The following is a 140,837-nucleotide window of genomic DNA, read 5'->3' as shown; positions in this document are numbered from 1 at the left end:
AGGCTGTCTTCGTCTCTGGTACCTCCGTTATCGCCTTTTTTCTCCTCAACTCCTCTCTCCCTCCTCGCCCTCTCCCCGTCGCCCCTCCCCGCTCTCCCCGCGCCCCCTCCCCGGTCCCCCGCCCGGGCAGCGCTCGCTCGCTCGCACGCTCTCTCTCTTTCGCTGTCTCTCACCGGCAGATTTATGGTCAGCCCAGGGCTTCTCATTGGCCAAGCGCTGACAGGACTTGATTTAACGCCTCCTCTCATTGGCTGAGCTTGACAGGCCGATTTACGAGTCACTCCACCATTGGCCAAACAGCCTTGGCCCTGATTTATGGCTCGGTGGCTTCGGGGAAGAGGGGGGCGCAGCTGGGGAGTCAGGATGCCCCTCCCCTCGCCAAAGCTTCGGTCTCCCTCTCCTCTGCTTGCTCCCCTTGCTCTCCTCCCCTCGAGGAACCGCACTCACTGTACCTGTTCCTCGAGCTCCCCCCCCCCCGCTCTTTCATCCGCCGGGGAGGAGAATTGGGGTGTGGTGATGGTGGTGGGGGGATCCCCAGCAGAGGATGGGGTCTGGAGGGGTAAATATAGGCGGAGGGGGGGGGAGGGCGAATCTGAGGGGTAGGGGTGGGGTGAGCGTAGAGTAGGGAGAGAAGATTGAGAAGGGAGAGAGAATGAACTGAGGAGTGAAGCGGGAAACTGAGAGGATGAAAGGGGTGACGGGAATAAAAGGAAGGCTGGGGAGAAAGGGGAGACTGAGGGACAGAAAGAAGGGGCTCTGAGGAGAAAAAAGGAAGGGCTGAAAAGAGGGCGCATTTGAAGGGGCAACGGGGCTGAAGCGGGTGGGGGGGCGCGGGGGGCGGCGGAGCGGTGGGAGGGAGGGGAGATCCGGGAACTGAGAGACTTATTTTCAAACCTCACTATCCAGACTGTTGCATAAGAGACTGAAATTTCCCTTCAGACAATAGCTCTGAAGAGGCAGAGACTTAGAGGAGCAAAGGTGCAATAAGAGAGGGGAGAGAGAGGGGCAGGGAAAGAGAACTGAAAAGTAACGGGGAAGAAACGGGAGAGAAGGATGGAGAACTAATAGAGAAGACAGAGCTAAGGTTGGTTTTTATGGGGTGGGGGGTGGGGTGTAGTGAGAGAAGCCGAATCCCCAGAGGAACGACTGAGAGAAGCCTACTCCTCCTCTCTAGAAAGACCCATAGGCGCCTGCAAGGGGGAGGGGGATGGGGGGTGGAGGGCAAGTCCCACGCCTCCCCCAGGAGACGTTCCACCTCAAGGCTGCGGTGGGCTCTCCTTTCCCTACACCTCACTCCTCCCCCTTGCCCACCTCCCCAGTTAAATTTATGAGTTCAGGGCTGGCCTTCAGGAATTAGGAATATTTATGCTTCTTTGAGAGTGAGGTTTGCAAGGTGATAAATAAGGGGCCATGGGGGGGTGCAGCTGGGGGCTCCTATTTTTAGCGTGGCCACTTTCCCAAGGCCCCCACCCACCAATTCCCTCTCATCCTGAGCCAGAGAAGGGAGCGCCGAGGGAGGTGGGGAATGGGTTTCAGATATCAGGAAGGGGGTCTGGACTGCCCTGGAGAGCCCCTCAGAGGACTGCAGATCTTTGCAGCAGAAAGGATTGAAGGCAGATGGGGGAGGAACTTTCCAAGTGTCCTGGCATTCTTATAGCCCCTGGAGTGCAGTTACAGCATTTCTGCAGAAGATGGAGAGAAGTGGGGAGAAGCCAGTTTCCCCTCTGCCCCCCTAAGCTCAGTTGCTGAGAAATGGAGGAGAGGAGCCAGGAAATTCACAGGCAGGTTTCTCTGGCGATTCACGTCCCTCACAGGGAGAGGAAGATTTGAAATCCCCCCCTCTCCCCAACCCCAGACCACAGCCTGGGTCCCTGGGAAAGGAGGCTAGGAATGTGGGGCTCAGGGCATCTCCTAGGAGTCTCAGCCCCCAACCTGTCCACCCCCACTGCTGGCTGAGAATTAAAAACAGCCAGTAGTCCTTGATACTCCCTGCCCTGGGCCTCCAGGAAATGAGGGAGGAAGAGGATCTGTCCTGTGACCCACATACCTTCTCCAGCCCCTTAGCTCCAAGGACCATGTGTTTGTGACCCCCAGCCCAGTCAGAAGGCTTACTCTGGGCTTGGATAAGTAGTGAACAAAGATAGAGGTCAGTAATATGGGGGGTGGGGGAGTATCTAAAGAGAACAGAGAGAGCTGGAGAAGAGGTGCCCCCCTCCCCCGCCACACACACACAACACTGTGCCCTCCATCCACTGTGGCTTTAGTAAGGATGGCCACCGTGCGTGCACAAAAGCGCACACACTAGACTCTGCTGCGTGGAGTGGGAAAAGGGAGGGAGAGAAGGGTCTAGACTGGCCCTTTAAGAGCCACTTAGGGTCAGAAAGCCTGGGCTACAGAAAGGGGAAGGAGCTGATGTCAGAAGACGGATGGGCAGCAAGATGGGGATTGATGCTAATGGGGGAGTTAAAGCTAAGTACCCAGACACTCAGAGGGCAGAACTGCAGATCTGTCTTCCTTATGCTCACCACCCCCCCCCCCCAAACCAAGGCTGTAAATCTGCCTTCTCAATTGGGGGAAGGGGGAGTGAGGAAAAACGAGATGCTCTCTTTTCCCTTTTCCTGTTTTTTTTCCCCTCAACCTGCACCATCCGCCATCCCCCACCCCACTTCTTTTGTCCTCTCCCAATCCATGACCCTTTGCCACTAAAATTTCCAAATGTGTGGCTTTCCACAGGAATTGAGACAGTGATTTCAGCTTGTAGAAGGAAACTGCGAGAAGGTCTCCTTCACCAAATCCCGGGTGGGAATGGGTTGGCGGGATTGTGGTGAGAGGCCAGGAGGCTGGAAACGCCCAGTTGCCTCAGTTTCTCTTCCTCCCAGCCTCTTCTCACTTGGGGATAACTCTGGCGGCCTTCTCCCAGGACAGGAGGGTAAAGACGCAGGAAGCAGGATATCGGGTGCCAGGAGCTGGAATGGGTGCGAGAGCTTCAGAGTTGGGTTTGTGGAGCCCTCCGACGCACTGAGGTGCTAGACGGGCTCGTGGGCCTCCAAGGGCAGCTAGGGGAGCTGCAGGAGCTGTCCACGGAAAGATACATGGGCTGGTTTCTCGGAAACTCCTGGATCATACCGTTCCCTCTCCTTGCCCACATACCCTGCCTGCTGAGGAGAGACGGATTTCTGGCCAATAGTCTCTTTATTGTAAAGGCGGGGTCCAGCTGCTCCTCACAACCTCTCAGGAGGCAGTTGGGGATCTCAGGGAGGAAGGTCTGCTCAGAGGGGTTGGAGCTAATAACCCTTGGGGGGGATCCATGTCTTCCCTCGCTTTCAGGTAAGCCTGGATCTCCCATCTTCCAGGACCTGGAAGGACCTTTCTTTCTCTCTACTGGCAATCAGGGCCTGTTCTGGAGAAGTCCTTCTGTATTAGAGGCCTGCATCTCATCGGTTGCAGTTGTACACCTGAACTCCTTTCTAGTCCTGGAAACAACTGCTGCCTGATTGCTTCTGGTTCCCGAATCTTCCTCTGTACGCATAAGAGAATGACCCTGAGATGTCAGTCTCCTCCCTTCCCTCTTCCCGGGTTTTCCCTCAGAGGCCTAAAATCACCCCCGAGGCCATCCTCTCTCTGTTTCCTAACTCTTCAGGGACAAGGGAGAGAGCAAGGCTGGAGTGAGAAAAGTTGGGGGTTGTGAGCTGAAGCCATCGGAACCCAGGCTTCCAGCCTCCCAGCATCTGGCCAAGCACTCCCTCCCATCCCAGGGAGGTCAGCCACTGCCCTCAGCCCTGCGCTCTGGCTGCCTCTCTGTCCTGATGATAAATCCTGTCTTTGTCTCCCCTCCAACCAGGAGCCCCAGGCGGCTGGGGGGTCAGAGGCTGGGGGAGGGGTCGGGGTGGAGGGGGGAGAGACACAAGAGTGGGAGGAGAAGATGGACAGGAGCAGCTGGTGAGCAGGCACTGGGGGTGGGCGGCGAGGGGTTGGGGCCTCTTGATGCTACGGATCCCGACTGCACATTCCAGCAGGCCAGCATTCTGAGCAAGAAAGCCAGGATTCTTAAGATGCGGAAGGACCTTGGGAATGGCCCCCGGGGATATCAGAAACACCGGGACACGGGGTTGCTGTGGGGTTCTTCAAGGAAGGAGGCTGCTGAAAGAAATGGGTGAATGAGAACCTGTCCCCACCACCGACCCCTACACAAATGTGCTGTGCACTCAACACACTGAGACAGACAGACAGACACTCATGCGCACACACACCCAAGATTTATGACCCATCAGCATGAGGGAGCCGGAGCCCAGGAGAGCCAGCCTGCCCCTTGGCTGGCCCCTCCCCAGCTGTCTTCTCTTGCTGTGACTTTCCTATCTCCATCTCTCCATTCTGTTTCTCGGCTCCCAGGCTGGTTGTTCTTTCCTGGTTTCTCCCACTCTCCCAGTTCCTTATGCTGGCTTTCTGCTAACTCTCAGACTCTGCCTCTTTGTCAGTCATTTTTCTCTTTCGTTGTGCTTCTCGATCTTATTCCCCCCTCTCCGATTTCCTTGGACTCTCCATCCGTCCTGCCTCTGCTTCTCTTCAGCCCCACTACCTCACTGCCACCCCAGAGCCTCAGAGTAGAGGCTCTGAATGAATGCCTGCTTTGGTGGGAGGTCTGGGACCATACTGTGTTAGGATATGGGGTGGAAGGGGGGACAGGGAAGCCAGATGACCAAGGAGACAAGCTCAACTAAGGGAGGAAAAGTAAAGATGAGAAGGAAGAGAGAAAAGCTGCAGAAGGGCAAACACTAAAGAGAGGAGGGTAAGGACTAAAGGTTCCCTGTAAGTGTATTTTGGGTCAGTGTGAATGGGAGGAGCTGAGGGGCATCTACTGAGTCATAGTGCGACACAGATCCAGCAACTAGATCTGGAGACTCAGCCAGAGAAACAAAGATGTGAGGTCCAGCAGGCAGCCACAGTTCGGGGTTCTCTCACCTACCTGAGAAGGTCTCACAGACCTCTTTTCCCCTGCAGACAGTCTTGGAGTGCCGGTTCCCTCCCCACTCACCTCCTCCTCCCCTAACACCTCCCCTCCCCACCAGTGACATCAGCTGTGGCTGCCGCTGTCCTCAGCCCTGCTGATGTACTCTCCCATGGGTGAGAGAGAGGCCAGTCACCTCTGCCCCACCCATTCATTCCCAGTCCAGGAGCTGGGGCTTAAACATGCCAGCACCCTAGGGTGAGAGGAGGAGGAGGAGGAAGAGGAGGAGGAGTCTGTACCAGGAAGCCATCTGCAGGACATGGGGGATAAAAGAGGGGGGCATGGGCACCAGGGGAAGGGAGAGAAGCTGGAGGGGGGCACTTGAGGAAGAGGGACTGTAGCACTAAATCACCCTGTGGGGGGGCTCCCTCTGCCTGAGCTCAGTGGGGTGGGTAAAGGATAGACATTTGGGGAGGGGGGGGAAGAAGAATGGGGAATCGCCACATCTGGCAGGCAGGTGTCTGGCACTGTTCAGGCTGCAGTCACTTTCCCAGCCAAAGGGGAGGAAGGGGGAGAGGGGAGGAGGGGCTTCCCAGGGTTCCCTGGGGAAGAAGGGAAAGCTTACAAAACAAGAGACCGAGCATCAGAGACCAATGGAGGGAAATGATCAGACCCCTGTCCCCGGCTTCTCTGCTTTAGCCAGTGCTGGAGAAGGGTTTGCTCATAGTCCTGGAAGAAAGCTGCTGGCCAAGGGACTGGGTAGGCCAGGGCAGGCCGGGGCACCAGAGTTCCATTCCTCATGGGAAACAGAGGCAGGAAAAGTTCAAACGAGGCCAGGCTGGGGAAACAAACTCAGAGCATTTCAAGTTTGAGATACAGCTCCATTCTCCACACCATCACTGATCAGCAACCCCTCAAGGCTCGCACTGACCTGCCTTCCCCCCCACCCCCCAACCAGGGTCAACGCTGGGTGGTGGTAAGTAGAAAGGTTAGGATGGTAAGGCCGGTGACTGCTTCCTCCCCATCTCAGACAGGCAACACCAAAGATCCCTAGCCCTCATCCAGCCCCCTTCCGCCCGCCACCCCATACCCCAACTTTCAATCCAGGACTACAGAGGTGATAACCCAAGCGTTTTCTTTTTTTTCTACCTGCTGAGGGGGGATTCTGGGCACAGGTGCCCCACAGCTGACGAGCTTAACTGCCAGGTTCTCATACAGCAGGCAAGACTGGACAACTCGGTTTCATGTCTTGATGCTGGAGAGGCTCTTCCCACTCCCATCACCTTCCTTCCCTCCTCCTTTCCCGAGGTCCTAATGTGGTCTCTCTGGCTTACTCCTGGGATTGAAGGCCCATCTTACGAGCTGTAGAGGTGACTGAGGAGACCCTTCAAAACTGCAGTGCGGAGGAGGGCTCCCCACGCTCCCCCCTCCTTAAAATCCTGCGGAGGAAGGGGGAAAGAAAACCAAAGCATTCTCCTGTCGCCGCGGCAACCATAAAACCCCCAGCTAAATCCATCTTGTGAGCTCACCGCCCCATTAAGATGCAGGGCCAGGCTCTGAGCCAGCCCAGCCACATTCATTTGTGCGAATAAAGGTGGAGGAGGGGGAGGGGAGCAGGCTCTGGAGGGACGGGGAAATGGCGAGAAGAGGTTATTTACACCACCGTCCTGACCTTCTGGAGCAGCGCTGGCTCCGATAAATAACCCGCTCAGCGCCATTTCAGAGCAGGAGTGGGAGGTGCAGGAAGGGAGCAGGGGCTGAGGAGAGCCCCCACGCAGGTGCGCGTCTCCGGGTTACTAATGGCTGAGGCGGGAGCCGGCAGCTGGCTTTGGGGGTGGGGGGGGAGCGCTCGGTTCCCCAGGACTCCCACTGAGAAAATACCACCCCCACCCCACCCCTGGCGCCAATTTCCAGGCGAGGGGACGGAGGGATGCCAAGGAGGCAAACAGCCCCGTAAATTAGGGGTGGGGGTGGGGGGAGGTGGAATGCTGGGGAGTCTCTGAGGTAGGAGGGAAGAAATATTATAAGATGGGGAGTGATGGGGGGGGGGGCTAGAGGAATAGAAGCAGCTGCCAAAAAGAGAGGAAGAGGAACAGAAACATCACACAAAGGCAGTTTGGAAAAAAATCTGTTTTATTCCTCTTTGCGCACAGCAGTAGATGAGGGTGGCTATCTCCTGACTCCATACGTCTCTGACCCCAAAAAACGTCCCCTCAGATATGCCCGGTTATTCACCCCACTTCAGTCTTGGAGAACTGACAGTTAGTGGGTGGGGCAGAGGGAAGCCTCAGGAAGGTGTTTTTTGAGACATTTTTGTGGGAAGTTTTGGGTCAGGGGGAAGATTAGACCCAAGAGGGGGTGCTCCGTCCCCCATCTTCCTGGGGGAATCCAAATCCCAAAGGTTTTCGGAAGAAAGGCACCTCTCTCAGCGACCCAGGGAGGGAGAGAGCGCAGACCTACTGCCTGGATGTAAGGCTGAGGCAGAGAGAAGAGGGGGTTAAGCAACAGAGACTGCAGACCCAGGGCAGAGGAGTGAAATGCATGTGGGGGGAGCGAAGGGGACAGAGCCCAGAGGCCCAAGTCACAAATCCCACCCCCTCCCCAGTTCTGAGCAAAACCTCTTCTTCCCAGGATGAAAATGGGAGTTTTAGTTCAGGGACCGGCTTTGCTCCAGGGCACAGCGAGGACAGGCCAGGCAAAGATCCCAGGGGTGGCGAAGGTGGACAGAGTCCAGGTAGTGGGACCAGGAGATGGACAGTCCTACAGTGAACACTCACAGACCCACAGCGGTTCTGAAGCTAGAAGCCAGGATCAGGGTTAAGAATGCAGCTGTGACTGAAATACAGACTTTTATCAGCCCTATCCCATAACATTTAAATCCCTACTTCTTCCACTCTGCCCCTGCCCACGAGCTGTTCCCCATCTTTTCTCCCAAGGCTGGAGGACAGGGCAGTAAGAAGGAATGGGAGGAAACGCTGAGGCCAGTGAGTGAGTGGGGCTGTGGCTGAGACTGGAATATGCCACCCCCACTCATTCTATAGAAAAAACATTCTCTCCCTCCCTCCCTCCCCTTGCTAACATATGGGCTGTTGGGATGAAGGCCTGGTAAAGGCAAAGGGAGGAAAACACTCAGCACATTCTTTCTCCCGCTTTGATCTCAAGTGTAGCTGCAGCAAAGGGCACCGAAGTTGAGAAGAAAATATGGGGGGGGGGGTGTAGGAGAGCATGAGAGCACAGTTCGGTGTAGAAAGGAAGAGGGTGCTTTCCCTACTACCCTGCGTTTGAATCTGATGGGAGCTTTACTCCCAGGCTGTTAAAAAAAAAAAAAAAAAAAGTGTGAAAGAATAGGAAGCATAAGTGGGGGGTTGGGGGAGCAACCACAGAGAGGATGGAGACTTAAGGATCCCTTGTGATCCCCGAGATGACCCTGAGAGCATCAGTTGGGGGACTGGATGAGAAGTCACAGCAGATATGTGGATTTTCTGAGGGGGTGAGGAGCCAGGAACAGTGAGGTCTTCACCGAAGGAGTGACCACTTGATCTGCTCTTTGGCTGACTGCAGCACCTGCAGGGACAAGAGCGGCAGTGAGGGGCTTGCCTGGGGGAGGGGGGCGGGGGCGGGGCAAGGACAGAGATTGGGGCTCTCCTTCCCCGCACTTGCCTTCCCCGTCCTTAGAAGAATGGCAAATAGAAAATCCCCAAGGGTAGAGGGATGGGAAGAAGCTCTCTAAGGCCCTAGAGGGTTGTCAGTTTGGGAAATTCCAAAAAAATTCAAATCCACTGGGGGGATGAAGAGAGAAGAGGTATACCTGGGAGGAAAGAAAAAAACTGGGGGTTACTGGACATATGTTAGAAAGGAGGGGTTACCACATCCAGATGGGCTTCTTAGTGAGAATTCCAAGTAGGTAGAAAACAGAATCCCTCCCTTGCCTCCCGCATCAGGTAGACAGTCTATCTGCAAAGTAGCAGGATGGATCTGCAAAACCTGCTTATTCTAGAATATGCATTTCCAGCTTAGCCCTCATTTGAATAATAAGAGAAGAGAAAGAGAGAGAGAGAGTGTGTGTGTGCGCGTGTGCGCGCGTGCACACGCACGCACACAGACCATCTGCTTAAGGCAAGCCTCTGCTGGGGAATAAATCACTGAATGAGGCATCAGGCAGGGAGGGTTTGAAGGGTACAGAGCAAGGCTGACAGCCACTGATCACAGGGAAGTGGGACAGGAGTTGGGTGGGGTAGGGAGTGTTTGGCTGTAGGAGTCCCAGTTCTCTGGAATAAGAGGGAGCCAAGAAAGATGGGTCTTCAGTCTCTAGACTCATTCCAACTTGGGCTGGGGTGGAGTGTTATTCTAGTCTCTTTAGTGACCCAGTCCGTCTGGAGAGGAAGAAAAGGAGAAAGTCCTACCTGAGACACGGTCTGCTCCGTAAGCGGAACATCTTCACCCTATGGCACAGAGAAACAAGCATTTAGCAAGGGAGAAAGCTGGAGTGAGACCTGACTGAAGTTTGGTAGTGGAGAAGGAAAAGGCAGATGCCCGACTTCTCAGTCCCTTCTAGGTGGTACAGCCATAATTTTACTTGGCCAGAGGGACTGTGAGCAGAAAAGGGTCATTTCATCCATCCTCTGTTTTAAGGCAGGAGGACTTCTTAAAAGATTTATTCCATTCCAAGTAATCAGCAGGTTATCTGATCCTCAACTTGGGGGTGGGGGACCTGATTCCCTAGTCAGAGAAGACCTTCCCTGAATATCAATATCGCCAGGGAAAGGATGAGGGGGAGCCAGGGGTAATTTAATGGATCCCGCAAGGCCTGATGGGTAACGACAGCATGTTAATTTGAAGAAATAAACTGCTGCAACAGCAGCCTGAGAAGGGGAAGGCGGGAGTGGGTGGTGGGGGGGACCCTCTCTCTTGCCACATAGAGACATATGTTAGAGGAGAAGATTAAACTATGCAAATGGAGCCCACGGCAGTTAAGGGAGAAGATTTCCCATTACCCGGCACTGTCAGCCTTCACTCCGTGGAGGTCAGAGCTGGGACATTCTATGAATGGGGAGATTTGCTTTGCTCAAACATCGAGGCACCCCACAGTTTGCTGGTGGGCTCTCTCTACACCCACCATTGTCTCCCCAGCAGACCTGGAGGCTTCTACGGTTAACCCAAAGGCCCCTTTCTGGCATCCCTAGCACCAAAGAGGACTGAGGTTCTGCAAATAAATGCTTCCTGATAGACAGGTGCTGTCCTTAGTTATGTAAAGACTTTATGACAAGAAAGACACTCCTCTGCCTCACTTGATTGGGATCCATCCCCAAAGGAAGTATAAGCCAACCTCAACTTCCTTTATAGTTTCAGAATCATTAATATTAAAGTTTGTTTTACTCATCTTTGATTCAATTAAGTATGTACTAAATGTCCCCTCTGGGCAAAGACTGTATGAGACGCTAGGTAGCAGGTTAGGGACAAAAGTATGCCCCTTCTGCTTCCCCTCTTTGAGACAATGAGAATTTGAAAGGGGAGGAGAAGGTTGTATGTATTCTACGAGCCCTGACCTTTAGATAAATTTAGCAGGTCTGGCCCTAGAGGGTGAGTAGACGGGGGATGTAGGGGAGCACACTCTTGCTTACCCTTAGTGCTACCCGGTGTACCACTTGCTGGGGATCACTCTCTAGGATCACCCTAAGAAGACAAAGAAGAGACCATCGTTCACTCTGGCCTGAAGGACAGACTCATTGTGGGGATACTCTGGTCACTAAGGCCACTTGCCTTAGGACAGAGGCAACGATCCCACCCTCTCACCCCAGCTCCAAGGAGGTTCCAGGCAGGTCAGAAAACTCACCCTCCATCTACGATTTCATCCACAGCCAAGAAGAGACCCTCCATGTTCTCCAGCAGAGCTCGTTTTTCTACATTTTTCCTGAGTCCCCAAGAGAAGAGAAAAATCAGCCTAAGACACATAGGAACCTAGCACACCGTCTGAGTTGGGGATCCTAAACTAGACCAACAAAACGCCTCCACCAACCGCACAGACCAAAAAGTAAGTTAAGTAAGTAAATAAGAACTTTTTGGCTAATCCACTCTAAGCTTATTCCTATTCTTAGCTGCTAAGTAAGGATCAGGAATGTCAGGAAAGAGGGTCAAAAAAATAGTCAATTTCTGACTATCCAAGAGTTGATTATCCAGAGCTACTGTTTCTTCCCTACCTACCGTGATGCTGCTCATGACATTGCTCATAAACACTACCATCAGTGGGTGGAAAAAAGCAAATAAACAGCTAAATCCAATCTGGGGGTGGCGGGAGGTGGAGAGGAGTTGAGTGCAAACTCTATTTGCACTCAAGCTCTGACAGACTTTCTAAGCCTCTCCCCATTCCCCTGCTCCCCCTGCATCCCCCTCCCTCACCAGCTCTTCTCAGGCCTTGAAAAGAAGCCCAACCAGGGGGCTGGGAACAGTCAGGGCCCTCATCCACCAGCTTCAGATCCGGTGGTTGTACATGTGGCCAGTCACATCCGTCAGCTTGACTCTTTCACTAGATCACTGAAATGAAGTCTATTCATTCACCTGGCTAAGAAATAAATCATCCCCTTCCTGAGGAAATCTGAGCCATTCGCCCTGCTGATTTTGTGGGGCTGAGAGCGCCTGCTGTTCTGCTCCGGATGGCGGATGGCTGTCTGTACTGGGTTCACTTGGGAGCTGCCGGGGGAATGAAGTTCAGAGTCCTGGATGTTTTCAAGGAAAGTATCTTATATCTCTTCTGTTGCCCATCTACATGGGGAACAGAGGGCTGGCTGCTGGGGAGGTGGAGGGGAGGCAAGGGTAAATGGCATATTCTTCCTGTCCTATAGAAACGAAAAACTAAGGACTAAAGTTAAAAACTGGGAGTGTTGCCTCCATTCCCAGGGTACTGATGTTACATCTGGGACACTTCCCCACACTTGCCCTTCCCTTCTAATGAAGTCTAGAAAAGCACCTTAAAGGTACTCAGAACTCTGACAGAGCCACTGGGTAATATGAGAGTAGACAGACATTGCTCCCTCCCAATCCCCTTTCTTAGGAGAATTATCCCCCAGGTGGGACACACTTCCCATCCAGTCTTCCCCATCAGTGCAAATTACTCTGAAATAATAAGCCTAACTTCTCAAGGTAAATCAATTCCCTGGAGCCTCTGCTAATTCCCCCACAAATTCCTGGGCCTGATGAATAGTGACTTTCTCTCCCAAACAGATGTCAAGAATGGCCTGCTCACCTCAGCATCTGGCTCAATGAGTCAAAGAGGCAATTCAGAACAGCCATGAGCATCAGCTGTTGGGAGACAGGAGAAGCAGAAGGATAAGGTTCAAGGCCCTGAAAGCTGCTACCTGAAAACAAAACCTGCCAATTCATTAAGCATCAAAAGACATGGGCTTTCACAAAGGACCAAAAGCATAAGGTGGAAGTCAGAGCAAAAACAGGAAGAGGAACTGTGGTTTCTCGCAGAAATAAATTCTGCTACACGATCCCACAATTTGAGACCTCTCTCTGACCAGACTGTTCAAACTTTCCTATTGCAGTCCTCTACAGGTCTTTACCAACTGCGTATATGTTACCGGAGATCTTAGGTAAAGAAATCATTAACCAAACAGTAACTAAGGTCAGAGAGTTAGTGGAAAGAGTATGGACTTTGGAGTCAGACAGAGTTGGGCTTAAATCCCAGCTGAGCCATTTCTATATGTGTGACCCTGGGAAAGTTATTAGGTTGAACCATATGAAACTGCCATTTCTATAGTTCAACGGTGGTCATATGCAAGCAATTTCATATTGTTCCTCATGTTTTGGTTTCCTCATCTATAAAACAAGAACACTAATACCCACAACTCACATAAGTGCTTTAAGGATTAGGTAACAATGTACCTTACAAAGCACTTAAAGTAGTAAAAGCTCAGAAAGAATTGGTTCTCTCAAACTTTTACTTTTGCTTCAAATTAGGTGGGGGCTTATTTTTACTTATCTACTCTCCTAGACGTCGCTACCTGAGGTAAGTAGCTTTTCCTGTGCATAGGAAGCAGGTTAGGACTATATTCACAGTTTTCTCAAGTGACCCATTCAGAATGTACGGCTTCAACATGACCCTGAATGTTGGCTAACTGACCCAAGCTCAGTCAGATGTGGAGCCTTCATAGTAGGAGCAAGCATCTCCTTGACCTTGACCACACCTCAGAAATCTACCTCTGAAAACACTATGCAGGGAAGACCCTTGATACCGTATATCAGTATGTATGAAAACATATCTGGTGTCTCCAACGTGAAGATAAAAGAGCAATGGTGGGGGGGGGGGTGCCTGGCTGGCTCAGTTGGAGGAGCAAGCGACTGTTTATCTTGGGGTCATGAGTTCAAGCCCCACGTTGGGTGTAGCGATTACTTAAATAAATAAAACTTAAAAAAAAAAAGAGCAAGTGGGGAAAAACCTGCATTCTAGGTTGATTTAAAAAAATATATTTTTTTAATGTTTATTTTTGAGAGAGAGAGAGAGAGAGAGAGAGAGAGAGAGAGAGACAAAGTGCGAGTAGGGGAGAGGCAGAGAGAAAGAGGGAGACGCAGAATCCCAAGCAGGCTCCAGGCTCTGAGCTGTCAGCACAGAGCCCGACGTGGCGCTCGAACTCATAAACCACAGATCATGACCTGAGCCGAAGGTGAACACTCAACTGACTGAGCCACCCAGGGGCCCCTAAGTTGATTTGTTTGCTAGGCCACATTTGTGAGGGCAGCAGGACTCTGATAACTTCATTAGCCCCGTCAGAAGCCAGAGGGACGTGGCCCTCCTAGGGTCCAGAACCAGTAACTATCCTATGGTTTAGGAAGTGGAGTCAGCAACAGCAAAGAGTGATGGGGATTCTCACCTCATTTTCATAGGAGCTGCCAATCACATAGAAATAGAGATCGATACTGCTTTTGTATACCACTGTCAGGCCTTCCAAGAGGGCGATTTCACCTGGGGGTGGGGGGAAGGTGGAAACAGTGGGTGGCCTGAGATAAGGAAGTAGGTAGAAGGAGTTCCCATGAATTCCTGGCATCCAGCTATTTGGGCTCAAGGAAGGTAGGTTGTAATAAAGTCCAAAGACCAAAGTTGACCTGCTTTCTCTTTCCAGGTGGTAAAAGGGAAGTATAAACTTGGGGAAATTGAAACGTATCTTCTCCTCTAACCATCTCCCCCGCCAACTACCCTTATTTCCCTCCTTGTATATGAGACAGGATACTAGTCGATCCTTCGGAGGTGAAAAAGCAGAGCGGTCACCTTTACAGACTTCCATTTACCTGCCCTAATGGATGCAGTACAATAAGCAGAGCTGCAGTTAAATTTGTCAAGTGAGGCTCATAAATCCAGGGACTAGACAGGTAGCTAACAGCCAACCTTCCAGCACGGTATTCCCGCGTGAGGTACACTCACCTCCCCATTACATTTCTGAAGAGTTTATTATATGAGGGGAGGAGGAAAAAAGAGAAAAAAGGAGGCAGTCGTTTTATCCTTTCTCTGCAGTCCTGCTGCCCCCCCCCTGCCCCCCACGGTTCCCCCAACACCAGGAGCAGTGAAAGGAAAATGACCTACTGTCAGTCCGATGGGTCTTGTTGAAAATGTTCTTCTCAAAGGCCTTTTGCTCCTTGACACTGGGGTAGGTGTCGTCATAGTACTGGTCAGAGGGAAAGGAGATGGGTTGGGTCATTAGAGCTGGGAGCCCAGAATGATTAGTGATTGTACTTTGCCCTGGATCTTGGATTTCTTTCCTTCAAGGCATGGGGTGAGGGAAAAACACTGACACGAAGAAGGAAGAACTATGGAGGCAGGGAATGGGCAGTGAGTAATTGAATACAAAAAAAAAAAAAAAAAAAAAATTTTAGGGACCCTGCCGTAGGCAAGCCCACCTCACACTTCTAAGACTGTAAGGGCAGAGGCCTACAAGCCCTACGATGAAGCTCTACCCGTCTGCACTCTAGGAGAGCAATCCCGAGACTGATCTCATGGAGTGCTTCCTAGGAGCTTCCCTACATCGGGGGAGCAGTGCTAAAGAATGCAAAAGACACTAGAAGCACAGAACACTTCTTCCAGACCCTCATGCACAGTATGAAACTGACGAATGGGGGAAAGGCTGCAAAAAACCTTCCTCTAAAGAAAGGCAAAGCCTATCCAACCTCTCTCGTATCTTAGCTCTCTTTTCTGAAAACTGAAAACAGCAGACCATCTAGCACATTGCTGAGCCCACTCCCAAGCTCTCCCTGGCACGGGGGCGGAGATACTAGGCTGCTAAATCGCTCTGCTCTTTAGGGGCTAATCCGTCGCAGTCAGCTGAAGACCTATGACAGGTCTGGCATTTAGTAACTGGATAACTGTTTCAAAAGGTGTCCTGCATAGTTACATCCAATTACAGGGAGGAACAGCTGGTGAATTCTAAACTAATCTCTACCTGCTGATTGATTTATGCTGTGCTCGCCCGGAGTTAATACACCAGGGACAGAAAAAATTTCCACAGGAGGGGGGAGACTATGGAGGGAGAGGAGAGGGGTGTCCTTTCTCCTCTCTTTCAATAGATCCAAAGTTAGAAACATCACACTGGGGAAATCAAGAGGTAACAAGCTTGGTGGTGACTGCAGACCTAGGGCTGGAACCCTGGAACTGCGAGAGAATTTCCTGGGAAAACGCAGGCAGGGTGACAATGCAAAAGGAAGGGGGACAAGAGTGATGGGCATGGGCAGCCTGCTTCTCATATCCAGACACTGTACTGTTCAGAAACCAAGGTTCCCAAGGTTTTCCCTGCTCTAATGCTGACAACAAAGGAGGTCAAAATCTGTGGAAGGCAAGTGTGGAAGCAGGGCAACTAAGAGACAGAAGCAGTCTGGGTTTTCATCTGGAGTGGTCACAGGAAAATGGAAGAATTCTCAAAATTATAGTATCAAGGAATAGGCGTTAGTGGAGGCAGTCCCAGGTCCAAATCTCAGAATCAGCCTTTGTCTTGCTCCTCAGTGAATTTCAAAGGGAATCTCACCTTGGCAAAAAGTCGATCTCCATCATTGTCCAGAATCAGGATGGCTTTGACAGTATACAGGGAGGGTTCCTGAAGAGATAGGAACATACCTTCAGTCCTGAAGGCTCCTGCTACCAGTGGCAAACCAGCTACCTTCCCCTAGTCCCACTGGGGCTGCAAGGGGATACAGAGGTGCCTCTGCATGTCCCCTATCCCAGCCTGGTTAGATGTAGACAATTCCCTCCGAGAACGATCAAGTGGTGAATGAACTGAATTGAGGGAGGGGGCATTTCGACAAAGAACTCCAAAATAGCATCAGAGGAACAGTGTCTCTGAGCCGGACTCACAGAGGATTTAATCAAGGTAGGTCATGGAATGTTATTTCCACACATTATGCTACAGTTATTTTCCAAACTACCCTCCCTCCCTGCTCTCCCACATACAGGTAGGTATGGAATGTGACCAGATTAATTAATAGGCACTGCACGAGGCTATCTGAAAATAGGATTGAATGCCCTAGTGTACTTGGAAGTTTCTGCAGTCCCAATGCAGTAGCAATGCAGAGGCATAAAGCAAGCCTTCCCTGAACCACCCACACACTGAGCAGAGGGAAACGAACACGCATGCGTGTGCACACTCGTGCACACAGACACACCAGTCCTGAACGCAGCCCAGCGAGACATCCATCTTCCAAGACTTCCCCTATGATCCCAGTTCCTCTACGATACTCCCAACACTACCACTTAACTTGCCAAGACAAAAACCATTCTGAATTTTGGGGGAGTTACGAAGCAGTAAGAAGAGGGTCTAAGAAGCCGGGAGCCTGGAGTTAATGAGCAGGAGGGGAGTGTTCTTTCACTATCAACAATCAAATCTTGAGGATAATGGCTCTCGTAAAGGAACCACAGCCTCAGCCTTAATGGTTACATCCAACTGCAAAGCATATCACATTGCAAAAGCTCCTCTACTCCTGCAACTTCTAACGAACCAGCTAACCAGGAGAGGAAAAGGAAGGAAAGGGAGGCAGTGTTACGTGTGTAGAAGGTGTCTGCAGGCTCATATTCCTTGAATTTCCTTTTTTTTTTTTTAATATATTTTTTAAGTAGGCTCCACGCCCAATGTGGGGCTCGAATTCACGACCCCAAGATCAAGAGTCGTGTGCTCCACCAACTGAGCCAGCCAGGCGCACCTCACATTCCTTGAATTTTTTTTTAATGTTTATTTATTTTTGAGAGAGAAGAGAGCGAGTGAGCGAGTGAGCAGGGGAGGGGCAGAGAGAGAGGGAGACCAGAGACAGAGAATCCCAAGCAGACTCCGCGTGTCAGCACAGAGCCCAGTGTAGGGCTCAAACTCATGGACCGCCAGATCATGACCTGAGCCGAAACAAGAGTTGGACGCTTAACCGACTGAGCCACCCAGGAGCCCCACATTCCTTGAATTTCTAATCAACATTACTTACCCTTGCTCTCCCTCCCCTGTGCTGTGAGACAGGGCTGTTGCCTCCCTTTCCTGGCCTTGCTTAGGAAACCCGCGGTTCTCAGAGGGGCCAAATGTAACCTCCAAGCATGTGGCATGTGTTTAATAAAGACCCAAGAGTGAGCATGAAAGAATTACTGCCAAGGATCCAGAAACTGCAACCTCCACAAAGGTAAACTGTCCCATGAGGCGCCAGGAGGTTTCTGGTTCCACGCAAAGAGCCAACCCTGCCTCGGGGAATTAAGAATGAGAGTAAAGGGAACCCAGTGTTTGGACAACAGGGTGATGAAGAATGTAAGCTTTCCTCACCTGAATTCTTGACAATAGCAATTTTTGTCTTTTGTTCACTGATTTATTCCAAGTGTCTAGAACATGTCACACACTAAACTCTCAGTATTTACTGGATAATTGTGACAAGAAATGAAGTTTGAGAATAAGGCAAAAATCTCTTGAAGTAGTAAGTGTCCAGGGGAACTCTTTTTTTTTTTTTTTTTTAACGTTTATTCATTTTTGAGAGACAGAGCATGAGCGGGGAGGGGCAGAGAGAGAGGGAGACACAGAATCCGAAGCAGGCTCCAGGCTCCGAGCTGTCAGCACAGAGCCCGACGCGGGGCTCGAACCCACGAACCATGAGATCATGACCTGAGCTGAAGTCAGGTGCTCAACTGACTGAGCCACCCAGGCACCCCTCTAGGGGAACTCCTATAATTAGACTTCCATGTATCGGTATACGTTCTGGTGTGGCCATTTGGGGTGATACTACTACCAACATATCTCTGCACTGATCAACACTCCATAGAGATGCCCACTCTATACACATTACTCCCTGGAATAAATAGTCTGTCTCAAACTAAGGAACTCTGTGTCTAGCAGAGGCAAGTCTTCTAGAGTCTCATCTAAAAGGTCACAAATAGAGAAGCTTTCCTCACTCCTAACCCCCACAGAAAGATCTCCCCATAAAGCAGGCTTAATTCCATAGCAACTTGAGGGTCCAACCTCAAATGACCAAAAGGGAGACACCAGTGGGAATGAGTTTCCTTCACAGAGGAAAAGAAGCCCACAGGGAAGGAAATTTGGAAGAGAGCATTTTTCCTACTTTCCCCTGGAAATCTTTGGCTCTGTTCTTCTCTCCACATTCACAGAAACCTTGGAGAGCTTCCTAATGGTTTAAACTGGGCATTAGTCTGGCATAGATAACTGGTTCCTGCAGCCATAGAGTCTGGCATCCCTAGAAAGAATGGGATGGATCCCAAAGAAAAGAAAAACCCTTATAGCCACCAGCCAACTAGGAGAGAGACAATGCCCTTTGTGGCCACTGGGGTATGAGTGCCTGAAACTGCTGGCAAAGACAGAAAGAGATTCCTGGGCCTTTCTCGCTGGCTTCCTAGAAGATGTTATCAAGGAAACCCCCCAGATAGGAACTGGATGTTACTGGGAAGGATAAAAGGCAGGCAAAGGAAGGCAGGGAGAAGACCAGATCTGACTCTGAGAGAGGTAAGAAGGCACTGGAGGAAAGGCTGGTCATTTCAAACGAGGGAATAACCATACTCAATAAAGCCAAGAATTGAGGCATGAGCGGATGCTGCTTCAACTCTGCTACAGCTGGAGCCAGCAGCGTCTCCTTTACGTCTGTCTCCTGCCACCTCCTGACTACAGCCGGTGCCACTTCAGCCTGGGGCCTTTACCTCTCGGGAGCGGGGGAGGCCAAGAGTTCCTCTCATACCATAAAACTAGCCAGTTTAAAGGCCCCAGAAACCATGACTGGTAATGTAATTTCATTTTGAGTTTTTGCAAAGGGCAAGTTTATAAATAACTCCCAGCTATTGAGAAATGGGCCTCCTGGACAATGGACTAGGTTTGACCTTGTAACACATTAAATGCTGATTACTGAAAAAGACCCTACAAGCTTAGGCCAGGTTCAAAGGATTTAAAAGGTCTATTCTTCCCTCCCACTCCCAAATGTGTAGCTGCTAGAAAGCTTTCGAGACAAAGTTCTGTGATGCACTGACTTTCAGAGAGCCACAGCCTGAGTGTATAACAGAACTTCACCTCAAATGCTAATAGTGCCTGGAAATGACATGTAGGCAGATTGTTTGTGGGAGGTTGGGTGGCTCAGATAGATTTTCGTGTACGTTTTTATTGTCAAGGAAATTAGACGGGACTCCTCAGGAGCGCTGAAACAACACCAAACAAGCAACCAGCCTGCTGCAAAGGAGTCTCCGATCTCAATCAGAGGATTTCTGTGGTCTGGTGAAAAACACCTCCCAGTACCCCGGCGACTAGCACACGGGGGACTACAGGGGAAGTCATTCCTAGTGCTGCCCCCTGTGGGCCTTCAAATGACCTGCAGCTTCCTCAGCAGTGTAATCAGCAAAAATATTAAAAAGGCAGCTCTGGATAGAAGTTCTCTGTGTGTCTTGTAAGTCAAACTAGGAGAGACAGGCTCTGAAAAAGCACTGAATTAAGTCAGTTCACAGCATACAGAGTAAGAAGGCACTCTGGGGTAAGATCATGAAATGTCACCAGAAGAGGAAATGGGGGGGCGGGTGGAGAGAGGGGAATCTTTGCAGCAGGCACACAGGATATCTGGGGGCTAAGACCAATTATTTTTATTTAATTCACAGGGACGGGGCGGGGGGCGGGGGGGACGTGACCAAGAAGGCTTTGTGGAGCTAGAGGATGCTATCCACACAGCTGAAGGGGCGCAAGTAAGAACCTGGTTGAAATTCCTAGAAAGTTCTTCATTTCCCACTTAGAAAGAAATCTTTATGGCCATGCCAAAAAGTAGTACCCTGGCTTGGCAACAGGTCTTGATCAACAAGAAACAAGACGCTCTTCCCTTGACCCTTTTTTTTTTTTTTTTTTTTTTTAACGTAGGCTCCATGCCCACCGTAGAGCCCAACGCAGGGCTTGAACTCACGACCCTGAGATCAGGACCTGAGCTGAGATCAAGAGTCAGATGCTCAACCAACTGAGCCACCCTGGTGCCCCAACTCTATTTATAGAGCAAAACCAAGACAGTAAAAACTAGAAGGAAAAACCCCTAGATACCACTCCCAGCTGCTCTACGTAGCTAAGCAGGTATTTTGCTCCCTGACTCTGTGCCAACTCTTTTAACATGAAAAGCTCCTCTGGGGTTGAGGGCTCCAATTTGCCAGCCACAAGCCTAGGGACTTCAAACAAAAAGAAGAATTAGCTCAAGGCTTTGACAGGGAAGCATAGTTTTCACACACTACCCAAGAGTTTGCTTAGATTCAAGCACAACTCAGGAAAGACCAGGAGCCACAGGTACCACAGAACATTACCCAGTTGCCATGAGACCAAATACTGGTTATAAAGAGGAAAGTGAACACAACCCTTAGGAAGGAAGAAGTGACGTCAGGAAAAGACACCTAGAAAGAATCTTCCTGACGGAGACAGAAAATGTGAAAGCACGGTCACTAAGAACTCAACCACTATAGGAGAAAATGTCTCCGAACTCCTAAAATCCTTTATTGTAATCTGGGTCGGCCATTAACTCAAGTTCTACCTTTCCGGGGGACTCTGCTTCTTCATCAGAGAAATGACAGGCCTGACCTAGATCAGTTAAGGTTAATACCTTAAGTTACAGCAGATCTTTTTGATAAGCTGATGAAATTTATGGACCCCGTTACCAGAAAACTACACATTCACAAATTCTTATGATTTCAAGGAGCTCAGTTAGAATTAAATATCATACTTTGTGAGGATAATAAGATGGTGTGGAGAGGGGAGGGGGAAAGGGGGAAATGAATGATACTTTTGAAAATCACCCCCTCTCCTCTGCCTCGAACCAAATAATGACTTCAATAAATATGTGTGTGGCCTTCATAAATTAATAAATATGACTGAGAAAACTAACACAGCCAGCAGGGGGAGCAAAGGTCGGCACCATACCCCTCCAGCTTTCAGTGACTGAACTTGGTGGCTGTGAGACAGGCAAGGACAAAGATAACTGAGCCTAAGCTCTTCAGAAATGCAAAATCTCAGGTCCTCTCTTAAAACTGAGAAAGCCAGGGCACCTGGCTGGCTCAGTCGGTAGAGTATGCAACCCTCGGGCTCAGGGTTGTGAGTCTGAGCCTAGAACTTATTATTATTTTTTAATTTCAGAAAACCTCATCTAGAGAAGTTTTCCCCAGAGGGTGCACAGTCCATTCTCCAACTATTATGAAAAATTACAGAAACACAGGACAAAGCAAAGCAGCACTGGAAAGAGAGACAAGTCGAACAAGCAGAAATCAGAGCACTTGGCACCTGAGGCCTGAGAGTGACATTAGAACTTCCCACCTTCCCAGTTGGGTAATCCAAGAGCTCTCATTTAAATATCATCAGTAAAGGGAAAAATCCGATGGAACTAGATCTATTTCTGCAGAGTTCTTGTTTATAACATTTCGGGCTATCTACCCTGCCCCTAATCTGCTAGCCTAAAAGAATGGGTCGACAGCCTCTGTGTTTGTCTTTCAGTCTACCAATCCAAAATTCAAAATCATGTCCTAAGGCCTAATTGCTATCCTCTGCCCCAGTTTCAGTCTCCCTCTAAAAAGTATACAAATAATAGAAAAGGAGTTGAAGAAAATTGGTAGGGCTATCCAAACCATCTGGCTGTAGGTGGAGATACCTGCCTTGACAGTGGGAAAACTAAATGCCCAGATAAGGAGACACGCATTTCACCTGCAACATGTGACTTAGGTTACACAGCAGGAAAGTCTTCTGAAGAGATGGGTGTGGTCAAACGCCAGAAGAGGAAAGCTAGGAAATCGAAGGATAAAGAGAACTCCTCTAATAATCTGATCTGGGAGAAAACCTATTCTGCACAGCATCAGGGAAGACGGAACGTGAGAGGGCCCTTGCCAGTACAGGCATCTTAAACGCGCATGGACTCAACCCCCCAATCCATCTTCATCAGCTGCTTGAGGGCACTCTGCCTTCCATCTTTCTAATTACTCTAGTGTAAGTGGATAGGTGGACACGGATTCTGTATTCCTGTTTGATCCTTTATTTGCTTCTTGATTTCCCCTTTCCATGACCAGTGGTCAATATCCTAACTCTAACCAAGTCGTGTCAGCGGAGTAAAGAACAGTAGCAGATATCTAGATAAAAAAAAAAGACCCTAAATCTGCCACTAGGCTCCCTCAAATATCTGGATAATTGCATTCATCCTCTGCTTCACAGGGAAGACCTGGCTTCTCAAAGGTCTTTCTTCACATGGAGACCCCCTCCTCCTCTTTTGACCATGTGACAGCTCCCCTAGACCTTTGATATAATTTATACCTTGCCAGGGACCAACTCTTTCCCACCACTGTGAAGGAGAGGGAAAAAATATATATAAATACGTCGGAAATCTATAACGAGGTCTTCTTGGAGGGCAAGACACGGAGAGAGTTAGAAGCAGCGTCAATTGCTCTTTGGGGGTTTTAGTTCAAGCCGAGGTCTGCTTCCAGCAATCAACCATTAAAACAAGCCGGCCAGAGTAACAGCACAGTTTATTCTGATCATTTAATTTGAAGTGTCAATAAATTAAACTTCAATCAATTAAACTAGGTGTGCAATAACCCAGATGGACACCCCGACACCAACATAATCACAATAAAAATTTTTATGGCTGCCAGGGACCTCACCGGGGGCAGTGCTGGCACAGCTCGCGCCCTAGCTGAGAAATATATCTCCACGGCACAGGATCGAGGAGATTGCTTCTCCTAACGAAATGGAGGGGCCAGGCACCGGCAAGGACGCAGCTGGGAGAGGGGCACAAGGGACTGCCAGGAACGAGATGGGAGTGCTTTGGGGGCTTAATGTAATTGATACCTTTGCCCAGAGCAGGGGGAGGGGGCATTCAGGCCAAGTACCTCTACTGTTAGTGCCAAAGGAATTTAACAAAAGCCCCATTAAGATGATTCAGGAAGCGAAGGCCACAGAGCAGTATCAACCTTTAAGTCATTGATGTATTCTGCATAGTTTCCTCCTCCACAAAGATGCACACTCTTGTGCACTCTGGATGCCCTGATGTTTGAAGGAGTCTTAGAATTTGGGATGTGGTCATTGTTTTAGGATAAAAAATGGTATAAAGGGAGAGAAAGAATGGAATTAAGTCTAGTCTGAAAAGCACTGGAAAAACACTCAGAAAGTGAATCCAGAGAGGTTTAGGAAAAATGAAACCTATGAGGAAAGATTTAAGGATCTAGACTGCTAGAGCAATTCAGCTTTGAGAGGAAAAAGAAAAGAAAAAAAAAATAAGGTAAAGGGGGAAGGGAGGAAGGGAGTAAGTCATTATCTTTAAGATTTCATAGGTTATTAATGGAGAATGGTGACCTGTAGAGATCCCTCTCCATTCACAGCTAAGAAAGGGAGCATCAGCAGAAAACAGCAGGAGAGAGGAAGTTAAGTACAAAGATGCAGGCTGGGAGCACTATTAAGCACTGGGAAGGAAGTTGATGAAAGGGTCTCTTTCCTTAGGAGACGACAACAGGACCTGAGAAAGATTAGACAAATCTACTTGAAACCTAGAACTAGATTACTTAATTCAAAAAATAAATGTGATCCACTGTAAAGTACCTAAATGAAGGGAACCTACTGGTATTTAGAAGTTCCCATAATCAGATTAAGTTTCGGCAGATGTTTCTTCTTGACCCCCTCTAGATTACTCTTCCCTTCTTCTCAATACCCTATGGCTGTGTGCCTTGTGGAGGTGAGGACAGAGGAATGTACATTCATCAGTTTTCCCTAGAGGTCCAGTCAAAACAAAAATGTGAACAAAGGAAGCCTACAAGAACTTTAGAAGGTGTCTGCCTCTTTAAGGGGTGGTCTGTTAAATATTATCTGGGTACAGTAAACTCTAGTTCAGGAGACAGCTAAGGTAAGATCCAGGGATTCCTCATACTTTTCACGACGATGGTGATTTAAGTACTCAGGAGGTGCTGCTGAGTAAACAGAGGAAGGCATGAGGTTAAAAAGGACCAGTGCAGAAGGGTGATTCTGAATCCGATGGAGCTAAATTCCATGATCCAGTTTGTGAGGGTAGAGAGAAATAAACATTTAGGAAGTATCACCTGATTCTCAACTAGGGTTCCTCATCTGAAGCACTGAATACTGAAAACTATTTAAATGACTACTTTTTTTTTTTTAACTTCTCCCAAGGATGGTACAAACTAGTGCCATTGTGGATACAGAGAAGTTGATTCATTACATTAATGAATGCCTTAGGCTTACTTCTCTCCTAGAACTCTGGCTGAGAAAGGCTGGAATGATGAGAAAGATACATAAATTCTTAACTGGGGGCCCAAAATATAATGAAATTGTAAAGAGCTGACACAGAGGAAGGAAAATATTAGTTTAATATCATAAGAACTTTGGAGACCAGCACACGAATTGATACCTGTTAGTACTTTGTCCCCAATAAATGCTTTATATAATTGATGTTTAAAAGTACAGTTCTGCATATTGGAGAGGTATCCTCCAGTATGTGCTTCCCTGAGCAAGCCCTCTTCTCTATAATTTGGTTTCCCCTGAACCCATCACATAGATTTCTCATGACAAAGAATCAATATGGTTTTATATTTATTATTTTTTATTTACTTTTGAGAGAGAGAGAGAGAGAGAGAGAGAGAGAGTGCATGAGCAGGGCAGGGGCAGAGAGAGAGGGAGACACAGAATCCGAAGCAGTCTCCAGGCTGGCTCCAAGCGGTCAGCACAGAGCCCGACGCAGGGCTCAAACTCACAAACCGTGAGATCATGACCTGAGCCAAAGTCGGACGCTTAACCAACGCGCCACCCAGGCACCCCAGAATCAATATGGTTTTAAAAGCAAAGTTCAGGGGTACCTCACCAAGGTAGCAGGAATCTGGCATCTTGGGTACAGATCAAAATGGATACAAGGAAGAAGCAGACTGAAACAGACTTCAACAAGGAAGCAGACTGAAAACTGAGGTAAGAGAAAATGTGTGAGATTTTCACATATACCTCCCGCAACTCACCACTACACACATATCCCTTATTAAGACGGCTCCCCAAGCATCATGTCCCTCACTCCTATACCTCTAAGCAGGCTCCCTTGTAAACAGATGTAGGGAGCATTTAAAAAATTCCTAAAAATTTCCAAAGAAACCAATTCCCTGGAATTTATCCTAGTCTGTTAACTGGTTAAGAATACTGGCTAACTGCCTGGTACAGAAAATAACTTATTAAAAACTACTCAGGAGGTGCGTGGCTGGCTCGGGTAGTGGAGCCTGCGGCTCTTGATCTCCAGGTCATGAGTTAGAGCCCAACACTGGGCGCAGAGATTAATTAAAAAATAAAAAAAAATTTTTTTTATTTTATTTATTTTCGACACAGAGAGAGACAGAGCATGAGCAGGGGAGGGGCAGAGAGAGAGGGAGACACAAAATCTGAAGAAGGCTCCAGGCTCTGAGCTGTCAGCACAGCCCGACGCGGGGCTTGAACTCACAGAGTGCCAGATCATGACCTGAGCCAAAGTCAGATGCTCAACCAACTGAGCCACCCAGGCGCCCCAAAGAATAAAAAATTTTTAAAAACCTCAGATTTTAAGCTCGCTACCTAGACTTGATCAATTCACATGATGAGAAGGAATTATCCCTATCTTTGCCATTTTGAAAGAAATCAAACCTGTCACTGTCTTCTACCTGATGAAAATCTGGATATGTACATGTATTAGAGCAGAAAAAGATGCAAGAAAACGTCTTTGGAAAGAGCCTGGAGTTAATCAAGGAAGGAGGTTGGCCGCTGAGTTCCTATACACACATACATATTAACATCCCCAGACTGTAAAACAGAGCACTTTAGAGAGAAATCCTCCAGTCTGGTTCTAAAGAAAGGGTAACGGTATTTTGTTTTAACGGGCAAAAGGGATTATATGGGTAAAGAAGCTAAAACACTCTTTTAGCCACCAAAATTCTCATATAACCAGAGGGAGAGTTAGCATCTCAGATCTTACAATAAGAATTCCTAACGCCTTAGAAGGAGAGAAAAAAGAAGAGAATAAGGAGTCTGGAAAAAATATTCTTTAATCCATGCTAACTTATCAGGTACTCCAGAACTTTGATGGAATACATTTACCATGACAAAACTACATAACAGGGATTAACAGGAGACCTAAGTAAAAAGAAAACCGTTTTCTGAAGATATGTAACAGAACTGTCAACGGAGAGTCAAACTATGACAACCACCAGGAGGACCCTGTGATAACAAACAACTGCAGTCTAGTCCTACAATTTGGGGCCCGTTTGGAGGTCTGGAGAAAGTCAAATCAGAGTATCATCCATAATGCTCAGAATCAGGAGAAACCTAAAGGACCCCAATTCAGTATGCTGATGATCCTATGCGTTCTAAGGACTCCATGTGCTCCCTTCAACTTTCCACGGATTCTGCCCTCTCCCCGGAAGAGCTTTCTACTCTAAACCGAGGCTTTACCTCCTACAGTTCCTACACCAGGCCACACGCTTATTCCAGGGACTGGCAGGACCTTCGGTCCCCGAGGATTACCCGGGATTCCCCTTTCTACCCCCTCCCAGTCAGGATGAACCCCAACTCCCAGCCCCTCTGGACACCGCAGCACCTCGGCTGCCCCTCCGGCTCCTACCAAAATCAGCGCCTCCATCTTGCCCCGCAGCTGGTGCCGACGTGGAGCCGCAAAAGCAACACCGCCGCTGATTGGCCCTACATCCTCATTAGACCCCGCCCAGGATAAGGATTATTGGACTATATCGTAACAGCTATTGCTTTATTGGCCAATCAGTGTACTAGCTTGCTTAGCGGAAGCAAGGTGTCCAGCCAGAAGGCGCAGGCATTTGATTGTCAGATTAAACACTCAATACAACGCCAAAACCTCAAGGTTGAATGGGGCGGGAGGGTCAGGGGGCGGGGTTGTTTCCACGGGGAACAGAGGAAGCGATTATTAATTTTCAATTGGTGGAGAAGAGACCACGTGATATTCGTGGGCCTGATTTAGCAGCTTTAATCCGCACTCCCTTCAGGGGGCGCTGTGTCTCCTTAGCCCTTAACACTGGACAGCTCGTGACGGAATCGCACCGGAATCCCCAGTCCAAGAGCCACATATTAGGTAGGCCCTTGATATCCAAGGTTGCTTTAGCAAACACTGCTAGCTCTTCCCTCAGACTCGCTGAGTGCAGCATCCTCACCGGAAATCTGCACAACCACAGAGTAAAAGCCAAGAGATGCCCAGTGTATTAAATAAAACGAGGCCGCTGGGAGTTAACTGCTACAGTAACAATTTCCCCAAGATGGAGTCCCAGGCTTTGCTGGGCCCAAGGAAGGACAAGAAGCCAATGAGTTTCTAAAAGTAGATTTTCTTTGACCGGACGTGAAACGGGATGTTAGAGCTTTGGACCCTAGAGAGGAGAGAGTAGGAGGGACAAAGGGGTAGAGGGTCCAGGATAAGGAAGGGTGTAGGGACAGGGTCTGCGGTTTTCCAGTAGGGACAAGCTGTTGCAAAATGAGAAAAGAGAAGTTTACTGAACGCAGGGATTTCACAATATGGAAAGGTTTTGATGAAGTCTAGCTTTCCCCTACCGCTAGGTTCCTTGGTCCTGACACCCCTTAGGTCAGGGACACCTGTTGCCTTATCTCTACAGGGATTTTTTTTTCCCCCCATTTCTGACAATTATGTCTTCAGGAGCTCTCCAAGAAGAGCACCCAAAACTATCAGGAGTTTTTCTAATAATTTGAGCGTAGACTCAGAGGGCCTAAGAGAAATGTATAGAACGATACAAACTATAGAGCTAACATACATGCTCTGAAGGAAGGTATATGATTTTCTGGTAAAATCCCAGGGGACAAGCCTCACATCTGGAGAAAATAAGGGCTTAGGCTTTATCTGTTCCAAATGTCCAAATGGGGAGTTATTCAGATATTTAGTTAGCATTGTGCCTGGCATCACAAGGTTGTCCTTAGCTTGGCAGCTTAATGATAAAACTAACATTTGGGGTGCCCAAGTGGCTCAATGGGTTAAGCATCTGACTCTTGATTTTGGCTCAGGTCATGATCTCACGGTTGGTGAGTTTGAGTCCCTCGTGGGGCTCTGCAGTGTCAGTGCTTAGGATTCTCTCTCTCTCTCCTCTCTCTCTGCCCCTCCCATGTTCACACGCATACACTCTCTCTCTCTCACAATAAGTTAATTAATTTTTTAAAAAATGAACATTTAATGACCATCTACTATGTGCTAGTCACCTGCTAAATCTTTGAATACATTATTTAATATTTTTAGAAAAGCTTTATGAAGTAGATGAAATTTATTCCCATTTTATAGATGAGAAAAGTAGAGTTTGGAGCAATTCAATAATCGACTTAAGGCCATACAGTGATTAATTGACCACCATACATTCCAACATAGGACGTCTGGTTCTAAAACCATGTACAATCCACTCTTCTGATTTGTGGTACGAGTCTCTTGTATTCCAGTCCTACCTGAGGTACCTTACACCAGTGCTAGATGTTCTATAAGGCCATGAGGAGGACAAGTGGGGGAGGGGGCTCCTTTCTCTTTAACAGAGTAACTGACAAATTTTAACAGTCAGATATTGTTCCAAAAGATGGCTCATTCTTTTCTTTCCAGGTTATTACGTGACTGTGCTGTAGAGGGAAGACAACTGGCTGGATAGGAGACGTTAATTCTTTTTTTTTTTTTTTTTTTTTTTTTTTTTATTTATTTTTGGGACAGAGAGAGACAGAGCATGAACGGGGGAGGGGCAGAGAGAGAGGGAGACACAGAATCGGAAACAGGCTCCAGGCTCTGAGCCATCAGCCCAGAGCCTGACGCGGGGCTCGAACTCACGGACCGCGAGATCGTGACCTGGCTGAAGTCGGACGCCCAACCGACTGCGCCACCCAGGCGCCCCATAGGAGACGTTAATTCTTGTAGTGACTTAATAAGTAGGAGATTTCTGGGGCACCTGGATGGCTCCGTCAATAGAGTGTGCGGCTCTTGGTCTCAGGGTTGTGAGTTTGAGCTCCACGTTAGGGACAGAGATTACTTAAAAATAAAATTTCTGGGAGCACCGGGTAGCTCAGTAGGTTAAGCGATCAACTCTTGATTTCAGCTCGGGTCATGATCTCATGGTTCATGAGTTCAAGCTCCACACTGGGCTCTGCACTGACAATGTGGAGCCTACTTGGGGTTCCTGTCTCCCTCTCTCTTTGCCCCTCCTGTGCATGCACTCTCTCTCTCTCTCAAAAATAAATGAATAAAATTTTTAAAAAATAAAAAATAAAATAAATAAAATAAAATCTTTGGGGCACCTGGGTGGTTCAGTTGGTTAAGCATACAATTCTTGATCTCACCTTAAGTCTTGATCTCACGGTCATGAGTTCAAACCACGTTGAGCTCCACGCTGGGCATGAAGCTTACTTAAATAAAAAGTTTTTTTTAATCTTAAAAAAAATAATTGAGAGACTTCCATGTAAGTCATTGTACCCTCTCTGGACTATAGATGCCACTTCTGGAAAAATGGGGAGGCTCAGACCAGAGATTTTTTTTTTTTTTTTTTTGAGGATGCCTGGCTAGATCAGTTGGTAGGGTGTGTGAATCTTGATCTCAGGATCATGAGTTTGAGCCCCATGTTGGGAGTCTTAAAAAAACTAATTCTTTTATTTTTATTTCTTTTTAAAGATTTTTTTTTTTTATTTGTAAGTCATCTCTACTCCCAACATGGGGCTCAAAGTCAGGACCTCAGATCAAGAGTTGCACACTGTACTGATTGAGCCATCCAGGTACAGCCCACCAGAGATTTCTAGGGCCCTATCTACAGTTAAAGTTCTATGATCATTCCTGGTCCTTTTGCTTCCACCTCCCCTTCACCTATAAAACCTCTAGAATCAATCAAATAGGAAATGCATACATCCCTCACCGCCCCCCCCATAAATATACACACACATAATATAAAATCATGTATATACGATTATAAACAATTTATTAAAAATGTATGGGAGGGGTGACCGGCTCATGGTTGTGAGTTCAAGACCCACATTGGGTGTAGAGATTATTTACAAATAAAATCTTTTAAAAAAATTTAAAAAAATAAAAATAAATAAAAATAAAATCTTTAAAAGAAAGGGGGGGATAGAGAAAAAGACTGGAAGAAAATATATCAAAATGTAACTGGTGGTGTTTTTGAACTGCTAGGACTTTTTTCAATGTTTCTATATTTTCCGCGTGTTCTAAAATGTGTGAGTGCTGGGGCGCCTGGGTGGCTCAGTAAGTTGAGCCCCGGACTCTTGATTTCAGCTCAGATCATAATCCCAGGGTCTTGGAGCTGAGCGCTGTGCTGAGCTCTGAGCTGAGTGTGGAGCCTGCTTAAGATTCTATCTCTCCCTCTGTCCCTCTCCCCTGCTTGAATGAATTCTCTCTCTCTCTCTTTCTCTCTCTCTTTCTCTCTCTCCCTCCCTCCCTCCCTAGAATAGTAAATGAAGGGGCTCCTTGGTGGCTCAGTCATCATCTCATGGTTTGTGGGTTCGAGCCCCACATCTGGTTCTGTGCTACAACTCAGAGCCTGGAGCCTGCTTCAGATTCTCTGTCTCCCTCTCTCTCTGCCTCTCACCCACTTGTGGTCTGCCTTTCTCTCTCTCAAAAATAGACATTAAAATTTTTTTAATATTTTAAACGAATAAATAGGTAAAATTGTAAAGTATATGAGTGCTATTTTAAAAGGAGAAAAATAAGTTATTAAAAAAGCTTTTAATAAGCTATTTTTTAAAGGACAAAATCAGCTTCTTCCCATGAAGCCTTCTCTGAAGTCCCCAAGTGGAGTTAGATGCCTCCTCTTTGTTGACATTGTCGACTCTAGTCATAGCCATGCTATAACACATGGATCTAACCATGTTATAATACATCGATCTAACTCACTAGACTTACCATCTGTGTCCCATTCGTTTTATTTCTTTAGCACCCTAACCTTCAAATGGTAACACTCAAACAGTGTTTCCTAAATGGGATGAACATTTGTGAAAATGCAAGATACAAAGACGAATGAACAGTGTCAAAGGGAAGTTTAGGATTAAAAGACAAGGACCACAGATATTAAGAAGGGAGTAATCCCTCAGGATTGGTTGGGGAAGGTGGTCAAGGTCTGAGAGAAGAGGAGGTGTTGAGTTAGGCCCGCCATGACTGAAATGCCAGGTAGAGTTTGCTATGAATAAAGGTATAGAGGTTGGGACGTACAAGAAATCTGTTTTTTTTTTTCTTTTTCTTTTCCAATTGTAAAACAAAGTAAGCTGTTTTTATTTATTTGACACATAGCATAAATTTTACCATTTTAACCATTTTTAGGTGCACAGTCTGTGACATTAAGTACATTCACATTGTTGTGCAACCATCACCACCATCCAGCTCCAGAACTTTTTCATCATCCGAAACTCAAACTGTACCCATTAAACAACTCCCCATTCACCCCTCCCCACCACCAGCCTTTGGTAACCACTATTCTACTGTTCTGTCTCTATGAATTTGACTATTCCAGTACCTTCTATAAGTAGAATCATATAATATTTGTCCTTTTGTGTCTGGCCTCTTTCACTCAGCATAATGTCTTCATGGTTGTGTAAGAAATGTTTGAGGGATTGACTTGATGGCACAAGGGATTCAAATGAAGGAATACAGAAGAGGACGGAGAGAAAACTGGAAAGGTACCTTGTGGCCAGATTGTGAAATGCCTTGAATGCAAACCTAGGTAGCTGCTATAGTGCGACCAGATGATTGTGGGAGTTGGAACCGTGACACTCTCTTGGAAACTATTATGGTGATATTCTGTAAAGTAAACACAAGTACATCCTCACCTAGAGAAATAAAAACATACCCCAATATGCAGTGATACATGTACAAGAATGCTGATTGCATCATTGTTTACAATGGCGAGAAATAATATTATTGTGTATAAATAAGGGAATAGTTGAATAAGTTACTGTACATCCAGACTGTGGAATAATATGCAACTAATAAAAAAGTATGTTCTAGCTGTATGCGTTAACCTGGAGAAGTAGTAGTGACATGCTGAATGAAAAATGTAAGTTGCAGAGGGATTTATGAGGTATGATTGCATTTTTTAATTAAAGAAAATAAGACTCTAATCATGAATAACTATGTTTGTAAATGATTCTATTCTATTCTATTCTATTCTATTCTATTCTATTCTATTCTATTCATTCAACAAATATTTATTGAATGCCAGCTGAGGGCCAGCCACTCACTCTAGGCACTGGGGATATAGCAGTGAACAAAACAAGTATCCCTACCCTCATGGAACTTGCATTCTAGTTGGGGAACAGGAGCAGACAACAACCAAAGAAACAAGAAAACTGTCTAGGAATTTAGGTGGTAATAGGTGTTAGGGAGAAATTGAAACTAAAGAGGAGGCTAGGGGGCCATTCTGCTCTGTGGCACAATTTGGAGCCCTACCGTTCACAATGGGGAGAAATGAGGACAGGAAGTTCAGTCAAGGAAGACCTCACTAAGAAGATATTTGATAAAAGATCTGAAAGGAGTAAGGGAATGAATGATGTTCATATCTGGGGGAAGAGCACTCTAATCAGAGAGAACATAGAGGTGGGGAAGCCTTGGCTGGTTCAGTTGGTGGAGTATACAACTCTTAATCTTTGGGGTTGTGAGTTCAAGCCCCACGTTAGGCATAGAGATTACTCAAAAATAAAATCTTAAAAAAAAAGAGAGAGAGAGTATAACATAAGGGGAAATGTGGAAGAAAAGCATTAACATAGGTCACCCTAGGGGCACCTGGCTGGCTAAGTCGGTAAAGTACGTAACTCTTGATCTCAGGGTTCATGAGTTCCAACCCCAACTCAGGTACAGAGATTACATAGATACATACATACGTACATAAATAGCACATATTTTTAAAAAAGAAAAGAAAACTAAATCTAAATCTATATATATTACCCTAGAGGGTGAGATGGAAAGTGTGGATTATTAAATAGTTTTTCTTCGTATATGTTGGTATTGTTTGACTTTGTTACAACAAGCGTGTGTTTATAATTAAAAACGAATGAAAAAAAAAACGAATGAAGAAAAAAGTGTATATCAAAGTGGGGATAAAGTTGGAAGGATTAAATGAGATAATATGTGTAAAAAATATATGTAAACTGTTACATGCTCTGCCATTGTTATTTATTATCTTAAAAATAGTTAAAACCCACTGAACACTTCTGAGCAGAGGCATGAGATTACAGAAGCAATTTTTTAAATTGAAGCAAAATCATAAACACAACATTAACCACTCTAAAGTGTACAATTCAGTGGTATTAGGTACATTCACAATGTGCAACCACCACCTCTATCTAGGTCCAAAACATTTTCATTGCCCCCCCCCAAAATACCTGGTACCCATAAAGAAGGCACTCCCAATTTTCCCTTCCCTCCAGACCCTGGCAACCACCAATTTGCTTTCTATCTCTGTAGATACTTCAGACAAATGGAGTCATACCATATTTTACCTTTTGTATTTGGCTTCTTTCACTTAGCATAACATTTCCAAGATGCCTACATTTCTTAGCAAGTATCAGTATTCCATTTCTTGTCAGGGCCTTGTAATGTTCCATTGTTCAACATACACTGTTCTGTTTATCAACTGATGGACATTTGGGTTCTTTCCACCTTCTGCCTATTATAGATGGAATAGTAGTGCTATGGACATTCATGTAACAAACATTCCAGTACCTATTTTCAGTTCTTTTGCTTAAATGCCTCAGAATGGAATTGCTAGATCATATATTAATTCTCTGCGTGACTTTTCAAAAATTTTTTTAATGTTTATTTCTTTTTGAGAGAGAGAGAGCAAGTAGGGGAGGCACAGAGAGAGAGGGAGACACAGAATCCGAAGCAGGCTCCAGGCTCTGAGCTGTCAGTACAGAGTCCGACACGGGGCTCAAACCCACAAACCGTGAGATCATGACCTGAGCTTAAGTCGACGCCTAACTGACTGAGCCACCGGGGCACCCCTCTGTGTGACTTTTTGAGGACCCACCGAGCAATTTTCCACAGCAGCTGTACCATCTTCCTTTCCAAGGTATAATGTCTCCACATTATAACTAACGTTTGCCGTTTTCCATTTTTGTTGTTGTTTTTAATGACCATCCTAGTTGCTATGGAGTGGTATTTCATTGTGGTTTTGATTTCCTTAAAGACAAATGATCTGAGCATCTTTTCATGTACCTGCTGGCCATTTGTAAATCTTTTTTGGAGAAATGTTTATTCAAATAATTTACCCATTATTTATTTATTTATTTACTTTTTTAATGTTTATTTTTTGAGAGAGAGAGACAGAGTGGGAGCAGGGGAGGGGCAGAGAGAGAGGGAGACACAGAATCTGAAACAAGCTGTCAGCACAGAGCCGGTCGCAGGGCTCGAACTCACGGACTGAGAGATCGTGACTTGAGCTGAAGTCAGAAGCCCAACCGACTGAGCCACCCAGGCGCCCCTTTTTACCCATTTTTTAAATTGGGCTGTTTGTCTTTCTGTTTTTGAGCTCTAAGAGTTCTTTATATACTCTGGATACTAGGCCATTATCAGACATATGAATTGCAAGTATTTTTTCCTATTTTGTAGGCTGCATGGAAGAAATTTTAAGATACTTAATTTGATGGGCACCTGGGCAGCTCAGTCTGTTAAGTGTCTGACTCTTGATTTCAGCTCAGGCGGTGATGTCACGGCTCTCAAGACTTGAGTGGGGCTCTGTGCTTGCACCAAGGGGCCTGCTTGGGATTCTCTCTGTCCCCCACTCTCTGCCCCTCCCCCTCTCGTGCTCACGCGTGCGCACGCGCGCTCTCTCTCTCTCTCTCTCTCTCTCTCTCTCTCTCTCCCTCCCTTTCTCTCTCTGTCTCTCAAAATAAATAAACATTAAAAAACAAAGATAATTAGGGGTGCCTGGGTGGCTCAGTCGGTTGAGCGTCCGACTTCCGCTCAGGTCATGATCTCGCGGTTTGTGAGTTCGAGCCCCGCTGCGGACTCTGTGCTGACAGCTGGGAGCCTGGAGCCTGCTTCGGATTCTGTGTCTCTTTCTCTCTCTGCCCATCCCCCGCTCATGCTGTCTCTCAAAAATAAATAAATAAATAAATAAATAAATAAATAAATAAATAAATGTAAAAAAATTTAAAGAAAAAAACAGAAACAAAGATAATTCATTTGACAACTGCATGTGCAGGAAGGGGTCGAGGAGAGATGAAGGGCAAAAAGAGCAACTAGGAAACCACTGTAGTTCTTCAGTTTGCAGTGAGCACAGAACAGTAACAGTGGGAAAATACCCCCTAAAGATTGTGTACCACAAGTGAATTTAGGAAAAGCCAAAGTGTAATGGATGAGATCAGCCATATGTAGAAGTAGCAAATGAACTGGTGTCGTTTTCAGGAAAGCATAATTCTATCAATATATCTAAAGCTCTACAGCCTAATCACTTAAAGTAGAATGGCTGCAGCCCTAACACAATCAAACCCTAACCTAATCAATTATAATAAAATGGCTGAAGTGAACATAAACAGAATCAATTATATTAGCTTGGCTGGAGCTAAAACCCAATCAATTGAATTGTACCTTGTCTTCACAAAAGGGGGAGATAATCCTCATAGGATTCCCCCTCCCCAACCAAAAAAAAAAAAAAATGTCAATATTTCTCCAGTAACAGGGAAGAAGATTTCCTGTTCTGCCTCCATAAGTGAATATCTTATATATTTATAAAGGAGATGGATGTAGTTGTATTAGCCATTAAAATTATCCAAAAATTCACTTGTTCACTAAGAAGCCGTCTAGTTATAATGTTTGATTTCCAAACTTGTCAAGTATTTTGATTGGTCAAGAGGATTGTCTAGGCCACCGTAAGTCATATGCGGGACACTAAATCAACCATATGGCTTATACTTCATGCTCTTTTAAGTTTGGTCAGCATAAATGAGTTCTAAGATGAATTGATGGGCCAAAATCAACTTCTGGGCATTCAAGCTGAGGCCCAGATCCTCTTAAAGAAGAAAAGTCAACAATGTTTCTATCTCTTGTCACTCTAACATCAACCCCAGTGTGGAAGGAGCCTTACTTTGTGTACTTGGAGAGGTAGTGAGAGGAGTTTCTCTTGTTTGGTTTTTCCATTTTAGAGTGGAACAGAGATTTGGAAAACATTTCGGGGTCGCCTTGGGCTGTACAGAGTTCACCCAGACTAGGTGCTAAACACTTCATCCAACTCCCAGCCCAGGGCTTGCTCTGCCTCTTGCTAAAGCAATCACCAATTGTTTCTACAGAATGGAAAACAGCACAAACACTGGTAATCACAGACAGAAGAGTGTCAGCAGCCATTGCTGGTGACTTGCAGGTGTGAGCACATTCCCTCCACAAGATGACTAGTGAAGACACCTCAAGCCTTGGGTGCTCAGTGGAGGCACCTCCTGACAGTGAAGCAGGTCTTGGGGAGACAAGAGAAGGCAGTAGTCTCTTTCTGACCTAACAGCAGTCTGGCTTTTTCTCTGAAGTGTGGGAGATGTCTTACCAACACACAACTATGATGAAACTTAAGACCACAAAGAGGAAGCTTCCCGGGGTGATATAGCTGCTGTTTTCTTCCAAGAGAAAGGGTTGGGAATTCTACCTGGATGAATTCTTTTTTTTTTTTTAAGCTTTATTATTTTTTTTAATGTTTTTTTAATGTTTATTTTTGAGAGAGAGAGAGAGACAGAGTGCGAGCAGGGGAGAGGCAGAGAGAGGGAGTCACAGAATCTGAAGCAGATTCCAGGCTCCCAGCCGTCAGCACAGAGCCCAAAGCAGGGCTCGAACTCACGAACGCCGAGATCATGACCTAAGCTGAAGTCAGACGCTTAACTGACTGAGCCACCCAGGCTCCCCTAAAGTTTTATTATTTATTTATTTTGAAAGAGTGCGAGCAGGGGAGGGGTAGAGAGAGAGAATCCCAAGCAGGCTCCACACCAGCAGCGGGACTCAAACCCATGAACTGTGAGATTGTGCCCTGAACCAAAACCAAGAGTCAGACGCTTAACCGACAGAGTCACCCAGGCGCCTGCCCCTACCTGGATGAACTCTTAGGACTGCCGCCTTGCAATTCAGCACCCCCACCCCCCGAATTATTGTATGCCTCTTCCTCTGGACTGAAACCACATAGTCAGCTGTACAGAGAGCAACCTTGCTGTGTATGGTGCAGAATTTAATGTTAGCTATACATCAGAGGAATCGAATTTTCTCATCTTTTCACAGAGCTGAGAGGAGGTGGCTTTAGTTGGGAACAGGGATACTTCTTTCATCTTAATAAGGTAGAAGGCTCTCAGCATGTGGGAACGCGTGCAAGTAAGCTGGTGGATTTGGTATTAGAAAAATCAGACAATCCATCTAACTGCGTCTATTTTATCAATGAAATACGAGGCCAGGTCATCTGCTAAGAGGGAAGTGGAGGGGGTGTTGGAGATTTTAGAAGACAGAAGGTGTGAAATAGTTATTGAGCAGAGTAGAAATGAGAATTTACCAGGGAAATGTAGTATTGGGCAATGTTGAGTTTTGGGTGCATAAATTGAAAGTGATACAAGTCAGGGGTGCCTGGGTGACTCAAGCAGTTAAGCATCGGATTTGGGCTCAGGTCATGATCTTGCCGTCCGTGGTTTCCAGCCCTGCATCGGCTCTGTGCTGACAGCTCAGAGCCTAGAGCCTGCTTCGGATTTTGTGTCTCCCTCTCTCACTGCCCTCTCCCTGCTTGTGCTCTGTCTCTCTCATTCTTTTTTTTTTTTTTCTTTTTTAACGTTTATTTATTTTTGAGACAGAGAGAGACAGAGCATGAACGGGGGAGGGTCAGAGAGAGAGGGAGACACAGAATCTGAAACAGGCTCCAGGCTCTGAGCGGTCAGCACAGAGCCGGACATGGGGCTCGAACTCAGGACCGCGAGATCATGACCTAAGCCGAAGTCGGACACTTAACCGACTGAGCCACCCAGGTGCCCCTGTCTCTCGCATTCTAAAAAATAAACATAAAAAAAAATTTTTTTTTAAATACAAAGAAAAATAAAGTGATACAATTCAGCAAGAATCTGAGATTTTCTCTATCAATATTTAGCTGCCTAGGTATAGATGTGGAGAGGCTAAATTGTTGGATTTAACCAGAATTAATTTTTTTTATTTCTTTTTTAAAAATTTTTTTTAACATTTATTTATTTTTGAGAGAGACAAAGACAGAATGAGAGCGGGTTAGGGGCAGAGAGAGAGAGAGGAAGAGACAGAATCCGAAGCAGCACAGAATCTGTGCTGACAGCTCAGAGCCCGATGCGGGACTTGAACCCACTAGCTGTGAGATCATGACCTGAGCTGAAGTCAGACACTCAACCGACTGAGCCATCCAGGCACCCCAATTTTTTTTATTTCTTAAGTAATCTCTACACCCAGTATGGGACCCAAACTAACAACTCTGAGATCAAGAGTAGCATGCTCTACTGACTGAGCCAGTCAGGCTCCCCAGAATGGATTTTTTTTCTTCCCCAGGAAAGTTGAATGGAGGGGGAAAAGGGCAAAGAAGTTAACAGTGTCTGCAAGTTTATAGTTCTGGATATGAAGGGCAGTTGATGGATTATTTAAAGAATAAAATAAAGACATAGTACCAATGGTTTAGAGGTCCTTGAGGAAAAAGGGGTAATTGGGTGGGAGGAGTGGTGTTAGGGTATGAAAAAAAAAAAGCAGAAAATGGTGCACAGAAGGTAAGTTACTTGGACATTTCAGATTTTATCTGAATTAAATTGTTCCAGCTTTCTTTTCTTCTCCAACCCTTGGTCTTTCCTTATTTCTTCTTTCCACCTCTCCTCCCACCAGAGAGTAAGAAACAATGAAGTCTGCTTTTCATTTCTTGCCCGGGTAACTGAGCTTCTGGCTCTCCACCAATCCTCAGTCTGGATCTCTGTCTCTTTTCTTCTGTCCCTTCATTCTGGAAAAGGAAAGCTGATAGTTTGGGGAAGACAAGGCCAGGAGCCCAACCTTCCTCCTTGTGGGTGTCTCATTCTCTGGCAAGTGATCTCTTTGGGGAAAATATGACCAGGATATACAGGTTACGAGCATGGTTTCAGCTGCAAACAGGGAGAACACACTTAAGAATTGCCAACAGGGAAAATGTGAGTCCCTAGTGTGAAGAACGGCTTTTTGGAAGAAGCTTTAAATACAAGAAAATTTTGGAAGGGGCCCAGAGGCACGGGGCAAATTAGGCAACTTTCACCCAGTGTCTCCCTGTGCTACATAAAGGTGAGCCCAGGCTCACCAAGGTGAAGAGAACCCCAGAATGTCCCCTCCTTGTCAGTTTTGGCCAAGATGGTCACTCCTAGAGACTGGAAGAACCTCAGTGAAGCCCTCTAAGTTTTCCCAGGGTAGGTCAACCCAAATTGGCCCAGGGTACTTGGAGGGAGGGGGCTATCTGAGAACTTTGATAGGCAACTAGCCTCCAGGCAGGGTGTGGGCCCTGAATCTCCACTAAGATCCATTCGGCTGTCCCAGAAAATGTCAGGAAACTTCCTCTCCACCCAAACCTCTTTTTACAACATTGGGGTTTCCATACAATGTAACTGGTCAAATCTAACGGGCTTTTCCCCCCACAACTGTGCATTTGCATATATTGTTTCTTCTGCCCAGTATGTTGTCACTCATTTTTCTCTCTAGGAAATTCAGATTTTTCCATCTTTCAAGACTAGTTGAAAGGTTACCTCTTCTCCAAGGCCTTCCCTAAAATAGTTGCCCCTTTTCCTTCATTCCCCCCAAAATTAACTTACCTATCCTCACATCACTGGCCATATCCACTAATCTGTTTATACATGTGTCTGCACCATTAAACTGTGAGTGCCCAAAGGCAAAAATCACAACTTAGTTTTCTTGGTATCCTCCAAATTTAGCAACTTGGTAAGTACTCTAGAAATATTTGTTGATTGAGTGAGAGTATTTATGCTCAGAATTAGACACCTTGTTTATATAAAAAAGACAAAACATGAAATGCAATCCTTCTCGATGTTTATCTACTAGTTAACAACAATTTAATGTAATAATTTAATTATTTAATAATAATATCAGATGTGCCACATACATATGTACCATTTAATAGTGCTCACTATATCCCAGGCACTGAATCACTGAATTAAACATATATACCTGGTTTTTAACTAATTTATTTTTCAAAATAACATATAAGTATTGTTATTATCCCCCAAATTACTAGGTGGGTAAAATCAGGCTCAGAGAGATTAAATAATTTGCTTGAGATCTCAAAGTGATTGTCAGAGTGCAGGCGCTTCCAATTTCAAAATTCATGCTCTTAAAAAAAAGGTGGGTGGCGGGGGGCACCGGGGTGGCTCAGTCAGTTAAGTGTCTGACTTCGGCTCAGGTCACCATCTCACAGTTCATGAGTTTGAGCGCAGAGCTGGCTTCAGATCCTCTGTCCCCCTCTCTCTCTGCCCCTCCCCCACTTGCCCGCATGTGTGCATGCGCTCTCTCTCTCTCTCTGTCTGAGAAATAAATAAACATTAAATTTTTTTTATGTTTATTTATTTCTCAGACAGAGAGAGACAGAGCATGAGTGGGGGAGGGGCAGAGAGAGAGGGAGACAGAATCAGAAGCAGGCTCCAGGCTCTGAGCTGTCAGCACAGAGCCCGATGCGGGGCTCGAACTCACAAACCGTGAGATCATGACCTGAGCCGAAGTCAGTTGCTCAACCGACTGAGGCACCCCTTATAAATAAACATTTTTTAAAAATTTGGAGGGGGGGCGGCGCCTGGATGACTCAGTCAGTTAAGCGTCCAACTGTTGATTTTGGCTCAGGTAGTGATCTCACGATTCCTGAGATCAATCCCAGAATCAGGCTCTGCGCTGACAGTAAAGGAGGGACTTGCTTGGGATTCTCTCTCTCCCTCTCCCTCCGCCCCTCCCCTGTTCACACACTGTCTCTCTCAAAATAAATAAATAAACTTTTAAGAAAAAATTGGGGGGTGCCTGGTTGGCTTGGTCAGAAGAGCATATGACTCTTGATCTTGGGGTTGTGAGTTCGGGCCCCACACTGGGTATAGAGATTACTTAAACAAATAAAAACTTTAGAAAACAAAATTTTAAAGGTTTTTTAAAAGTTTTTATTTGTTTAAGTAATCTCTACACCCAATATGGGGCTCAAATTCACGACCTCAAGTTCAAGAGTTGCATTCCTTTACGCCTAAGCCAGCCAGGCGGGTGCCCCTTAAGATTGTAATTTAAGTAATCTCTACACCTAATGTGGGGATCAAACCCACAATCCCAAGATCAAGAGTCATGTGCTTCACTGACTGAGCCAGTCAGGTGCCCCTAAAATTCATGTTCTTAGTCTTAATGCTATAGTGCCTGAGTCAAGTTTTGTACAATACAGTTTATACCATCTCGATTACAGGGGAATATAATAAAGCACAAACTCATATACACAATAAAATATTAGAAAATAAAATATTTAGGGGCACCTGGGTGGCTCAGTCAATTGGGCATCTGACTCTTGGTTTTGGCTCAGGTCATGATCTCACGGTTTGTGAGTTGGAGCCCCGACTCTGGCTCCGTGTGGACCCTGCTTGGGATTCTCTCTCTCTCCCTCTCTCTCTGCTCCTCTCCCACTCACACACACACACACACACACTCTCTCTCTCAAAATAAATAAATAAACTTCAAAAATAAAATAAAATATTTAGGGGCACATGGATAGCTCAGTGGGTTAAACATCTCAGTTAAACATTCCAGGTCAGGTCATGATTTCAGGGTCATGAGATCAAGCCCCAAATCAGGCTCTGGGCTGGGCATGGGGCCTGCTTCAGATTCTCTCTCTCCCCTCCCTTCCATCCCCCAATTCATGCACTCTCAAAAGAAAGAAAAGAAAGGAAGGAAGGAAGGAAGGAAGGAAGGAAGGAAGGAAGGGGAAGGAAAGAAAAGAAAAGAAAAGGAAAAGAAAAGAAAAGAAAAGAAAAGAAAAGAAAAGAAAAGAAAAGAAAAAAGATTTAGGGGCACCTGGGTGGCTCAGTCAGTTAAGCATCTGACTTTGGCTCAGGTCATGATCTCGCAGTTTGTGGGTTTGAGCCCCGCTTAGGGCTCTGTGCTGTCAGTTCAGAGCCTGGAGCCTGCTTCAGATTCTGTGTCTCCCTCTCTCTCTCTCTGCCCCTCCCCTACTCACGCTCTGTCTCTCTCTCTCTCAAAAATAAACATTAAAATTAAAAAAAAAAATAGGCATCAAGTCTTTCATCCTGTAAGGAGCAGAGGGTGGCACTTCCTAGGCAGCCCCGCCCCTGCAGAGGATTGCGACAGGGTGAGGTGGGGGTAGGGGTTTTGGGTTCCTGGAAGGTGGCTGAAGCCCATAAGGCTGGCCCTGTGCCCATCGTGTGGCTAAAACTGTCCCCGCCCAATAGTGCCGGTGGGAGAGCCATGGCCTGAGGGCTAGTTCCTGGAAGTCTAGCCACCACTCTCCCCAACCAACTGCTGCATCCTAGGCCTAGATGTCTCCCAGAGTCAGGCTGCCCACTGGCTGCCATTCTGTTCCAAGCGTCTCTCCACGGGAGTGTGGCCTCCAGATGGGTCGGTCTTATCCCTCAAGCCCCTGAGGCCCTGCGGCCTCAGGCTTTGAAGCTTCCCTTTCCCGACCATAACAGACTCCAATTTCCTATTGATTCCTTTTCATCTTCCCAAGAACACCACCAAATAGGTATTATCATCATTATCTCCATTTTTCAGGTGGGGAGACAAAGCTCGGAAAGGGTGGGCTGCCCCAAGGCACATCGCCCGGAAATGCTGACTTAAGCCCAGGCCTCAGGATTCAGGATCTGGTCCTCCTGCATTCCGCTAAGTGTCATGCTCACATCTCTTTGGAGGTTTAGAAGTGAGCCCTGGGGGTTATTCCTTCAGGGCTACTCTGGATTTATCTATTAGCCTTCATCCATTTGGGGTTCACGGCTAGGTTCTGCTATCAGGGCATAGCTCTTAGATGCCGGAGTCTGGGAACCTCAGTCTTACCCAACACCTTGGACCCATAAGCTCCAAGGTTTCTTGGTCTGAGAGTGGGACTCAGTCTCCCCTCAACTCCTGCCTGAGTCAATCCTCTAAGAATTCTTAACCACTGCAAAGCAGCCTCCTCAAAGACAGTTTTATATGATCCTCACCCAAACTAGAACACAAGGAAGAAACCAATGGATGGTTTAGGAGATCTGGTTCTACTGCCTGGGCCTCAGTTTACTTTAGTAAGAGGGGCCTCAACTATTCCGGGGTCCCAGACCCCCCATCCCTACCTCCCCCAGCCATCCGGGGTAACCGCCAGGCTCTGGTGCCTAGGATAACGCCCAGCCCTCCCCTCGCCTCCTGTGGCTGCCTCCCCTTTCCGTCTGTTGAGAGAGGAAGCCGGGGGGTGGCGGGTGCAGCCCTGCAGGGCACTGATAAAGGTCCAGGCCTGCCCCCGCCCCCTGGGGCCACTGCGGTCAGACCAGCAGGCAAGCAGGCAAGGCAGCCATCTCCCTCTGGGACCCATGGCCCTCCCCTGGTTCCACCTCTACTTACCCCGCCCTACTCGGGAAGCTGGTTGCATAACCCAGTGGGGTGTTTGGCAACATTGCTTGTGGCTTGACCTGATGCTGGTGGTGGTGTGCACATGCGTTGGAGTGAGGGTGGGGGGTGGATTCATCAGGGGTGACAAGTCAGCCTTCTGGGGATAGGTGAGCAGCATGGATGGAGAATGGTATAACAGTAAAGATCTGTTGCTGTGTTTTTCTCCATGTTCTGTCTGCTACCTTTGCTGAAGGGGGAGAATCTTGAGATAGGAAACTCTCAGGTATCTTGCCTTGCCAAGCCACAGGCACGATCCAACCCCTTCAGGCTCCTAATTCCCTGTTAATCGTAAATTAAGGCAAAGACTTAAGATAGAAGGTTGTTGACTTTGGGGACGCCCAAGCGGCTCAGTTGGTTAAGCATCCGATTCTTGATTTCAGCTCAGGTCACATGATCTCACGGTTTGTGAGTTCAAGCTCGGCGTCAGGCTCTGTGCTGACGGTGTGGAGCCTGCTTGGGATTCTTTCTCTCTCCCCCTCTCTCTCTGCCTCTCTCCGGCTCCCTGCTCGTGGTCTCTGTCTCTCAAAATAAATAAATAAACATTAAAAGAAGAAGGCTGTTGACTCTGGACATCAGGAATCTGAGAGGCGGAAGCTGAAGGAATCATTCCCACCCCTAAGGGCTGTAAAGGATGCGCTCTGGAGGCAGGACACAGCCTGGGAACAGCTGTAATGGCCTCTTCCTACAGGAGGAGAGTGGGGGAGAGGTGGGAGAGACACTTCTGTCTGGCCAGTCGCCTCAGTGAAGACTATCTGTTCACTCGGTTTGCTGTACATGATCGTGTCTGTTCCCCTGAAATAAGTAGGAAACTGCTTCCCTAGCTTGACTTTCAAGACTTTACAATCTAGCTCCGAACTTCCCAGGCTTCTCTTCCACTGCTCCTACCCCACACCCCACCCTAGTAGACCCAAAGTACTATTTCACATTTTATGCCTCTGTTCCTTCATACCTTTGCTTGGAACACCCTTCTCCCCCTCTCTGTCTGGTGAACCCCTAGTCATTCTCCACAGCCCAGCTCAATTGTCACCTCCTCTGTGAAGCCTTTCCTGAATTTCACAAAGCAGAAATTCGACTCCACGGCACTTTATTTTTTTTTTTCATTTTTTTTTTAACGTTTATTCATTTTTGAGAGACAGAGACAGAGTGTGAGCAGGGGAGAAAGCTGAGAGAGAGAGGGAGACACAGAATCCGAAGCGGACTCCAGGCTCCAAGCTGTCAGGACAGAGCCTGACGCAGGGCTCGAACTCACAAATGGCGAGATCATGACCTGAGGCAAAGTTGGACGCTTAACCAACTGAGCCACCTAGGCGCCCCCAAAGCACTTTATATAGACCTTTATTAGTGTCATTCCCCAACTAGACTGTGAGTGAGGACATAGACTATGTCTTATTCATCTTCGTGTTCCTGGAGTATAACACATAGCAGACACTCAATAAATATTTGTTGAATGAATTAACGAGCGATGAGGCTTGTGTTATCCACAGTTGTATCTGCAATGCCACAAGCGTGGCCTGAACCGGTAGTTTTCATTCAATAACTGTCTGTTGACTAGCTGTAACCTGATATCATTATTTAATCAGCCACCAGTGTGACTATCGCCACCCTTCATCCCCTCTGAGGGGCCAGAATAAGTATGCCACTGAGAGAGCTGTGTCTGAATGCCCAGATTCCAGGTATGTGACCCAGATTCACGGCCAGGTCATCAAGAGATTCCGGACCCACATGTGTCGTGCAATGAAGCCGTGGGTCCCCTCCTGTCCCACATAGATCACGCATGTAGAATCATCATCTCCTGGGCTAGAGATGGAATCCAAAGCATGTAACCATGGGTTTGGGGTGGGTGTTGATCAGTCCCACACACACAGGCTGCAAGAAGGATGCAAAGAAGCCATATCAAACTGCCGCTTGAGTTGCTTGCTTGTGCTGCTGTTTGTGGAAGGTCCTAAGGGAGAAGTGGGGTTGATGTAGAGCTGTAGGGGTGGGGAACACTTGGAGGAGGACTCCCAGCAGCTATGCGTTACCAAAGGAAACAGAACATTCCCATTATTTTAACAGTGAACAGGAGCCTATCAGAGGATGTTGGCTGGGTGCCAGCTCTGCCTTGGGGTGACACCTGTCTGTCTCCCACTCTTTGTTTCCAGTATAACTTGAACATTATAAGAAGAAAAAAACAGAGAAAAAGCCTCAGCTGCAGCTGTAAGGACTGAAGCTAGACATAGGAGGGACTTTCCTGACAGCTAAGAGTCAGTAAAAGTAAGCTAGGAGGAAGGAAGCCTCTTCTAGTCTCCAGAGAGAGATCTGTTTGGCCTGGGTCTTGGGGGTTGTGTGTTGGAGGCCAAGGGATGATGGAGTGACTTCTGGGAGTACTTACTGGCCTCAGAAAGAGCTGCTGTGGGTGCTGGGGATGAACCTGATACCCTATACAGGTGTCCTGGCCTGTCCAGAGTATGCGGCTGCCATGTGTTCGGGTGCCCAGCCTGGCACCCAGGGCCCCCTTTAAGAGAGGTGAATAGTGTCCCTTCTGGGCGCCCCCACACACATCCAACTCCCCTCACACACTGACAACAAATCTGGCCAAGAAAGAGGCCTTTGTCCTAGGACATCTGAGGCTGCTGGGGGAGGGGAGAGGGCTACAGGTGAAAGGACACATCAAAGCAGCAACTGCCCCTCCTCCCCAAAAGAGCTCCCCTGCCTCTTTCCCAGAACCCAGGCTTTCCCTAAATAAAAGCAGCGCCCTCCATGCCCACCTGCCTAAGCAGCTGGGACACTAGACATTAGGTCCTTATCTTTCGCTGCCATCCACCTCGCTGTGACTCAGTTTCCCTGTCTCAGAGAGAGTCAAGAGGGCAGAAGGAAGGAGGTTGCGACCTGTATAAAGTTTAGAGGTCACTTTGGAGCGGGCTACCGGGTTGGAATTCATCCTGTGCATAGGAGAAACGCAGGCCTGGCGGGACTCCTGGGCTCAAAAGGAGGGCTGGGAGCCGCTGGGAACCGTGTGTGCCCCCGCTGGCCGGGGAACAAGGTGGGGGCGGGGTGTGGGCAGAAACCACACCGGGCTCAAGTTTCCTCTCTTGGCCAGAAGGGGCAGGAGGAGAGGAGGGCCACGGGGAAAGGGGAGGGTTGGAGGAAGGACGGAGAACTCAGGCCGAGGGCTTCACAGTGGAGGCTGGTGCGCCGCCCGGCGCTCTCCCTCCATACTCAGTGCTCAGTAATGGCCCGGGGGCGGGGCGCAGCCCTCCCCCGTTTTCAGAGGTAGCAGAGATCCTCACCCAGGAGGTGTCAGCCCAGGCCCAGCCTCCCCAGAGACAGCACCCCGGAGCCACATCTCTCTCCTCACTCTGCTTGGACCCTGCACAGGTGCCTGACGGGCGGGGTGGGAGGGGGATTTCAGTGGGTTCCCCCGAGGGGCGAGCTGGGGAGGTGGAAGTGGCAGAGGGAGAAAAGAACCAACTTTCCTCACGTCCCTAGGAGATCTCAGGGCTTCCCAGGCTGCCCTGGGTTTAGGAATTTGACATCTTTGGGAATTCATCTGGGAGAAGACCTTGATGGCTTCTGGAGCACTCTGAGAGGCTTGGGGTGAGAGGCTGTAGATGGGGACCAGGCAGGGGTCCTCCGAGGCACCTCTGAGGGGCTGAGGCAGAACCCTTTGGCAGGGGGCTGCCCCTGGAGAGCCGATAGACTCTCAGGTATATGGCACCGTCCTTCCCTACTCCCGTCCATCACTGCCCTGTGTGGCCAGCTGGGAAGATTTGGGGGAAGGTGAGGAATCGGAGACACCGGATGCCTGGATCGCTGCCAACCACGGCAGCAGGATGGAGTGGTGGGCGCAGGGCTGTTGAGGTCTTACCTCCTTTGCCCCCCTCACTTCTCCCAGGCCCCCGGGGCAGTTAGAGATCAGCTGGAACCAGCAGGGAGAGGAAGGCATCTGGCCCCCAGTGCGGTTCCTTCAGACTGGAAATCTTAGCAGCTTGGGAAGTAGGAGGCAGGGTAGCCGTGGAACAGAAGAGGGGAGGTATCAGATCTGCTGGGGCTGGGATTCTCTCTAGTCATTGGCCCCCAAATGACCGGGGTTTGGTTTCTAGGGACTGAGTGAGGATAACAGAGACGTGTGCCTTTCTCCCCTGTTCCCATACGCCTGTTTGAGTCATGTATGCCCTCAGGAGACTAATCCTCACTCTGAGCAAATCTCTCTCCCCTTTTCTTCCATTCTGTTTCTCTATTTTACCTCTATGTGCCTCTCCCTCTTTTGGGATTCTTCTTAACCTCTCTAAATAGCTTGCTCGCTTGCCTCTCCAACACCCCAGGTGTCGCTGATCCGTGCCCATTCTTTCACTGCTTCTGTTGACACCTGGAGAGGCGGGGTGGTCTAACAAGCCTCAGAACAGGATCCCAGAAGCAAGCACCCTCTCTATCTCTGTCTCCCCATCAAGGCATCCCTTCCCAAATGGTCCTCATCTCGAATCCTTAAGCAGAAAGCTCCATATCATTCTGTGATCACTTTCCTGTGATAAGATCTTTCTGGGTAGGACCATCAGGATCACAGGAAGGAGGATGGATTAGAGTCCCTGAGGTGGCTTCAGTCCTACCTGATACATGTTGGTGGGGAGGAAGATGGCTGTGTGACCTCAAAGTGCAGGTGAAACTGGAAACTGGGAACTGTTTACTGTAAAGCAAAAGGGACACGGGGAGGCTCACTCTCCTTTCCCAGGATCTGTCCAGCTTCTGCGTCCTCCGTGATGTTCTGTTTGATCCAATTCTGACTCCACCCTCCCTCCTCCCTGATCTGTATCACTAGCTGCCAGCCCGTCTTCCAGTCCCATCCTTAGAAAGGTAGGCTCCTAAGACCCAGAGGGGACTATGCCTGGTGTATAGACCACTACCAATCCCTGAGTATTTAGGGGAAAACATACTACTCCCCTTTGGCCTGGTACAAACTTGACGCGGCACCAGGGAGATGGTTGGAGCTGGTCCAGAGATTCTCATCAACTCCCTCTTCCCTAACCTCTTGCCTCCCCGAGGGACCCTTCTGGATTCTCATTTCCTTGTCTCAAAGGTGCAAGGCAGATAGAGCTCCTGGTCTTCATGAGAAGGGACTGATATCTAGTCTCAGAGACCAGGGCAGCCTAGAATCCAGCCTTGCCTGGGTCATGGGTTTGAAGCTAAGAGAAGTCTGGAGATCATTTGCCAGGTTCTTTTCTGGCTTTGTGTTCTTTCCTGTAAATACATATGGCTGGACTAGTTGAGCGTTTCTCAAGGTGGGGTGGGCTTCTGGCATCAGAAACACTAGGGCACTTGTTAAAATGCTGATTGCTGGGTACCTGCACCTATGAATTCAATTCAGTAGTCTGGGATGGCTTGCAGGAAGGAGCCTGTGTTTTTACAAGTATGATGGATGAATGCAGTGCATCGTCCAGTTTGTGACTGCCTGAACTAGATGCCAGATACTGCCTCTCATAGCAAAGAGCTTCTAGGGTCCTGTTTCCATTTAATGGAAGAAACTGAATGGGGAAGTGATTTGGCCAAAGTCACATATTTGGAAGGCCATAGAACCTGGTCTCCTGCCTCCTAGGGCAGGATCTTTGAACTGCACCTAAGAGTCAGATCCAGGAAGATACAAGGAGGGAGAAGGTGGGGCGGGGGGGGGCAGAGGGGGGTGTGAAGGACTATGAGGCAAGAAGCATTGTCCCTGCCCCCTAAACCCCTAAACCCCTTCTCCATTCACTTTGCCTTTGGGCAATTTCCTCCAGAACCTGGGTGGGGGAGGGTGGGGTTCCGGTGTTGAAATGGCATCCTGGACAGACATAAACACCCCACCCACTTTGCCCACTGGCCAAGGGCCTGTGCCTACACCAGCTTCCAGCTCTGGGGATAGCACTGTAACAAAGAGGTGGGGGCAAGGGCTAGGGTAGATCCAGCTTTAAAAGGATAATTTGTAATTCTTGTTAATTTGGGGTAAGTCAAAGAGTGAATTCCATATTAGATAGCTATGATAGGCCATCTTTGTGATGATCTAAGGTCATGTAATTTGAAGTCATCCAGTCCTATCCTCTGTCCTTTTAGAAGTTTCTCCCACCCCCTAGCCTGCCTGCCTTTGCTTATATGGCAGGGGTAGGGTGCTGGGTCTGGCTCTAAGACATTGGGAGGCCCCTGCAAAATCTACTTGGAATCTCTTGCCAAAGGCAGAGAGAACAGATGCAGGGAGATGGGTGTTGGGAATAGGGAGGTAGGATGAGGAGAGGGGCAGATAAGGAGGAAGATGAAGGTAGGGGTGAGGGTTTGTTGAGAATGTTAAGCTGCCCACGCAGAAAGGGACCTCTGAGTTCAATTTATCCAACTCCCTGGTTTTATAAATGAGGAAACAGAAGCTCAGAGAAGTGCGATGGCCTTGCCCAACCTCACACTGCTGCTTTGTGGCCGACCAGCAGCTAGAGCCCACATCAAAGAAAGCGGGGGGTGGGGGGGTGTGTGAAGGGGAGTGTGTATGTAAGGTTCTAAAGGATATTCCCCAGAAGAGGAGAAAAGAGATTCCACAGAACTGACTGGCCAATATAGGATGTAGACCACCAATAGAGGACCAGAGTATGGACACACAAGAGTGGGATGGGAAGGGGTCTGAGAGGCCAGTACAGGCTAGCAGAGTTAGCTAGTATGTTCCAGACCTGAGCCTGTTATTTCCCAGGTTGGGTGTCACTCTCTGAATGGACATTATAGGATCTTGGTGAAAATCAATCTCATAAACTAGTAACGATGGTGAAAACATCAGCGCAGTTCTTGGTAGTTCTTAATAGGTCTTTGCTATGATTGTCCCTTTAGGAACCCTGGAAGCCTGGCTGTGTGGGTTGGGGTATGGCTGAGATGACCCTGCAGGGACATAGGACAGAGAGGTCCAGTGTCCCCAGAGACCATTCCTCCTCTGCTGCCTCCAGCTGATAAACCTCTTATCTGGCACGAGCAGGGGAGCCCAGAGCCAGGATAGGAGGAGAAGGCAGGGCTGCTATCAGCCACCAGGCCTGGGCCATATCTCGGAGAAGGGGAGGGGCTGTCTGCTTGGCTCTTCCCACAACACACTCCTTGGGGATCCCCAAGCACTTACTCTCATCTTGAGAACATGAGACAGAGGAGGAGGAAAACTGAGGACAGAGGAGGAAAGCCAGAGTGATCCCTGATGTTGCCCCAGAACAAGGGAAAAAAACCAAACCAAAACAAACCAGAAGATGTGACTTCTGCCCTGCCCAGCGATACGGTTTTGGGGGAGTAAGAAGTAGGAGGAAGAGAAGGAGGCGTCTTGTCTGAAAAAGAAGGTGAAGCCCTACTGTGCTCCCAAAGGAACCGACTACAGCCACAGCAGGTGAGGCAGAGATCACACCGCAGACAAGCCTTTGCTTAAGGAGTTGGTTGACGAGGACAACATAATGGGGGGGATGAGGCCTGTCCTTCTCTCAGGCGAGGCTGCAGGGAATTCTCCATGGAGGCAGGATAAAATTGCTGGGCACTCGAGGGGCCTTTTCTTTTCTTTTTTTTTTTTTTCTTTTTTCAAAGCCTGTTTCTCCTTTGCCACAGGTTGCAGGGGCCTTTTGGGCTTTGGGGACCCTGGACCAGGCCCTGGCCCAGTAGGATGCCCCCGTGTCCTCCCCAGCAGAGCAGGAACAGGGTGACACAGTTGCCCACTCTGGAGCTGGGCGAGATGGAACTGACCTGGCAAGAGATCATGTCCATCACTGAGCTGCAGGTGAGCGGGGCTGGGGGAACCTGGGGGAGGGAAGAGCAGAGAAGCAGGGAGGCTGGCTGGGACGAAGGCAGGGGACTGGAGCAAACAGGGAAGCTTCCAGGGACTGGAAAAGGAAGGGTCGGAGTAGGAGGGGGATCCGGATGAAAGACCAGAACATTAAGGGGAAAGGGGTGTAGAGGAGCAGGGGATAGGAGTGGTGGAAGAATCTGATTGGGGGGTGTAAGCGCTCCCAGCAGCCACTCTGCTCACATCATTCTACCCCACCTCCTGCCCCGCCTACCCTTTCTCACCTTCTTCCCTTCTGAACCCCCTCTCCTCCAATCCTGCCCATCTTCTTCCTTCATTTCCTCCCCTTGCCCTCAGATGCCGGGGCCCCTTTCCCTCAGGTAGTAGAGCAATAGTTCAGGGGCCTCGGGAAGGGGGGTGGTCAGACTATGACGGGGTCCTCGCCTCCTGCTAGTTGGACAAAGGGGTGTCTGTTGGCCTCACAATGATGCCTTTGTCCCCAGCTGGGCTGGAGCACGGTGGCTCCTCCATGTGGGTTGGGGGCTCTGTTTCCAGCATGTTCTCTCCTCCTCTCTGCACCTGGGCAGGGACAGAGGGACTGAAGAGGAGAGGGTAGAGCTAGTGCCAGCTCCCCAAGGTGCCTCTTGGCCCCCAGACCTGGCTCTGCCTGCCCCCCCCACCCCCCCTTCTCTCCCCTGCCACTGTGCCTGGGTCCTCAGGATCTGCCCTAAGCCCTCCTCCCATGCAGCAGCTCCCTCTGCTGGGCACCCAGGGCATGACCAGGGTCTGAACTTGACCCTTTGACCCCAGATAACCATAGCAGGAAAGGCGTCTGAGGGGGTCATTATAGATAACCACTTCTTGTGTTCCTGAAGGAAATAAAGGAAGAGCAGCCATTTCAACCCAGTCAGAACTTCTGAAGAGGAGATTCCATGTTGTTGCAACATTAGATAGTCTTTTCTGAAGTCGGACTTCAGTGACTTTCATTCAAGTTTAAGCTGCTTTCTGCTTAAAATAGCTGCACTGCAACCTTACAAGAAGCTTTGGGTGATTTTTTTAGCACCTTTCTGTTCCCTTGTTATTATCTCACTGTGTCTTTCAGAAGGACCCAGCTTGATCCTGAGGGAGAGCTGGTTTCTCTTCCTCAGCCTGTCTCCAAAACTTCTTTATGGCTTTTCTTGCAGGGACTAAATGCTCCAAGTGAGACGTCGTTTGAGCCCCCTGCCCAGGCCCCATACCCTGGACCCCCACCGCCCCCAACTTACTGCCCCTGCTCAATCCACCCAGATGCTGGCTTCTCCCTTCCCCCACCACCCTATGAGCTCCCAGCACCCACATCTCATGTCCCAGACCCCTCATACTCCTATGGCAACATGGCCATACCAGTCTCCAAGCCACTGACTCTCTCCGGTCTGCTCAGTGAGCCCCTCTCAGATCCTTTGGCTCTCCTGGACATTGGGCTGCCAGGGGGGCCCCCCAAGCCTCAAGAAGACCCAGAATCTGACTCAGGATTATCCCTCAACTATAGCGATGCTGAATCTCTTGAGCTGGAGGGGACAGAGGCTGGCCGACGGCGCGGCGAGTATGTAGAGATGTACCCGGTGGAGTACCCCTACTCACTTATGCCCAATTCCTTAGCCCACCCCAACTATGCCTTGCCACCTGCAGAGACCCCCTTAGCCTTAGAACCCTCCTCAGGCCCTGTGCGGGCCAAGTCCACTGCACGGGGGGAGGCGGGGAGTCGGGATGAGCGACGGGCCCTGGCCATGAAGATTCCCTTCCCGACGGACAAGATTGTCAACTTGCCGGTAGATGACTTTAATGAGCTGTTGGCGCGGTACCCACTGACGGAGAGCCAGCTGGCATTGGTCCGGGACATCCGACGGCGGGGTAAGAACAAGGTGGCCGCCCAGAACTGTCGCAAGAGAAAGTTGGAGACCATCGTGCAGTTGGAGCGGGAACTGGAGAGGCTGGGCAGCGAGCGGGAGCGGCTCCTCCGGGCCAGAGGGGAGGCCGACCGGACCCTGGAGGTCATGCGCCAACAGCTGACAGAGCTGTACTGTGACATTTTCCAGCACCTGCGGGATGAAGCCGGCAACAGCTACTCCCCTGAAGAGTATGCTTTGCAACAGGCCGCTGATGGGGCCATCTTCCTGGTGCCCCGGGGGACCAAGATGGAGGCCACAGACTGAGCTGGCCGAAGGGGTGGGACTGTGATGGAGATTTCCTTTAGTCCCTTCCGATCAAGGTACTCCCCAACCCTGAGGCCCAGAAGGAACTGGGTTCTCTAGACCAGAAGGGGACAGTGGGAAACCTGGCGTTTGGAGGGTCCACAGCGTGTTCAGGAAGGCTTGCCTTGAGACAAGCACGTGAGGGGAGGGTTGGAATCTCTTTGCCGTGATTCAGCTTCCCGGGGCTCCAACCTCCTCCTCTTGTTTGAGCTTTGATATATAAAGCGCTCTACACTAATAGCCTTCCACTGTGTCTTCCTTCTCGAGAGAGGGTGACAGCTGAGCACTTCAAGTTCACCGCTTGGTGGTGATGGGGAGGGAACCCTGCCAGGCTCGTTTCTTTCCCCTACAGCTCTGTATGAGAGAGGTACGCAAGAAATTTGGGCTTGAGCAGTGTGGAGATCTACCTGCTTAATCTCCTTTTGTAGAGCCAGGCGCCATGGATGATCTGAGGAAGCCCACCCTCCCTGGTGGCCCAGGATTCAGAGAGCTGAGATTGAGGCCCAAACTGACTGCACCCTCGGTGCAAGGTCTCTGAAGTTTAGGCCTCTCCTTTCCCAATCTTTGGAGCAACAGAAAAGCCTAGAATGCCCACAGGCCTTTTTCTTGTTCTCTCCCTGCTGTCTACTTCCGCAGGACTTCCTCATCATGATTGTGCCAGAGCTCTATTCAGAAGACTGAGATGGTCTTGATTGGAATGAGATAGTTTGATTGGCCATCAGAGTTTCAAGGGATTTCATACCCAAGTCTGGGCAAAACCTGCTCCAGCATGGAGCAGGATATGAATTTTTGTAATATTTTCTATCTCCTTGGTTACGTTAGACACACTACCCTGCTCTTGTTTGGGGCCCTCCCTTTTCTAGATCCTTGAAGATCTAGGGCCTCTTATTTTTCTCTTGAAGTAGAACATGATTGAATGTCAGAATCTGGGGTACCTGGGTGGCTCAGTTGGTTAAGCATCTGACTCTGGATTTGGGCTCAGGTCATGGTCTCCCAGTTTGTGAGTTCAAGTCCTGCCTTAGGCTCTGCGCAGAGCCTACTTGGGATTCTCTGGTCTCTCTCTCTCTCTCTCTCTGGCCCTCAGTCTCTCAAAAAGAAACATATAGAAACAAGTTTCAGAATCCATCACATCAAAATCCAAACTTTTGACATGACACCTTCCTCTCCCAAGTTAGAGTCAGGTGGTTCCCCATCTTTCTAGTCATTGAATTACACCAATTACCTCTTTAGGGTATTTTACTTCTATTTACCTTTCTATTCAGTTTGACTAGCTCCATTCCAACAAGGAAAACTTACTTTCAAGTTCTCATAGTTGTGAGACATAAAAGGCAGTGATCAAAAGAGGTGTGGAATCCTTATGCCTATAGATTCCCAGGAACATGGTCTCTAGCCTAGGTTTAGGGAATGAAAGCAACTTAAAGCTGATTCCTAGTTGATCTTTTAAAAACAGTTCAGACAACTTGTCGACTGTTTTCTAAAAAAAAAAAATTGAAAACGTGGGATCTAGTTGTGAAGGGCAGAGCCTGGGATTAGCTGTTCAGAAACTGGACTAGTTTGGGGCACCTGGGTGGCTCAGTCCGTTAAGCGTCTGACTTCAGCCCAGGTCATGATCCCACACTTCGTGGATTCGAGCCTCGTATCAGGCTCTGCTGACATCTCGGAGGCTGGAGCCTGCTTCAGATTCTGTGTCTCCCTCTCTCTCTGCCTGCCCCTCCCTGCTTGCACTCTGTCTCCCAAAAATAAATATTAAAAAAACAAAAACAAAAACTGGATTAGTTCACCTGAGGGAACACCGGACAGTGACTTTTTTTTTTTTTTTACTTCTAACCAAATTCACAAAAGTGGTTAACCCGGAGGCAAAATCAGACCTTCATTTATTCAACACTTACTGAGCACCTAAGTTCTAGAGATACACCGGGGATGCAAACAGCTAACAGGAGAAATGCCAAGCGCTCAAGATATACCGTAGTGCGGAAGACCACGTATGCACACAACTTGGTACGTGGCTACCCAAAGCAACGGGTGGAACACCGGTGGACTGTGACCTGGGTTGTTTCAGAGATTGTAGAACTTCAACAAGGTAATTTTCCTCATCTAAAGAGTATGGGATTTTTTAACAATCTTGTATTTGTAAAACATGTAGCAAAATACACAGAACGGAAGAGCCATTAACCTTTCAATAGGAGCGCTTTTTGCAGTCTGGTGGCCTGAGTTGCTAGTAACTTCATGTCACAAATTAGATTTTTTAAAGATCCTGAAATGGGGAGAGGGGCAAGAGGGAGAAATCTTAAGCAGGCTCCAACACTCAGACTGACATTGACACAGGGCTTGATGCCACCATCCTCAAAGCATGACCTGAACAAAAACGGGGATGTTTGACTGAGCCACCCACGCCCCCTCAAAATTCGATTCTTAAAGCTGTGGTAAGTGAAGGCTGCCTATACATTCACAGCTCAATACCCCTCTTTTGCTAGGTTTAAAACCGAGGCTGGATAACCTTTTCTTTAGCATAGGAGACCTTTGTTAAACATTTGCTAGGGGGTTATATTATTGCACCCAAGCTTTGATTACCTTGGAAAACACGGAGACTTCCTTCCTTCCCTTCCATACTCATCTAATCCTGGTTCCAGATATTTTAGGAGCCGGAGATAGCTGGCAATAAATACTTGCGGAGGCCACTGTAAACACCCTACTTCTAACTAGGCTAAGATTTACTCCTGCGCTCAGAGCCAGTTTTTGCTTTCACTAAACCAGGATCCTGATGGTGTAACACTTCTGTAGTAACGCCTGGTATTATAACTACTTCCAGGGGTGCCTGGGTGGCTCAGCTGGTTAAGCATCCAACTTTGGCTCAGGTCATGATCTTGCGGTTCAAGCCCCATCTGCTCTGGACTGACCTGAGCCAGGAGCCTGCTTCAGATTCTGTCTCCCTCTCTCTCAAACCAATTGTTCCTCCCTAATCTCAACTCAACCTGTGGTTTTGTTTTAAAATGTTTATGTTGTTCTACCTTTCTTTACCTACCTACATAAGGTCTTGCTTGTTCCTTTATTTTTTTATTTTTCGGAGAGAGACAGAGCATAAGCAAGGGAGGGGCAGACAGGGAGACACAGAATCTGAAGCAGGCTCCAAGGCTGTCAGTACAGAGCCCAGCTTGAACTCACGAACTGTGAGATCATGGCCTGAGCTGAAGTCAACACCCAGGCACCCCATTACTTTAAATTTAGAAGGATCCAAGTAAGAATTAGCAAGGAACAAAGGGGAAAGACTTCAACTCTGCTAAAAATTCTGATTTATCATATCACGAAAGTGAACGAAACAAGACAGAACCAAGTCGAAATCAAAAGAAATTTTATTTAAAAAGTCCATTCATAAAACTGAATGATTAATTCAAGCTGCAGAACAGCTAACAACTACATGGTAGTGAAAATGAAGTGCAGTGGCTCAGATAAAGGTTGTCCTCATAAGGATGTTCCTGCCAAAAAAAAAAAAAAAAAAAGTTATGAGGCATTTGCATAAGCACTTGGAAGATTCTACAATTATACTGTTCTGTTGACTGGGAACCCAGCTGCTTTAATCACTTTTTGCTGGCTATGGCCTTTTACTAGACCAGACTATGAAAGTTTTTGTTCTCAGGTACAGCTCGTCACGGTCTATTCTGGCAATACCAAGCACTCTTGGCGCCTGTTAAGTTTGTAAACAGCTTACCTTTTAGCCATAAATTTGGACAGATGAGTTTGTTTTGTTTTATATTTTTAAAGAGAGTTGATTAGCCTGGAGTAGCAGACTCCTCCCTAGAAAAGTAAACAACCTTTAGAACTAGCTTTTTGGGAGACCAAGTCCCAGCTCAGGGTAAACCCCCCACCTCCCCCTCCCCAAAAGGGTCCACCCTTCCTCCCCCCAGACTTTTGGGAAGATTCTAACACATTACTTTGAGCCATCATTTTAAGGAAATGGGTCAAAGGAAGGTAGGAAATAAAATTAAAGGGCAAAAATATATTGTCACAGAATTAAAGTGTTTACTTCCTTCATTTGGGAGCCACCAAATCTAGGGTGTCAATTTAAGAAAATTCATCTCCAGAAAAACCAAGTTCAGCTTAACTGGACTAGTTTTGGCTCAATATATGAAGGATTAATGTTAACAGAAAACTGGATTTTAGAGAACACTATATGGATGGAAGTAAAATCTGTTCTTACCTACCAGCATAGCAATAAAACCTTTTCTCCTGGTTCTGACTGCTAGTCCTAAGAGTCAGGTGTGCCTTACTCTTGTCTGCCTCCTTTCTCGCGATGGTCACTGAAACTTCACTCCCTCCTAGCTTTCATGGAGCGTGCCGTGGCCTGCCCCTGGCTTATCTGTACTCCACATACCACAAGTGTCTACTCTCAGCTGTAGAGTGTCTGAGCTCGGAGCCATTCGCGCTATGCTTGCTAGCAGTTCCTAGTAGCTGAACATCTCTCCTGGATCTTTAAAGGCATTGTCACGAATCCTGAGGTATCTGCAAACTCCCTCAATAGTTAAGGTTCCACCTGCCATTGCAAACTCAGCCAATATCAAACTCACGGAACTATCACCCATGCTTTCCCACCCACCTCCCACCCGCTCCCCCCTCCGCCCTCCTCCCCAAACTTCCAAGTAACACACCCACGAAATTGGGAGGGAATACACAGTCCTAGTGATAAACAATTCTCTATGCTACCAGGTACAATGGCACTGAAATTGAGGGTACCAAAGGGAGGGCTCAAAAGAACCTATGTAACAAATAACAATGATTGGATATTAAGTGACTGTAAAAAGGCTTCAGAAATCATTTTCTATACAATTAACATTTTAGGATGGTTGTGTGATGTACCATATTTAAAGGAAAACTGCAGTTAGCGTGAACATAGTAAGTTGCCTCCCCATCTCCGCAATTTTAATGTCCAAATCGGTAATTAGTACAGTTAATCTATAGACCTCTATTAAGGACCCACCCAACCACAAAACTGCTGTTTTCCTTTAATGTAAGCCTGTTTTTGTATTAAAAAGAAGATATTCTTACTGGTGCTGGTCAGTTTAAAAAGGTCTCCCAAACACTTCTAATCTGTGGACTTATGGGGTGGCATTAGCCAGCAGCTGGTTTCTATTCTCTGGCAGAGTTTTGAACTTGAATCGTGATAGAAGCATTCAACATTATGAGGGGTAGTGGGTAGGGAAAGTCCAAAGCTCTGCCAGTCCCAAATCCATACAGTTGTCATTCCATTCAAGAGAATATTAAATCGTTTATTGATTACACATGATAATGGACGATACACAAGCTTTAATCCCATCTATAATTTTATCTGATACCATAATTCAATTTAGATATATTGCATAGGATGTGCCAACAATCATATTAATAACCAAATAAACTCCAGGACTTTGCTTGGGTGACCCTTTTAACGGTGAACTCCAGGTCACAACACATTAACTGTCAGTTCAACCACACCAATGTTTGTGGAGACAACGGCTTCTGTGCCCAAGCAGGTTGCAAATAAATTTCAAATGGAACCTGGCATCACCCTGATGGAATTCTAACTTCACACTGTTGGGGTAGTTTACCAAGATGGCTTCAGAGTAGACTAACTTTACACAGCACATTTAAAAAAAGACACATTTATTCAGCGTCATGATCAGACTATTACATTTAGCAATCAACAGCATGGGTGCAAAAAAAAAAATCTACATTAAAACCCTTTGTTGGAATGCTTTACACTTTCCACAGAACAGAAACTAAAATAACCTGTTATACAATTAGTCACAAATACAGTCCTCGAGTTTTTTGCCCATACACATGAGTATTGTCTAAAACATGTCTTCTTTGTAGCAGCTAGGCCCTGCCACCACTGTGCTTGGCTGAGTTCACAAATCTGTTGTAACCTGTAGCTTCCCTGTCACTTCTCTGGCTCTCCTCTCCTGCTAAGCTTTGTTTCCTGTTGAACAATATGGAATAAAGTTGTTAATCTAAACATATTAAGACTCAAGGCTACAATCCAATAGCAAGTTTTGTTTCCCACAAATTTTGCTGATCTGAATATTAACTTAATATCCACAATTTTACTGCAATTATAATGTTAACTATGTTGCACTGCTCAGCTATATTAGGGTTACTGGATTCATCATCATTTATAAAAGTTAACTTCAAACATAAAAAGATGTTTACTTACCTGGCAGTAATTAAAACCTTCTGCCACTGCCATAGCTACTGCTGCTGCTGGAACCGCCATAGCCACCTAAGAATAGAATTTGTCCCTTTAAGCTTTGGAAGCACAAATAGAAACACTTTTTGTATCAGGGGCAATAAAGCCTCAGATCTGAGTTCGGGCGCACATGATTTTCCCAATCTGATTAAGTTCTTGAAAAGCTTTTAGATTGTAGCTTTTCACGGTCTACACGCACCTCACCCCAAAATTACTGGACCTGGTTATGGGTACCTCACCCTCTAATAAACATACATACAATACCTTGGTTTCGTGGTTTGGCAAAGTATTGGCCTCCACCACCATAGGGGCCAGAGCTTCTGCCTCCAAAATTTCCTCCTTTCATGGGTCCAAAATTTGAAGATTGATTGTTGTAATTGCCAAAATCATTATAGCTTCCACCACCTCCAAAGTTGCTTCCTAGAAATGGAAAGAGGACCTTTATTTGTTATTTGGAGAAGATGGTTAAGTTCTGAATTCTATTTAGTGCTCAGAGCAAAAAATGTTGCATGATCTGCTTGCCTTCCTCCCAAACTCTGGTGACTCCAATCATCCTTTTCTGGGCAAGGCATTCAGTTGAATAACTCAATACTTTTAATAAAATTTACCCAACTTACCATGGCATAATAGCAATATATTCTCTAGGCTTGAAGGTCTGTGCCCATCCGGGGCACTGCAAACACATGCTGGATGTATCAACTAAGTGCCTAGGATCCCAAGGGAGTTAAGACAACTAAATCCTGCTGGAAGCTAATCTAATTCTGATTAAAGACAGGACTATCCACTTATCCATCTATCTTATTTGGGAGTGAGGCGGCCCCAGCTTAAAGCTAGGAGGTAGCATTAGCAAGCCCGTTAAAAAAGAACACCATGCATTGCACCACATAATGCTTTTTAAGAGCATCAAATCCCCTTATGATCATAAACTCTAAAGAGCTAATCTAACTATTGCACCAAGTACTTGGATCACTGGATACCTACCACTACCACCGCCAAAGCCGCCTCCGCCTCCTCCGTTGTTATAGCTGTCATAGCTGCCACTCCCGCCATAGCCACTGCCCTGGTTTCCATAACCCTGTCCACCACTTCCATAGCCTCTGCTTCCTCCAGAGTAACCAGGGCCGCCTCCTCCATAACCACCTACAAGAATACAATTCTTCTCAATAAGACAAAAGTATTCAACAATCAAAACCTGTGCAAGTGTAACACCTAAAAGCCTGCTCACAGCATGCGGTTACGGTCAGAGCTGAGCTGGTCATGCACTACTTTAGCTCTACTACCCTACTCTAGAGATTCCAAAACAAACTTTTCACCTACGTACCCAAGATAAACTTACCATCGTTACCAAATCCGTTATAGCCATCCCCACTGCCACCATATCCACCACCACCTCGACTGCCGCCAAAGCCACCTGGAAAAAAGTAGAGTTTTAACCACTTTCTGAGGTGTATTGGCTGCATACAAATTATACCCTTCCTAAATTCAAGTTTTCTGAAACCCCCCCCCCCCGGGTCACAAAAATGATTTCTATACTGAAGACTTAACCCTCCAGTAAGAAGCCACAACACCTGGATAAAAATTAACTTTGGAAAGAAAGCTGGCCCATAGGTACATCCACCACAGGTTGCAAGTGGACAAGTTATCTGGGGATTGTCAAACGACAAGCTTACTATTAATTTTCAGCAAACTATATATAACCACACGTACCTCGCCCACTGAAGTTTCCTCCACGGCCAAAGTTGTCATTCCCACCAAAACCACCTCCACGACCACCACCGAAGTTCCCAGAACCACTTCGACCTTGAAAGAGAAGTTTGAAGTGTTAAACCTACAGATTCGAATGACTTCGTTGCCTGTAAGATCTAATTAAACAAACTCACCTCTTTGGCTGGAAGAAGCACTAGCCATCTCTTGCTTAGATAAAGCTTTCCTTACTTCACAGTTGTGGCCGTTCACAGTATGGTATTTTTGAACTAAAAAAAATTTCAAAGAGAACACAATCTCAAAAGACTAGAATACAGCACGGGTTTCAGAAACCTTAGCGAGTTGCATGCCCCGGAGACTTACTGACAATCTTGTCTACAGAGTCATGGTCATCAAAGGTCACAAAAGCAAAGCCTCTCTTTTTGCCACTGCCTCGGTCAGTCATGATTTCAATCACTTCAATTTTCCCATACTGTTCAAAATAATCTCTTAGATGATGTTCTTCAGTGTCTTCTTTAATGCCACCGACAAAAATCTTTTTCACAGTTAAGTGGGCACCAGGTCTTTGAGAATCCTAATGAGAAAGCCCAATTAATTTACTTCCCAATAAAACTATCCTTAATCAAGATCATTAAAAAGTTTAACATCCCCAAACGCAAAGTCCGCTTAGTGGCACACTTTTAAATAACCGAGAAAAGAACTAGATCACTCACTTCTCTCGAGACAGCCCTCTTTGGTTCCACAACTCTTCCATCCACCTTGTGTGGCCTTGCATTCATGGCTGCATCCACCTCTTCCACAGTGGCATAGGTGACAAACCCAAAGCCTCTGGAGCGCTTGGTGTTTGGATCTCTCATTACCTGAAACGTTAATAAAATTTACTACATAATAAAACCCCAGAGACTACTGTCATTTCTACCATGAGTAAATACAAGGCCCTTCAGTTTCCCACTAAATTAACAAGGGAGCCTCTAATCAGCTAAAGCCACACCTTCCCTTGCCAGGTTATTTTCAACTATAATCCCGTTAACAATCTTCACAAGTAATCACAACAAGATAATCCAAAGAAATCAACTAGTCCTACTGGCCTTTTGTCTCTTCTAAGTCTTACCACACAGTCCGTAAGCGTTCCCCATTGCTCAAAATGGCTCCTCAGACTCTCATCGGTTGTTTCAAAGCTCAAACCTCCAATGAAAAGCTTCCGCAGCTGTTCAGGCTCTTTGGGAGACTAGGAGTCGGGGAAAAAATCATTACGTGGGGGGGTTACAACACAAAAAAGCTTCCAGTTAGGAGAAGCAAAGCTACACGACAATGATACATAGCACTTATTGTTCCTTTGGGTCGCCGCAAGCCACGTGCTTCTCCCCATTAGGGGAGACGATATGTTGGGGGCTGGGAAGCCCCGAGCGCATGCGTCCCAACTCTCCCTCCGACGCACGCGCAACAAAAGGACGGAGCTGGAAGAATACAGAGCCAATAGAGAACTACATCTGCTCCTTAAGAAAATCGTCCCCTGATACAAGGTGAAAAAATAAAAGGAAACAAAACAATCGAATATGCATAAGGGTTTGCCAGGAGGAACAAGCCCGGAGTGAAAACCAAGTGTTGCAAGACGGCGGCCTCATGGCGACGACGAGGACAAAATGGCGACCCGAACTTTGGGAGGGGTAGGCCCTTGGCAGCAACGGAAGAAATGCCGAGCCAGAGCTGGCGCAAGCAGCCAAACCAAACCACATCCTACCGAATTCAGTAACGGCGAGAAAGAAAATTAGGCCGAAGAGAGCGGGTTACTCACCTCTGACTTAGACATGACGGCGGTGGGAGGGGAGACTTTCACGATGCTTACTCGGCGGCGTCCACGGGCAGAAAGGAGTAATCTAACGAACGTATCTGCCAGCCTACCTTCGGCCTCGCTTTTTTATCCCGCCTCCTCGCTTTAGGCATTGGTAGACTCCGCCCCTGAGTGTCTCTGATTGGATATTTGCAGTAGCTGCCCCCCTGCTATTGGTCTGTAGTGCCGCATTACTGTGTAACGTCATCCGTTTGGGCGTTCTACGCAGTCTCCACCCCTTAGTGTTCATTGGTTCCTGAACAATATTACTCTTAGCCAGTGTGATTGGCTCGCCAACCAATCATTCATATTTGAATGTATCCAAGGTATTTAAATAATTTTTCAGTCCTTCGCGCCCCGAAATTACGCTCAACTCACTTGGCAAAACATGATTAATACTATGTATTAGGAAAGAAGTTATGAGGTGACTGTTTTCTTTCTTTTTTTGCAACGACCGCCCCCTAAGCGCATGTGTAGTAAAATGGCGAGTTTACGCAAGCGCATTAAGAAGTTCCGCTGGGCGCTTGGAACACGTGAAATGGCGGGCGGGAGACGGCGGCGAATCTACAGCGCTTGCGTAGTGGCGGGAGTTGTGCCTCGTTTTGCGCAGGCGTAATGGGCGGAGAAAGGGTACGGTCCCAGGATTGGTCGCGCAGGCGCAGGGAAGGATCCGTTTTGGCGGGCGGTTGGCGTTGCGCAGAAGGCGGCGGCGGCACTGTCTTGTGGTCCTGCCTTACCACAGAGGAACAGGGAAGACGTTTGCGTGAGTGATCGGTGTCGATTCCGGGTAAGTGACGGATAGTCTTGCCTACCCATACGAGGTCTTGAACTGACTCCAATTGGGCCCGTTATTGTGTGAAATGAATGGACCGCGGGGTGGGGGCTCGTGAAGGGGGAGCGGTGGGTCCGGCCAACCAATGGAAGAACAGGGGCGGGATGTTTTATTCCTGTAAGTTCTGTGGCGCTGTGCAGCCGGAGGGCTTGACTGGCTTGTGTTTAGGCCAATTGGGTCCGCCCTTAGCTGCCGACTGATCGGTCCTTGGGCCATCGGAATGTGGGAGGCGGGTTTCCCGCTCCTGAGCAGCGGCTCCCTGAGCCAATGAGCACGGAGCGCGCGGTAGGTTGGGCTCATCCAAGAGGCAGCGGATTGACTCCAATGGGGAATGCGGGAGTCGGGCGGTTAAATGGATGGACCAAATTTGGAGCCAGTAGACGGATAGCCTACGGGAAGCGCTCGGGCAGGTCGTCCAATCAGCGGTCCAGAAGAGGGAGGTCTTAACGTTAGAGGTTGTGAAGAAGGGGATTCAATGCCTGTGATGGCGCGGCAGCGCATATTTTATCCACTGTGACTTCTCTAACGAATCCTTTAGGCCTCCGTCCCATACACCTTTCTTGTAGGGAAACTATAAGTTCTGTCCCCACACTTTTGGTTTTGAGGGGAGCAAGGTAGGTCTTTGGGACCTCGCTTCTTTAGGAAGACTGACTTGAAATGTTAGAACCAGTAGGATAAATCTATACTGTCGTGGAAAGGCACCCGAGAAAAATCTGCATCGTGAAGCACCTTTCCACGGACAAATGGGTATTTGTAAATCCATAGAAAAAGTTTTGGAAGGCTACATACCGAGGTGTGTTACCTCTATAGACAGAGTGGGATCTAGGCAGGTTGGTGTCTGCTGTTTAAGCCTTTTCAGGGATCGTAATTTGTGATTAAAGATTAGATTAAAAAGTCAACTTTTGTGTTTCCAGTCATAATCACGGGCTTCTCACAGCCTCTTTTATCCTTACACCTCGATAGAGTTGTTTTTCCCCTAAGAACTAAGGTGATCCTCAGTATAAAAATACAAATATTAGAAAGGTAACTTTTATTTGACTACTTAGTACCTACTAGAGAGGCTAAACTAAGCGCCTTACAAGCATTATTCATGTCTCAGTGCCTTTATCTTTGTCTCTGACGCCTTCCCCCCCATGTAGATCTTTCTTTACACCACTAAAGAGTTTCTAAGCTCTCTTTCTTTTCTTTTGAGGATGTCTGGATTTTGATAAGGAAGTTGCTTAACAAGGGGGATATTTAAGGTGTTAGAGACAGGACTCATCCATCACCTGGATTATTCCATTGCCTTTTGATTATATTTCCTTCAAAATATTTATTTTACAGGAGCTGTAATCACCTGTTGGTAATGCCCAGTCAGCTGATTTGAAGATGTTTCAGTAAAATAGTGACATTTTCATTACATAATGGCCGTATAAGAATCTAAATTGCTCTGTTGTTGTTCACTGATGTATTTAAGGTTAATAGAAGTACTGTTAATAAGTTCAACTACATATGAAGTACACTTCTGATTAGAGACCTTTGTGACATTGTACAAAAGAAAGTTTAGCTGCCCAGAGGAGAGAGTCTCTGACACTTGGCAAGAAGACAAATTTATTTCATATTTGGTTGTAAACTGTAGGTATGCTAATTATGCACTTTTTCTGCTTAGTTTATAAAGAAAGATACAGATTAAGGTTACCTATCTCTATTTTATTTAGGTTTAAAAGGAATACCATCTTGATCTATTACAGGGTTTCTTGACCTCAGCATGTTGACATTTTGAGCCAACAAATGCATCTCACCTCATCCATTTGTGACTATCAACATGTCTCCACACATTGCCAGATGTCCTGGGGTTGTTGTTGGTGGTGATGCAAAATCTTCCTCAGTTGAAAACCTTTGATTTAGGGGTGCCTGGCTGATTTGGTTGGAGGAGCATATGCTCCTGATCTTAGGGTCATGACTTTGAGCCCCAAATTGGGTGTAGAGATTACTAAAAAATAAAGAAACTTTAAAAAAAAAACAAACCATGTTGATTTAAAATGATATGCTGGGAGCTGGGACTGGCTCAGTGGAGGAACATGTGACTATTGATCTCAGGATCATAGGTTCCAGCCCCAACTTGGGTGTAGAGATTACTTTAAAAAATAAAAATAAATAAAATGATAGATGCTGAAATTATCTTGTCAAAATCTTTCATTTTAATAATTGGAAATTAGATGAACAAGACCGGTAAAGTGTTTAGAAAGTAGTCTTTGGTGAATGGATCACTAAATCCTAATGGATATCTCTTCATATGTAGAGTGATCTTTGTTCCATTGGATAAAAGGACAATTTCATTAAATTTTTACCATTTCTTGAAGTTTAAACACGATTGCATCCAGTGTTTGGCTTCCTAAAATATTAGCAAATATTTTTTGGAAGAAGGTGGACCTTGCGTTAGATGCTTCTTAGATTTTTGCCTGCTTTAAGCCTCTTTCCTTTACTGAATTCTTTTGGATCAGAGAGTTTTACCCTGACCCTGTACACATATTGAAATAGGCTTTACTATATAAATACACGTGCAAAGCACTTTGGTATTTTCTCATCTGCAGTACACGATTTCATTTTCTTAGAAATACAGGTCAGTTTCTGCTGATTTCATGGCCCTAAACTCACAGTTTGGGGAAAAAAAGCTGATCTGAAGAAAGAGAACCAAATCATGCTTCTTACATTACTCTGAATGGATTCCTTCTATCTCCACCCTGAGCTGCTTGGATTTATAAACAAATTAACCTGTGGTCCGTTATTTGACGATTTTAGTGATATATTTTAATTTGAAAGATTTCAGGATTTGAATACACGCTTCTTGGTTTACTGTGGTATGCAAGTACAAATTGCTTTTTTGTGAATTCTCTTACAATGTCAGTTAATAGGTCTGATGAACATTTTTCTCTCTGGTGGGTAATTTTTCATTGAAATTCGGAGACTATCAGATTGAAAATCTTAAGTTTAGGCTTATTTCTTGCCATCAGAGAACCTGGTCTGGTTGTTCATTTGTACCGGTGTGTTAATAAAACAAGATGTTTAGCTTATGTTACAAAAATTAAGTTTCAAGTGGTTATGCTTAGAACTTAAGGGTATACTATTGCCACCAAACCTGAAAGGGAAAATAACACATCTTCACTGGTCTGTCTGAAAACCAATACAAAGAAAGCAATCTGGATAGTAGGTGAGCGGGGTGATGGTTGGGGCAAAAAAGAAAGAAAGAACATGCCTCTGCAGTGACTGGATTTTAATATGTCTAGGAAAGTTTTGGTGGTTTTCAGACCCCTTGATAGTGGCTCTGGAAAAGAGAAAAGGCATATAGGATACAAAGATTTCTGAGGAAGATTAGATTAGCACTTTTTATTTAAGTTATATAATTTAACCACAAAGCATGAGATTTATATATCTTACTGGAATAGCCCATTTAATAATTCTCGGTAAAGCATCTCTTTCCTTTCCTTGTTCTTTTGCTCAGTCTATTTTTATTTCCATTTACCTTACATGAAATTGGGCTTAAAGCTGTGTGCTGTGGATATTGATTTTAAGAGTAGTGAATTACAATGTGAGCTATCACTTGTAACTGACTTAGTATGGCTGCTATTTACACATTGTTATTCATGAACTTGGACTCTGGGCAATTATCTTTTTTCCCTGACATAACTTTGATTTTCCTTTCCTCCTTATAAAGGATGCCTTTAACTGATCATTGTACTAATGGGAAAGAGTCCAGGTCATCCTGAGAAGAGTTGGCTTGTGCAGAGTCCAAGATACAGCTTTGTTGGATTTCTGTAAGCTACTCGAAGCCACATATTCATTTCTGATGACAACTTTACACTTGTGTTGGCAGAACACCCACAGTGACAACTGGTGCCTATGTTTAGTCTGTCCAGGAGCTCTACCAGCTAACATGTTTGGGGAAAAACCTACACTGTTCTTGTTAGCAGCTATGTAAATACTAGACCTCGCTGAGTTTGTCTTCCTGGATCTGCCAGTATTTTGGGAGGAAAATTACATTCCCTGATTGCTTCAATTTACCCTTTGAAATGAGGGATTAAAGGTTTTAGGCATTCTTTGGGTTACTTGGAGCACAATTCTTTTTGGATCAGGAATTGGTTTTATATGTATCCAGTTTATGATTTTTAAAAATTTTATTTCCCCTGTGTATTAGTTTCCTGTGGCTCCTGGAACAAATTACCACAAACTTAGTGGTTTTCAAACAATAGGAATTTATTCTTACAACTCTGTAGGCCAAAAGTCTGCAGTCAAGGTGTTGAGCCCCCTCTGGAGGCCCAAGGGTGGAGTCCCTTCCTTGCCTCTTCCAGCTTCTGGTGGTTGTCAGTCTCATCTTGTGGCCTCAGCTCTTCCTGCTCTGTCTTCACATGGTCTTCTCTGTCTCAGAACTCCTGCCTCTCATCAGGATAAATGTGATTGCATTTAAGACCCAATCAGATATTCCAGGATAAATTTCTCCTTTCACGTCTTTTTTTTTTTTTTAATTTTTTTTTAACGTTTTATTTATTTTTGAGACTGAGAGAGACAGAGCACGAACGGGGTAGGGGCAGAGAGAGAGGGAGACACAGAATCGGAAAGAGGCTCCAGGCTCTGAGCCATCAGCCCAGAGCCCGACGCGGGGCTTGAACTCATGGACCGCGAGATCATGACCTGAGCTGAAGTCGGATGCTCAACTGACTGAGCCACCCAGGCGTCCCTCACATCTTTTAGTCACATCTTTGCCCTATGAAATAATATTCATGGGTTCAAGGGATTAGGACTTGGGTATCTTTTGGGGAGCCATCACTCAGACCACTACACCTTAGTTCTCTAACCCCTATCCAAATAAATTTTGCATAATTCAGAAAAGAAAACTTTTTTTTTTGTTTTTACTTTAGAGAAAGAGGGGCAGAGAGAGAGAGAAAATTTTTTTTTTTTTTTTTTTTTTTTTTTGAGAGAGAGACAGAATGAGAATGAGACTCTAAGTAAGCTCCATGCTAATTGTGGAGCCCGACCTGGGGCTTGATCCCCTGACTCAGATCATGACTTGAGGCTGAAATTAGGATGCTCATCCGATTGAGCCACCCAGGCACCCTAAGAAAAAGTTATTTTAAAAACGAGAGGCAAATGGGGACCAAAAAAGGCTCAGGAAACTTAGATTCTATTCCCATATCTGTCATTAAGTAGTGATAGAACCTTGGGTGAGCCATTTGCTCTCTTTGGTTCTTAGTTTCTCCATCTTACATGAAAGGAATTGGATAGGTGATTGCTGATAGCCTTCTAGACCAAAGTCTTTCATTAAATGACTCCTGAATTGTCTTGGAGTTTGTTTTTGAAGCCACTAGTTTTAAATGTACATGAAGAACTCTTTCTAATATTTTGGGCCGATGTAGTCCATTGGTGGTCTTGCCTAGGACTTGAAGGATAGAAGGCTAAGTTGTTGGCTGGTTGTCTGGTTGTCATATCCTTGGGGTATTGACACAGGATAACACATTTGTTAATTGTGTGTGATTTTCTAAAAAGGGCATAATGGACTACTTGGGCCATTTTTCACTCTCATCCTAATGAGGCTATGGACTGTGTAGTCTGCATTTCCTTTCTGGTAAGTGTAGTTTGTCAAAATTAAACAGTGACAGATTTTTTTACCTGCAAGTAGGTCGTGGGGCTATAGTTTCAAAATTCTTCACATGCAGTCTTATTCTTCAGACTTAACTGAGTGCCTGTTCCATCATGCTTCATTGCTAGAAAGGACACTAGAAAGTATGGGCTTGAGATGGTGTTGTTGAAAGGACTATTCAAAGATCAAGCTTTATAATACACTCTCATTTCTTACATGGAGAAGAGGAGAAGGAACCAAATTGAATTCAAGTATTCTTCTGATTGTAATCTCCATTTCTTAGAATAAAGCAAATTCATATCTGAGTCAGCAGGCATAATTATGTCGGAATAAAATGCCCTGTTAAAGAGGTCAACCAACAGGCTGGGATATCTATCTTAAGTTTGGTTTCTGAGGCAGATCCTCCATGTGCCTTCTTTCTTATCCCTAAATCAGTAAGACTTACTTACCTCACAGGGAGTTGTGGAGGGTAATAATACTGCTAATTTGTTCTGTATTTCCCAACAATAAATTATATCTAAGGATCTGATAAAACATAGGCAAACCTCATTTATATGAGTAGTTGGAGACAGGCATAGATATAACTTACAGATAGTTCAGAAAATTCATTAAAGTTATTTTAACTTCCTCTATCATCAGACATCTTACCTTCTGTTTGCTGTATACTTTCCAAACTGTTCTTTTGTTCTTTTTCCATAACAGACATGAGGTAGGTAGGGCAAATAGCTAACACCAGATTAGATGATAAAGGGATCAATTCATCAAGAGGACACAACAACCCTGAGTTTTACACAACTAATAATAAAGCCTCAAAGTACCTGAAAGAAAAAACAATGGAACTGAAATATATACATGTGTATTAATACACTTCTAAGCAACCCATGGATCAAAGAAGACCTCACAAAGAATATTAGAGAATATCTTGAACTGAATAAAAATGATAACATGACCTTAAAATTTGTGGGATGTAACTAAGATAGTTCGCTTAGAGAGAAATTTATAGTATTAAATGCTTCGGTTAAGAAAGCAGAAAGGTCGGGGCGCCTGGGTGGCGCAGTCGGTTGGGCGTCCAACTTCAGCCAGGTCACGATCTCGCGGTCCGTGAGTTCGAGCCCCGCATCGGGCTCTGGGCTGATGGCTCAGAGCCTGGAGCCTGTTTCCAATTCTGTGTCTCCCTCTCTCTCTGCCCCTCCCCCGTTCATGCTCTGTCTCTCTCTGTCCCAAAAATAAATAAACGTTGAAAAAAAAAAATTAAAAAAAAAAAAAAAAGAAAGCAGAAAGGTCTAGAGTCAGTGACCTACATTTCTGTCTTAAGAACCTAGGAAAAGAAGAGCAAATTAAACCCAAAGTAGGCAGAAAAAAGGAAATAGTAAAGATAAAAGCATGAAGTATAAAATAAAAATAGTAGAGAAAATCAATGAAGGTGAAAGTTGATATTTTGAGAAGATCAGTAAAATTAATAAACCAAGCAGGTCTGATCCGGGAAACAAACAAATGACTAAGAGAAGGGATGTCACTGCTGATTGTAGAGACACTTTTTTTTTTAATTTTTTTTTTCAACGTTTATTTATTTTTGGGACAGAGAGAGACAGAGCATGAACGGGGGAGGGGCAGAGAGAGAGGGAGACACAGAATCAGAAACAGGCTCCGAGCCATCAGCCCAGAGCCTGACGCGGGGCTCGAACTCACGGACTGCGAGATCGTGACCTGGCTGAAGTCGGACGCTTAACCGACTGCACCACCCAGGCGCCCCTGTAGAGACACTTTAAAAACAATAAGGGAATGTTATGAACTACGTCCATACGTTCAGTGTCTTAGATGAATTGAATCACCTCCTTGAAAGACAAACTACCAAAGTTCACTTCAGAAGAAATACAGAACCTCACTAGCCCTGTAGTTAAAGAAATGAAATTTGGGGGGTGCCTGGGGGCTCAATCTTCTGACTCTTGATTTTGGCTCAGGTCATGATCTCACAGTTTGTGGGTTTAAGCCCTGAGTTGGGCTCTGCACTGATAGTGCAGAGCTTGCTTGGGATTCTCTCTCTGCCCCTTCCCCATTCACCTTTTTCATCTCTCTCTCTCTCTCTCTCTCTCTCTCTCAAAGTAAACATTAAAAGGAAAAAAAAAAAGAAATGAAATTTGTAGTTGAAAACCTTCCCCCAGTGAAAACTCCAGGGCCAGATGGCCTCACTGGTAAGTTTTACCAAACCTTTAAGGAAGAGATAATACTAATTCTATACCAATACTTTCAGAAAATAAGAGAGGAGGGAGCACTTAGCTAGCATTCATTATTTTTAATTTCATTTATCAGGCACTTCTGTTTCATATATATAATGTTTATTTTTGAGCGAGAGAGAGAGTGAGCGTGAGCCAGTGCACAAGCAGGATGGGGCAGAGAGAGGGGGACAGAGGATCCAGGGCAGGCTGTGAGAGGACAGCAGCAAGCCTGATGTGGGGCTCAAACTCTGGAACTGCAGGATTATGACCTGAACCTATGTCAGACACTCAACTGACTGAGCCACCCAGGTGCCCCATATTTCCTTTATATTTTTAAAAGTGTTTTCTAGCTCATTTGTCTTACCTTCACAGCAGATCTGTGAGATAAGTATGGCAAATAACTTAACACCCTAAGGTTAACTGAACTGTCTAGCTTGATCTTTCTTTTTTTTTTTTTTTTATTTTTTTTTTAAATTTTTTTTTTTTCAACGTTTTATTTATTTTGGGGACAGAGAGAGACAGAGCATGAACGCGGGAGGGGCAGAGAGAGAGGGAGACACAGAATCTGAAACAGGCTCCAGGCTCTGAGCCATCAGCCCAGAGCCCGACGCGGGGCTCGAACTCACGGACCGCGAGATCGTGACCTGGCTGAAGTCGGACGCTTAACCGACTGCGCCACCCAGGCGCCCCTAGCTTGATCTTTCAATGATCTGGCTGGAAGAGGACCACATCTTCTAATTCCTAGTCCTGATTTTGCCACTGTTAACAAGTTGCCCTTTTAGTAGCTTTTTTGTTAACAGCCTTTGGGGACAGGACTAACCAGTGCTGACTTAATCAAGGAGAAACTGTTAAAATCCTTAGCTCTTAAATTGAAGACTGGGTTAGAGACAGTGCCCATGCAATGCTTGACACTTACTAGGCCCTCAATAAATATCCCAGAGCAAGGATCAGAATTGCTATATTAATCATCCCTTTGGCATAGGATTTAAATTAGGATTGTAGTTGGAAACTGGACAAAAAGAGAGTCAGAAACATCTTACTTGGTTTAAGTAACACATCAGAGCATTCAGTGGAAGAGCTGGGTAGTCTGAGATTGGCTATCCCTTTTAGCCGTTAATCTGGTGGTGGCCTTTCTTTGCATTTAACTATCAATATATCTGAAGTGTAGAGCACACTTTTATGATATTGTGGCATAGTAACTCACACTTAAATGTCAATAGAGACACTTGCAAAGACCTACAAGGTTCAATAATTTCTGGTGTGGGTTTGTTTCTCCTGTCATCACCCATTATGTATTTTTTTACAGCTTTTAAATTGCCACAGAGAGAAATTGGTCAGGAACATAATGGATGGCCAAGGAGCTGCCAAGGATACTGTTGTATGGGATGGGAAAAAGTTCAATACTGCCTTGATTTTATTTATCTAAATTGTAGGCTATGACTTCAATATAATTCATGTTGCTAATACACCAAGGTAATAGTAAAGTACAAAATTATGCCATAAGTTGAAGGAGTGCTCTCTTTTACTCCATGAAGTTTAACAGTCTAACTCCAATTCTATAAAACTCTTTTTTTGTCAGCATTGTATTAATCAAATTTTAGCGTATTGACTTAAATTATAATAGCATTTCAATAGTTAAATTAGAGATTTTAGTTTATGGTTATGCAAATTAATTTTTATGTCACTTGAATGTCTTCTCTAAACTAAGGCTGTGAGATAGTGTAAATTGGCATAGAAGAGGCTTTTCCTTAAAATAGAGGATTTGTGGGAGAAACCGGAAGGGGTCTTTGTAGACCCTTAAGCTGCTAATATCTAAAATCTGTACAAGCTGGGGGCACCTGGGTGGCTCAGTTGGTTAAGCATTTGGACTCTTGATTTTGGCTCAGGTCATGATCTCACGGTTCGTGGGATCTAGCCCCACATTGGGCTCTGTGCTGACAATGTGGAGCCTGCTTGGGATTCTCTCTCTCCCTCTCTCCTCCTCCCCCCACTCTCTCTCTCTCTCAAAATAAATTAATAAACTTAAGAAAAAAATAAAATCTGTACAAGCTGGACGATGTTGGATTAGCACTGCATCTTAATTTTATGGCTGTTTGAAAAATATGACCTAAATTTTACTTGCGGGTAGATCTTTTAGTTCTGTTTTAACCCTTTCATGTTTTGTGAACATGCTCTGCCAAAGTGGTATGTAAAAATCTAAGATTCATAGTATCTACTCAAACATTGCTGGAATCCATTTTTCTTAAGATTTACTTATGATGAAATTGCCAGGTTCTTCATGAAAGGTGACTGAATCTACTAGTTCATGCTTCATCACATTTAATTAAGGGAGGAGTGGGTGTGAGATTAACTGTGGGACCCAAGGAATTTAACAAAAATCCCCTACCCCTGGACAAGCAGAGCAAGACTAACTCCATCTTGTGCTACACCCACTATCTCATGTATAACCCCCACATGACCTACTTATTGCTTAAGACACTCCCCCACCCTAGTCAAGCCGCTGAGTACACCCTTACTGGAAACCAGCTCACTTAGGAATGCGGAACCCCTAACCGCCAGAGAATGTAAACCCCACCTTTTGCTCGCCAAACTTGCACACCAATTCTGACCAGAGTGATAGGCTAGTTCAAACAGTTACTATAGGGTAAATCGTAATTCAATTGGCCACCTGCGTGTGGACTGACATAAATGTGCAACTTTCTGTGTATGTTACAATCTCATTGGCCACTGGCCCCCTTAAAACTGCCACTCCTCTTAACCTAGGGGTCCAAGTCCCTGCTCTGCTGTGCCGGGTATACTTGGGCCCAAGCTCGAGCTTGCAAATAAACCCTCGTGCGTTTGCAGCGGTACGGCTCCTTGGTGGTCTCTCGGATTCGAAATCGGGGGCATTACATTTGGGGGCTCATTCGGGATTCGAGAGACCCCCAGGACCCCACCCGGAGGGTCCCAAGTCTGGTGAGTGCACTCAACTTCTACCTTTCGCGCACATATTTTCTGAGAGCTCTATAGTGTATCTCTACCTGTAGGAATTCCAAACTGTCTTTGGGTCGGCATTGGCTTAAGCGGACGCGCTGGCGAGCCGTCGACTGGGGGTCTTGGGAGACGTCCCTTGCCCCCCAGGAGGACAAAGTCCTCATCTGTGAGGAGGGCCGGCTGCCATTACGGACAGCCAGCCTTTCGTTTTACTTTCTGTTTTGTCTCCGCGGCCGCACTGGAACGTTTGTCTGTGTTATTGTGTCCTTGTTAATCGTCATAACTGTTTGTGTCTTGGTGTGGGTTGAAATGGGGCGGACCCAAACCACCCCGTCTCTTATGCTCTCCCACTTCTCGGACGTTAAGGAAAGGGCTCATAATTTGAGCACAAACATAAGAAAAGGGAAATTTCAGACTTACTGCATGTCAGAATGGCCAACCTTTGACGTGGGATGGCCCCAAGAAGGAACTTTCCACCTACCTATTATTTTGCAGGTCAAGGCTGTAATCTTCAAGGACAAACCAGATGGCCACCCTGACCAGGTGCTCTACATCCTGGTCTGGCAGGACATGATTGAAAACCCCTCTTCTTGGCTAAAACCATTCTTACCCCCCAAAGCAGGACCTACCAAGATTCTAGCCCTGTGGAAAGCCGAGAAGGAGACTGACACAAAGGCCACAACACCCCTTTATCTGGTCTTGCAGGATTCCTCTCTGGAGGACCTGATTCATCCACTGCCCTACCAGGCTCTCCCTCTCCCTTCTGCCCCTCCATTGGAAGCACCAGGGGCTGCAGGAGGGGCACCACCCCTCCCTGATGAAGGAATTCCTGTGCGTGGGCCAGCAGCAGGGACACATGGATGGACCCACCGGGCAGCCCCACCCTCAAATATGGGGCTGGCCGACTCCACCGCCCTTCCCCTCCGCGCCATGGGGCCTCCTGACGAGTCTGGAAAACAACCAATGTTATATTGGCCGTTCTCCACCAGTGATTTATATAATTGGAGAACTCAAAATGCAAAGTTCTCCGATAACCCTAAAGATTTAATTGGGCTTTTAGATACTGTTCTCTCTACCCACCAGCCTACTTGGGATGACTGTCAGCAGCTCTTGCAGGTTCTCTTCACCACCGAAGAGAGAACGAATACAGGTGGAAGCTCGGAAGTCTGTCCTGGGAGAGGACAAACAGCCGACTCAAAACCCAGACCTCATAATCGCTGCCTTCCCCTTATCCCGCCCTACCTGGGACTACAATTTGGCTGAAGGTAAGGAGAGACTCCGGGTCTACCGCCAGACTCTAATGGCAGATCTCAAGGCTGCCGCGTGCAAGCCTACTAATCTGACTAAGGTATATGATGTAAGACAAGGTAAGGATGAGAGTCCAGCAGCCTTCTTAGAAAGAATCACAGAGGCTTTTAGGCAGTACACCCCTATGAACCCAGAAGCCCCAGAAACAAAAGCCGCAATTATCATGGCTTTTGTTAATCAGGCCACTCCAGACATCAAAAGAAAATTACAAAGAGTGGAGAGGCTAGGAGAAAAGAGACTGCAGGACTTAATAATAGTAGCAGAGAGAGTTTACAATAATAGAGAAAGCCCGGAGGAGCAACAGACTAAACTATGCGACCGGCAGACCCGAAATCTGGCTAAGATTCTGCTGGCTACAACCATGGATGACCCACAGGAAAAACGGAGGCACCTCAAGAAGCTGACTTCAGGGACAGGTAAGGAAGATGGTCCTGGTCCCTGACAGGAGCACCCTAAACTAAACAAAAAACCAATGTGCTTATTGCATGGAAGAGGGCCACTGGGTGAAAGACTGCCCTAACAAAAGATCTAAGGCCCCTGCCAAGATATTAGAGATGGAGGACCTGGACGACTAGGGAAGTCGGGGTTCGGTACCCCTCCCCGAGCCCAGGGTAACTCTCAGAGTGGAGGGGCAACCAGTTGAATTTCCAGCGGACACTGGGGCACAACATTCGGTCTTATTACAACCCCAGGGAAAATTGGCGAGCAAGACCTCATGGGTGCAAGGGGCCACGGGGACCAAACAGTACTCATGGACTACCCGAAGAACTGTGGACCTCGGCATGGGTCGGGTATCCCACTCCTTCATGGTCATCCTTGAATGTCCCTACCCGTTATTAGGTTGGGACTTGCTCACCAAGATGGGGGCACAAATTTGGTTCCACCACAAAGGGGCAAAAATCCTAGACAAAGAAGGGAAACTGATTCAGGTGCTTGTCCTGAGTTTGGAAGATGAATATCGTCTCCACCAGACCCCCCCAGCCCCAATGACTGACATTGACCGTTGGCTACAGGAATTTCCTCAGGCATGGGCAGAAACAGGTAATCCGGCTGGCCTGACACTGACCGGCTATATAGATAGAACTAAAACTGGGGGGCAGACCCTGTCAGGGTCCATCAATACCCCATGCCTCTCGCAGTGCGAACAGGAATCACGCCCCACATACGGCGGCTACTAGACTCAGGCATATTAAGGCTCTGCCAATCGGCATGGAACACTCCCTTGCTGCCGGTGCGAAAACCACACTCTAACGATTACAGGCCACCCAGGACTTAAGGGAAGTCAACCGGCGAGTAATGGATGTGCACCCCACGGTCCCAAACCCATACACCCTCCTCTCCACCTTGCCTCCAGACAAAAATTGGTATACAGTATTAGATTTCAAAGATGCCCTTTTTAGCCTGCCTTTAGCACCCAAGAGCCAAGACCTTTTTGCCTTTGAATGGACGGACCCCAAGAAAGGCATCAATGGCCAACTCACCTGGACTCGCCTACCACAAGGATTCAAAAACTCACCAACCATCTTCGATGAGGCCTTACACGAAGACTTGGGTGAGTTCCGTTCTGAGCACCCTCATTTGACCTTATTGCAATATGTACATGATATCCTGCTGGCGGCGGAGGACCAGGACACTTGCCTGCGAGGCACCAAGGACTTACTCCAGACTGTAGCGGCTCTAGGATACCGGGCCTCAGCCAAAAAGGCCCAAATCTGCAAAGCAGAGGTGAGCTACCTGGGGTACAAATTAAAGGATGGACAAAGATGGTTGACGGATGCGCGGAAGGAAACCGTCCTGAGGATCCCACAGCCGCAAACCGTCCGTCAGGTACGAATTCCTGGGGTCAGCAGGGTTCTGTCGATTATGGATTCCGGGTTTTGCCGAGATGGCCATACCCCTCTATGAGGCCACCAGGCACCAACAAAATTTTGAATGGATAGAGGCCATGAACAAGGCCTTTAATGACCTTAAACAGGCCTTGCTGTCTGCCTCGGCTCTCGGGTTGCCTGACCTAACCAAGCCCTTCTACCTGTATGTAGACGAGAAAGACGGGGTGGCAAAAGGGGTCCTTGTCCAGTACATAGGTCCCTGGAAAAGACCCATAGCTTATCTCTCTAAAAAGCTGGACACGGTGGCCGCTGGATGGCCCCCATGCTTAAAAATTATTGCCACGGTGGCCACTATGGTCAAGGACGCAGACAGGCTAGCCACGGGGTAAGAGCTATATGTTACCAGCCCACATGCTATTGAAGGGGTACTCAAACAGCCCCAGACCGCTGGATCAGCAATGCTCGTCTGACCCTACTGCTGAACCTATCAGAGCCTACTGCTGAACCCCACCAGAATTTTATTCAAGCCACCTACAACCCTGAATCCGGCAACGCTACTCCCCAACCCAGACTGGGACACCCCTCTGCATAATTGTCAAGAGATTTTGGCACAGGCACACGGAATCAGGGCTGATCTCCGGGACCAGCCACTGCCGAACGCGGACGCCACCTGGTATATGGACAGCAGCAATTTTGTCCGAGAAGGAATCAGATACGCGGGGGTAGCCGTAACCACAGAAACGGAGATCATCTGGGCAGAGCCATTGGCAGCCGGAACATCGGCTCAACGGGCAGAACTGATCGCCCTGACCAAGGCACTAACCATGAGAGAAGGTAAACGAATAAACATTTACACCGACAGCAGGTATGCCTTTGCCACCGCTCATATCCACGGAGCCCTTTCCAGAGAGAGAGGGCTTCTGACAGCAGAGGGAAAGACTATTAAGAACAAAACAGAGATTCTTGAACTCCTAAGGGCCCTCTGGCTGCCCAAGGCACTAGCTATCATCTATTGTCCAGGACACCAAAAAGCAGACACACCAGTAGCCAGGGGAAACCAGCTAGCCGACTCAAAAGCAAAGGAGGCGGCCCTTTCGGTGACCCAGGTTTTAACCACGCTACCCGATCTGGGAGCATCAACCCTGCTGGACACCCCCAACTATACTGGCACTGACTTACAATGGATTAAACACTTGCCTATGACCCAATGCTTGCGTGGCTGGTGGAGGGCCGCAGACTCCAGCATCATCCTGCCAGAGGAACTAGGACAACGAGTCCTATCCAAAATGCATCGGAGTACTCATGTGGGAACAAGAAAGATGGAAGACCTCATACGATATGCTAAGATCATTATTAAGGACTCTCGAGCAAAGATCGAGCAGATTGTGGCAAGCTGTCATGCATGCCAGCTAACCAACGCCACCACCCATGGGTCTAACGCCGGAACCCGACTCAGGGAAGACCGCCCAGGAGCATACTGGGAAATAGATTTCACCGAGGTAAGGCCTGGAAAATATGGGTACAAGTACTTGCTAGTTTTCATAGATACTACGAAGATGTAGATACTACGTGGACAGAGGCATTCCCCACTAAGCACAAAACAGTGCAAATCGTGACCAAAAAGCTGCTGGAGGACATTCTGCCAAGGTATGGATTTCCTGCCAGGATCGGATCTGACAATGGACCGGGGTTTATTTCTAAGGTAACACAGGGAGTAGCACAAATACTGGGGGCAGATTGGAAATTACATTGTGCTTACAGACCCCAGAGCTCAGGTCAGGTAGAGAGAATGAATAGGACATTAAAAGAGACCTTAACTAAATTAGTCTTGGAGACTGGTGGGGACTGGGTCACTCTCCTCTCCTTTGCCCTATATAGGATGAGAAACTCACCATATAAGATGGGACTGACTCCCTGCGAAATCATGTTTGGTACATCCCCACCTATCATTCCTGCCTTGAAACCCAAAGTGCTTGCTGAGTTCAATGACCAACAGCTTCTTTTCTCCCTCCAAATGTTACAAAGAGCCCATGAGCAGGTATGGCCTAAGCTGAAGGCCCTCTACGAGACCGGATCGCCTCCTGACCCCCATCGGTATCGACCAGGCGATTGGGTGTACGTGCAGAGGCACCAACAGCAGGCACTCCAACCTCGCTGGAAAGGACCCTACGTTATGATCATGACCACGCCCACTGCTCTCAAGGTCCACGGAATAACTCCCTGGGTCCACTACACCCACGTCAGGCCAGCTGATCCACACGCCGTCCTCAAAGACTTTGTTCCGGAATGGAAGAGTCAGCCTGACAAGGGCAATCCCTTAAAGCTAAGGCTGCGTCCCTCCCACTTGCCTCGCTAATATTACTTGCGCTGTATCCCCTCGCAGCTAAATCCAACCCCCACCAACCACTTAATCTAACCTGGCACATCATCACCCCAAGCTCTAATCAGGTAGTAACCCAGCTGTCAGAACTACACCCCAGGGGAACCTGGTGGCCTAATCTGACAATCGACCTATGTGACCTGTTTGGGAAAAACCCCAACTTCCATAACGGATGACTAGGGATACCAGGGTGTGGCACCAAAGTAGGCAAAACAGCCCTCCAAAATACCTGTTTTTACGTATGTCCAGCCCCCTCCCAATCCAGTAATAGTATCTCATAAGGTGGCTGGGCGGACTACTTCTGCCAGGCATGGGGTTGCGAACACACTGGGACATCAATTGGCTATCACAAAACCCGTCCGGCCTCATAAAAGTCCAACTGAATACTACGCACCCCTCATGCTCAGAACGCCCCTACTGTAATCCAGTCACCATTTCCTTCATGGAGACCGGGAAACAAGCAACAAATTGGGGAGCAGGACTTCTGTGGGGACTCCGGCTTTACCAAAGTGGGTATGATAACGGAGTCCTATTCATGATCAGACAACTAGAGAACCCAAAAGGTCAAACCCTTGGAATAGGTCCCAACACTGTGCTAGTGCCGCCCGTGCTAACATCTCCTCAACCTCAGAGGCTTGCCCACAACACTTCCGATGGGGGCACCCCAGTGCCAACTCTCCTCTCCCCTCTCCTCCCCCTCGACCCTTTTCAACACCTTCTTTGGGCCCTGATGTCCAAAGCTTACAAATTCCTTAACGCAACTAAGCCTAATCTTACCCGATCCTGCTGGCTGTGCTATGATATCTGCCCCCCCTTCTATGAGGGTATCGCAATAATGGGGCAATATAACACGACCACGGACCCTAATGCTTGCAGGTGTCACTGAGAGCCTGGTAGTGAAGGCCTCACCTTGCAGTCCGTGTCAGGCCAAGGACTCTGTATAGGCACTCCTCCACGCACCCACCAGGCTCTGTGCAACGCCTATAAATAATACAGGGTATTATCTACCACCCCAAGACAGTTGGTGGGCTTGTTCCGAGGGTCTAACTCCCTGCGCTCCTGGTCAAGTTATAAACAGAACTGAGGGCTTCTGTGTGCTGGTTCAGCTACTCCCCAGAATCATCTACCATTCAGATGAACAGGTGCTTCAATGGAAAGATGCGGATACCCACCAACAAAGTAAACGGGAACCCATCTCAGCCATCACCATTGCCTCCCTATTAGGAATTGGATTGGCAGGCGCAGGAACAGGAATTGCCTCACACTAGCCACCCAGGCCTCCCATTACAGTAGCCTCAGGGCTGCCATTGATATAGACCTAGAGCGCATAGAGACCTCCATTTCTCACCTCCAAGAGTCCCTAACATCCTTGTCTGAAGTGGTTCTCCAAAACAGAAGGGGATCAGACCTAGTCTTTCTACAACAAGGGGGAGTCTCCGCTGCCCTGAACGAAGAGTGCTGTTTCTACACTGACTACTCAGGGATAGTACGAGAATCAATGGCTAAAGTAAGGGAAGGATTAGCCAAGCAAAAACGAGAACGAGAGCAGCAACAGGGATGGTTTGAATCACGGTTCAGTCATTCTCCCTGGCTGACTACCTTATTGTCCTCCCTAGCCGACCCCCTAATCATCCTTCTCCTTCTGACCTTCGGGCCCTGCCTCATCAATAGACTAGTGGCTTTTGTCAGGGACTGAGTCAACACAGTTCAACTCACGGTACTCAGGCAACAATACCAACCACTGACTCTCGACAGAAACCCAGAACCCATGATTGGGTCCTGCATAGGATCCTCTGGAAAAGGGGGGAATGTGGGACCCAAGGAATTTAACAAAAATCCCCTACTCCTGGACAAACAGAGCAAGACTAACTCCATCTTGTGCTACACCCACTATCTCATGTATAACCCCCACATGACCTACTTATTGCTTAAGACACTCCCCCACCCTAGTCAAGCCACTGAGCACAGTCTTACTGGAAACTGGCTCACTTAGGAATGCGGAACCCCTAACCACCAGAGAATGTAAACCCCACCTTTTGCTCGCCAAACTTGCGTGTCAATTCTGACCAGAGTAATAGGCTAGTTCAAACAGTTACCATAGGGTAAATTGTAATTCAGTTGGCCACCTGCATGTGGACTGACATAAATGTGCAACTTTCTGTGTGTGTTACAATCTCATTGGCCACTGGCCCCCATAAAACTGCTACGCCTCTTAACCTAGGGGTCCAAGTCCCTGCTCTGCTGTGCCGGGTATACTTGGGCCCAAGCTCGAGCTTGCAAATAAACCCTCATGCGTTTGCATTGGTATCGGCTCTTTGGTGGTCTCTCGAATTCAAAATCGGGGGCATTACATTAACACCCACCTGAGACTGTGGTCCCTTAAGAGGAGTTCAGTACATTGCAAGGACAGAATTGTTGGAAAGCATTATCTGGAAGACATTTGCCCATAGCGGTGCCAAATTCTACTTTCTCATAAATCTTGGAACAATTGGATGTCTAACCTCTTGCCCAGTGATGGGTTTGGGTGTAGCCTAACTAAATTTAAAGAGGACTGACACTTGAGAGAAGAAATTCAGTAGATTAAAATTTTTTTTAAGTGTTTATTTTTGAGAGAGAGAGAGAGAGTGTGTGTGTGTGTGTGTGTGAGCAGGGGAGGGTCAGAGAGAGAGGGAGACACAGAATCCGAAGCAGGTTCCAGGCTCTGAACTGTCAGCACAGAGCCTGACGTGGGGCTCAAACTCACAAACTGTGAGATCATGACCTGAGCCGAAGTCGGACGCTTAACCGACTGAGCTACCCAGTCACCCCAGAAACTCAGTAGATTTTAATAAAGGAAATAAAATCCCATATAAAATTATTTTGTGAGATTGTGATCTCGTAATGAGATCTCAAGAATTTGTGTGTTACTGCTAAGCATGTCAGTGAACCAGACTGATTAACTTCAAGCGGTTCTGAGAATCACTATGGTACACATTCATTTATATTTTTTAATGGTGTGGTTCATTGCTTGGAGGAGAGTACAGCCAAATAAAATTTATAAGGCACCCTTTATCTATTTATAATGTATATGTTTTAATCTAAAAGTACAAAAGGCCCTTTAGTCCCTTGCTCACTGGAGCAAGAGTCTTGGATAATCAACAAACAGGATACTTTGCCCCAGAATAATTCTGTGACTGGTTGAGGCAGTGCCTAGGCCTGATTTTTAAAGGATCACAAACTGGAGCTGCACTAGCCAAAGGGAGAGCATTTCCTCTCTCCACGCTCCTCTCTATTAATAAAGTTTGTGTTGTCTATATGTGGCTTGTTAATGATAGGGGTGTTAACGACCACAGTTAATCTTCCTCCTCAACTCTTTCCTAATCCAGTCTCTTAAATAGACATTTAAAAAGCTTTTAACTCCTCTTGAATTGGGTGCTCATGGGCTTTTGGTGGAGGTGGAGTGATAGTTATCAGCCCATTTAACAAAACCTGAGACAGCCAGGACAGCTGTAATGTGCATCTCTATGCCGTGTTTTTGTTAAAATGCCACATGGCTAATACTTTGGAAATCATAAATCTAGTAGAAGAAAACATCTTTATAGAGGGTATTTTAGTTTTATGCTGTATGTGTTACAAACTCAAAATCATTGGTACTTCTAGATACATAAAGAACAAAGAACATAGTAGACCAGATTAAAACGGTTCTGTAAATTGGGTTTCTTTTCATCTGTTTTATTTATCACAATAAGGCGATACAGATGACTCCTGGAAGACAGTGCTGTAGCTGGCAATTTAATCTTCACCTAAGCTACTAACTTTCCCCAAGTACTTTTGGGGGAGAAATGGGAATTTCTCAAGCCTGGGCTAACTGAATTCACCCATTGGCAGCATATTTAATTAATATATGTGATAGGGAGCGCATATGCCCTCACCCTTTTCTCCTCTTTATGTAGGCTTTCTTTCTGGAGGATTTTTGCCTTGCTAGTGGGCTTATAGATTTTATTTTGAAACTCTAAAATGGAGGTGCCTGGCTGGCTCACTTGGTAAAGCCTGCAACTCTTGATCTCCGGGTTGTAAGTTCAAGCCCCATGTTTGGTATAGAGATCATTTAAATATAAAATCTTTAAAAAAAAAAAGAAGAAGAAGAAGAAGAAGAAGAAGAAGAAGAAGAAGAAGAAGAAGAAGAAGAAGAAGAAAGAAAAAGAAACTCTAAAATGAAGAGAGAGCTCACCGATTATGTGTTTTGACATTTGGTCTGACTACCGCCTCCAAATAGTTCAGTGGGTGGTTCAGTGAGGCACTTTACCAGTTGGTTTTCGTTACTTTAAAAAAAATACAAAGCAAGCTCAGAGAAAGATTTAGAATTATGTTGTATATATACTTTTGCTCGTAAGTAGTGATGAAAATAAAATGTGCTACACCAAGATCTAAGAAAAGCCACCAAGACAGCTGGCATTGCAAAGTAGTGACTGGAGGGACTGGAGCAGAGCCTGAACTGGACAGACAGATCCCAGAGACCCTATGTGGGTGATTCTGTGGTTCTAGGATTGATAAGTGCAAATAGCTGACCATTACCTCTGTTGTTCTGGATTGTCCCAGTTTTCTGTAATGGTCTCTCTGTACCTTCTGCAGACTAGCAGTTCTTAATACATTTTTTTAACCCTTGTAATGATATAATGAGTGGGATTTTTTTGTCCCTCTTCTCTTTCTGTTTTACCTCTTCACTCCCCCCCCCGCCCCCCCCCCCCCCGAAGATTTATCTATTAAAGAAGTCTCCTGTCATCGACTTGGAATGTGGGTTCTGACTGTGCCTGGCCACAAAGCTCTTTGATGTTTTTCCAAGGCTGACTTCTTACCAGATCCCTGGTTTAGGTATTTTTTTTTGCCTAGCGCTCAGGCCTGTAAGGTGAATTTGCCTTGTGTTGTTGATATGAAGGGTTGGTGGAGCCTACTCTTTTCTCACATCCTGATGGGCAGTTAAATTGCTGGAATCTATCTGTAGCTGTTGATGCCTTTAGCAGAGTTACTGTGTGTAAGAAAGGGCTGAGAGCTGTTACGCTTGAAAGACTCTAGAAACTTGAGAAGCTGCTCACCCCTTCCTATGGAGATTTCTATAAGGATAAGGTTGCGCTCAGGCTCATCCTCTCTTCCTTTGTCATGGTATCGGGATTCTACCTTAATCACTCCATCATCCTGCCAGCCATGTCTCATTTCTCATACTTGAACGCTCCCTCCTCTCAAGCTCAGCGTGAACCACCAGTCTTGATGCTTTATCTGGTCCGGGCTCTAGCCCTTAAATTGTCCGTCTGGCTTTGTGTTTCATTTGACCCTAATATACTGGGTCGCACTGTCTAAAGGAGAATTATGTTCCCTCCAACGTCTGAGTGCATTTCTCATTTCTTACTGCTGCTCCTGAGCAGATCTGTAACTTCAAGGTTAAGATAAGACACATTCCATCAGAACTATGTCGTCATCCTTGCCAGCTTCTGATCTGTGACTGTCCAGGAGATTTACAAGACACTTGCATGCCATTCTTTACAGAATATTATGGTTGGACTCTGACTCCTGGCATCACGCCCAATTTGATTTGTCAGCTGTTACAAAACCCATTTCCCAAAGAGAAAAGGACCTTAGCCATGTGCCCTTTAGGCAGTTCTTAAAGAGGGGGAAGGAGGAAATTGATCTGACATTATTTCCGGGTGTTTCAGGGAGGGGATACACACCAGAATATTTTTGTCCTTTTCCTTGTTGATTTCACTTTTTTTCCTAAAAGATTTCACTAAAATATTAATGTTGCTGTCATTCTTTCCTGTTGTTTATCTCTTCACAGAATTACTGTTAGTCTTTTCATACTACCACTCCAATGCTTTTCTGAGCTTTAAGAAGTAAAAATAAGTATTTTACCCTTAAGAGAGAATGTACCTGGGGCGCCTGGGTGGCTCAGTGGTTAAGCGACCCTTGATTTGGCTCAGGTCATGCATGATCTCACAGTTCATGGGTTTGAGCCCAGAGTTGGGCACTGCACTGACAGCTGCGGAGCCTGCTTGGGATTCTGTCTCCCTCTCTCTACACCTCCCTTGCTCACTGTCTCTCTTTCTCTCTCTCTCTCTTTCTCAGAATAAACATAAAAAAAAAAGAAGAATGTACCTGTGTATTCTCTGAAGCTTTATTAGTTTACTGGTGCCTAGTTAACAAAGACACTCTTCTTGATGTCTACTAACATGTTGAGTTGCAGGAGTTACTACATGTGATAGGGTTTAAAAGTTTAGGAATTTGGAAGGTCACATATTTCCTGCTGCTGTTGTATTTGGCCCTATATTTTTACAAAAGCTTCTCTTTGGGGGACTTACCATCTCTTTGGTTTCTATATAAACTCACTGTTTCCCTAGGAGGTAGGCAGTGGGGATTTATTTGGCCCATTTTAGTGACTGGGGTTAGATCTCAGTTATTTACTCTGTATCACACATGGCAAGTTAATCACAGAGTCAGAACCCTGATCTAATTCCTTTGGCATTGTTTTCATATCCCTTAACTACAAAAAGTTTTAAAAAGTTAGGAAGAGTCCAAAAAGGCAGTTTTTACTCAGATTTCCTGACGGGTCCATTCAAAGTTGAGGAAATCTGTAGTTAAAAACTGTCTACTTTACTCTCATACCCTGTAATCTCTTCTGTTTGATAACCAAAATAATCACAATTCTCTGCTTTTTCCTCACTTGGGTTCTTTGCTTTGGACTGTCCCTTTTTCTTACTCTCCTATGGCAGCGATCTCTGGCTCTAAAGACCTATATTGTAAAGCAGAGCAGGGCTTTGGAGCTCTCCTAAGTGTTCTTTAGGGCCAGGAGAAAGGACACTTTATGGGACTGCAAGTCACCAAGTATTTCTTTTCTTTATCTCAGCCTTCCTTTTCTCAAGTGTTAGGTATTATTGGTATATAGGGTTTTAAATTATTATATATTAATGCTTTGGGTGGGTCGTAATTATTCAAAAATTTGTTTCATAATGTTATAAGAACAACTAATGAAAATGGTTTTAACGATGGTGAGGATGGACTTTTAAACTACTCCCTTTTTAAAAACTACTGAAGGATTAAATCTTTTTCTACCTATAATGTCAGTTGATAGGTTCTTTGGTAATGCTTCAAGTGTCTGGATTCTGTTTCTGGATCTAGTATTCTCCCAAAGAAGGAAAGTTGTATAGTGTCTTGAAATACTTCCTTTCTCCCCCTTTCCTGCTATCCGCCCCCCCCCCCCTCGCCCTGCATCCCCCAAGCAATTTTAATTAACTGTTCAGTGACAGATGGTAGAAAAGGCCTTGTTTAAAGTGCTTCTGGGCTGGGTTGGGGTGGGTGGTTTGAACTGATTCCCCGTTGTACAAGGACCTAGCCTTTCCCCTCCCCCTTCCATTTGAGGTATAATCCTGTTAGATGATCTTAAAATGCTATTGATTAATTCCCAGTGCTCTTAGAGGAATAAGTACAAGTTTTGGGTTTAAAACCCAAGAACCGATTCCCTTGAGCTCTGAATGCCTTAGCTTTGAGGCCAAGGGAGTACCTTCCAACTTCTCCACCCAGTCTTCACAGAAAAGGAAAGTTAAGCCTTTTAACTTTTCCGTTTGCTCCCCCCCCCCCTTAGTCTAGTACTGCTGCCAGTTGCCATGGCAACGGGCTGGGACAGCTGCGCAGTGGCTCCCAGGCAGCTGGGTGGGGGCGGGGGAGCTGCCAGCCCGCCAAGCCCCAGACCTGGGAGGGGAGGCCCCTCCTGTTAGCCCAGAGGGAAAGAAAGAACTGGGGCGATCCGGTAGGTAAAGGAGGGAACCCCCATTCATCTTCTACCTTAGGGGCTCCTCTTCTGCATGAAGGTATAAAGGGAGATTTTCCTCTTTCCTCCCTCAAACTGAAGAACACATATGTAAATCCTTGTTTTTCCTCGTGAGGCATGGGAGGCCATAGCCACAATGCTTAACTGCATGCATCTAACCCGGGGCTGGTTTTAACCCCAGCGCTCTGACCTAAACTGCTCAGCTCCCGGAAATTCCAAGGTGAGTGGGGGTGGGGGTGGGGTACTCTCCCTGGAATATGACATTTCCTGTCTCTGGTGAGGTCGGAGGCTGTTTTTATTTTAAATAAGATTTTTTTTTTTCTTAAAGCTTAGGACTTTCTTCTAAATTCATGGAAAAATTATTTTGAAACTCCTGTCTACATTTCTCCCCCTGCCACCCCCTCTTCCAAATAAAGGACTTTAATAAAAACTTAGTTTTATTACAGGGCAGTAATGGGTACAATTTTTTGGGTGGGCAGCCCTATTGCTAATAGGTTCTGGAGACATGGTTTCCAATTAGATGTTCTTGGAATAATTCCTTAAATGTTGCTAACTTGAGGCAAATTGATAAATGCAACTTTTTATGCTACTTGACTTGAACAAAATTCTGGGATTAGTAGTGGCCTTCCTTGTTCCTGGGAGTCCTCTTCTAGTCAGGATGGACATATTTTTAGAAAGTGGTGAAGAAAAATCTTTTAAGATTGCAGGAAAAGAAAAATGGAGTTCAGCTAAGAAAACAATTCCTGCTACTCTATAATCCAGGCTGTAGGCATCATTTAACATGGTTAAAGAAGAATTCTTAAAAATGATTATGGAAACAACAACATGGGAACTTAAAAAACTAGATTCTGTGTTGAGTACCCCCTAGTTGTGCATTTTTCTGAGCTTAACTCAATTTCCATTTGTGTTGCCTTGCTTCAGCTTTCCTTGGGCCTATGAATGGTTCCTCTGTGTTTCGAGGCTTCGTGTTGATGTGAGTCTGGGGCCAGAGTTCTTTTTCCTCCTCTTCTTCCTTTGGCCCATGGTCAACTCCAGTTAAGAGAGGTACCTCCTTAACTATTTGGATTAGTTGAGCCTTGAGAATTACTGAACAATCCAGTAACTAATTTCTATTTTATGGAATAAAATTTTCTTTTTCTCCCTACCTTTCTCCCATCCCCAAATGAAGAAGGAGGCTTGCTGTGTCTGAGATGCCAGCCTTGCTTTTGTAAGCTGATGGATAGTATGTAGGGACAAGCTCAATTTGTTTAAGGGAGAGATGTACCAGGTCACCGAAGACAGTGGTGAAAGATGCCTGACCAAGCCTTTTTTGTGTGCTGCTAAGAGGCTAGTCAGGATCCTTAGAGCAGAGGAAGGCTTACAATTTGTGGCTTTTCTTTTTTCATTTTTATAAAGAAACTTACTCACCTTGTAGGGAAAGGTTTTAATTCTATCCCTCTTTTAAGCTGATGGTTTTCCGCATTTCTTTGAGATCCTGGGTTGTAAACAGTTACAGGAGTAACATACCATACCACTTGTCTTTTGGAATCTGAAAATAGAGGAGTTAGACAGTTGTGTCTAATAATGATTTTGGTCTTGTAAGCTGAAGAGAAAGTTGTGGTTGGGAAAGTGGGGATTCACCCAGTTTTTACTTATATTCTTAGGAATCATCTGTAGAATGCTTCAAGACCCAAGAGAGGGGTACAGTACTCCCTGCATTCCATCAAGAAGAGACAAAGGTTTTTTTTTGTTTTTGTTTTTTTAAATTTTTTAGTGTATTTATTTATTTAGAGAGAAAGTGAGTGAGCGGGGGAGGGGCAGAGAGAGGGAGAGGGAGACAGAAACCCAAACTGATGTGGGGCTCAGTTTCCCAAACTGTGAGATTATGACCTGAGCCAAATCAAGAGTCGGATGCTTAACTGACTGAGCCACCTAGGTGCCCCAAGCAGTGACAGAGTTATAACTCCTTGTGTGGATTCTGACCATTTTGTCCTTCCTATTTGCAGGAACCCGGTGGCCTTAGTCCTTCAGGTGGAACAGCTTGCGACATGGGCAAGAAAACCAAGCGGACAGCTGACAGTTCTTCTTCAGAGGATGAGGAGGAGTATGTCGTGGAGAAGGTGCTAGACAGGCGTGTAGTTAAGGGGCAAGTGGAATATCTACTGAAGTGGAAAGGCTTTTCTGAGTAAGTGCCTTCTTTTAGGCCTTCGGACTCTATCGGGTGGATACCTTTGGTTTCTTTCCCCATGAGACACCACCATCTTTGTCTTTTCCTCTCTCCACCTGCACTCCTCCTAAGAGAAGACACAGCAGTAAACGAAACAGAAGTCTCTCCCTTGGAGCTGGGGTTCTAGTGGTAATGCTTTTGAGAGACAGTATGGTGAATAGGTGCGTAGATGTGGAGCTAGATCGCCTGGGTCCAGATTCTTGCTCCCCAACTTAGGAGCTGGGTGACCTTGGTTTTAGTTCCTTATTCTTTTTCCTCTTCAATAGAATAGGAAATCGTACTTGTCATAGAGATGTTGGGTAGATGTAGAGCCTGACAGGTAAGTTCAGTGTAACTATAAACTGTTACTGGGGTGCCAGGCTGGATCAGTTGGTACAGCACGTGACTCTTGATCTGAGGATTGTGAATTTGAACCTCATGTTGGGTGTAGAGATTATTTTTTTTTTTTTTAATTTTTTTTTTTTTCAACGTTTATTTATTTTTGGGACAGAGAGAGACAGAGCATGAACGGGGGAGGGGCAGAGAGAGAGGCAGACACAGAATCGGAAACAGGCTCCAGGCTCCGAGCCATCAGCCCAGAGCCTGATGCGGGGCTCGAACTCACGGAGCGCGAGATCGTGACCTGGCTGAAGTCGGACGCTTAACCGACTGCGCCACCCAGGCGCCCCGGGTGTAGAGATTATTTAAAAATAAAATCTTTCTTTTTTCTTTTTAAAGTATAAGCAGGGGTGCCTTGGTGGCTCAAGTCAGTTAAGCATCCAACTGTTGATTTTGGCTCAGGTCATGATCTCACAGTTTGTGGGTTCAAGCCTGGAGTTGGACTCTGCACTGATAGTGTGGGGCCTGCTTGGGACACACTCACACTCACTTTCTCCGCCCCCCCTCCCCCCCGCACTCATGCCCTCTTTCAAAAATAAACATTAAAAAATAAATAACTAAAAATTGTTACTATTCTTTTGAATATAACTAATCTAAAATATATATGTTTAAGCAGAAGTTGTCCACCCCATAGCCTGGTTTTTCAAAATGATCCTTGAATCTCAGAAGTGACCTAGGATGAAGGATTTATTTTAATGGGAAACTTAAGTCTGAGGCCACATTTCCCCCCACGTGGGCCAATATTTATTTTTGTTTTAATTTCATTTTAAAAAAAAAAATTTTTTTAATGTTTATTTATTTTTGACAGAGAGAGACAGAGCATGAGCGGGGGAGGGGCAGAGAAGAGGGAGGCACAGAATCTGAAGCAGGCTCCAGGTTCTGAGCTGTCAGCACAGAGCCCGATGTAGGGCTCAAACTCACAGACCACGAAATCATGACCTGAGCCGAAGTCGGACGCTCAACCAACTGAGCCACTCGGGCGCCCTTTTTTGTTTTAATTTAAAATGTACAGCTGAAGCAAAAGAAATGGAGTGAACACTCAGATACACATTGCCCTAGTTTCTGCAATTAATAATATACTTTATCAGTCTTGGTTTTTGGGGGTTTGTTTTGTTTTGTGTTTTTTTTTTTTTTAAGACCTGAACCTATCACCCCCCATCCCCGCCCTTTTTTTTTTTTTTAATGTTTATTTATTTTTGAGAGAGACAAAGACAGAATGCGAGTGGGTTAGGGGCAGAGAGAGGGAGACACAGAATCCGAAGCAGGCTTCAGGCTCTGAGCTGTCAGCACAGAGCCTGACGCGGGGCTGGAACTCACGAGCTGTGAGATCATGACCTGAGCCCATGATCTCAGCCGAAGTCAGATGCTCAACCGACTGAGCCACCCAGGCTCCCCTTTAATCCATGAGCTTTAAGAATGATACCGAAGTGGGGCACCTGGGTGGCTCAGTTAAGCATCTGACTCTTGATTTTGGCTCAGGTCATGATCTCATGGTCATGAGATTGAGCTCTGTGTCAGGCTTCACTCTGAGTGTGGAGCCTGCTTGGAATTTTCTCTCTCCCTCTCTCTCTGCCCTTCCCCTGCTCACACTTTCTTTCTCTCTCTCTCTCTCTCTCTCTCTCTCAAAATAAATAAACATTACAAACAAAACAAGTGATACTGAGGTATTGATTGGAATGTCTGTTAGGAAGTATCTGGCTTTATGCTGAAGTGCTAAAGGAGATTATTCTTCTTTGCAAGAAATAGAACTAGACATATATTGAAGCACAGAAGAGGTAGCTTGAAAGGTGAAGTATGTGAGGCTGTGTAATCGTTAGACATTTTGCCTCAATTTCTGATTAATTCCCTTCCCAGGATGCCTGATAACAAAGAATGGATTTTTCAGAACCCCAGTGAACTGATAGAAAGTGATGTAGGCTTCTTGGAGTGGCTGTCCAATAGAAATCTAATGCAAGCCACATGTGTAATTTTAAATTTTTTGGTGGCCACATTAAAGAAGAGTGAAATTCACTAAATTCTACTCCTAAAACCAATACTATATTACATGTTAACTAACTTGAATTTAAATGAAATCTTGGAAGAAAGAAAAAGTGAAATTAATTTTAATAATTTATCTAACACAGTGTATCAAAATGCTATTTCAACATTAATCAGTCTAAAGATTAAAATATCATACATTGTTTTTTATGCTAAGTCTTAAAAACCTGATGTATATTTTATAGCACATCTCAGTTCAGACTAGTCACATTTCAAGCGTTCAGAAGCCGCTTATGGCTAATTGTTATCATACCAAACATCTTAACATTAAAGTGTAGGGCTTCAAGATACTAAAAAGGTTGAAGTTTTGACATTGTCTTTGGACAAAGGTCTGAATCAGGAGCCTATAGAACATACTTAAGGTTATTTCGTACGTAAGTCAATATTTCTCATTTGGAACACTTTTGGCATTTTAGGTGGGACAGCTCGTGCACTACAGGATGCTTAGCATCTCTAGCACACAGCACCACAGGTAGCACAGCAATCAGAATATGCCCTTCATATTTCTGAAGAGGAATGGTATCACAGCATCCTTTAGAGATGAGAAATACAAGTTGGACAGACCAAGGAATAGGAATTAAAATAATATGGAGGGGTGCCTGGCTGGCTCATTTAGTGGAGTGTGCGACTCTTATTCTTGAGGTCCTGAGTTTGAGCCACACATTGGGTATAGAGATTACTTAAATAAGTGAATAAACTTTAAAGAAAATAACACTGAAAGATTTTAAGGGTGTTTATTGGGCCCAGTGAATCACCATTGGAAACTCTTGGTCGTTTTAAAGGTACTTGAAACTATATGTGTATTTGAGCTACTGGTAGCTTACATAGATTAAAGGGGGGAAGACAGTTTGAGGTAGATGGATTAAAGCAATTGTCCTTACTTTCTCAGAAATGCCCAGGATTTCATTAAAGATGAACAAATTTTGCCCACTTCAGCATTGTCTATAATTAAGTACCTACTGCTTGTTAGGCAATGGTCAGATTTTACTTCATGTGTTCTCTTTAATTCTCATAACAGCCTTTGGAAGTATTTTCAGTTTACAGATGAGGAAGTTAGCGAAGTTATTTGCCGAAGATAGTGTAAGCATCTGGCACTGGTTAAGTGCTGGCACAAGGATCCAGTATCCGATTTCTTGGCCCTGATGGCCCAGGCTCTTTTTAAATTATATCATGCTGTCTTGTGGGGGAAAATTGGTTGATGTAGAAGCAGCAATACTAATATGGTAGGAGAAGAGATAAACCTATTATAGCATTATAGGACCGGCTTGCCTTGCTGTCAGTAGAGACTCTGTCCTATCCCCCCATGTCTGCCTGCTTGTGTCACAGTGTTGGCATGCCTTTGCTTTTGGTGTCTTAATTTCTTCTGGGATAGTAAGCTATATGGTTTGTGGATTTGGGGGAAAGTTACTGTATGAGGTGGTTTTTTGTTTTTTGCTGAAAGAAGAGCTATGAAGGAGAGTCTTTTCTAGTTTTAGCTCAGATGATTTTGAAATACATTTTGTCTTATTCTCAAGCTCTTTTTGGAGAAGGTTATTTAAATCTAGAGTAAATACCAGATTTTTCCATTATTCTGCTTATTTAAGTCAAGTTATTCTGGCATGTGTTCAAACCATGCCCATCTAAAGACACCTTATTTAAAGAACAATATTTAAAATGATAGTGCATACATTAAATAATTTTTTCCCAAGTCAGTGAAAGGATTGTAGAAATCATTTTCTACATTTTAAATCATTTTCGTTCACATATAATCATTAATCATCCTACAACTAAAATACATTTTTAGGTGTACTTTAATATAAACTAGTAATACTCTGTTAACCAAAAGAACTTCTGCCACTGGCTAGGAGTGAAAAGGATGCCTGGTCTGGTTTTTCCCATGTAGGTACATTTCATGCTTTGATTCCATAAGCTTCTGATGCAGTTGGTAGTTTGGTTTTCCAAAACCCATGCCAGGAATACATAGAACAACTTTGTGAATAATAACTGTTTGTTTTTCTCTTAATGGGACTCCCATGATCCAAGTTTAATTAAACTCATTTATTCAGTTTGGGTTTTTTATTAATATAAAAATGTATTTTGACTAGTAACAGTAGTCTTGAATCCATAGCATTGAATAATACATTCCAAATCCCACTTCGGAGTTGTCTTCCTACCATTTGCCTATATTCTAATGATTGAAGCCGTCACTACCTTTTTTCTTAATAATTATTTTCAGTCCTTCAGTAATTGTTGATATTTCTTCAAAATAAGTAAAGTTAGTGTTAGTGAAGTTAGATAGTGTAAACTGGGGGTGCAGGTCTTACTATGTTATTCCTTAGGATTCTCATAGGTATGAAATCACATTTTGCCACTTAAAAGCAGAATTCATGTTTGAGTTTTTAAAAGCTTTATTGAGGTATAATTTACATACCATAAAATTCATTCATTGAAAATGTACAATTCAACAAATTTTAGTAAATTCATAGAGTTGTGTAGCCACTATTAATTACCACACTCAACTTTTAGAATTTCTATAATCTCCCCAGATGCCCTTGAACTCATTTGTAGTTAATCCCAAACCTCAGCCCCTAGGAACTACTGGTCTGCTTTTTGTCTCTAAATGTGTCTTTAGTAGACATTTCATATAAATGGAATCCAATAATATATAGCCTTTTGCATCTGGCTTCTTTCAGCTTATTATTTTTGAGGTTCTTTCATATTGTGGCATGTATTAATTAGTATTGCGTTTCTTTTGTTGCTGAATAGTATTATTATGTGTAGATATACCGCATTTATTCATCCGTTCACAAGTTGATGGACATTTGAATTGTTTTCTGTCTTTGGCTATTAAAATGCTGCTATAAGTAATTGTGTGCAAGTTTCTTTGTGGATATATTTTTTCATTTCTCTTGGATAGATCCTGGGATCAAATTTATTATCTCTTTTAAGTATAGGTTTTTTTTTCGTTTTGCCTACTTGTCTTTAAGAAAGCATTCGATTTTTTTCCCCCTCATTCTTTCCTTTTTTTTTTTTTCTTTTTCTTTCCATTCTTTGTGCCCAGGGAGCACAATACTTGGGAACCTGAGAAAAATTTGGATTGCCCTGAGCTAATTTCTGAGTTTATGAAAAAGTATAAGAAGATGAAGGAGGGTGAAAATAACAAACCCAGGGAGAAGTCAGAAAGTAACAAGAGGAAATCCAATTTCTCGAACAATGCTGATGATATCAAATCCAAAAAAAAGAGAGAGGTAAGCTTCCTTTTCCCTTTTCCCCACAAACAATTGTTTTGCCACTCGCCCACCCTCCCCCTGCCGCCCCGCCCCCGCCCCCCCCCCCCCAGCCTTATTATGCTTGTTTCTTTTCTAAGGATGGTCTGCAAGGTAATTTGTTGAACAAAAGAGCTTCCAGGGAGATATGTTTATTGACTACAGCGCCCCCTCCTGGCTGAGTGAGAAATGTAATACTGTATGCATTTCACTGAATTGTATTAAGGTGGCAAAATTAAATCCCTCTAAAACAGGCAGCCACTCCCTGTCTTTTCCATGAGTAAGGCAGCTAGGTTATCTTAGATGGGGAGGGACTTGACATTTTTAAGTCTACAAAAAGGGCTTTAAAATGTTTACTACTTTACTTTTTTCCTTTTGTTCCAAAGGTAGCACTTATTTTCAAACTTTTATATTCTCTTGCTTTTTAAAATTGACGTGTAATTCGCATAACATACAGTTAACTATTTTAAAGTGTACAGTTCAGTGGCATGGGTATTTTCTCTTTTGATCTTATTCTACATATTCCAAATAAATTAATTTTCATCTCTTGAATCTTTTTATTGTTCAGTTTGGAAAGTGTGTTTATGAAATATTGGTTGATTCAGTTGCTTTAATCCTTCTGATCTTCAGCTCTCAAATAACTAGCATAAGCACTGTTCCTACCTCTCTTTTTTCATCTATCTGTGTACACACACATACATACACACACACCCCACCAGCTTCCACTCGTTTATTTCAAGGTTATGAAGCCTTTTGTGGTGAAGGATGTATCATACCCTTAACGTTTAATAAAATAAAAGCATAAGTCCACTTCTGAATCTTCAGCATCACTGCCATAAGCGTCTCTATTTATCTTCATTCTACTTGGTACCCATTTTTCTAGAACATTAGTTCTCAGCCCTGGCTGCATATTAGAATCACCAGGGGTGGGTGGGGGGGGGGGCTTAAAAAAAGAAAAGATCCAGTACCCAAGATGCACCCCAGACCAATTACATTTAGATTTCTGTGGGTCAGACCCTAGGCATCAAGGACCTATATATAAGTGATAGAGAAAATGGGAGATCAGCATTCCAAAAGAATTGAAAATAAGAGTAAAAGATTGGAAGCTACAAGTGAAAGTGGACTCTGGGTTTGTGTTTGTCTCCTTATTTGTTTCCCTGATTGATTTTATTTTTTACAACCTTATTTTTTAAAACTATTCTGGTGAGGGGTGTATATCATTATGGTATAGTGTACTGATGAGGATTTGAGAATGCCTTCCCTTCTCTAAGGAGCTAAGACTTGGTTCTTTTTTTTTTTTTTTTCCTTTTTTATTAGTCCTTTGTATTCTGTTTTTTTGTCATTTGATTCATTTTCTAGGTAAGTAAAGAGACCAAATGGCACAGTGTAAGACTTGTGACTAGCCATTTGTGCCATATAGTTTGTTTTTCCTCAACATAAGGTTTCTGTCCTTTTGAAAAGGAACAATCTGGCTTAGACCTACTGGCCAGCATAGAGAGTTGTCTTCCGAGGCCAGGTTCTGATGCCACTGACCTTGAAAACAACCCCCACACGTCCCTTACATTGTAATGTTCATCTGGGGCCCCTGACAGCATTCTCAGCAGTGCTCCCGGCTGTCAGGTAGGCAGCCAGAAAGATAGGTGATTGTATGTTTTAAAGATACAGGAGGGGATTACGTTTCTTTCTTTAGACCACTGCAGAAGAAATTTGTTAGTCGGCATTATGCCTGATTTAAGATTACTGCCTGTGTGATGATTTTAGCATTTTCCTCGCCTCGGCTCCTTTTCAGCAGCTTGAACATTTTTCTTCCCTTCCCTCCCTATGTGGCAAACTGTTTTCAGCCGCCAGCTATGATTTACGACTCAGTTCGTGCGCCAGCATTCCAGCTGTGAGCAGCTGTGTGCACATCTGGGAACCTCCTCCCCTTAAGCGCCCCCAAAAGAGGCTGTGTTTTTGAGTCAGTATCTCCCCTGATCCGTGCATGGAATTTCCTTCCCAGTGTGGGTTCTGGTATCTTTGGGGACCACCTGGATCCTGAATACTTTGTATTTCAGAAAAAAGCAGGGTGAATGTCAGATCAAAGAGATTTTATTATGAAAATCAGACATCAGATGTTTAGTTCATTTGGGCAGTCTTTCTAAATCTTTTTTATAAGCTTGCATTATTTTCTATAATAAGGTTTTTAAAATTACCTGGTTTGTCTAAAATTTCACCATTTTGCTCGCAACCAGTGCCATCACCCTTGAGTCGGGTGTACTCTTGTCTTGATTGCATGATTACATTTTGGCCAAGTTTGAGTAATCTAGAAAATGATCAGTTTGTTTTAAATCACTGTCCAGTTCTGTTCTCTAATGAACAGTTCTGTTCTCTCCTTCAGGAGGGGATGGGCATAGACCGGGCCCTCTTCTCCAAGCATGTGGGTATTGCAGTATGTGAGCTCTGAAAGAAATTTGCTGTTTTATGGTACTGCCTTGAATCATTCTTACCGCTGTTCTTTCATACATATAGAGGACTATGTTAAAGAAAAAAAGTATTAGAAATATCGGTCACTGTTAAACTAAATGTCTAAAAAATTAAGAGGTGGTATATTTGAAGTTTATAAAGCGAAAAAGGGTTTAGTTCAGGTAAGCATGGACTTGTTTATCATCTTGGAAGCAGCATTGTAGGGGTAGTCAATTCATAATATTAAGGAGGTTTGATTACAGGGTTAGATGAGTTCCTAGATGATGATTTCAGGATGTCTTACGGGATATGAAAGAGTTTTGGGGGCCATTTCCTAATCCTGTGAAGGAGTATTAGAAAGACAACTGCATCTTCTTACAAAAATACCTCTTAGCATCACTGTCACTGGCTGGCCCACTATTGTATTTCTTAAGTTCTAAGAATTCTTTGAATTGGTGACAAAATGAACTTAGGTTGTGCTTTGTTGAGCTGAGAAACAGGGTTTTTTTTTTACTCTTCTCCAAGCTGTAAACTTTCTTTATCTTCTATTTATAGCAGAGCAATGATATCGCTCGGGGCTTTGAGAGAGGACTGGAACCAGAAAAGATCATTGGGGCGACAGATTCCTGTGGCGATTTAATGTTCCTAATGAAATGGTGAGAGAGATTGGGCCTCAGTGTACAATTGTGTTTCTTTGCCAGTGACTTGAGTTTGTATGGAAGATAGGGAAGACCGAGTATTTCCCAACAAAGAATTTTGATTGTCAAAGATCTTTGGCTCATATCACCTATTAGTATTAACGGGAATTATGATCGAGAATGAATTTAAGATATTCCCAAGCTTTGGTATTAAGCCAAATTACATTAGCCCCAATACCTAAGGTAGCTTTAGGTAGGAACCCTATAGACATGACCTAACCATTTATTTACACAGTTCTGAATCATTTACCATCAGACCATGAGCCTGTGGCCATGAGATGGGAGTTGAGTGAGGCTTTCTGCCATCACTGAGGATCAAAACAACTGAATGATGTCTAAAAGAGAAAAATAATCTCAACAAAAAGCTTTAAGACTAATACTAGCCAAAGCATAAGTTATTTCATCCGGTGGAGGGAATGTCTCTTAGAGGAAAGTGTAGTTACTTCCCCTCAATTTGGTTTCTTAAAGACAGGGTGATTTATGGTGTGGCCCTCACCACCTCTCTGTTTCCAAGTATTCTGGGCTTGTGATTTAAGCTTGGTCTCTAAATAGAGGCTTCATGCCGCATTGCTGCTGAGGAAGCTAATTTACCTTAAAAGTTGTAGAATCAAAAGGTTTAATATTTTATCTGATCGAAATTTTGCTGGTAAATTACCCAGAAGCCTAGATTTGAAGAATCATTATACTCTGTCAGAAGTAAGGAGCTGTATTGACTGCTTTTCCCACTCAGCCATATGCGTTACACGATTTACATTCACATATTAACTAGCTTTTTTTCCCCACCGCAGTCCAAATTTGAGTATCTGCTCTGAGCTGTGTGTTTTCCCCTCCTCTTTTCATCTGTAATACTTACCTCTATGAATTAAATATCTCCGTTTTCTAGAAAAGGAGGTAGTTGTCTTTGCTCAAGTGTCGGCGGAATTTTAACTTAAAATATTTTTTTTCTCGATTTGGAATCCTGGTTAAGACTTGCTGTGTTTTTCTGTCCTACATGGTAGTAGAGCCTTTGTAAACTTGGATAATTGAAATTTGCAGTTAATTCCTACATTTCATTTTAGTGACTAAATTTTACATTCTCCTTTATTCTCCCTTGTATAAGTACTGTTGCTGACTTAAATTTCTGTTTTCTTATTATTCCAATCCATAGTTCTCTCCAAAAGGACAATGAGTGTTTAAAAGGCCACAAGATGAGGAAGGTTAAGACCTTTTCACTCAGATGATCCAGAAACTGGGTTGATCAATCTGTGCATAATCAATAGGACTGAATGTAGGTTTGATCGTGTGTTCACTCACATGCTCATACACACAAATCAGAATTACAGGAGCGAAATTTATATAATTTCATTTTCAGCCTTTTGATTAAGCCTTCTGTTTTTCATCTAAGTTCTAGCTGAAGACTTCTGTTTCTGTCTGATGTGGTAGTTAAATGATACTCCCTGGTAATTTTTATTTACTTGAATTTCTCCTTGAAAATATTGAGCTGTTAGGGTCCTTCTCACCTTGAAATCAAGATGGAGAGGAAATCAAGTCCGTTAAATCCATATAACAACATAAACCTTGGTTTAGATAGATTATCTCTCATTCTTACTTCCTCTCCTTCTAAGTCTCGTATTCTCTCTCTCCAGGAAAGACACAGATGAAGCAGACCTGGTTCTTGCAAAAGAAGCTAATGTAAAATGTCCACAGATTGTGATAGCATTTTATGAAGAGAGACTGACGTGGCATGCCTATCCTGAGGACGCGGAAAACAAAGAGAAAGAAACAGCAAAGAGCTAAAGGAGGGGGTGGTCTCTGTCATTTCTCTTTGTATATAATACATTCACCTCCCTGCCTCCTCTCCCTTCTGCCCACCCTGTTCTATCCTAAACACATCCATAAAAAATGTGCTTATCACTGTGCTCCACAGGAGAAATGTTGGTATTGGTTCTCTTGTAACATAACTGATGGTCTGATTCATGATAAGTGTCTCTCTGTGAAGACCAGGCATTTACATACTGTGTGTAATTCCCACAATTTTTTCCTTTGCCCTGATCTCTTCCTTCTGCTCCCCTGTGACCTCAAGATGAGTTTTAACTTTTTAAACATCTTAGAGTCTTGATCTTTTCAGGGTTAGTTGCTTTTTAGATTGGGGGATTTTGTTATAATGATGATGAATTTTGGTTTCTTGCTTTGGTTCTTAGAACATGTTGATGACCAGCTAGCTTTTGTTTTGAGATGTTGGGATGGAAAAGATGTTCCCATCTTTTTAAAAAGCCAATAGCAACTGCCTACCTGTTGGGGCTTTCCCAACCTCATTCAGCTCTACCCAGTAGAATACAGGGTTCCTGGTGTGGTCTTCTGGGCCACCCTCTGTTGTTCATCCCCACTCATCCTCCCAGAATAGCTCCATCCTTTGGAGGACTTGAAATTTTACACTCAAATTTGTCAAGGCACTCTTAGCTCCAGGACTTTTGGCCTTGTTTCTTATCAATCCTTGATTCTACTTCTGCAAGGTGGTGTAGTCGGTCATACAATGACAAGAATATTAACTGTGGAGATTTTTAGCTATTAGTACATGAGGATGATGGGGTAGGATATAATTGTCTTTATTATCACATATGGTATATATGTATTATTTCCTTCCATCCCTCACATTTGGACTATATATTTATGTAGGTGTGAGTGACTGCCTGGTGCTTGCTTGTGCCAAGGTGCTAGGCACCCTCCAGCCCTGCCAACTTTTGTGGCCTCCCAAAGCATTCCTGTTACCAAAGAGGCTTCAGACCTGACTCTCACTTCTCCGTGGACCCAAGTGTCCCCTCCATGCCATTATTTTCAGTGGGGAATTCTTGGAGGGGAGCCATCGGCCACAACATCAAATTTTAAATATTCATAGTGTTTATAGTCCTAAATTTCCTGCTTTGTTGACTCCTGGATTTGCCACCAAGAGTCCCCAAAGTATTATAATACTCTTCCCTTTTTCCACCCTCAAACTCTTTGTTGTATCTTATTTTTAAAAATGCATTTCTGTGGAAGACTATCACCTTAGAGTGACAGGCCCTGGCATTAGCATGCTGGCACAACCTTCTGTCCCTACTCAGCAAAAGATTTCACTTTTGGCTTCCTCCTGCTTTGCCATTATATTGAGAGATTATTACCATATCCTTCTGCCTTTGTGCCCCAAGAAATGCCCTAATTCTCTTTAACCATTTTCTTTCAGTTGGGGGGGGGGGGAGGGTGGCTAGAGAAACAAGACTAAAAGTAAGGAAATAGCAGGGTTATGAGCATCTGTGTCCCAGTCCAAAGCTGAGGAATTAAGAATAAATGCTTGAAATAGCCTTAACTCTAGAGTTCACCAGCCATTGAGGTTGTTTTTGTTGTTGCTTTTGATTTTTAAAACATGTAGCTGTCTGGCCAGGAGCATTCAGCCATTTCTAGATGATTCAGAGTAATCGGGGGAATGGATAGATTGCTCCAGTCCACAGATGAGCTGAATAATATGCAAATCATATACCCATTCATAGCATTTGTTACCATTGCTTTCCTGCTCAGCTGCTGATTGAATTCTGTGTGCTTGTATAAATTATGTCAAAAATTATACTGCACAGTTGAGAAGACAGCTGTTGCTGCAGTGACATGACAGACTGGAACAATGAAGCTTTTGGTTTAAGTCATCCAGGAAAATCCTTCTGAATGGTAATGTGATTGGGTGAGAACTCCTAACCCATAGCTCAAGTGGGTAGGAGTTTTTATCTCCATCTTTCTTTACTCTGAAAGAATTCAAGGTCTAGATCAAGTGCTAGATAATTGCTTAGTACTTAATCTGATGGGCATCTAAAAGAAAGAAAGGATGGTCAGGAAACAAATTTGTCCTACAAAGAGCCAAGAATATCAATTAGGGTAGACAAGAATAAGACAAAAGTAGGCCAGAGCCCCTCAGGAGGTGATCTGGGTCTGTTGATTTGCAGGTGGAGAAAATCACCCCTTATCCATGTAGCCAGTGTGCCTCCCAGGAGCAGTGGGCCTGTAAACTACAGTGACGGTGTTTTTAAGACCAAGACCTAGCATTGGACAAAGAACACCATGGAATTATTTTGTGCTGAGATTGGTCCTGAGAAACCTGGGGCATGTGGTTGCCGTGGTTATAGGTAATATTTAAGATACTCATCAAAACCTGATTTTCTTTTAACAAAGGAAGTATCATCTACAACTCATCAGCCCTTTAAAACCTTACTCTTCACTCCATGTTTTCTGTTCACAGTTTATTGAATCATGGTCTTGTACTGAGTGCTGCCAGCACGATTTTTGTTTTCCCTGACTACCCACAGCTGCTTCGGTAGGAATGTAGGGAGCCAGGGGCCAGTATTGATTTCAGCCCTCAACAGAAAAGAAACCAGATGCCCGCCTGTGCCCCCGGCATTTGTTAGTGCTGAGTAGCTGTGCTGGCCCTTGCAGAATTGCAGTCTCAAAGGGAAACCTGTTTTCATGGGGCTTTCTCCTCAGAAGAGTTAGTAGCCATGGGCTAAGCACTCCTAAACATCTAGGTCTCAGGTACTCGAAATATGTTTTTCCCGTGTTTAGTCTTCTTTCAAAACCTCTTTCTGATGCTGAATTTCTTCTTGTAATCAACATTCAAGGACCTTCCTTTCCACAGAAAGTAGCAGAGTCTTGCCCAGCAGAGTTTACCAAGGTCAGGGTAGCTGCTTTTCTGAGCCCTGAGCTCTGGGCCAATGCCCTCATGTTAGGATTAGCTGTTAGGAACATCGGTCCTGATGGAAGCACCCATTTTTAACCTGGAGAGGGCCGTATCATTTTCCCTCTGCAGTCCAGTTTTCATCTGCTCAAGGGAGCATTTGAGCCGGTGGTGTTCCTTGATGCTCACAAGTCTAGGTGGTCCTTGGCTGTCTTACAGCCATATGTGGGAACTGCTTTTGATTGGTGATGAAAGATTAGTCCTGTTTCCATAGCTTGGGCAGTTAGGTTATTCTTAACTCTCTTCATTTCTGTTCTGTAGCTGGCCTCCTGGAGGCCATTTTCCACCTGTTCAGGTCAGATCCTAGGGCTTTTGGGAAGGTGCTTGGGATTTTCATCTTGTGATTCTGTTGGGTTGGCATTTAGTCCAGCTCACCTAAACGGTCAGGGGTCAGAGGGATCTATCTTGTGTCTGGGCTGGGGAGCAGTTTTTGCCCTTAGGGTTTGAATTTGAGGGCCTAAAATACTACTTCGCAATGCCATGAGAACCCCAGGAAGAGTTATGTCATCAGATTTGAAATGGGGAAGTTGTTTCTCACAAATGAGGTCAAAGGAAAAGCTCATTTTGCACCATGATTCCATCCTTTTGGTTTAGATTCTTAGAGTAAAAATCACACTGTTGCGATCTGTACCTTTGTAATCGAACCGCCAGGTAAGCATACCTGTGGCAGGGTGGAGAGAGGAATGGTCTGGATCCAGTGTATTCGAGTTTGATGCTGGCTTTACCGCTAATCGTAACAGTTACATTTTCAAAAACAGAGAGATTACCAGCGTTGCATCCAGGAGTATATGCTCAGAAATCAGTGTCCCCACCCAATTAATAGTAGTGGATTTGTATTGAACTGTCCATATTCCAGCCACCTGAGTGTACGTCAACATTCTTTTTATTCAACAAGCATTTTTTTGGCCTTGGGGGTACAAAGTTCAAGAAGATGCAGTCTCTGGCCTTAACCTTGATGCTGATGTGGGATGAACTGATTGTGAATAGTTCAGTGTAATAAATACCATAAATGGGGACACATTTCTGACTTGGGGGCAGTAGGAGGGTGACAGTTGATTCATACGTGGAAAAGACCTGTGACCTTGGATGAACTGAGCTAACTGGCCATAGATGGACTACAACAAGGACTTGCTTTATTCCAGAAGATAAGGATAACTGAAGGTTGGTTAGAAATGCTGTCGCTGAGAGAGAAAACAGGTGAGTGGGGATTGAGAACCCCTCATTTTGATCCCTGTTTTAGGCTCTTTGCCAAAGTATTTCTTAAGATCTAGTGAATCCTTGTTTGTGGAAAGCGTATTATCTGTGTTGCATATCCAGTTCAGTGTTGGTGACATTATTGTGGGTTCTGTAACACTTATTGCCATCAGAGTTGCTGACACCTTTTTCATTTTCTCATCCCTTTTGGAAGAATTAACGTGAGGTTGGCTTTAACTCTGAAACAAGGACATACTTTTCAGTGACAAGAGATTAGCCACAGAGAAGGCTTGGGGCACATCTAACATGTGAGCCATGTATTCTGTGCAGTGTAGTTTTATTTAACAGTACAGGGTGGTGATTTCTGTCCTGGAAATGCACATACCCTGAAGTTTCGGATATAATTAATCTAGGGAAGTCGAGGGTGAGGCCTAGCCCTGTTAAGAACCAGTTTACCCATAAGAAAATTCTCCATTCTGAACCGTATAACCACAAGAAAAAGATACTTTTCGCTGCCTGGGTAACTGAGAATTGACTAACTTTGGTAGAATTCCCAGGAATGAAGAGTAACTGTTCTGGAAAATTACAATGTGCAGGTTCTTTGGATAGCTTCATAAAGACAGTTCTAATTTCTTTGTGCTTGTGCTGGATTTCTTGAATTGTGAACTACCTCATCTTGTCTTTTTAGAGTGACTTCAGCTTGTCATTGCCACTCTATAACATCATGCTTGACTTTGGTGGTTTTCTAACATGGAGTTTTTTCTATGCCTTGACAGCACATTCTCTTGCTTTTTCATCCGGATCCTCATTTCGTCATCTCGTATTGTTCTTCTGTCAGAGAAATGTTTTAAAATAGCTTAAAATCTTGGTTTATGGGAAGTGATCCTCCACTGCTATTTGTCTCTGGGATCAGTAAGAAAGAGTTAAAACACGGCGGTGGGGGAAGGGGATAGAACCTGCACTGGAGGCAGCTGAGGAGGGAAGAGCCATTAATTAAGACAATTTCGAAGTCAACTGATTGTGATCATTAATGTCACAATAGATCAAAACCTAATTATCACAGCCTAGGTAAGAGCCATCAGTATTAATCGGAAAATCTAATAGGAAACTATTATCAAGAAATTAGGCTAAATTGAATGCAATGAACTTTTTATCTTGCCAGTCTGTTTGTGTGTGAGTGAGAGAGAGCGAGCGTGCACGCGCGCTAGAGCTGTCTGTGTCCCCTGGCATTGACAAGTATGACCTCACAGTTGATCTAGGCGCCAGTGGCCAGTTCATCACACTTTTTGATGAATTCCAAACAGACTGAACCTGAACTGTCATTGTCATTTTAATCAGTCTTGAATATTACCATCACCTGGGCTTGTCCAGTGTTGGTCAGGAGTAAAAAAAGGTGTATATTTAGATCTTGGGATGGTCAGTCCTTCCTGGCATTAGAGTAACCCTGGTGGACATTATACCATGTGTGTTGGCAAATCATTCTTTGAGCTTCTGAGGTATGTTAAGAGTCCAGCTACTCTGGCTACTGTGAGTGGGGGCACAGAGGAAAAGAGGGGCTTCCTGCCTGGAGATTCTTTAAGGAGACCCGAGAAGATATAGTTTAATTGTGTCACAGCACTTTTAAGGCTCAAGTCCGTGTTTTGCAGTTTCCAGTAGCTTTAGGATTTGATTCAAAGCTAGGACTGACTGTGTATTTAGTTTTTTTCCCCCTAGTTTTAGGACAAGGGTCATAATCATTACTACCAGAGTCCAGCCATAGTCCAAAGGAGGGGGGAAAGTGCTTTTCCTTTTAGCTTTCTTTTGTCAAAAAGTTAGGCCCCTGTCAGGATTTTAAGGAATATTACGAGAGTCTTACAAGTAGTTCTAGAGAACACTTCATCCCTTCTCCCTGAATGGAAAACTAGGGGTCACCATTCATATCCTTAATTTTGAGAGCCATTCATGAAGATACTGCAACTCCTGAGGTTGGGCTGGGACAGAAAGTTGGAAAGATGCCCTGTGGCCATTGAGGGGAAGGACAGTGGCAGCAGAAGGATCCCTGCCTCCTGCCTCATCCCATAGGGACTGCTGCTGCCACCGGCACTGTTGTTGCTAATCTTGCCCCCCACCCCCTGCCCTCCCAACCTTGCAACTCCACGCACGATCAAGATCACCACTGGGGACAAGGTTCTTGTTTAAATAAGGTTTTGTTCTTGAATTTCAGGATTTAGGAGTAGGGGTTCTCACACAGAACTCTGGGAAATCAGCGTGACTTAGTCCTTCACCTCTTAACGATAAAGTGAATATTTCTTTATGAAAGAATTCATGCCTTTAATGCTTGAAATGGAATTTTATTTGCAGAATATCCATTAACACGTGACTTTCAGAAGCAGTTTGTGTCTCCAAGCTTCCTTGTGTTATGCCAGATAAAGAATAAGCCCTCTGTTAATACTTGTGGGTTGATGGAGATCATCTAGTTTGCAGTGTAAGGTATACCTGCTGACTTCCTTTGCTTGCAAGTGCGCCCTAAGAAGTAAAATCCCCTGGGGAGTGGAACAAGAATTGAGTGGATGCTGACTACGTGTGCCAACCTCCTCAACTGATTCATAATGGCTGACCTTGGGCAAGTCACTCCTTCCAATGCCTCAGTTCCCCATCTGTCAAATGGGGTTAATGATACTGACCTACCTCACAGGGGTGTTGTGAGGCATTGTAAATCAAAGTTGGTAGAGTACCGTAGGGTCCTCGCTGGAGGATGCCTTGAGCCGAAGTCTAAAGTCTAGGGCTGACACGGGCTTTAGTCCTCACTGAGCTGTCCCAAGGTTGGAACTGCCAGTGACCTCGGCAAGTTCTCTGCCCCCCACCCCCACCCCTCATCAAAGCTGCTAGTTCAGATGTTGACAGTGTTTTTGTGAATGTTGGAGTCTTAATAGTCCAGACTTAGGATGTCATGGGGGAAGGCACTTAGTATTTTCTGTCTTGCATCCACGAAGAGAGGCTGTTCCAGACCCAAGAGTATTGGATTAGGGAACCACGAGGCAGGGACGCTATTGCTTGTTTCTGCAGGTTGGGTGTTAAGGTCCTGTTCCCCATGGGATTGGAGCAGACTCCAGCTGTCTCAGGAGCAAAATGAACACAGTGGGCTGAATTTATAGCGTTGATTTTATTGCCCCCTGAATGGAATCACTGCACCCTCGCCTCTCCAAAGGAACCAGCTGGTTCAATAAACATAACCACTTTATCCATCCCCTACCAAAAGAGCCGCTGTGGGAAAGTTTTTGTCTAGAGATACATTTAACACTCAGAATGAGGCAGTGATACTCCTTAAAGCTTCATCCAACTTACTGTACTCATTTGTCCTCTTTTTCTCAGTGTCCACAGTCTGAATCTGACCTTGACCTCTTTTTCCTCCGGTTTGGGAAAACTTTGGACACTATTTCTACTTGCCCAGATGTGGGCTCAGCCAGCTCCTCTTCCCCACAGGGCTCTTTCTCCTTTCCCCTCTCTTTGGCCCTAGATGTGTAACCCATGGAAAAGCACAAGGTCCTGGCCCCTTGCTGCAGTCACATTCCGGTTCTCTGCGCTCTGTGGACTTTGTTCACTCAGCGCTGGTGGCACCAGGTGGTTCTGTGGAGTTCTGGAGGGTGGAGAGCGCACAGTCTGACCTCCTGCCTCCTGCCAAGTAGCCAGGAGTTGACTCACCCGTGGCCCAGCAGCCCTTGCCCTTTCTCACAGGATGGGGTCCGAGAGACTCAAGAGGCTGGGCTTCTTTCCGCACTCTGTCCCATCCTGAGTCACAAAACACATCACACTTGGTAGCCAGATTTCTAAGTGGAAAAATGGGAAGTTGAATTCTCTATGGATCTTTTTGGTTTGTGGGGGAGTTTTGGTTGTGTTTCTTGGTTTTAGTTCAGCCAAACATGTCTGCTTTTCATTTTTTTTATTTTTTTAGGATAAGTGATATATATATATGTTCGCCTTTTAAATGTAAATGTTTAAAAGTAGGCAATTTATGTGTTTCCACAACTGACATTGATGCAGACCTCATTCTCTCCCCCTCTTCCACCCTCTTTTCCCTCTTTTCATACTCTTGTATTGGTTCTAATAAATGGTTGCTTTTCAAATATGGATCCTGAGTGGTGGTTTTCAAGATGTGGGTCTGACACCCTTCCTTAACTTGGGCCCTGGAATGTCAACTAGTTGTCACAAATGCCTTTCCGAAAGAGCTGCGAGACTTCCAGAACAAGGGCTTTTTTCCTGAGGATTGTTGGTCTCTGACTTTCTGCAAATCGCCACAGGGTGGCGCAAGCCTGAGGGAATAAGAGACCATGTATCCTGTTCCCTATTCTATTCCCTAATAACCTGTTGAGACTGCCTTCCTGGTCTCTGGATGCACTCAGCGCTATGCTAGTGGCCCAGAGAGTAAATATTAGCCTTCAGCCTCCCAGGGACCCCCAGAAGAGTCCGCTCCTGGTTATGAAAATTTGTGGAAAACCAATCTGACCATCTAAATCAGGCTTGAAAATCCCAATGTGCGTGAGCTTGTAAATATAGCTATTTTATTATCTTTTCTAATATGCTTCACAAGTGCCGAAGAAACTGTTTCTCTGAGGACCTGATTGTGGGTCAGGAACGTGGTGGGGTGGGGGTAGGTAGCAACTGGAAGTTGGATTAGGAGGAAAGTATGTTAAATAATAGTTTATAATTATTAGTAAAAGCCTGATGCGCTTTTCAATCTAATGGAGACAGGCAGAAACTCTCGCCGAAGTAGGGTGAGGAAGCCAGAGGGGTTCCAGAAGCCAGACCTCCTCCCACTGAACTGCAATCGCCCCCCGCCCCCCGAAGGCTGAGGCCTCGTTTCCACATCTCTTATCTGCAATTCTTCCCTCTCGTTTTCCCTTCTTGCTGCTGAGTTATAGGGTCTCCCCAGCCTAATCTCGTAAAGTCTTATGAAGACATCTGTAGGTTGGCTGGTTTAATGGTCCATGACCCCATAAACATGGGACAGGAGAGCCATTTGGTCCACTTCAGAGCCAGCCCCTTCTGGACATTATTTATTTCCCACCTCCGAAGCCTGGGACTGCTTGCCCCCTTCCTTCCCTTTCCTAGCAGCTCCCGCACCCTCGCGCCACTTTGTCTCTGCCCGGGGCCCGCAGAAGGCGCGGCTCCAGGGTTTGGACGCCCGCGCCCCCGCTCCTAAACAACTGCGTCTTGCTTTTTGTTTCCCTCCAGTGTGTCAGGGGGTACGCCCGCATGGCCCTCATTCAGATGAGCTCATCATTATTGCTCATAACTCTTCTCCCAGGAATGTTGCCTCTCCGTGTGCTGGGCAAGCCCGGAGCCGGGCTGTTTTGCCTCCCCCTTTGTCTCCCCTAAAGAGCTGCGGAGCTAGTGAGATCGATGCGGCACTGACAGCCGGGGGAACGTGGAGGACCGAGTGTGGGGGTCTGTGCTTAGGTGGGTTGCTGAGTGCACGTGGTCTGTTAGAGGAAGCGCGGCCCCCTGGCAGCCTCTACCTTTGGAGGGGAGCGGGAGCCCCGGTTGTCGAGGGCTGCTGCACGTGAGCATGTGCAAGAGGGGAACCCATTACATCCTGAGGACATGCCAAGCTGCTACCCAAGTGACCCGTGGAGGAGGGTGGGGGCACAAGGCAAAAGCTGGGGCCAGCTGGTGTGGTGAGCGTGCCATACAGGCACTGGGGATTCTTACTCTGGCAGAGATGGGGGGCAGGTAAAGACCAAGTGAGAAACCTCTTGAACCCTCCTGCTTACAGTTGGGGACGGGCTGAAGGCGTGGGAGGGGAAAGGTCTGGTCCTTGGCTCCTCGGCCTTTGTTTCCTCTTTCCCTGCCTCTGCTCTCCTACTTCCCCCACCCCCTCTGCAGCTGTAACATCTTGCTTTCCAGGTGCCGGCTCCCTCCTCTCTCAGCTTCTGTCTTTATTTGTGTGTCTGTGTTTTTTATGGTTTCTCCCCTTTGTCTACTGTATCGTGTGTGTTTTTCTCTTTCTTTGTCTTTTTCCTTCTCATTTCTGGTCCCCCCACCCCATGTTCTCCCCACCCCGTTTAAATTTCATAAGCAGCCTCAATTTGGACATTTAATTTCAACCCCATCAAATTATTATCTTTCTTGCAACAATCTGGGACTCTTTATGAGCTCTTTCTACCCCATGCCACCTCTGGAAACAGGTGCATCTCTTTCTGTGTATAATGTGATGCTCCCTCCCAGATGGGGAGAGGCGATACCTCATGCCTTTTCTCAGAAAAGCCTTGTGTGATCATTTGGTTATGAGCCAGGGAGAGAGGAAGAGAGGCTGAGAATTGGGCTGGCTTATAAATTTGGGGGCTGCTGAGATGCAAAGGTTTGGGATTATCACTGCACTCCTTCCTTCCTTCCCCCTTCCTGCTGCTGCTGTTTTCTGGGGAAGGAAGCCGGCCGGCCGTTAGCTGCTGGCTACAGCTTAGCTGCTGGCTACAGCGAGAAAATTCAGCTTCTAGGTCTGCAGCGAGGGTGGGGGCGGAGGCGGGGCAGGTGAGATCTGCAGCTCTGGAGAGGAGGACAGATGAACTGAAGCCCTTGCCTATGCTGTGTGCGCCCAGGATGGACCGTTCCTTCCTTCTGTTTCCAACAACCATGCAGCACCTCTCTGCCGCCTGTTCCCCCTGATCCCTCTGCCCAACATTGGAACCTTCTGCTGCCTTACGTTTCAACTTCCAGAGACCTGGGCCTGACAGCGCCTTTGTCCTCTGTCATGTGCCCCCCTTCCCCTAGTTCCCTTCTCACCTTTCTGGTCTTATCTGCACAGGGACCTGGGAGGTAGAGGGGACAGAGCCGCCACGATGCTCCCAGGAGAGAGCAAGTCTGGCCTACTTGCTTCTCAAAGGTGCTGTGGAGGGTGGGAAAAACCTCTCCTGCTTTGAGACCAGGATACAGAGGATGCCCCTTCTTTCCATCTTTTCTCTGCCCTTCTTCCTTCTTCCTTCTTCTCCCGCTCATTGTCCTTTCTCAGTTACTGTTTTTCCCTTTTCTCCTCTCCCCATTTTTATTTCCCTGTCTCTAGGAATACACAGCTAATAAGAAAGCTCACAGGAAGAAATTGAGAGAGAAAGTAAAATACAGATTTTTTTTCCCCCTCTTCCACTTTGCAGGTGGGGGGAAGGGGAGTCCTTCTCTTCTTGGGGACTGAAGCATCTCTCCATCCTCAACCCTCCTGATTTCTCTCAGCAATGATGTCTAAAACAGGGACTCTTAACCTTGAAAAGCAGTTCCTGTTTTTAATTGGGTTGTTCATGATTTTGTATGTGAGAGAGACCCTTGTCATCCCCACAAAAACAGAGTCTGTTCTCTGTGTGGTAATTTTCTGTTAAAAATGTTAAGATAATCACTTGGTAATTTCATAACCCTCCTCGAGGTGATTGGAGACCGGATTGCAGTCCGGCTAAACCAACTGGATCCTTCCTTGTTTCTGTCTGAATTTTTCCGGCCTTTCAACATAGGAATAAAAACTTCCTTCCATTGGAAGTTTCTTGTTGCCCCACTCATCAACCTAAGGGATCATGGGGGCAGGTAGAAACCATTTCCCTGATTCTCTCCACCACCTCTAAAAGGCAGGCCCAGCCTGCTGATAGAGGGAAGTGAGGGAGAGTGAGTGATCGAGTGTATTCACACCCACCTTGCTTTTTTCACTCAAGGCAGAGAAGAGGCTTTCCAGTTTGGATTAAGGAGCTGGGTCAGGTGTGGCTAGGGACAACATTGCTTGGTTAGAGGACACGGAAGAGGGAGAGAAGGAGGTACAAGGTTGTCCCCGTGAGAAACTGGGAGAGTGGAATGAAATGAGGAAGGGTGGGGGATGAGGGGCTTGGAGGAACAGACGCTGGGGTGGGGGGGCGCGGGGGGGCGTGTGTGTGCCAGAACCCAGATGCGAGGGGTTTGCAAGCTTACCGAGGGGCCTGCAAGGCCGTGTTCTCTGCTCCAGGCAAAATGTCTTCTTCACCCAGACACAGACGGCTGGCACTTCACTTCTGAAGAGCTCTGGGCAATGAATCAACTTAGCATTTACCCTCATGTGTTCTGAGTTAGAATAGTCTTTGCTCTGAACTGGACGAGTGCCCTGAAAACCTAAAATATATTTTGATCACTTCAGGAGGCCCTTTGGCAGCAATGCTGAAGGGCTTTCATTTCTACCATGCTGTGGGGGGTGGAGGGCCTGGAATCTTGATATTTCCTTCCTTCAATCCCCAATCCCGCTTCAAGTGGTCTCAGGAAGTGTATGAGGGGGACCGTGTATGGGGGAGGGGAGACTGGGGGTTGGCAGTACAGGTGTCTCATGGGCCGCAGAGGGGGGAACCCTAATGTGCCTTAGAAACTCCTCAGAACTGAGTAGCTATTGCTGTCTCCGAAGAGGAGCTGGGGCACACAGCTCCCCCGTCCTCCCAAAGAAATGGTAGGTCTGTGTGTCTATGAGAATTCAAAAAATACACTGTGCTCATGTGAATCTATGAAACCCCACTGGGTCCAAGTTGCATCTAATGGAGGGGAAGCAATGGCCTAGGTAATTCAAGGTAGCAGATAATCCTCAACTCGGTTGATGAATATGATGGAAAGGTGCTTTGGATTGCACACCCGGGACAGACCTTGGAAGGTGCTGTGCGGGCTTCTCTGGGCCAGGAGGAAGAAATCCTCTAGTGGAGGAGGCAAACGAAAGCTGCTCTTAGCTCTGCACCAGGACAGCCATACAGATCAGAAGCAGAAAATTGCAGGCACTGTGTCCATTCAGGTGGAAAGGCAGGGAGGCAGAGAGGGCCTCAGGGAGAGCGTGCTATTGGAAGGCCAAACACACGAAGAGTGGCCGGCTAAAGTGTGCACTGAGAGAGGTCAGGAAGCAATAGAAGCTCACAACTGACCTCATTCCAGAATTAGCCGAAGCACCAGCCCAGAACAGCCCCACTACGAGGTGGGGGGGATCATTAAGTGAAAGTTCAAGTCAGGCTTCGTCATTCATAGGCTGTGTGATATTGGGCAAATTAATTTCCCCTTCTAGGTATCAGTTTCCTGGCATGGGGGTGGGGGGTGGGGGGTGGGTACTCACCTCAAATGTTGAATAATGATTTCATTTTTCACAAAATATTTTGTCTTTTATTATAATAAAAGATTGATATAAGGAAACATTGGGAAAAGTGTAATTCTGTCATGTTAATATAATGAATACATGTTGATGTTTGTGTGTGTGCTTGACCAGATTTTGTCCATATGAGACAAATTCTCTCTTTTCTAAAAAACGTATTTATTGGGGGGCGGGGCACATATTCACGAGCTGGGGAGGGGCAGAGAGAGGGAGAGAATCTCCCACAGGCTCGGTGCTCCAACTCAGAGCCCTACGTGGGGTCCTATCTCCCAACCACGAGATCATGACCTGAGCTGAAATCAAGAGTCAGACACTTACCGACTGAGCCACCCAGGTGCCCCCCTATATGAGACAAATTCTTGTTTTTATGTAGTGTGTGGACCATTCTGTTTTTTGTTTTTTTCACTTAACATCATAAAATAGTTCCAGAGCACTATGTATTGGTAACAATTACTGTTTAAAATGATCGTGAAGGTACTAGGTATGGATTCTAGCAGGATCCAGGGTCTGCAAGGCCCCCCTCCTACCCCTCTGGCCGTTTTATCTCAGCCTCGTACCTCTGAAATACTGGTGGTTCCAAGGGTTCCCCTCTTAGCTCTTGTCCTCATCGCACTGTTTCCTCCTCCTGAGATAGTTCATCCACTCTCACCATTTCAGCCACTGCTTATGATAAGCACGACGGCTCATGACCCCCAGATCTATATCTCTGCACCTCAGTTATTTCTGTCTCCCCTGTACCCACATGCCCTCTGTTGCCTCCTCCTGAGCATCCTGGAGAGCTCTCAAAGCCAAGAGTTTTATCGATGGGAGGTCCGTGTCATCCCTGCCTTCTGGAGCTCATGGTGTAAGACACAGTTGGTGCTTGGGGAGTAGTCATTACAGACTTTCTGAAGGATGAACAGTGAATAAGGATGTGAACATAATTTAAAGAATGACATGATGTGACATCAAGAGAGATTGGATTTGTCTTCGTCATCACCAACAGGGGTAAAACTCACCGAGAATACCCAACACTGTTTGGCAAGACCTTCACTGCCCAGACTGTCCAGCTCTGGCCCCAGCTCCACAGTCCTACTTTCTGCACAGGACTGCCCTGCTCTCAATACCCTTATCACCGAGGCTGTCCCCGCGGTGGAGTTTGCGCATTATGTTCCTTGAAGCATCAGAAGGCGGTTTCTGAGTTTGGGATCTCCAAAAAATGGCTCATAAATCATTAGGGCCCTGGTGGGGAAGCACAGAGGACAGGGCCAGGGAATTGGAGGAAGATGATGAAGAGCTCCCTGAGGGGAACAGGTGAAAGCATTTGAGATGGAGAAAGGATAGGATTTCTGGAGGGTGAGAAGGATGGGAAGAGACCAACCTCGGAAGGAAGAGGAGAGAGGAAATGGGAGGAGAAAGAGTGGGTGCATAAAGGGAGAGGGAAAGAAAAGAGGAAACAGAAAAGTAAGAAAGGTGAGGTATGTAGGGAGAGGGGGAAAAGGCACTGCATGAGGGAGGGGCACCTGGGTGGTGTCTAGGCACCTCCTGGGCACCACGACAACCAAAGGAAGGTGATGAGAGTCTTAACAGGGTCAATTTCAGCAAGTCCTCCTGTCTGGGGGAGTGGGAGGAGAGGGCAGGGCATTCCAGTGATGCCCAGGCTCATGGATGTCACAATCCTTGACACACATGTGGGCACACATACAGCCTCCTGTAAGGTAACAGAGTTGCTGGTTGTCTCGCCCAGAAAATGCCTGTTTGGGGCTCTGTGGGTGGGAGTGGGTTGGAGCCCTATGTGAATTCCCTCCATGTTGGGCACACCCCTCTCTGGTGTGAAGCTGAATCCAGGCTGCATCTCCTGATGGGATAGGACCTGGTGTATGTATCCAATAGAAAGTCAGTGTTAAGAATGAAGGGTCTTGGGGCTCCTGGGCGGCTCAGTCCGTTGAGCGTCCGACTCTTGATTTCTGCTCAGGTCCTGATTGCAAGGTCATGGGATCGAGCCCCATGCCGGAGCACGGAGCCTGCTTAAGATTCTCTCTCCCTCTGCCTCTCTCCTCCGCTTGCACACACATTTTCTCTCTCTCTAAAATAAAATAGATAATAAAATAAATAAAAAATGTTAAGAAGAACAACAAAGAAGGGTCTTGTCATCAAGAAAGTTGAGACCAGATGGGAAATAGGGCTGGTATGAGGGAGGCTCCGGCCTGAGGTAGGGTGAACCCTGGGCGGAGTCAGAGGGACCAACATTTAATAAGACAAGCATCCAGCAGAAAGAGCTTTCCATGCACTGAATGCATTTACACTTCACAACTCAGAGTTACACCCTTTGCGATCTGTCCCAGGCGTCAGTCGATTAGTGGTAAGAGCTGGGTCTGGAACCCAACTCTGCCTTCCCCAGAATTCCCCATTGTGTTCTGTTCCCAGAAGTTTTTTGCCTGTGTCCTTCCCAATGCTGGGATGCCTACTGAATGCAAGATTGTTCAAAATCAAGGGCAGGATGGGCAATTGGGTGTGGAGGAGCCTGCTATAGATGGGCCAAGGGAGCGGCAAAGCCACAGGAAGAAACAGGAGGCACGGGCGGGGGGGGGGGGGATCGGGTGAGGGGAGGGGAAGCACACCAAGACAAGCCAGGGAAGGGACGGTAACAACAGCAGAGGGGGCTGGGGACGCTGATTCAGGCAGTTTTCAGAAGATGGCCCAGAAGGGTCTCCTGCCTCTCTAAGGTGTCAGGCAGTCTGAGGTGATTTGGGGTTTTTTGCTGCCCCCTGGTAGCCATCGAGGGAACAGCAGTGAGGACCATCAAGCCCATAAGTAGGTAGGCCTTCCACCCTTCAGGGTAAATGTCTTGCTGTCCCACAGGTTCTGGCAGAATGCTTACTGGTGAAATCCGAGGCCCTGGAAACCTCGGTCCTTTACACTTTTTTAAGTGGGATCATTACTGGAGGTGCTCTCCTCCCCAAGGGAAGGGGCAAGATGGATCCTCGTATCATCTGCCTGCAATGACACGTAGCGAGCATTTCCTGAAATATTGCGTTCAATCATTATGAAGTCCCTATTAAGTGGTCAATATTATTTTCATGATTCCCAGTTGAGGAGATAGCTTCAGAGGAAGGAAGTTGCTTTTCCAAGGTCAAGCAGCAATAGAGTTTGACTCTAAATCTCTGGACTCTGAGTCCAGTGCTCTCTCACTGCACCAACTCTCCACTCATCCTCCTGGATTCTCACCTCTCACAATCTTAGGGGTATTTGGACCAAAAAGGAACTGGAGAGGGAGGAGGGACTCTCCTGTGGGCTCACAGATATCATGTAAGGGATGGCACTCAGCAGACTCCTGAGTGTCTATGTGTGTCATATTCCACACATACAGAGTGCCTGGGAGAATCACAAGCTTCCTTCCTTCCTTCCTTCCTTCCTTCCTTCCTTCCTTCCTTCCTTCCTTCCTTCCTTCCTTCCTCATTCAGTATTTCTGAGCATCTCCTGGGTGTCAGGTTGTGTGCTTCGGAACTGGGACACAGCAATGAACAGACATGGTTTCTGTCTTAACTGAGAGGACCCCGCAATCTGGTGGGTGCAGCTACCCAAACGTGTATGTGGGAGATATCATTAAAAGTTTCCAGAGGGGCGCCTGGGTGGCGCAGTCGGTTAAACGTCCGACTTCAGCCAGGTCACGATCTCGCGGTCCGTGAGTTCGAGCCCCGCGTCAGGCTCTGGGCTGATGGCTCAGAGCCTGGAGCCTGTTTCCAATTCTGTGTCTCCCTCTCTCTCTGACCCTCCCCCGTTCATGCTCTGTCTCTCTCTGTCCCAAAAATAAATAAACGTTGAAAAAAAATTAAAAAAAAAAAAGTTTCCAGAGATGAGAGAACTTAAGGAGCTCTCCCCAGAGGAGGGAACGCTTTAGCACCCATTTAAGCGTGTTTGTCAAACAAACAACAGGGAGGGGCAGTCCAGGTGGAAACAAGGCACTGGGAAAGGCCAGGCTGAGGGAGCGCTCATGAGTTTAATGGATCCCCTGCAGTTTTGTGTGCCTGGGTCTGGCTACAATGCAGGTGATGAGGCCAAGCTAAAAAAAAGACGCTGGCAGAATGTGAGGGGCTTTCCCTTGGCACGAATGAAAAATATAAGCTCTACTCTGCTAGCCTCGGGAGTCCACGGAGTTTTAAGCTCTCGACCGCGATCAGACCTATTTTTCAGCAAGGGACCCCCGGAGGCAGGACTACCACCTAGGAGACGACACACTGGCGCCGGCGGGAAAATCTGGCCAGAAGCCCCTGGTCCGAAGGCCGCAGAGACAGGTGAATACATTCAGGACACAAGGAGCCGATCGAGTCCCAGAGAGACGAAGGAACCGGGAACAGGGGTTTCAGGCTTGGCCTGCGGCAGTGCGACGCAGACAGAAGCCCAGGAGGTGGCGCGAGCGGGGGTGGGGGAAGGCGGGAAGGGCAGGGCTGCGCCGGCCGCAGCGCCGGGAGCCGTGAGAACCCGCCGGCACCCGGGGCGTCCGACAGGGGCGGCGGACGGGTGTGGAGAGAGCGCCCGCCCCGCGTGGGGCCCGCTTGCCCGGAGCCGCCCGCCACGAATTTATGGCCCAAAGCCGGATGCAGCTGTGCGCAACTGGGTATGCAAATATATGCAAATGTACACTGCCCGAGCCCGGTTGCTGGCGGCTTCAAAGGCTGGGGGAAGGGGCGCGGCGTCGTTAGGGCTCTTCCGCTCCCCAAAGGAGTTCAGACATGGGGTGGGAGGCATCTTCCCTGCCCAGACGGTCCCGTCTCCGGACCCTGACAGTCTCTTGTAACGAACATTGGGTCCCCTCCCTGTGCCCATGGTGACCTTGTGCAACCACCCCACCCCCCAGCCTCAGGTGCGGTTAGAGGGACGGCCCCAGGCAGCGCCGGCACTACCTGAGCCCGCTTGCTGGAGAGAGCTTCCTTCCTCGTCTGTGAACCGGAAGGAGCCGCTGGGCAGGGGATGATAATCCCACACCCTCCCCAGCCTCAGAGAGGTCTCTCTCAGGGAAGGGGAGGGTCCGAAAGCCTGTCTTCTTTCATTCCTTCTTTGCGATCTGTCCTGCTTCCCATCCACTTTTAGAGAACTCCTTCCGGAAGTCTAACCACAGTCACACTTGCTACGGTTTCTGTGTTATTTCTCATGATTTGGCGAGAAGACTCTATTCCGTAAACCCCACTTGTTGGGCTTTGAGGGTGTGGGAATGGGGCGAAGGATTACTAGGCACAGCTAGCCACCAAGTCTCCCCCCACCCCCCGGGGGAACAAGTCTTTACCCCAGGCTAGACCTAGAAGGGACTCTGGGTTGGGGACTGCCATCTCCGCTCTGGCCCCCTTTCCTTGCTGGCTCTTCCCACAGCAGCCACAAGGGGTCTTCCTTGCGCTAAGAATGGGAATCCTGCGCCTGGGTCGAGCGCTGGCGGGGGCTCCCCGGTGCAGTGTCCTCTAGACTGCGATCCCCGGGCATCAGACCCGCAGGCGTCCGACCACCCCCGCCCTACCCCGGTGGCTTCACCCAGTCGCGGACGACCTTCAGCTCTCTTACCCCGCGCTCCGGACTGGAGACCGGCACTCCTGGATCTCCTGCTTCTTCCTTTAAGCCCAGGGAGCAGCCAGAGGGCTGGGAGTCGAGGCGAGGAACTCGGGTTGGACACATAGTAGGCGCTCAATAAATGTTTTTCAGATGAATGAATGTGGTGGCGGTGTCCTGTTCAGTAGCTGGGGGAGGACGAGATGACCTAGATGCCGTTGAGCAGGACTCTCACAAAACGGGAGGGCTCCACAGAGGCGGGGCCATTCCCTCCCCAGAGAAACTGAGGCCATCTATGGGCCCTAGCGCGTGGGACTTGGATATTCGTACCGTTGGGGAGGTACTGTACTGAGATGGAGAAATTGGAAGGGAGGGGGCAGCCAATCAGAAAACAGCCTTGGATTACCTTGACAATGAAAGGCAGGAGGAAAAAAAAAAATCGGCCCCTAAAGAAGGCCTTGTCAGGAAGGGGAAATGGGATGTCAGCGTGGTTGAGGGCTGGAGGTTTGCATTAATTAGCCAAGAGGAAGAAAGTTAAAGCACTCACTTTCTTCCGTGGGGACAGAATTTGTCAGGTTGAGCTACAGCTGCAGCAGGAGGAATGGTGGTCAGACACTAAGCAGGACTTCCCCCGTTGGAATCAGACAGGGAGTGGTGGTCGTGTGAGGGAAGGACGACGTCGTTCTCGGGGCTGGAGGCGAGTTACCTGAAACCCCCGACAGCGGTGGTGGGGCAGGTGGGGACAGGAGAGAGAATATAGAAAGTTAAAGGTTAGACGCAGGCAGAAGAAACCTAGATGGAGGCGGCTGCCCTTCCCCCCACGGAAGAGGCTGCGGGGCTCGAGTGGTAGGCGGCGTCCCACCAGGTGCTCTCACTCTGACCGCCCACCGGGACAGACGCCCGGGTGGCCCAGAGACCAGCCCCCCCTACCTCGCCCCTTGCCGGAGGCTTGCCTGGGGCCCAACCTCAACCGGATGGGACAAGCAGTGTCTGGATGAGCCCGAGTCTCCGACCGCCCGCCAGCGGCTCAGACCTCCTCAGAGGTATTTGCACGTGGGCTCCGGTGGCACCTCACCCGCCCTCCCACCACTTTGACACGCGCAGGGCACTGACTGAAATGTCCACTCTGGACCCCTAGGGAAGGGGTCTTTCAGGAAGCTCGCCCTACTCGTGCCAGGCAGACCAGGAGTCCTCTAACTCCTCCAGTTTGTTTCCCTGGGTGACCCTTCATCTGTGAACTGGGACCACACCTCGATCAGCACACAGTAGGGACACAAATATAGCCGGGGGGGGGGGAGGCCTGGTTTTAAGTCTTGCACTTACTGACCGTGTGACCTCGGTTTGAAGCCTCCATTTCCTCATCTGTGACATGAGGATGTAATCCTGTCCTGTTCACTTCCCAGGCGGTTGAAAGGAGGACTTTGTGAAGCAATGAAAGTGATAGCATTTTTTTTAACGTTTATTTATTTTTGAGACAGAGAGAGATACAGCATGAACGGGGGAGGGTCAGAGAGAGAGGGAGACACAGAATCTGAAACAGGCTCCAGGCTCTGAGCCGTCAGCACACAGCCCAGCGCGGGGCTCGAACCCACGAACTGCGAGATTGTGACCTGAGCTGAAGTCGGACGCTTAGCCGATTGAGCCACCCAGGCGCCCCAAAGCATTTTGTTTTATGCAAATTGTGAGCTGTGGGAGCTCAAGCCGCGCAGACCCGCCGTGCATTGGCATAGGTCACACACACAAGTTGAGGCTTTGGGAGGTGCCAGGTCCCGTCCCGGTCCTTGGAGGCGATCAAGGCAAAAGCTGGAGAGCCAACTGTTGGCGATGCTAGACAGGGAACCCAAGAATGAGACGGGTGGTCCCCAGAACTGACCGTCCCAGACCTAGGATCCGATTCTCCAGGGCAGGACGCTAGTTTTCTGAGGGATTCTGGGTGCAGCCCCAGAAACCTGGAATGGGAGACCCCACAGTAGGAGAACCGAGTCGCGGCTTCCAGGGACGGCTCCCAGCAGAGGGCGCCCAGGCCCGTACACCCAACTCGAGGCCGCCCTCGCTAGGTCCGGCCCGCCTCCCGCGCGCCCTCTGCTGGCCACCGGGGGCAGCGCCGCGCGCCCCCCTCCCCTGTGGTCACCACTTGGGCAGGTTTCTGCATACCTCCGTTCTCCTGGCCACGCCCCCCTGCTGAAACCGGACGGAAGCCAGACGTCCTACCCTCTAGCCAGGCCTGGCTCTAGCTACCTCTATTCCTCAGCTCTCAGGAGGAGGGTCCAGTTCCAATCCACCCCTTGGAAGTGTGGGTTCATTAACGTCCCAGGTTTCCTGCCATCGCCGCACACACGCTGGACAGGAGGCAATAGACAGTGAGGAAAATCTCAGCAGCCTCTGCTTACAGCCTTTTTATGACTTACAGAGGCTTGAAATCCAACCCTCCTGCTCCCAGCCCCCTGGCCACCGCCTCATCCCCACTGTCAGTCCTTCAGGATCTCCCAGCCTGGACATGTTTCACCCTTCTAACCGGCCCCTCTGCCTACCTTCTCTCCTCTGCACCTTCCACATTCTTTTTCTAAAACCCAAATCAGTGCAGATCACTCTTCTACTTAAACCTCTAGTAGCTCCCCTGCTCTGGGCACCTGCATCCTTTGCCATCAGGCTTCACATCTCATCAGGTTACCTCCTTGCCTCCCAGCTCACAGTTCTCCAAACACTTCCTGCTCTTCTGAGTCTCTGTACATACTTTCCATTTTCTCTTGGCAAATTCCTACTCATTCCTCAAAACCCAGTTCGAATGTCCCCTTCTTTCTGGGACTTTTTCCCTGACACCCCCAGGATGTTCTTGTGCTCCCATGGATTTCATACACACCTCTTTTTTTAGGGCACTTATCCTGGGACATTTACACGTCTGTTTTCCCCCACAAGTATTTGAGCTCCTCTAGGGCAAGGTCTGGTTTTTATTTGTCCTTGCACATGCTGGCAGTCCAATATAGGTCTGCTTGGTGAATGACCAACTGGTGTTTCAGCTTCTCCAGTCATGGAGAATCGATGTCTTGTTTCTGCCTCTGGGCCTGGAACATGGCAGGGATACCTCTGCCTGTTTAAAGACTGATTGGGCTCCCTCACCACCAGGGTGGGCTTCGGCTTCCCTTCCCAACCCCAGGAGATCAGCTGTCCCTCTTTCACCCTGTTCTTTGCTCCCCTCCCTACTGGGAGGAGGGTGCTCCAGACCCTCTGGAGACCCAAATCTAAGTTCTGTGCAGGGTTGTTTCTCAAGAGCCCGGAAACAGACGGTAGGGGGAGGCTTCTCCCTCCTGCAGAGACCCAGAGATACCCCGCTTCTTCTTGGACCCCACCCCAAGTCAGTCCACCCCCACCGCAGAGCTCACTCAGTCCTTGCTTGTCTAGCCTGGGGCTTGGGGGCAAAATCATAAATTTGGGAGACAAGAGGCGAGATAAAGATCATTTGTTGAAAATGGTGTCATCAATCATTTGCTGGAGAGAACACATCCACGAATTCCCCAAACCTGGGTGCTCAGCTCCCCCCACCAAGCTCCCTGTTGTGCCCCCTCTCCCCACAAAAAGGGTAACCCCACTCTCACCCCCCAGACCTCCCTGGTCAGCTCCTTCCAGGGCCTGAGGTTGCTAGGTCAGTCTGTTTCAGCCCTTCTGCCCTTCCGCATTCTCAGAAAGCCCTCAGGCTCTCTCCTCTCCCACCTTGGGAGGGTCTCAGGATGGAGAAGACCCATCCCCCACCCTTCCCTGCCCATATTAATGATCACATTTCTGAAAGAGCCTGGAGGGGAGATTCCCAAACTCCTAGTTGCAGAGTTTCAGGCTGAGGATGAACAGATAAATAATGGCTTGCCAAATTAATTAATTATTTTATTAGCCTGAGTAATTATTAATCAGGTCATTAATCACCCAGCTGTGCACTATGAATAGTAATTGCATTGGTGGCGGGGGTGGGGGGGGGCAGCGGTGGAGCAGGTTACGGCTCTAGGGCCTGGCAGCATCTGGACCTTCTCCTGGCCCTGGGAAGGTTTGGGAAGGTTCAGAGGCCCGAACTTTCCCCCTACCCTCACACCCATGCTTGGAGACTAGGAACTGAACAGGGTTTACCTGGATCCCTTTGCAAGGGCAGGCATCAACTTCACCCTTCTCCTCACTTCCGGGGTTCAGACTGCTGCAGGACATAAAGGCAGGGGCATACGCACAGAGGTGAAAGGGAAACGAAGAGAACTTTTACTTGCAGGTGTGTGTGTGTGTGTGTGTGTGTGTGTGTGTGTGTGTACATGGCGAGACTAGGGCAGATGTGATGGGGAGACCGAGACAGAGGCACGTCCTGAATGTGCCAGATGTCCCACAACGTCAGTCTGACCGGTCAGTTGATATGTAAGGGCAATGCTGCGACTGACTCAAAGTTTTGCCTTTGAACCTGATGCTTTGGGATGGCGTAGATGCCACCAAAGAGAAGTAGAGGAGGGAGAAAGGCCGAGGTAAGACACAGTCAGAGGAGAGGAAGGAGGAGGGCAGGATGGAAATGGTTCTTTACCTCTGGACTTGGACCCCTGCCAGCTCCAGTATTTCTTACTTTTCTCTTGCTGGGGCATCTGATGATTTCTTGTGTGCCCTCTTCCCCGCACAACCTACCTGCTCAGGACCGCCTCTCTCCTGCGGTTTGCAGTGGGCCCCAGCTTCTGAATCTTTCCCCTTGGCTATTTCCTGGGACTCTGCCTACTGCCCCTATGGGGTTGGAGGGAGGGGAGATGGGAGAATAAAGGGAAGGGGAAGCGGTGGCAGATTATACTTGCCCTTGACACCAGGAAGTGATCCTGTATCGTCTCCATCTGCTTGCTGTTTAGCGATCCTATCAACTCCTACCTTAGCTCTTGGGCCCCTTCAGATAGCAGTAAACTCCTGTTCCTCATGTTGTCCCTCTCCCAAATCCTCTTTCTCCCTGGGTCAGGTGTTCCCAGGTCCCCTTCCCTTCCCCACTCACTTGGGGAGGGGTCAGTGATCTTGTTTTTAAGCCTCCCTCTGTGATAGCCCATTTCACTTCTGTTTAGGGTGAATTTCACTCTATTTACAGAAGGTCCCGCTTTGTTTATGACCTGCTTGGGGTCAGTTTCATTTTTGTGTCTCCAGCCTTTTTCCCATGCACTGTGTGTTTATTCCTCCTCTTGGTGCCCTCCCTGCAGGCCCTTCCCTAAGGCCCCACTCTGAGAGGGTGCAGGGGAAGGGAGGGCCTGGGGCTGAGAACCTGGACCCTGCTGCTTGAGGAGATGTTGGGGATGAGAGGGGGCTCTGGAGGCGGGTGGTGGTGGCTCTGACTCCTGGTCTGGGGAGGGCGAATGGAAGGATACCTATTGAGGAACAGGAACCAGGTAGAGGGCCCCTGGGTTGTGAGAAGGCCTTTCAGGAGAAGGGGCCTTACATGCCCAGGCCACTTGGTTGGGGGGCAGGCTGCCGTGAGAACATGGACCCCCATACTCCTCCAGTCCTGGCCCCCTGGAGGGCCTGTCCACTGCACATCCCTGTTCAGTGTATCCTCACTGCAGAGCTCTGGGGTCAGGCACAGGGGCAGCTTCTGACAAGACAGAGCCTGTCCTGAGATAAACACAAACACAGGGCCTGGAACCAGCTTCTTGTTTGGAATTCTTGATGGCTGGGGGGTGGTGGTGTTGGGGAGGGGCCTGCTGGCGGGAAAGGAGTTGGGGGGGGGGAGGGAAGACCTACTGGAGGGTCTAGGGGCACAGAAAGAGGGGACTACAGCCCTGCAGCCCTTGAAGTTGCTCAAGGACTTGTTGCCGACTTTGAGGAAAGGTGCAGCATCCAAAGTCCCCTGAGATTGACCAACCTTTGCACGAAACAGTAGTGGGCACGGTGGGTGAGCGGAGGGTGGGAGATCTGGGGATTCTCAGCACCGCGGGGTCAGGAAGGGGGAAGGTAGCCCGTCTCAGAGTTACAAGTTCTTCCTCTTGTCTGACTTCCACCCCTCTGGCTGTCAGGGACTGGGGCGGGGGGGGGGGGGGTGGGTAGGGGGTGGGTAGGGAGGGCAGGAATGTGAGTGGAGGAAGCAGGTTCTTTGCTCTTCCCGGCGGCCTATTATCATCACCAGTTGTTCATCTCAGCCAGGTTCTGAGTGTTATCTGGAAGACACTCCAGGGAACCAGCTCCAGTTCTGCTGGAGTTTTTATCTTGCCTGCAGACAGACTCAATTAACCTCTTCCCATCCTCAGTGTGTGTGTGTGTGTGTGTGTGTGTGTGTGTGTGTGTGTGAAGGGAACCCTCTGCCCATCCCTAGCAGCCCCGCTTTCCTGTGTCTTTGGGGGCATCACAGACATTCTTCTTTCTCCATGTTCTCTCCTGTCCCCTATCTTTGTCAGGCTGCGACATGGCTGCAGAGGAGGTGTTGTGTATTTTCTCTCCCTCCCTTCCCCTGAACCATCTCTCTGTATCCCTGGGAAGCCCTTCCCCAAGACCTTCCTTCATGTCTTCTCTGCCATTCCGTTTCATCTGCCCCAACTTGTCCTTAGAACCCAGGCATTCTAGGGGTGCCTGGGTGGCTCAGTCGGTTAAGCGTCTGACATCGGGCTCAGGTCATGATCTCACAGCTTGTGAGTTCGAGCCCCGCGTCAGGCTTTGTGCTGACAGCTCAGAGCCTGGAGCCTCTTCAGATTCTGTGTCTTTCTCTCTCTCTCTCTCTCTCTCTCTCTCTCTGCCCCTCCCCCGCTCACACTCTGTCTCTCTGTCTCTCAAAAATAAATAAACATTTAAAAAAAATTTTTTTAAGAACCCAGGCATCCTAGTCCTAGACTCCAATTTCAAAATTCCTCTGGGCTCTATTGCCCTTGGTCCTTTTATGGATTCTGTAGAGGTTTTTCCAGACACTTGGAACGCTGGAGAGAACCTCCCGGCCTGCTGGTCGTCCTCTCCTTCCAAAGCTTCTGGTTTCTCAGTAGCAGAGGGAAGAGGAGTGTGCAGTTCTCCCCACTGCCAGCAGAGGGCGACACACTCAAGCCCAGGTCGAGGGTGTGGAGGTGAGGGGTATGAGGTGGGGCCCGCTGTGAGGAGAGGTAGGACAGAGGAAGCTTGCAGCATAGGGACTGGCTTGGGGCAGAATTAGCAGGAAATTCCTAGGACCCTAAATGGGGTGGGAATCTTTACTTTTTGCCTTATGTACAAAATCTATAGTAGCTAATAATATTGGCTACGGTTTGGGGCTGGCACTTTGTATAACATGTCAGAGTCTCAAAATTAGCATGAGGCCCTATTATTTTCATTTCACAGAAGGCTAAACGGAGGCTTGGAAAGGTTAAATCACGTTAGGGCATGTGCCCAAGGTCACACTACAAGGAACTGGCAGCACTGGGATGTAGTGGTCCTTGGGAGGTGGCCCATGCCTGGGGGTCTGCCTCCTCCCCAGACATGCAGTAAGGAGCCTGGAAGGGGCCCTGTGGCGCCCACCCAGCCCCCTCCTTCCGGCACCCAGCAGGGTTCAAAGGAGGGGTTGGGAGGCTGGGCGGGGGACCCCTGCCCCCACAAGCCTCCCTCAGCCTGGCCAGATGCCTTTGGGGCCTGGAGACAAGAGCTGGAGAATGGGGCTGCCATAAACAGTGTCCGGCCGCACCGTGAGGCTGTAAAACCAGCCGGGCAGAGGCTGGAATGTGGAGGGATCCAGGAAGGATTTTCCGGCCTGGGTCTGGCCTGATAGCATCTTTGGGGCCCTGGGGTCAAAGGGGAGCCCGCCTCCCTCCCCTCCCTCTCCTGGCCATCCTGCTGTCTCCCTACCCCTTTCCTGCCCCCTCCCCTCCCACGTTCCTGTCGCTTAGTCCATGTGTCTCTACCTCTACTTGGTCCCTCTCAGCCCCTCTGAGCATTGGTATATCCCATCCCCACCCACCCCTGCGAGCCCGTTGGCTGTGTAATTTTGTGACTTTTTTTGCCTCACTCCCTTCATCTGTAAAATGAGGAATAGTGCTAGTACCGATCTTAGAGGATAAATGAAGTAATATCTGCAGAGCACTTAGAACAGTGCCTGGCTCCTATTAAGTGCTACCTGTCTGTTAATAAAATAAAGATCAGTGTGTTTCTTCCAGTTTTCCTTCCTGCCCAGGGATCCGGGTGCGCCAGTGGGCTTTCTTCTAATTTCTTCTCACAGCCTTCACTGGGATCTTGGGAGGGAAGCAGCTGAGGGGAAGGGTGGCTCTAAGGACAGGGTGCATGCTGGATGTCCCCACCAGTCCCCACCCTAGGCCTGGCTCTGCCGGCCAGGCGGCCATCCCTCCTCCAGCCAGCAGGGGGCAGCAGATGCCCGGACTGTGTGATGCCCAGGAAGGGATGTCCCTCAGCTACCTGGCCCTGCTGAGCGAAGGGGCCAAGGAGGGTGTGTGTCTGGGGCAAGGCCAGGTTGATTCCTGGGTGCTTCCCTCCTGCCCATGCCTCTCTGTGTGTGAGGGTGAGGGAGGGAGGAGGGTATCTTGCCCTGTCCGTTACTATGTTGTAACATGTTTGGGGGCAGGTGTATGCTTTGGAATGTACCGGAACCACGGTATCAGCATGTTATAGCCAGAAGGGACTCCGACATTGTCTAATGGTCCAATTCTCTGCCTCAGATGAGGAGATCGAGGCCCAGAGAGGGCAAGCTACTTGTTCAGGCTTGCACAGTGAGTTAGTGGCACAGCTTTCGGACTCCCACTCTGTTGCTCTTACTAGTGCGTGTGCGTGTCGGCACGATCTACGTGTGTGTGCCGTTCTGTTCAAAAGCTTGGGCTTCAGAACAAGGGCCTGCTCGGTTCCCAGCCCCTGGGGCTGCCTCTGGGAAGTGGTCCTGCCCGCTCCTCCCCTGGCCCCCCTTCCAGGAGGCTCTGCCTCAACCTTTTCTTCATGGCCTTCTTCCCCAGAATCTGGATCTCCAGAGATTGGAGCTCCTGTAATAATAGCAGCCAAAACATTTGTAGAGCCACATGCATCAGACCATTTAACTACTTAATCCTTCCACAGCCTTACGAGGGAGGCACTCTCTCAACTACTCTCAATTTACATACGAGGACGCAGAGGCACAGAAAGGTCAGAGGCCTGGCCCAAGAGCACACAGCGAGCAGGTAACCAGGCTGTCCTGAGGAAGCTCCGAGCACTGAGCGTAATGTATCCTCCAGTGCCGAAAGCCCTAGCCCCGCTACCCTGACTGCTGAGTGCTCCCCGCATGCCAAGCGCTGTGCCAAACACTTCTCTCTAGGCGTGGGCTCTCATCCCCGCGACGGCCCTGCGAGGTCGGTTGCATCACCTCTACTTTGCCGAGAACAGAAGTTCAGTTAGGAAGCAGAGGAGGCGCGCCTCTGCCTGCGCTCTGTCTGGCCCCATGTGAAACCCGCACACTTAGCCATTTGCTGGCACAGCGCTCTCAAACTTTATATCACCTGGGGATCTTCTTAAAATGCAGATTCCGGTTCAGGAGGTCTGGGGCAAGGCCCAGGATGCCGCATTTCTATAAGCTCCTTCCAGCGGTGCCCATGCTGTTGGCGCATGGATCATACGTGGAGCGCTAAGGGTCTATGGATCCTCCCGATCTCGGCATTATGGGCTTTCTCTGGGCCTCGGTGTCCCCATCTGTAAAAGAGGAGGATCCACAAGTCTGGATTCTTAGTTCAGGGACTTTCCATCCCCACCCCCCTATTATCACTAAGCATGGCCACCCCGTGTCCCAGGGTGGAGGAAGTGGAGGGTGTCTTAAAGACCTTGTGGTGCACCCTGTTTTCTAGCAGCTGGGACAACTGAGGCCCTGGGGGGTGGGGGGCGGGTGTCCTTTCTCAACATTACAAAGCACATTCATGGTAGATGTGGAACTGAAACCCACGTCCCTGACTCCCAGTCAGGTGCTCTGCGCTCTTCCTGAAAGGGCCTCGGGTGCTCTAGGAATCCACAGGGAGTCCAAACCACTGGGCAGTGAAAGGGCTGGGGGCTCGCACGAAGGGCTGCGTGAACCCTTATTAAGCCCTTAAGTAGCTTCGAAAGGGAAACTGAGGTACCTGGAAGCAGGTTGCCCTCCTTTCCCTGGCACCATCCCGTCTGCCTTGGTTTCTTTCTCCTTCTCTCCTCCCTCTCTGCTTCCTGCTGTCCCTACTCCCTATCCACTCGCGCCATCCCAGCCCGCCAGCATCCAGAGTCACAGGTGTGACTTTGAATGGTCATTGACCAATTTGCACCAACAGCCCCACCCTCCCTTTCTCTGGCTCGGTCTCATCTTCCCATGCTCCGTGCCCTCCAGCAGCCCTTCAGCAGGGACAAGCCCCCTGCGGCTGGCAGAGGGGGACCTGTCTGCCTGGGAGGGTCTAGAGAAGGAAGGTGAGTCCCATCCAGGCAGGGATGGTCCTCCTGCAGAAGCCAGGCTGGAGGGGGGCCCCCAGAATTTCACCCCTGCATTCAGTGGCAATATTCAGGTTGATCTCTCTCTCGGCCTTTGGCAGGGGTTGGAGCACCCATAACCCTTGGTCTTTTCATGCTACTGACAGTCTGGTCTCCGGAGGAGTCCGCTGACATCACATGTCTATCTAGAGGATGAGTGAGACAGCCACCCGCCAAGGAAGCCCCGTAGCAGAGCGGGGTCCTGCTGCTCTCTCTTGGTCCCTGCACAAGACTGAGGAGGGACTGGGAGCCAGGGCATCTGGTTCCTGGCTTCCAGTAGGACTCAGACTGGAGGGAACAGGAGCAAGCAAGCCTCCTCCTGGCCTTTCCCCAGGGACTCTACGGAAGTTTCTGCCGCCTGGGCAGAGGCCAGGAGGGATTGACTGATGGAGTCATTCATTCTACAAACGCCTATTGAATACTTTCCTTGTGTTAGGTGCCGGGATGGACATCACACACTCAGGCCCAACTCAGATGCTGGTGAAGAAAGAGAAGGGGTCTGTTCCTGCACTAGAGAGTGGAAAGGAGGCCTCAGCAACATCAGGACTGAAAGGCAAGGCCAGGAAGATCTTTCCTGGAGTCGGGGACTGAGGAGGCATGGAGAAGTGAGAGGCCCTCCCTGCCTGCACGTGTGGGGTCCAGTGTGCAGCCGGTGACCTGGGCAGGTGGCTGTGCTTCTCGGGGCGTCATTTCCTTTCCCTGAAAAATGATAGTGTGAGACGAAGTCAGCAGTTCTCAGGTGCTGACTCAGAAACACTGGGGGTTTGGTGTGTGGGGGGGTGCTGGTTAGAATCCAGATTCCCGGGCCCCTCTTATCCAGGAGCTCTGGGGTCTGGACCTAGTCCTGTTCCCCTAAGCCTGCCATGGTCCTGATAGGCAGCCAGCGATGGGTTGTGGAGCTAGGAGGCTGGAGGACCTCCCTGATTCAGTCGCTGGCCTGTAATTGGGAGGAAGCACCGTGCTCGACTCTTGACAGTGCTGGATATTGGCTGCATTCGCTTAGATCCCCGACAGGCACTATTGGCCCCAGGAAAGGAAACCCAGGAAAGAAAGACCAGAGCTGTTAAGTGAGACAATCCTGAGCTCCGTAGGTCCCCGCTTCAGGCCTGTGGCTTTTTTCTCCACTCTCTCTGTGCTGGTTTCTCTTTGTGGACGAGACACTTCCCTTTTCCATCTCCTGCCGTGTCCCCTTCCTCTTCCTTTCCTCTCTTGTCCTGTCATTTCCAGTTTCTAATAATCTAAAATATTTTCAGAGGATGTCCTCATCGACCTGGCCCCAGTGTCCCCAAACGACGCTGTCATTTGCACCAAGTCCCTCCTCCAAGCGGTGTCCAATATTCCTTGCTCCTTCCTCATAGATGGGGAGGAGAGAGGGTCTGAAACACCACCTTGCCGACTCTCACCTGTCTTATCTGACTCCCCCTTGCCTCCTGCTCCCTCCCTCTCATCCATCCTTCCTTCCTCTTCAGGTTTCAGAATTGTTTGGTTTATGACCAAGGCAAAGAGCCAGAATAATGGAGCCAGCCTCTCCAATCCCAGCTGGAAGGATTGAGGTTAGATGCCTGGAAGAACTTCCAAATAGCCAAAGGGAGCAGTCCTGGAAGGGGGCTGTGGGTCCGGGAGGAAGCCTGGTCTCTGTCCAGGTTTATGACCCTCTTCTTCTCCCTAGTTCCTCTTCTTCACCCCCCCCCCCAAGTCCCTATGGGGTGACTCTGTACCTGACCTCTTCATGGACGTTGGGGGAGGGCTTGGTGGTCATGGGTTCCTCAAGACCCCACTGGTCTCACCGTCCGCTCCAGCCATCCCCCATCACGGAGGGTCTGCGGGGGGTCATCCTCTCTGTGGAGCCAGGGGTGTGAGGGGCCGTGTCTGGGGATGTGGGCACGCCTGGGTGTCCCCGTGTGGTTTTGCGTCAACCCTTGCCTGGGAGCTGCAGAGGCCCTTCTGCACTCGGTCCCCATCGTCCCGGGGTTAGCCATTGGGTGTGATGAGCTCAGGGCTGCAGACTGGGCCTTTCTCAGAAGGTGGGGCACCAGGGTTTGCCCCTCACTGGGTCGGTGCTCCCCCACACCTGCTCCCTGGCTCTGAAGGCTAGGCATCCGGACGCAGAGCTGCCTGTCCTGTCTCCGCATGGCCACAAGGGGGCTCCGGGACCAGGTTTTTCTTTTTTCCCCTCGGCTGGAGCTGCAAGAGTTCCCAGCAGCCCCTGAACACTGAGCTTTTCTGGAAGTGTTGGCCATCCTCTTGCAAGTACCACTGAGGAAGGGTCTCTGCCAGGCTGGGAGGCCATCGGAGAGGGAGGTCGCCTTTGCCCTTCATAGTCCTGTTCTGAAAGTACCCCTTTTCTCTGTCTGGAAGTCTTTCCATCTGTCTACCTTCCATTTCCATTGCTACTGGGGGGGGGGGGGAAGAGACAGGGCTCAGTTAGGCACTTAAAAAAATTCTTTTGTGTGTGTGTGTGTGTGTGTGTGTGTGTGCATGATCACTCCTCCTTACCCCCCAGGCTTGAAGTAAAATATTTATTCTCTTCCCCTTTCTCTGACCACGAGAGCTCAGATTCTGCCCTGACATCATAGCTAAGGACTGGATAGACAGCAGCAGGAAAGATGTAAGCTAGACATTAGGAAGGACTTTCTGACAGAGAGCTTCTGAAAGGGGCTGTACACAGGGCAGTTGCCTGTTCACCTGTGGTGAGGCTCCGGTTCTGTGGGGTTGGGAGAGTCCCCAGTAATCCACAGTCCTACCCGCACTTCCCTGGTGGGGATCCGAGAAGAGAGGAGGGCTGGGTATGTTTACCTGCCACTGTGCGTCTCCGAGCCTCAGAGGACCATGGACGTTTCTGGGCCTTTGGGTTCTGGGGACAAGGAAGAGATCTGTGTGGGGTCTTTCAGAGGAAAACACCTGACCCACTCCCTCCGCTGGCTTGGTGATCACCGGCGGAGGGAAGGAGGAGGGGCAGTTTTCTGCCTCCTCTTACCTGTGTCTTCAGAGCCCCTGTTAAGTCTTTAGATTTTTAGACTGAGTATCATCAGCCTCTTAGGCAAAGACTGAGTCGATGCAGGGGGGCTCTCCCGGAAGTGGGAAGTGACACCACGACCTCATACCCTTCCACGGGGTGAGGAGATGACTGGTCCCCCCTCTCTCCTCTGCATCTTGACTTTCAAGTGTGATGTGAAATGTTCTCTCTCTCTCTCTCTCTCTCTCTCTCTCTCTCTCCTGTCCATAGTGCTGAAAGGGCCCTGGGGCTGTGGGAAGAGAAGGGTTTTGATGTTAGACCCCGCCTCCTGGAGGCAAATGGAGTACCTACCTCTCTGCCTGGGTCCCTCACATCTGTAGGGTGGCAGTAAGTCCTGCCTCTCAGGTGAGTTTTGTGAGGTAGGGGGTGTTAGGGGCCTCGGGGCACACAGCACAGCAGGTGCTTCTGTCCTCCGCCCTCTCCCCAGCCTCACTTGTTCTCGGAGAAGGAGAAATGTGCCCATTTCCCAGACAGGAAAATAGGGGCAGGAGTGTCATGAAGGCCCAACTTCCGGGTCTCTGCTGCGCATGTTTGAGAATCGGAAGTTTGGGCTCCTTCCTTCTCGCCCCTCCCTCTTTCCTCACTGGCCTTCTCTGACCCTTCTTCCTTCTGCCCCTCACCCCACGTCTTTCATTCCTTGTTTTCTTCTCCCTGTCTTCCTTCTTCCCCACTTCCCCTTCAGCTATATTCCTCTGTTCCTCTACCTTCTTCTCTCCGTTCAATCATTTGATTAGCTTTTAGAAAACCCAGAAGGACACATCCTGAGCCCTTGGACAATCTTCTGGGACTTCTCCTTTTACATACAGCGCCAACCTCTTGGTTCTTCTGTTTGACCTCCCCGACAGGTTGATGCCTCTGTTCCGTGGGCCTGCCTTGGAGAAAGAATGTGGTAATGAAATCTGGTCCAATGAAACAATGTATGCTTTGGCGAAAGAGCCGAGTAGGACAAGTCCCTGAAAGGCTTGTGGTTAGGGAGGGGGGCGGGGCTGTCAGTAGCAATGTGACAAGTACAGCATGCCAGGCTTAAATATGGTGTGTGTGTGGTGGTGTTGGGGGGGGTGGAGCTCAGAGGAACGTCAGGGAAGCCTTCATGGAGGAGGCAACAGCTCAGCTGGGTTTTGAGGGATGAGCTGGAGTTTTTCCAGTTCATAAGGTGGTGGGAAGAAAGGCAGTCCTGTTAGAGGGGCCACCATGGGTAAAAGCACGTTGCTGAGGAAGGGCGAGGAGAATTCAGGGAACTGCCAGTGATTTGGTGTGGCTGGATCCCAGGGAGCTTGTGGGAGACTACAATCCCAGCCCAGAAGAGGGTAAGCAACAGTATCTAACGGTTAGCTCACCGGACAGCAAGAGGGGTGCAGAACAGGGCATTGCTCAGGGCCAAATGAATGACAAGGAGAGGGTAGAATGGAGACGTTCAGAAGAGTTCTCATTTTCTCCCTACTTGCTGACCATACTGCCCTGGGAAAGTTACTTAACAGGTCCCGGGCCTCAGTAGCCTCATCTATAAAATGGGGATAGTGGTGCATCAGTTACCTGAAGACAGGTAAGGCAAAACGGTGTGGCTTCCTGAGGTGCCTTCCAGTACTGAGAACTGTAGTTTTATGATCACTCTGGACTGTGTGACCAAGGAAATCTTCATGGAAGAGGAGGGCTTGGGGCCTGATCTTAAAGAATGGCTAATGTTGAACTAAACAGAGAAGGGGAAAGCTGGGGGAAACGTGGGGACAAGGTCAGAGGGAGGACAGCGAAAATCATGACTGGAGGATAGTGTGTGGCTGGTGCCGGGTACCGAAATGCTGTCTGTAAGGGAGGAGAGAAGGTGTCCCTTGGCAGGGCAGGGAAGTGTCTTGTGCTGGCGGGAGATGTATGACAGACTCACTGGCACCAGTGTGTGGACCCCACCCTCGCTCCCACCCACCCTCTCTCTGCCCCCAACCCTCCCGGGGGCCAGACTGAGCTCGAGAGAGCCTGGAATTGGAGGGACAAGGTCTGTGGGATGACTGGGAATCAGGGGCATGCAAATGAGATGCAAACACCATGTAAATCAGCCACTCCCCGCTATACCCCTGCCTGAGGTCTGTTTTGTCTGGGGCTGAGCTAGCTGGAGGGTGGGGGGAGCAGAGGGTCCTTCCCCTTCCTGCTGGAGCTCCTCCTGCCGCATTGGATAAGCGTGGCCAGATATGGGGACACGGTTCTATACTGCCCTTTCCGTTCTGCAGGCCCAGGAGCTGTCCCCAGAGCTGGAGGCCTTGCCCCTCCTGTCTATCCCTGGAGGATCGGCCGGGTTCCTGTGGGAGCCTCCCCAAACCCACAGGAAGTGTCTGGTCTCCCTGAGAGGGTACATGACGGGCAGGTCAGAGAGATGGCCCCAGACTGGGGTCGCTGGGATGAGACCACAGAGAGGGAAACTGAAGGGACAGGGACACGGCATGGAGAGGCCTCAAGAGAACAAAAATTCCCAGGAAATGATAGTTGTGGACCCAGTGAACAAAAAGCCCCAGAGATCCCGAGAGACACATTCCGGCAGAGACCCTGACTGGCAGGGACAGACAGAGAGAGCGCTTCTCTGTGTCCAGCCTGGAACATGCCACAGCAGTCCCCTGTCAGCTTCCTCTCGCCTGTCTGCCTGTCCCTGGCTGACGGTCCCTTTGTCTGTCTGGCTCTTTGTTTGTTTGTCTCTTTGTTTGCCTGTCTCTCTCCCAGCCTCTCCTTTCCCCCCTCTCTGCTGTCTGTCTGTCGGCCCCGACCTGTCTGTCTGTTGTTGCCTTCTGCCCTGTCCACCTCCCCAGGGAGACAAAACTGCTCGCTGGGACCGTGGGACTCCTGGGTCCTGGCCTCCTGGTCTTGGGCAGGTTCTCACTTTTCTTCCTCCTGAAGCTGGGCCTCAGTTTCCTCCTTTCCGGGATGGCCCCATCTTGTGCCTCCTCTCATAAGAATCAGGAGTGTGGGTAGGTGGCCATATTTATGATTACTCAGGCATTGGAACAAAGGGTCTATAATTCATTGGAGAGCCGACACTGCTTTTTGACCTTCTGAGGACAAAACAAGAAGAAAATAATCGCTGCAGCATGAGGCACAGTGGTTAGATATTCAGAGGGACTTCCCAAAAGGGGGGTGTAGGAAATGTGAGAACAGATGAGCAAAAACGATTTAGCAACCATGTTCATAATCTCCCATGGAAGAGCCCCACGGAAGGAAAGGTGATGGCCAATATGACCTTCCCTGGTCCATGTAGTCTAAATGTCTTTTAATGTCGTAAGGTAGCAGGGACTTGCATGAGAAGTCCAAGGTACCAATCTCTGCCACCACCTACCCGGGGAGTGGGGGGGTCTCAGCTGTATAACCTCCTAGGTGGCTGGGGGAGGCCCTGAAGGGAAAGGGGTGTGGAGGAAGTGCTATCTATCTCCCCACCTTCACCCTATTTCCCACCATCTTCCCAAGCTCAGGACCACCCCGCCCTCCCCCCCCCCCAATCCATGAGAGATGGCTGCTGGGGACGGAGTGATGTATGTAATGCAGATAAAATGTCAGCAATTCTAAATGGGTCCGGAGATGCAGCCATGGGGGGGGGGGGGGAGGGAGAGAGGGCGGAGCAGGGGGGAGAGAGGAAGGGAAAATGAGATGTGGGTCCTTACCAGGGATGGCAGCAGGGGCAGACACCCCCTCCCCCCAGCAAAGGCCAGCGGAGGGCTGGGCCCAGGCGGCAGGAGCCCAAATGAGATTTTGAAGAGGGAGCTGGAGGGTGGGGGGTGGAGGAGAGGAGGAGGCGGGTGGGGGCAGCGGGGCCGGAGCTGCTGATGTATAGCGGTTTCATAACTTCCTCAGTATTAAAGGCAGGTTCATGGGGAGGGCAGCGCCATTAATCACCAGGCTGAATGGGGCTGGGATTTGCTGAGAGACGCGCTTGCTGTCTGCTGCGCCCGCCCGGCTCGGGGCGGGAGGGGGCAGGCAGGGATGCCCCTCCTGAACTGAAGGGTAAGACCCCAGGAATCTATTCCGGGTGTTGGGCAAGTGGGTCCTTGCTGGTACCGGAGGGAGCTGGGAGGGGGCATCGGGGACCTGGGCAGGAAGAAGGAAAAGGTTGAAGGGGGTTGTGGCAGGAGCTAGGGGAAGTGGGGTAGGGGCTGGGGGGAGGAATGATGGGGATCAGAGGCTGAGGGGGGACCCCGGGGGAGAACAACTGGGTGGGGGGAGGGTTGTGCATTTGAACATGAAATTGATCACATGTAAATATAATGCAAATAGCATGCAAATGAGCACAGGATTTCTCTGGGTCCATAGCTCAGGCATTCCGTTTCTTGGACTGAGAATTGGGGCCAATTTGCATCCAGTTGCATGCCCAGTGCCTCGTTTCTTTATTATTAATATTTTCAGAGGGAGAACTCAAGGTCTCACTTGCTAAGGGGGTGAGGAAGCCAAGGTGAGGCTGGTCCTCTGGGCTCTCGGCAGAAGGATGGGGCCACCTCCCGGGAATGGTAGCATCAGGAAAAAAATGACAGGCCTAGTGACAGCGAGGGGGCTGGGTGGTAGGACTCCTGGGCTATGCCTGAGATGGTGGCTGTCAGAGAGGCAGAGGCTCAGTAGTGAGGCAGAAACATGGAGAGAGACAGATCTCCACAACTTTGGAGACAGACTCTGAGCAGATAAGACCAGGATGTGTTGCGGATCCTTTACGGTCGGTTTTGTCATCCTCTCTTCCAGGGGAAGAATGAAATGATCAGCTCAAGGACATACAGCTGGTAGTTACTGTCGGCCATTGCCAAACCCCCAACTCCCAAGTTTCCCCCAAAGTTGAGTGCTCCTTCAACCCGCCGTAAGGGCATCTCTGAATGAGATAAACAAAAATGCACAGCAGATATTTTTCTGTTTTCAAAAGATATTTATTGAGCACCTAATAGGTACAAGGCAGTGGGCTTGTGCCCAGGAGAGAGGGGAATGATTGCCGACCTCTCAAAACAATCGAGCAGGGGCTGTAAGGTACGTTAGCAATAAGTGAAACACTTAAGAGTTGGTGACAAGGCTCCCCGGGGATGCGCAAGCAAAGGGAGGATCAGAGAATGCTTCCAAGGGGAGTGAGTAGAATGTATTCGGTGCCAGAGATGGGGAGGGAAGAATGTTCCAGGCGAAGGGGACAAGATGGGTCACTGTGCAAAGGCGGTAGAGGATGAATCAGCAAAGCTTTCCAATGTGTCATGGGATAGAGTGTGTGGAGAGGCGTGAGGAAGGTCAGGCTCAGATGACAGGGACCTCAGGATATGAGAGGGTGGGGAGGCCAAACCGGGGATGTGGATGTCACCTGGAGGCCAGCCAGGAGTAGCGAAGAGGGTAAATCACTCATTGGATCGTCGATTCGGTCAACAGACGTTTCTTGGGCATCAGACACGGACCAGAGCCGTCCTGGTACCTTAGGATGCAAAGACCACATGTGGTCCCTCCTTCAGGAAGTTCAGTCAGCAGCAGTGTCCTCGTCAGTAAGCGGGGATATAGAGTACGGCCCTTGCCGTGTTACTACGAGGAGCCCGCGTAAAGTACTTAGGGCAGTGTCAGGTGTAGAAGGAAAACTCAGGAAAGGTTCGCTACTGTCATCATCCTTATCGCCGTTCTGAAAGGTGTGAAACGGAGGGCAGAGGCAGAGAAAGGGGTCAGCCGTCCATTGTGAACTTGGGGAGAGACGGAGTAGGGCAGTGGGGACAGGTTCAAAAGGGCTGTGGAGACAAGAGAAGGCAAGTGACAGAGGCAGTGACAAGGGCAGGGACAGCGTGGCCTGGGAGCACTGCAGGGAGGGAAGCAGGGCTTGGAAGGCTCCTCCTCGGTCAAGTCCCTGCTTGGCTGCTGGTTCCTTGGCGGTGCAGGGTAGGGCAGGGCTGGGTGGCGGGTAGGCCGGAAGGTGGTATGTTGGGCCTCCTTCCTACTTGGCTAGGTGGCTCCCCTCTCACAGACTCATCTAGACTCTTGTCAGTGGCTTAAGTTGGCTCACCCTGCGGGAGAGGCTCCTCCCACTCTGCCACAAGTTGTGCTGCAGGATTTGGGGACCAGTCCAGTCCCCTTGGCTGGCCGTCCATCTGAGATCTGTGTGGTCCCCTCAGGATAATTGCTCCGGACAACTCGAACACCACTCAGACGGATGGCCCGGCCTCCCGGCCCCGACACCTCCCACCACCGCATCAAGCCAAATTACTTAGCACCCCCCAGCCCCGGGCTCCGGTGAAAATCCGATTAGTGAAGAGAGAGCCGCGCTGAGCTGACAGCTCCTCCGATAATTGCTTCCCAAGTAAGCGATGCAAATCAGCCCATCCAGCCTGTCCTGCTCCTCTCCGGGGGACCCCGGCGTCCAGGCCCCAGGAGAAGGAGAACACCTGAGTTGGAGAGACCTGGAAGCTGTCACCTGCCTTCGGTTAAGTGACCATCAATCCGTAAAGCTGGTCTGTGCTGCCTTGGGGCTGAGGTGGGGGTGGGGGTGATGAGGCTGGACCAGGAACCCCACTGGCTCTGCATTTCTGTCTTCTCTGGGAGGATGCCACTCTGCCCCTTATCTCACCCCTTGGAGAACTAGCCTCTGTACCCATTTGCCAGTAAGGTAGAGGAAGGCAGAGCGATAGAAGACACGGGAACAGGGTGAACCTGTTAACAAAGCAATGGATGTGTCCACGGCCGGGCTTCCCCAGTTCTCCCATTCTGGGAGGGAGGGGAGAGTGGGACAAGAGAGCGTTCTCCCTTTGTGAGTCACCTCCCCACAAGGTTGGGGGAAAACACTGAACGTTAAGTCCCCACAGAGCTGGCATGGGCCTTCGATATGATCTATTTTTGGAGGACTGGGAAGGCTGGTCAACCTTGAGACTTTTGTGCCTGTACCGAGGAGGACATGTTTTTGGGATGCGGTGGCCCTTGCTCACCCCACACGTCAGGGAGTTCTCTCCCCTCCCTTATTCAAGGTCCTTTGAAGGGCCTGCTAATACCTTTTTTTTAGTGCTTTTCCTTCCTACCTTCCTTTCTACATCTTTACCTCAAGTTCTTTCTTTCTCTGACCCTCTCATCCAATTTCCTGATGATCTTGGAGAACTTCCCTTGCAATCCCGAACTTCCAGCCCCCACACCTAGCCCATATGGGTCACTGTCTCTGTGGAAATCTCCAGGGATGCGTTGCCCAGTCTTGACCTCTGTGCTTGTGCGTCTGATATGGCTCTGTGGCCTGGATCTTGGGTTGTCC

The 140,837-nt window shown here is 47.5% G+C and overlaps 4 protein-coding genes and 1 long non-coding RNA gene across 13 annotated transcripts; 3 read left to right on the top strand and 2 right to left on the bottom strand.

Annotated features, from left to right (window-relative positions):
- Window positions 1–7,060: 7,060 nt before the first annotated feature.
- On the bottom strand, window positions 7,061–27,087 carry COPZ1 (COPI coat complex subunit zeta 1). Of its 2 annotated transcripts, none has more exons than XM_047065952.1 (9): window positions 27,020–27,087; window positions 15,955–16,023; window positions 14,523–14,604; window positions 13,816–13,907; window positions 12,186–12,241; window positions 10,779–10,856; window positions 10,567–10,618; window positions 9,349–9,387; window positions 7,061–8,509 (listed from the first exon to the last, which is right to left on the bottom strand). In XM_047065952.1, the coding sequence occupies exons 1-9, from the start codon at window positions 27,035–27,037 to the stop codon at window positions 8,462–8,464; spliced, it is 534 nt and encodes a 177-aa protein (XP_046921908.1). In that variant the 5' UTR covers window positions 27,038–27,087; the 3' UTR covers window positions 7,061–8,461. The 2 variants fall into 2 exon arrangements, with proteins under 2 accessions (XP_046921908.1, XP_046921907.1); XM_047065951.1 differs by lacking the exon at window positions 7,061–8,509 and adding an exon at window positions 8,518–8,753.
- A 20,056-nt stretch (window positions 27,088–47,143) lies between these two features.
- On the top strand, window positions 47,144–54,206 carry NFE2 (nuclear factor, erythroid 2). 4 transcript variants are annotated; one of them, XM_047064950.1, is made up of 4 exons: window positions 47,144–47,359; window positions 51,239–51,350; window positions 51,563–51,731; window positions 52,922–54,206. In XM_047064950.1, exons 3-4 carry the CDS (start codon window positions 51,618–51,620, stop codon window positions 53,927–53,929), a joined length of 1,122 nt encoding a protein of 373 aa, XP_046920906.1. In that variant the 5' UTR covers window positions 47,144–47,359; window positions 51,239–51,350; window positions 51,563–51,617; the 3' UTR covers window positions 53,930–54,206. The 4 variants fall into 4 exon arrangements, with proteins under 4 accessions (XP_046920906.1, XP_046920905.1, XP_046920907.1 ...); XM_047064949.1 differs by having other exon boundaries at window positions 50,816–51,350; XM_047064951.1 differs by lacking the exon at window positions 51,239–51,350.
- Window positions 54,207–57,300: 3,094 nt separating this feature from the next.
- On the bottom strand, window positions 57,301–63,785 carry HNRNPA1 (heterogeneous nuclear ribonucleoprotein A1). 4 transcript variants are annotated; one of them, XR_006959728.1, is made up of 12 exons: window positions 63,685–63,785; window positions 63,001–63,117; window positions 62,603–62,749; window positions 62,253–62,463; window positions 62,066–62,158; window positions 61,893–61,985; window positions 61,522–61,596; window positions 61,167–61,325; window positions 60,450–60,605; window positions 60,153–60,218; window positions 57,675–57,760; window positions 57,301–57,441 (listed from the first exon to the last, which is right to left on the bottom strand). XR_006959728.1 is itself a non-coding variant. In XM_047065252.1 (11 exons), exons 1-10 carry the CDS (start codon window positions 63,697–63,699, stop codon window positions 60,163–60,165), a joined length of 1,122 nt encoding a protein of 373 aa, XP_046921208.1. In that variant the 5' UTR covers window positions 63,700–63,785; the 3' UTR covers window positions 57,301–57,760; window positions 60,153–60,162. The 4 variants fall into 4 exon arrangements, 3 of the variants coding, with proteins under 3 accessions (XP_046921208.1, XP_046921207.1, XP_046921209.1); XM_047065252.1 differs by having other exon boundaries at window positions 57,301–57,760; XM_047065251.1 differs by lacking the exons at window positions 57,301–57,441; window positions 57,675–57,760 and adding an exon at window positions 59,209–59,918.
- Window positions 63,786–64,397: 612 nt separating this feature from the next.
- On the top strand, window positions 64,398–109,706 carry CBX5 (chromobox 5). Of its 2 annotated transcripts, XM_047065348.1 has the most exons (6): window positions 64,398–64,507; window positions 90,311–90,385; window positions 90,653–90,831; window positions 96,329–96,515; window positions 99,531–99,631; window positions 101,299–109,706. In XM_047065348.1, exons 3-6 carry the CDS (start codon window positions 90,695–90,697, stop codon window positions 101,447–101,449), a joined length of 576 nt encoding a protein of 191 aa, XP_046921304.1. In that variant the 5' UTR covers window positions 64,398–64,507; window positions 90,311–90,385; window positions 90,653–90,694; the 3' UTR covers window positions 101,450–109,706. The 2 variants fall into 2 exon arrangements, with proteins under 2 accessions (XP_046921304.1, XP_046921303.1); XM_047065347.1 differs by lacking the exon at window positions 90,311–90,385.
- A 27,824-nt stretch (window positions 109,707–137,530) lies between these two features.
- Window positions 137,531–138,488, top strand: LOC124502591 (uncharacterized). The gene is made up of 2 exons (XR_006959938.1): window positions 137,531–137,605; window positions 138,332–138,488. It is a non-coding gene; the product is annotated as an uncharacterized LOC124502591 (long non-coding RNA).
- Window positions 138,489–140,837: the final 2,349 nt, after the last annotated feature.

Source organism: Lynx rufus, unplaced genomic scaffold (genome assembly GCF_022079265.1).
Source record: "Lynx rufus isolate CCGP_SWC_20201006 ecotype Redwood Valley unplaced genomic scaffold, mLynRuf1.p SCAF_7, whole genome shotgun sequence".
NCBI lineage: Eukaryota > Metazoa > Chordata > Mammalia > Carnivora > Felidae > Lynx > Lynx rufus.
This window is presented reverse-complemented; position numbering and strand designations above follow the sequence as displayed.

Excerpts from the sequence above, each read along its gene's own strand:
- NFE2 (XM_047064951.1), top strand. The coding sequence starts at position 51,618 with ATGCCCCCGTGTCCTCCCCAGCAGAGCAGGAACAGGGTGACACAGTTG. Across the intron at positions 51,732-52,921 it reads TGTCCATCACTGAGCTGCAG|GGACTAAATGCTCCAAGTGA; the intron begins GTGAGCGGGGCT and ends CTTTTCTTGCAG.
- CBX5 (XM_047065347.1), top strand. The coding sequence starts at position 90,695 with ATGGGCAAGAAAACCAAGCGGACAGCTGACAGTTCTTCTTCAGAGGAT. Across the intron at positions 90,832-96,328 it reads AAGTGGAAAGGCTTTTCTGA|GGAGCACAATACTTGGGAAC; the intron begins GTAAGTGCCTTC and ends CTTTGTGCCCAG. Across the intron at positions 99,632-101,298 it reads TTAATGTTCCTAATGAAATG|GAAAGACACAGATGAAGCAG; the intron begins GTGAGAGAGATT and ends CTCTCTCTCCAG.
- HNRNPA1 (XM_047065252.1), bottom strand. Across the intron at positions 61,597-61,892 it reads AGGAAACTTCAGTGGGCGAG|GTGGCTTTGGCGGCAGTCGA; the intron begins GTACGTGTGGTT and ends ACTTTTTTCCAG. Across the intron at positions 60,219-60,449 it reads TGCCAAACCACGAAACCAAG|GTGGCTATGGCGGTTCCAGC; the intron begins GTATTGTATGTA and ends TTCTATTCTTAG.
- COPZ1 (XM_047065951.1), bottom strand. Across the intron at positions 12,242-13,815 it reads GCAGCTCCTATGAAAATGAG|CTGATGCTCATGGCTGTTCT; the intron begins GTGAGAATCCCC and ends GTCTCCCAACAG. Across the intron at positions 8,754-9,348 it reads CGGAGCAGACCGTGTCTCAG|GTATACCTCTTCTCTCTTCA; the intron begins GTAGGACTTTCT and ends CTTTCCTCCCAG.